Source organism: Alligator mississippiensis, chromosome 5 (assembly GCF_030867095.1).
Source record: "Alligator mississippiensis isolate rAllMis1 chromosome 5, rAllMis1, whole genome shotgun sequence".
Taxonomy (NCBI): Eukaryota; Metazoa; Chordata; order Crocodylia; family Alligatoridae; genus Alligator; species Alligator mississippiensis.
In genome coordinates this window covers 218854746-218998303 of record NC_081828.1, presented here as the reverse complement: position 1 = coordinate 218998303, position 143558 = coordinate 218854746, and the positions used below count along the sequence as shown (strand labels likewise).

The 143558-nt window shown below is 48.9% G+C and overlaps 2 protein-coding genes across 5 annotated transcripts; both read left to right on the top strand.

Moving 5' to 3' along the window:
- Positions 1-25968: 25968 nt before the first annotated feature.
- LOC109284866 (uncharacterized) lies at positions 25969-45416 on the top strand. Its single transcript, XM_059729379.1, has 6 exons — positions 25969-26089; positions 26480-28518; positions 30267-30393; positions 36006-38053; positions 39071-39110; positions 39894-45416. Exons 1-6 carry the CDS (start codon positions 25990-25992, stop codon positions 40577-40579), a joined length of 5040 nt encoding a protein of 1679 aa, XP_059585362.1. The 5' UTR covers positions 25969-25989; the 3' UTR covers positions 40580-45416.
- A 30073-nt stretch (positions 45417-75489) lies between these two features.
- LOC102567266 (uncharacterized) lies at positions 75490-130622 on the top strand. Of its 4 annotated transcripts, XM_019494486.2 has the most exons (25): positions 75490-75533; positions 78631-78809; positions 80949-81021; positions 84340-84388; positions 86195-86257; positions 86626-86688; positions 87050-87112; positions 90363-90425; positions 92881-92943; positions 98412-98474; positions 101468-101530; positions 101899-101961; positions 108318-108380; positions 110638-110700; positions 111069-111131; positions 117265-117327; positions 119460-119522; positions 119891-119953; positions 122073-122135; positions 122504-122566; positions 122935-122997; positions 124210-124272; positions 124640-124702; positions 125071-125133; positions 128002-130622. In XM_019494486.2, the coding sequence occupies exons 2-25, from the start codon at positions 78730-78732 to the stop codon at positions 128772-128774; spliced, it is 2235 nt and encodes a 744-aa protein (XP_019350031.1). In that variant the 5' UTR covers positions 75490-75533; positions 78631-78729; the 3' UTR covers positions 128775-130622. The 4 variants fall into 4 exon arrangements, with proteins under 4 accessions (XP_019350031.1, XP_019350033.1, XP_019350037.1 ...); XM_019494488.2 differs by lacking the exon at positions 101468-101530; XM_019494492.2 differs by lacking the exons at positions 92881-92943; positions 101468-101530.
- Positions 130623-143558: the final 12936 nt, after the last annotated feature.

Here is a 143558-nt window from a genome sequence, read left to right as displayed (position 1 = left end):
TGCCACACACACCCACCCACCCATACCCACCCAGCCACAAGCCAAATCCACCCACCCACCCAGATTCCACACCCGCCCACCTACCTATCCAGCCACATGTCACACACACATACACACACAGCCACAGGCCCACTCACACACAGCCCCATGCCACACACATGACTCACTTCCTGGTCCAGCCCACCCTGTGGTGGGACTTGCATGGTGCTGTCACTGTCACAGTAGGGGCAGCAGGTTGCGGCAGAGGTGAAGTGGAGGCCACAAATGCAGCTGTCCCTGCCCTACACATAGACTGGGGACCATGTGCCTCCCCCACCCCAGGCTCTGCAGCACTGCCTCTGGAGGAGCCACTGGGCTCCGAGTGTCCCACGGCCCAGCCTGGCTGGAGCCACATTCACCATGACTGGGGTATCAGCTGGGCCAGGTCATGCAAACATCAGATCCTGGCAGCTCATGCAGGGGCATGATGCTGAGGAGCCCAGGGTCTGACATGGGCCCCCCTCCCCTGCAGTGCATACAGTGGTGGGAGCCACCTGTGCCCGGCCCTGAAGGATGCACTGGCCTTCCAAGGCCCCACAGCCTGGCCTGGCCTGAGTGCAGCCCACCCCCTGCCAGGATCATCCTCAGCCCCAGCTCCCCCCAGCCCTTCTGCTGGCAGTGGGGGGCTGCCATGACCCCCCCTCCCATTTCTGTCCCCTCTGCCAGCTTGCTGCAGGACACTGCAACTCTGTGCCCCTCACTGCCCTGCCCAATGCACCCTGCAGCTGCAGCTGACAGTCGCATCCCATGGGGGGAGGGAGGAAGGCATGGCCACAGGGCGACCTTGTGGCTGCCTATAAGTTCATCACAGGGACACAGAAGGGAATTGGTGAGGATTTATTCCCCAAGGTGCCCCCGGGGGTTACAAGAAATAATGGCCACAAGCTAGCAGAGAGCAGATTTAGATTGGACATTAGGAAGAACTTCTTCCCAGTTCGAGTGGCCAAGGTCTGGAACGGGCTCCCAAGGGAGGTGGTGCTCTCCCCTACCCTGGGGGTCTTCAAGAGGAGGTTAGATGAGCATCTAGCTGGGGTCATCTAGACACAGCACTCTTTCCTGTCTATGCAGGGGATCGGACTCGATGATCTGTTGAGGTCCCTTCCGACCCGAACATCTATGAATCTATGAATCCAAAAGTTACAGTGCTATTTGTCACCCACTGCTCAGGCTGCAAGGGCTTATGCATGCCTCCAGTTGAACAGTCTTCAAATATCTGTAGGGTCTTTTTCAAGAAGATGGAGATAAGCAGGACCAGAGGACTTGACAAGGAACAAGGGTCTTAAACTGGAGCAACGGAAACTTGTTTGGGTATTAGGGAGATCTTTCTCACTACAAGGGTGGTAGAGCACTGGAACAGGCTGCCCACAAGGGCTGTGGGATCCCCATCCCTGTGCATTTTTTCAGAGAAGATCAGGCAGACACTTGTCTGGGATGGTTTAGTCAGGGAAGGTCTGGCCTCGAGTTGGGGGCTACACGAGACAACCTTCCTGGAATGCTTCCTGCCAGCCCCATGTTTCTATGTGATTGATTTGTTCCTGTTCACTTTGGGATTTGTGACATAGACTAAACTTGTCCACATGGGAATAATGTCAGCAAAGCCCACTGAAGGAACACGAGCAGTGCTATGGCAAAGGGAAGGCCACAACTGGATGTGTGTAGAGCACACACCCAGCATCCTCCCAAGCACAGACTTTAACATCATGTTTGATTGTATATAAAAGGAAGCTGCTGGGAGCTATTGCTGCTTCTGTCTGCAAGTGGAGGCGTAACTTTGCTGATGTTATGTGTGCTGTGTGCTACAATCTGTGTGCCTCCCTTCTCGGTGTATCTACGTTGGTATGTGTGGTTGCAGGTTGGGAGTTTTCTGTTCCTGTTTTGGCTGCACCAAGGTAAACACGTTTCAGTGCAGGGGGTCAGTCCCTGTGTTTTTCTTCCAGGACTGCAGGGCTTATGAGGGGACAAATGCTGCCAGAGAGCATGGGGCAAAGGTCACTGAGGACTTAGTATGCACTGTGGCCTGTGTGGGGGTCTCTAGTGGGGTGATCCCCAGATCTTGCAGGAAAGAGGAGATTTGGGGCAGACTCCAGACCGGAGCAAATCTGGAATGGTCTTGCTGTCTGCCACCCATCCGCAAAGGGAAAATTGTGCAACCCCTATTGTGGGTTCAGGTTCAGACCCACTAATTACCAAGAGACCTGGAATCCCTGCATGGCAAACAAGTCCACAGGAGAACCTAGAGCCCTGAGTTTCTCCCCCCTGTGCTGACACTTGCCCCAGTGAATGGACCAAGGTTGCCCTGAGATAACTCCTTACCCAGCAAACTTCAATGCTCCTACCTTTATACCAGACCCCACAGTTGGAGTAAGGGAATCACTGCTAGCCCCAAGTGGCCACTCAGGTCGGTTGTGAAAGAAATGTTCTGTAGAAAGGTCCAGCCTGGATGACCCATGGCCCAGCAGTCACAAACTCCACAGTCAATCAGCAAAGAGACAACACAGCCAAAGGGTTTACTAACTAGGAGAAAAGGGTTTCCTTACATCAACCTAGACTTTAAAAAAGGCCTTTGATATGGTATCACATTCCATTCACTTAAATAAACTTACAGGCTGCGATGTAGATGATTACATGGTTGGGTGGGTGGCAAATTGGCTTAGAGGTTGCACCCAGAGAGTGCTGGTGAATAGGTCAAAATCAACCTGGAAGGATGTGGGCAGTGAAGTCCTGCAAGGTTCGGTCCTTGGACCAGTGCTATTCAATGTCTTCATCAGTGACTTGGACGAGGGCATAGAGAGAACTCTGTCCAAGTTCACAGATGATACCAAATTATGGGGCAAAGTTAACACAGCAAAGGGTAGGGAATGGATTCAGGTGGATCTGGACAGGTTGGAAAAATGGGAAGAATGAAATAGGATGCAGTTCAACAAAGACAAGTGCACAGTGCTGTACCTGGGCAGAAAGAACCACCAACACATTTCCAGGCTGGGGGACGACCTTCTGAGCAGCACAGCAGTGGAAAGGGATCATGGAGTCATAGCTGACTCCAAAATGAACATGAGTCATCAATATGATGAAGTGATCCGCAAGGCTAACTGCACTTTATCATGCACTAGCAGGTGCATGATGAACAGGTCCAGGGAGGTGATGTTTCCCCTGTATGTGGCGCTGGTCAGGCCACATTTGGAGTACTGTGTCCAGTTTTGGGTGCCGCACTTCAAGAGGGATGCAGAGAATCTCGAGAGAGTTCAGAGCAGTCCACTCATATGGTCAGAGGCCTGCAGGGAAGGCCCTATGAGGAGAGACTGAGGGACCTAGATCTCTTCAGCCTTCACAAGAGAAGGCTGAGAGGTGATCTTGTGGCTGCCTATAAATTCATCAGGGGAGGGCAGCAGGGAATAGAAGATGCTCTATTTACTAGGGCACCCCTGGAGTAACTAGGAGCAATGGCCACAAATGGATGGAAAGCAGATTTAGGGTGCAGATTAGAAAGAACTTGTTCACAGTAAGGGTTGCCAGAAGTTGGAATGTGCTTCCAAGGGGGGTCTTCAAGAGGACAAGAAAACAAAGATAAAGTTTATCATCACCGTGCAACCTCTTGTAAACCCTTTTGCTAGTGCATTCACATCCACTGGTGACCTTGTTGTGCTCCACCAAGAAGGATGTGGTAGAACTGGTTCAGTCACAGCCAGCAGAAGCAGCATGTGTTTTCTCTTCAGACTGTTTCTCAGAAATGACAGTCTCTTTCACTTTCGTGGTCCTTCAGTTAAGGTGCAGGTGTCAAGACTCACTGTGTTGCCACAAACTTGGGTCCATTTCACCTTTAGAGAGACAAGACTATGCACAGGCAATGGTCAAAACCTCTATTGCCAGATTAAACGTGGAAGTGAGGTCCAGGTCCAGGCCCTTTAATTGTCACCACCCTGGAGAAAAGTGGCAAGAGACAAATGTGCAGCCTGAAATATTTTAATTGTCATATCCAATATTTTATTGCCCATATAACTATTCCCACAACAAATACAGCATAATACGGTTTTCATTAGGACCGGCATGGGAGAAGAGAAGGAGGAGTTGTGCTTGGTATAAAAGAGCTGCACAATTGCTCAGAGCTCCAGTATGAAAATGGACATGAGGCTGTTGAAAGTCTCTGGCTTCAGGTCAGATGGGAGAGCAACATGGGTGACATTGTTGTGAAGGTTTGCTATAGACCACCAGCCCAGGAGGAAGTGGTGGATGAGGCTTTCTTCAAACAGCTAGTGCAAGTTTCCCAATCACAGTCCTTGGTTCTCATGTGGGACTTCAAGCCCCCTGACATCTGCTTGAAGAGTAATATGGCAGTAACCAGGTCACCCAGGAAGGTTTTGGAAAGTGTTGGGGACAACTTCCTGGTGCAAGTGTTGAGCGGCCAACTACAGGCTGTGTTCTCCTTTACCCACTGCTACAAACAGGGACGACTTGGTGAGGAACAAAGAAATGGATGGCACCTTGGGCAGCAAGAGCTGCAAGATTTACAGCACATTCAGCATAAAAATCAGCTTTTAGATGAGGGAGGAAAGGCTAGATTGTATGAGAACCAGAATGATTTATCCCTGGATTGACCAATTGAACATGTTAGCTCTATTTTTGGCTCTGAGGTGACTTTTTGATTTTCAGTGCAGTCTGTGTACTTCTTTCCACATAAGAGAACTGAAATGTAGACTGTACAGAAGCAGAAACGATTCACAGACATCCCTCCAAGCTGCAAAGTAAGAAGAAGGTGACACAGAAGTTGGTCTGATCTTGAGACACTGAAGACATTTCTTCTCTGAGGTGACACAGAAAAACAAAGGCAGGCAGTGATTTAATTTCTTTAGCCTCATTTACAACCATTAGAGGAAAAGAAGCTGAACCAAGTGTTAGGACCAAAAATGCTGGTGCATTTTAGGGAGAAAACAAATATGCTGGAGGACCTTTTTCATCTGAAACTCCTGTGGGCTGCCTCCAATATCCCAAGTGTTTGAGGAAGCAGAGAAGAGACTGTTACTTATTTAAGTCCCAGGAGGAGTGTTGGCACAGCTCAGTCAAAGTCCCCAGCCTTTGCTGCAGCCAATGCCCAGTGGCTCTGAGGAAGGCTTAAAAACTCCCTGATATATGTGGCAGTAGGGTGCAGGTGGGGCAGGAATTCCCTCCTGACCCATGCAGCAACCAGAGAAGCCCAGAAGGCAGGGGAATAGACACTGCAGAACATAGAAGAAACTTTTTTTTTTTTTTCTGGGGGACAGGGATACACTAACTTGAGCATGCCCAGGGACTGATATACAAGAAAGTTCCCTAGATATGGACACCAGGAGAGCCAATCTTGTGGGAGCTGAGGGAATATCCTTTCCATTGGCCATTATGATCTAGTATGGAACATGTAGACCTGGTGGAACTCCTCACATGATTGGGGTGAAGCCATGAAGGGCTGTCCTTCACAGAAGGGACTGAATAGGGAAGAAAGGTACAGGTGTAGCTCTACATGAAGGAGCAGTGCACCTCCTTGAAGGCTGACACTAGCTCCAAAGAAGGATGGCTTGAAACCCTCTGGGTCAAACTATGGGAGACAGAGGGTAGTGAGAGGGACCTAACAGTGTATAGAGCTTTTCCTGACTCTGGAGGTGCATGAGCCAAGCAGAGGTAATACTGTTCTAGGCTTGTAGGCTTGGTCCTGGCCAGGGGGAACAACCTGGTGACCAACTTAAAAATAGAAGGTGGCCTGGGTGGCAGCAACCATGAAATCATGTTCACTGTCTGTCTCAAGGCAGAAAAATTAGATAGCAGGACTGTAATTCTCGACTTCAGAAATACAAATTTCAACAAACACAGGTCACTAGTAGGGAAAGTGCTGTGGGACCAGGGGCCAAAGGTAAAAGCAGTGCATGAAGAGTGGTCATTCCTTAAGGACACGATCCTCAAAGCACAAAGGAAATCCATGCCCACATGGAGGAAAAGTAACAAAAGGGCCGGGAAACACTTTTGGCTAAACAAGGATATCATGGTCCTCTTAAGAAAGAAGAAAGAGGTCTACAAACAATGGAAACTTTGGGCATGCCCCACAGAGGACTGCACACCAATGGCCCACATTTGTGGGAAACAGATTTTAAGGACTAAGGCAGCAACTGAACAAAAATTAGCAACAGGAGTCAAGGATAACAAGAAGTCCTTCTTTAGGTGTGTAGGGAACACAAGGAAAGCAAATGAGAGAGTGGAGCCACTGCTCAACAACTCAGGATTGCTGGGTACTGACACTCAGGAGAAAACCGAACTCCTGGATGACTACTTTGCTTCATTCTTTCACCAGGCCAAAGGCAAAATCATGCCAGATTGGGTACAGATGGAACAGGGTAGGAATGACTGCCTTCCTACTATTACCGTAGAACTGGTATGTGATCTTTTATAAAAAAACATTAGACATATGTACGTCAGCAGGACCAGATGAACTTCATCTGAGGGTGCTGAAGGAGCTGGCTGAAATCATCACAGGACCTCTGGTGAAACTTTTCCAAAGCTTGTGGCACTCCAGAGAGATCCCTGAGGACTGGAAGAGGGACAATGTTGTGCCCATCTTTAAGGAGGGGAGGAGGGAGGACCTGGGTGACTATAGGCCAATCAGCCTAACTTCTATCCCAGGAAAAATCCTGGAAAAACTCATTAGGGAGTCTATGTGGAATAGGCTTCCAGAAGGTAGAATTCTGAATGACAGCCAGCCTGGCTTCATTGCAGGCAGGTCTTGTCTCACGAACATCATCTCCTTTTACAATCAGGTAACTCGCCATGTGGATGGAACCACTTTTCAGAGCTGGGCCTATGAACTTCACTTCATCAGCCTCCTAGGTACAGAAACTCATGGACTCCGTATAGACAGTATAATTCTGACACACTACAACTTGCCGGGCATCTGACTTCCCAGGTACGTCTGCGCTTATACCTGCGCTGCTACATCTCCCTCCCTCCTACCCCCCAACCCAGCCTGTCCTTCACCCCCTGGCACCTCCATTTCCGTTTTCACTGACCGGCTTTCTTGCCTGCATTGCATGCCAAGCCAGCCTCTGGCTTCTCTACTATTCCTTCCATCCAGGACCAGCAGACACACCAACTGCAGGTGCTTCCTCAGCCTGACAAAGGGTTTTTCAACCCAAAAGCTGGCATCCCAGGCAGCTAAGCTGAGCTCACCTGGCACCTCATAACTCCAGTGCAACCAGCAGGCCTCAGGCCTGTCAAAGACATGATAGGTCTGGGCTTACCCCAGCCAGGACTGTGTGTATCCATGTGGTTGCTGGAGCTTATGGCACATCCTACCCACCTTTCACCAGGGGGATCCTTGGTCCTGACATTTATGGAGCTGCTGCACCACCAGCAGTTCCACCAAGCCTCCCTGACCCTGGCAGAGTGCAGTTTTTAATGGTCATGCCCAGGACCTGGGGGCTCCTCCTTCCCCATAGCCCTAGTCCATACCTCCAAGTTCATCCTGGCAGGGAGTTTATTCCACAGTCTGGACACCCTGACTGTGAAGAAGTTTTTCCTAAGGTTGAGCCTGAATCAGTCTTCCATGAGTTTGTGGCCATTAGTCCTGGTTTTCCCCTCAGGTACCCTGGTGAACAGTTGCTCACCTATCCCTTGACATACTCCCATAGTGTAGCAGTAAGCTGCTACCAGGTTCCCTCTCAGCCTTCTTTTCTTCACTTTGAAGAGTCCCAGATCCTTCAGCCTTTCCTCATATGACTTCCCTTTTAAGACTCTGATCATATGGGTGGCTCTTCTTTGGACTCTCTCAGCCTTTTCCACGTCCTTGTTAAAGTGTGATGCCCAGAACTGGAGGCAGTATTCCAGCTGCAGTTTCACCAGTTTTGAGTACAGCAGAAGAATCACCTCCTTGGTTTTGCTGGAGAGGCATCAGTTGATGCATTCCAGACTATTATTGGTCCTACTAGCTACAGCATCACACTGCTGGTTCATATTTACCCTGTGGTCTATTATTACCCCCAGCTCCCTTTCATTCATGTTGCTAACCAGTTTGGTGCCATCAATCCTGTATGTGTGTTGGGAGTTGCTCATCCCGAAGTGGAGCACTTTACATTTCTTGATGTTGAACTTCATCAGGTTCTGATCTACCCAACATTCCAGCCTATCTAGGTCTGCCTGTAACTGTAGCCTGTCTTCAATTGTGACCATGGTTCCCCATAACTTGGTGTTGTCTGTGAACTTGGCCAGTGAGCTCTTCACTCCCACATCCAAATTGTTAATAAAGATATTGAAAAGTACTGGACCAAACACCAACCCCTGCGGGGTACCACTGTCCACTTGTCACAAGGATGACAGATCCATTCACTATGACTTTCTGGGTCTATCCTGCAGCCAGTTTCTCATCCACCTGACTGTCTTAGAGTTAAACCCACAGTCATCCAATTTTCTCACAAGGACATCATGGGATACTAGATCAAAGATGTTTTGGAAGTCTAGGTATACAATGTCAACCTCCTCTCCTGTGTCCAGGTGGCAAGTTACCTGGTCTTAGAAGGAGATGAGGTTGGTAAGGCAAGACCTGCCCATGATGAATCCATGCTGGCTGCCATTCAGATTCTTGCCTTCTGTAAGCTTATCGCAGATAGTTTCCTTGATGAACTTTTCTAGCATTTTCCCTAGGATGGAAGTTAGGTTGATTGGCCTATAGTTACCTGGGTCCTCCCTCCTGCCCTTCCTGTGGATTGGCACAACACTGGCCCACTTACAGTCCTTAGAGACTTCTCCAGAGTGCCACAAGTAGTAGAAGAGTTTTGCCAGGGGCTCCACAATGCTTTTGGCCAGCTTCTTCAGCACTCTTGGATGAAGATCATCTGGTCCTGCTGACTTGTATACATCTAATTTTATTATTTGGTCATACAGCAATTCTATGGCAATAGTAGGAAGACAATTATTCCTACCATGCTCATCCTGTACTATACCTGGTGTGTTTTTCCCCTTGGTCCAGTTAAAGACCGAGGCAAAGTAGTCATTCAGGAGTTCAGCTTTCTCCTGGGTGCTGGTAACAAGATCTCCTGACTTTCTGAGCAATGGTGCCATGCTCCCATTTGTTTTCCTCCTGTTCCTATGTACCTAAAGAAGGACTTTTTGTTGTCCTTGATTCCAATTGCTAATATAAATTCACTCATCACTTTAGGCTTTCTTATCTGTTCCCTGCAAATGTGGGCTGTCATGGAACAGTCCTCCTTGGGACCCGCCCCAAGCTTCCATTGTTTATAAGCCTCTTTCTTCTTTCTTAAGAGAACTGTCATTTCCCTGGTTAGCCAAGAGGGCTTCCCAGCCTTTCTGTTACCTTTTCTCTGCATAGGAGTGAACTTCCATTGTACTTCAAGGATTGTGTCTTTAAGGAACAACTACTCTTTGTGCACAGTGTTAGGGTGACAATATTTGGATTTTGGGGAAAAATTGAATCTGCAGCTGAATAAAGGCTTTAACCTGTGGCCTAGCAAAAGCTGATAACCACAAGGCAGAATGATATCTAAGCCAGCCATTTGCTTATGCTAAGTAACCATCTTAACTGTGCCAACCATTTTCTGAGGAAAAAGTAGCAAGTGAATCTGTGTGAGTCTGTGTGCTGTGAATGAGGTGACATTTTAGAAATGTGGAAGATGGTATAACCTGAGAGAGAAAAACAGCTGGAATGTGAAAAGCAACATGTAATTGGTAATAGAATCCAAGATGAACATATGTGAAAAGGTGAATGGTGATTGGTGAAGAAGCCTCCAGAAGCTTCCAGGTTTTGGTTAAAGTCTACTTGTTGACCGAAGAGTAATCAAGGTCTTAGACATGCGCTGATAGCAAAAAGACATGTAAATGAATGAAATGCATAGGCAGTTCTATGATAATGAAGCAAACATTAAACAGAGGTGGAGCTTGAGATAGGAGGAGAAGCAGAACAGAAGGAGGGATAGAGGGATAGAGGTGGAGTGAATGTTAATGAGTATGAACCAAAGTGTATGAATGTGGAAAAAAACTATTGTTCAGTGCAGGTCCCCTTGTTCATGGGCTGTGTGTCTGTGAGGGACCCTTGTCCGAAGCTGTCTCCATTTTGAATAAAGCTGTTGCGAGCAATGTGTGCTGGTGTTTGCACCCTGCTTGCTCTGGCTAATGAGCACCAGGATTCATAAGGAATTGGACCATTGTCTCCCTAGTCATTGGGTGCCGCATGGAGTTGGGGTCTAACACACACCTTTCACCTTCAGTCCCTGCTCCCACAGCATTTACCCTACTAGTGACCTAAACTTGTTGAAATTTGCATTTTTGAAGTCCAAGACTTGAATCCTGCTATCTGAATTATCTACCTTATGTCGGACAGTGAAAATGATGGTTTCATGTTCACTGTTGCCCAGACTTCCCTCTACATTTAAGTCAGTCACCAGGTAATATCCTTGGGCCAGGACCAAGTCTAGCAGAGTGTCACCTCTGGTTGGCCCATAGATCTTCTGAGTCAGAAAGAGCTCCTTGACACAGGTCAGGAAGGATTGTGACCATTCCAACTTGACTGAGTGTTCCTTCCAGGAGATGTCTGGATAATTAAAATCACCCATGACCACCATGCCACACGTGCAATATTTGATAACTGTCTTCAAATATAAAGATGGTTTCTAAAAAGAGGGTGGAGATAGATATTTCTCTGTGGCTGGATGGAAGAGGACTGGAATAATGATCTTAGGTTTGGATATCAGAAAGGATTATTTAACTCTGAAGGGGGGTTAAACATTGGAGTCAACTACCTAGGGAGGCTGTGGAGTCTCCATCCTTGGAAGCATTTTCGAGACAGACACTTCTTCTGATAATTTAGAAAATTTAAATGCATGTAGCTCAGCCAGGCCTACTTTTCTCTGATTCTTCCAAATAAGGTCACAGTACCAAGCTGGAGAGAATGAATATTAGAGGGATATTTAATGTTGGGCATTCAGTGGAATCAGAGGAGTCATCAAATCACTACTTATTTCTAGTCACTTTTTATGAAGCTCAGGAGTTATTTTCAGTCTTAGGTCTTGAATATCAAATCAAAGGCTTTTAGAGGAAGGGGAGGGGGAGTGTTGAATTTTGGACTCTGCCTAGATTGCAAATTTAATATCCACTTTGCTCAAGTGGTGGGATCTGAGCTGCTTGGTATAACACTTCCTTCTGGCACATCCTCAGCAAATGACCAGGAGAAATTCTCGCAGGTCTCTTGGAGAAATTTTTGCAAGTTTTGAGCACCCTGTGTGCCTCAATAGGGAGTGACAGCAGACAGGTTGAATCCCCAAAACCTGCCTTTTGGCTGTTGTAGGAAGCAGCTATCAGAGTGCTTTTCCTCCATGTGATAGGGCAGTAGAGCAAACAGTTGCTCTTAGATGGTGTGAGAGGGGCATGGAAAGCCCCTCTAGGGGGTCCTGGACCCCCACCCCATGCACCCCGATACCTACCACAGGGATCCGGATAAGCAGCAGCTGCGAGGAATCATGGTTGCAGGCTCCATGATTCTGGAGCTGCCAGCAGCTGTGGATCAGTGAAGGACAGGGGCAGAGCCTCCGTGAGCCATGGGCTGCTCAAATAGCAGCTGGAGAAACAGCTGAGCAGCTGGCAGAGGGAGAGTGGGACGGCGACCAGGAGATGCCTGCTGCCAGGAAGAGGATTACGCAGCTGAAGGCAAGAGGGGGAGCTGAGAGGTGACCAGAGGATTCTGGCAACTGAGGGAGGAAGCCCAAGTCTGAGGAAACAACGATCTCCTGGGAACAGCACCGCAGCCCCACCAGGGAAGGTATGGTGGTGGGAGGCATCAGCAGGGAGTAGCTACTCCCCATAATCAGCACAGTGGGGAGGCAAGAGCAACTCAGCATGGGAACCGCACACCCCACCAGTCTGGGGACTATGGAGAGTGACCCCAGGTCAGGCAGGAATCTGAGGTGGCCAAACTGAGGAGGCGGATCAGGGTGGGGCATGGGATGGCAGCCCATCCCCACAGTCACCTGGAGCACAGGGACGAGGGAGTCCCCTGTCCCTTTTTCTTCTGTTTTCTTTATTTGAATGACAAACGGGCACTGGGAGATGGGATCCCAGGGGTCTGTTGCCGGAAGCTGGAGGTTTGCCTTCCATTGGGTTCATTGGAAGCCCTAGCTAGCCTGAAGACAGGGCAGGCTTCCATGCCCCAGCCAGTCTGAAGCTAAGGAACTGGCTATGGAGAAAGTCGGGCAGGCCTGGAAGGCCCGAGCTGCTCAGAGGCCAGGTGAGCTGGGCCAAAAGAGAGATCATCCAGGAGAAGACCTGCAGAGGGCTGTGTTTGTCCAGGCCATGGAAGTGGTAAGGATGGGGTAAAGGGGAGGTTTTGGATCCGCACAAAGAAAGAACCAGAATCAAGGCTTTGTTGCTCTTGTGGGGGGCCACCTGAAGGGAACTGCCTCCCCAACCAAGAACATCGAAGACGTGGCAGGTGAGTAGGAGCAGCACCCATATCATCCAGGTGGCACCCGAGCTGAAGTCTCACCCTGATGTCGCTTGGGGGCAGGGCACCCATCAAGAAGAGGCTGAAGCCTTATAACACCTACAAGCAACAGATGGACACAGACAGAAAGCCCCTCCTATGCTCCTTTACATGAGTGCAGTTTGCCCCTGAGTCTTTCAGGGGTCTTTCTACACAAGACTGAGCAAGGTTGCTCTAGGGTAGGGGTTTAACATTCTCTGTGCAGCTGGGTTTTTTGGTTTTGTTTGACAACAATGTTAAATATGTCTGTCCAGGGCCACATCCTGTGTTTTTAACCAACAGGTGCATGCTCTGCCAGCTTAAAATGCCTGCACTGCATAGATGGATGAAAAACAAGAGAGGAGATTTCTGAAGGCACAAATAACCCCTAACCCAGCAGGGAATGCCAGTGGAAGCTCAGCACCTAACTCATTATTGTTCCTGTGAAAATCATCCTCCTGGTTTGGACCTGTTGTCTATGTGCCACAATAAGAACAAGTGTCTGGTATGAAGCAGCTGTTCCCACTTCCTACAGAAACAACTTCTTTCTTTCTCCTATGACTCCAGAGGCTTCTTCCCACTTTCATTTCCAATGAATCCCCTTTTCCAGAGGCTAGCAGACAATGCTTCTGATTTGCTTGTCCACCTGGGATCTTGGATTGGCCTCAACACACTCTACTGTGCACTTCTCTACAAACTATATTTTTTTCTCTCACTAGATTTTATCTCTCTGCAAGAGCTGGGTTGAACTCCTGGGCTCCAGAGAGAGGGCGGGTCCAACTGTTAGAGTGCAGCCACCCACAAAGGCAGTGCATTTACTTTCAGTTCCTCTCATTTCCCTTGCTTAGATAGTGCATGCAGCTCTTTGATAAGAGGCAGTTTCAGGACCTTTCCATCTCTTATCCAGCCAGGATTACAACTGCTCGGGTAAGGACCTAAGTAAACGTCTGTGTCAGAATATAATGAGAGTGGCCTGTATAACGTGGGGAACCCTGTTGTGGCTCAGGGATGCAGCTGCTCTAGGAAGCTGTAAGGGCTATGGTAAATGGGGTTTGCATTTTCATACCAAAACCTGTGGGGAAACCCTCAGGTGCTTCTAAATTGCTTTGCCTCTTGGTTGTAAAACCTACAGCCATGTGGCCAGTTGGTTTTCAGTGCTGGGTAGAGTGGCTCTTCCAAACGCTTCTCTGTGTTGGGGGACTGAATTCCTCCAGGAACCAAAGATCATTATTTTAAACCAAGTGTTGTGTTGCTGGGGATTTTAAGTGTGATCCTTCATCTCAGGCCTTGGTATTTTGCATCCAGCCTGGTCCATTGTTATGGCTCCATTTCCTGATTTTATAAATATGTAGTAGTTCTACATCTTCTCTGCCATTAGAACATTATTTATTAATCTCACTTGCATTCAAATGCCTTTAGTTCAGGGTCCAGCCATCACTGCTGAGATTTTCATGTAAGTGCAGGAATTCAGGTGTTGGGGGCTTGGAGGAAAAAAAATCTGGTATCAAGATATTCATAACAAAATGATAATGATTGGTAACAGTGAAATAAACAGATAGTCAGTGTTTCTGCTCTGCCCTAAAGCTGGGATGCAATGTGTACCAGGGTGGGATGTCCCTTTTCTAAGGAGGAGAAATCATCTCTGTGAAGAAAGCCTAGCTGTGGGGCATCTGGCTAAGGAAGATTGTCTCATTAGGAACTTGAAAGTCTCCCAGAGAAGAAAGAAAGAGGAAAGAGCAAGCTGTGAAGGATGAGTTAGGCTACTGTTATAGAGCCAGAGAAAATGAGGACTCTTCTAGTGTCTGGGACAGGACAGAGGATTTTGCTTTGGCTGGTTGTTTGCCTTGGAGAACTGGATGAATGGGTCATGAGGGAGTGACTTTTCCCTTGTGAAGAACAGGGAATAGATATTGGAGTAGCAGAGGTTGGTGAGATCCTGGCCTGGGATGGAGGAGACAAGGGTGGGGACTATTTGCAGCCATCCCTAGCAGGGCCACACACATGGTGGGCACTGGATGCTTGAGGGGGTGGTGTATTGAAAGATGATGCGCTTCCCAATCCTGTTGTTCATCACCCCCAGTGACATAATACCAAAAACATAACAACAAAGACATGCTTAAAGACCAAGGCCACTAACAACATCTTGGGTTGTATTAACAATTGTTACTAGAAAAATCAGGGAAGTGATTCTTCTAGTGTCTTCAGGTCTGATGAGGCCTTCCCTGGAGTCCTATGTCTAGTTTTTGGCCCCACACTTGAAGAAGGATTTGAACAGTTTGGAAAATGCTTAGCACAGATCTACAAAATGATTAGAGGCTTGGGAGGGAAGACTTATTAGGGGAGGCAGAAAGAACTAGTATTATTTCATCTGGAGAAGAGATGATAGGGGAGGAATTTGATAACAGTCTTCAAATACCTAAGGGGCAATTTAGAGAGAGGGTGGAGATGGACTTTTGTGTGTGGCCATAAGGGACAGGATTAGGAGCAGCGGCTTCAGCTTGCAGGAGGGGAATGTGGGTTGGAGAGAAGGAGGAATTTCCTGACTCTGACAGGGGTTCAGCACTGGAATAGGCTACCTAGACAAATCGTGGAGTCTTCATCCCTGAAAGTTTTCAAAAGCAGGTTGGACAGACACAGGGCTGAGATAGTTTAGTCTTGATGATCAATTCAGGCCACCATTAGGAAAAACTTCTTCACAGTCAGGGTGTTCAGACTGTGGAATGAGCTCCTTCCAGAGGTGGTGCAACCACCTACGCTGGGAATCTCGAAGAGGAGACTAGACAGTCACCTTGCTGGGGTCACCTGAACCCCAGTTATCTTTCCTGCCTAGTCCAGGTGTTACTCAAATTGTCAATTGCTCAAATTATGAGCGACACTTTTAAAGGGGGATAAGGCAAGATGCTGCATTTATTGATCACATGAGTTAGACATAGAGGTGCGAGCACACTATTCATACAAAAACACACAAATCATCATACACATCATTACACTCAGGCATACACATACACAAAACAAGCATTCCATCCACATGTACACCAGATATAGTTACCAGCAACAGTTGCTTAATATCAGCCTGGGGTGGGGGCTAACTTGGCCTTATAGAGTAGATGAAGATGATTTGAAGATAGCAGATTTGAAGATAACAGCTGGAGCGGGGTGAACAGATGCGTCTGTGCTCCGATGAAACAGCAGTAGAGAAAGAGACTCGCCCAACCTGGCATTTTCAAAGCGTTCTTTTATAGGAATTAGCACCCTTTGTTTCAGTGCTTTGAGGTTTTGCAACACTGACAAGTGCAAGGTGCTGCACCTAGGGAGGAAGAACCAGCAGCGGACCTACAGGCTGGGGAGCTCCCTTCTTGTCAGTGCAGAGGCAGAAAAGGATTTTGGAGTCATTATTGATGCCAAAATGAACATGGGCTGACAGTGTGGGGACATGGTCAGGAAGGCCAACCACACCATGTCATGCATCCACAGATGCATCTCGAGCAGGTCCAAGGAGGTGAGGCCACAGTTGGACTGCTGGTCAGGCCACAGTTGGAGTACTACGTCCACTTCTGGGCACCACACTTCTGGAGAGATGTGGACAGCATGGAGAAGGTTCAGAGGAGGGTCACCCACATGATCAGGGGACAGCAGGGCAGGCCCTGCGAGGAGAGGTGACAGGACCTGAACCTGTTCAGCCTCCACAAGAGAAGGCTCAGGGGGGATGTGGTGGCCATTTACAAACTAGTCAGAGGGGGCCAGCAGGCATTGGAGGAGTCCCTGCTCCCCCAAGCACTACCAGGGGTGACTAGAAATAAAGGTCACAAGCTGGCAGAGAGTAGATTCAGACTAGACATTAGAAGGCTCTTCTTCGCAGTCAGGGCGGCTAGGATCTGGAACCAACTTCCAAGAGAAGTGGTGCTGGCTCCTACCTGGGGGTTTTCAGGAGGAGGTTAGATGAACACCTCGCTCTGGTCGTTTGACCCCAGTACTTTTTCCTGCCATGGCAGGGGGTCAGACTTGATGATCTGCTCAGGTCCCTTCCGAACCTACCAACTATGAAACTATGGTTACATTTCACTACTATTACACTCTATATTAACATCAGCTACATTAGTTCAGTTCATGCTACACAGGGGGCTGGACCCAATGATCTTCTGAGATTCCTTCTGGCATTACAATCTATAATCCTGCCTTGAGCAGTGGGATGGATTAAGTGTGATCTTGTGAGGTCCCTTCCAGCCTGACTTTTCTGTTTTCCCACAAACTTTTCCTTTTCCTAAACAAGCTTCCCAAAATGTGAAGCATACACATAGCAAATAGGAAATAACCACCCAAACACACTGCTCAATTGCTTCCTAAGCCTCTTAAAATTAACTTCCTGTAGGTCTGGCAAGGCACCCAGGAAGTTAAGTACTACTTCAGCAATAGCTGGGTCCCTCTCCCTGGGTACTACTGAGTGGGGGCAGGGTTAGTGAGGAGAGCTTCCAGCACATTCCTCATGTTGCACTTCTTTGCGCTGGGATTGGATGTTTCTAAATTCAGCATCAAGCCATCAACTCTTGTCACCCATTCATCAGCAAAGTTGAAAGTCCTTCCCCACTGCCTAAGCCCTCTTCCCTGTGGAAGATAGAAGTCACCTTCCCACTGCCCAAGTGTAGAGTTGCTGCCTTCAGTAACATTACAGTTAGTTGCAGAAGTGGGAATAGATCTCCTTATTTCCTATAATGCTCCCAAGTGGAGTCTGAGCTCCACAACTCCAGATGAGAAGTGTGCATGTCATTTGAGATCACTTCACCCACGTCAATCTGGTCCTCATGTGTTTTAGGCCAGGAACAGTCTCTGCTGCCACCATGGCTCACACTGCATCTTGTACCATCGAGATACCTGCCCTCGGGCGCCCTTTCTGGCTGGGGATGCTTTACGATTGCCGCAATGACACTACCATTCCAGGTATGTAAAGCAGGAGCCTTTCTTATCCCTTCCATGTAATGTCATCTATGAGACTGGAAAGCAGCTGGTTAGAGCTGAACCTGGGGTATAGAGATGCTTGAAGAGTGCTCAGGGAAGGTATTCATCAGACACTTAGGGGGCATTACCTTGATCTGGTTGGACTAACATAATTGCATGACAGAGGCAGACAGAGATTTTATTTATTTATTGTTTTTTGTTTAGACCTTTATTATAAAAGAGTAAAAAAAAAAAAATCTTGAAAGTGCCAAAGTATCCCTTCTTCCCCCCTCTGTCCTCTCTCCCTCCCCAGAGTGAGTGTGAAATACCTGTCAGAACAAGAACACTCATCTCACCAGGGATCAAAGCCCTGCCCATGCAACACCCTTCATAGGGTTACACATTTAGGACTATCCAACATACAGTTTGAGGAGCGTCCTCTCAATGGTTCAGTTTGCCAAAAGCTCTTCTACATTTTCATAGAATTATGGATCCATAGAGAAGTGGGAGTGGAAGGGAGCTTTAGAGAGCATCTAGTTCAACCCCCTGCCTGAAGCGGGATCAGCTTTGTCCAAACCATCTCATACGATCTATAACCTAAACTCTGTGTAAAACGACCATCAATCCTGACACAAGACATAATATCCTAACCTACCAGAGGTAAAGCAGGTGGACCATGGTGGCCAGCTTCTCTGAAAGGCTGTTAATATATACTCAAGAGAACCCAGGTACAGTCTCCCACAACCCACCCCCTGCCATAGAGGAAAGTAATCTCCTGCCCCCAGCCCATGCCAATTTGAGAAGGGGGTAAAATTACTTCCTGAGCCCAAATACGGTTATCAGTGTTACCCAGGGCAGGGAAACAAGACCCTCCAGCCAGGAACCTGGAGCCATAATTCCCAGAAGAAGCACTGGCACAGCCTAGTCAGATTTACCATCCTGGGCTGCAGTCAACACCCAGTGCCTCTGGGGGAGGCTTGAAAGTACTGTGACATATGGCATAGGAAGGTGGGGATGTGGAAAACAACAGAGGCCAAAAAGCTGGGAAATCCCCATAGCAGAGCACAGGCATCATTATATCTTGATCATCCCTGACTAGTGGCTGTCCAGCCTCCTGTTGAACACCCCCAGTGATGGAGAGTCCAGCCTGAGAACCAATCCAAACCTACTTTCCTGAAACCTCAAGCCACAGGTCCACATCCTACTGTCTGCAAAAAGAGAGAAATGGTTCTTTCCCTCTTCTCTATGGCAACCCTACCAGTATTTGAAGACTGCTCTCATTTCTCATCTGAAATACCTTTCTGCAAGCTCACCATGCCCTTCAGATCCTCCTTGTGTGACTTGCTTTCCAAGCCCTGTACCATCTTTGTTACCTGCCTCTAGACCCTTTCAAATTTCTCCACATCCTGACCTGCACCTAATGCTTCTACTGGAATAGCCCAAAACTGAATTTGCCTTTTGTGTGGCTGCATTACGCTACAGAGTCAAACTGAGTCTGTGATTCCACAACCTTCTCCATAGATTTCCCTTCCAGCCAGACATCACCCATTTTGTATCTGTGTTTTTGATAATTTCTACCAAAGTGTGGGGAGTTGCATTTGTCTTCACTGAACTTCATCCTGTTTGCTCCAGCCCAGATTTCCAGTCTGTCAAGGTCCTGATTTGTGCTCACATCTCCAACATGTTCACAGTCCTTGCCGGTTTTGTGTCTTCTGCAAACTTGCTCAAGATTTCTTATGCCAGCATCCATTGAACAGAGCTGGGCCCAGGACAAATGCCTGTGGGACTCCATTTGAAACCTTCTTCAATTCTGACATGGACCCATTACTATTGACCCTTTGCTTGCAGCTATTGAGCCAGTAGTTTTGTCCAGCAGACATTTCTGCAGTTATTTTATGAGACGGTCATGTGGGATCTTGTCAAAAGCCTTACCAAAATACAGATACATTATATCTAAGCATGGTCTTCATCCACCCACACATGCTTTCATATTTCAAAGCAAGAGATTAATTCTGCATGACACAATTTGTTCATAATCATCCTGGCTTCTTGTGATCAGCCTTTCCTCCTCCAGATGTTTCTAAGTGGGTTTCCTTAAGATATTCCCCAATAATGTCCCAGGAATTGAGCGGAGATTAACAGGTATGTAGGTCCCCAGGTTAATCTTTTGGCCTTTTTAAAGAGGAGCACTACGTTGGCCTTTCCCCAGTGCTCTGGTACCAGTCCTGCCTCCCGTAACTTCATGGAGATCATTGACAAGGCCTCTGAGATATCCTTTGCCAGTTTCTTCAGCACCCTCAGATGGAAGTCTTCTATTTCTGCAGACCTAAATTCACCTAGACCCATGAATAGCTCTTTGACAGCAGCTCTTTTGTTATCTCCTCCCTCAGCTTTCCACTTCCTTATTCAGGTGTCAGGCTGCAGATCATTTGTTTTTGTGAAGACTGAGGCAAAAGTAGCTGTTGAGAAGTTCTGCCTTCCTTGTGTCTTAAATTAGGAATTCTGGGTTGTTAACAGAGGACCCACAGCTTCCCTGTTCCTTCTTTTGTGGCCAACAGGCTTATAGACCCTCTTTTTGCTGTCCTTGGCCACCTTTGCCAGGTGCAGCTCCTTCTTCATCTTTCCCTTCCTGATTTTGTCCCTGCAGGTTCTTACTATTTCCTGGTATGCATCCTTGGTGCCCTACTCATTTTTCCCCTGCCTCTATGCTTTCCTTTTGCATGAGGCATCCTAGAAGCTCCTTGTGCAGTCACATTAGTCTTTTTTCATTCTTTTCAAGTGTCCATCATGTCAGGACAGTTTCTTGATGCACTTCCCATACTCTGCCCTTTAGAAGTTCCCAGCCCTTCTAGGTACCCTTATCCTTCAGTCAGTCCTTCCATGGCACCATGCCTGTTAACTTTTTGAGTCAGATGAAATTTCATAGGATTTCATAGACATTATGGCTGGAAGGGACCTTGCAAGCTCTGGTCCGGCCCCCTGCCCAAAGGGCAGGAACTCAGCAGGGGTCAAATGATCCCAGAAAGATAGGCATCCATGTGTTTTGTTTTGGTTTTTTTTAAGTATCCAGAGTAGGTACTTGCACCACCTCTGGGGAGCATCTATTCCAGGCCCTGGGGACTCAGACAATAAAGACTTTTTTCCTTTTGTCCAACCTAAAGTGGTCTTCTAGGAGTTTGTGACTGTTGGACCTTGTCTTCCTATGGGGTGCTCTGGTGAACAGACATTCTGCTAGTTTCTGATGCATGCCCCTTATGTACTTATAGGCTGCCATGAAGTCACCCCTGAGCCTGCACTTTTCCAGGCTGAAGAGTCCCATGGCTCTCAGCCTCTTCTCATAAAGCCCACTCTCTTGTCCTCTAATCATTTGCATGGCTCTCTTCTGGACTGTCTCAAGCTTCTCCACATCCTTTTTGAATTGCGGAGCCCAGAACTGGACACAGTATTCAAGCTGTGGTCTCACCAAGGTTGAGTAAAGTGGGAGGATGACTTCTTGGGTCTTGCTTGAGATGCATTGGTAGATGCAAGCCAGTATTTTGTTTGCTTTGCTGGCTGCAGTGTCACATTGGTGGCTCATGTTCATCTTGTGGTCAATCATGACCTCCAAATCCACCTTTTTGAAATTTAGCGCCCTAATTTTGCTGACATCATACTTTCCCCAGCTCAGGTTCGGGAATCCTCCCATGTTGTGGTCTCTACATTCCGTGTTGCTCATCACACTCATATCCTACCCTAGTTCTTCTCTATTGGTCAGGTCAAGATCCAAGATAGGTGATCTCCTAGTTGTCTCCTCCACCTTCTGAACAGAAAGTTATCCTCCAAACAAGTTAGGAACCAGGTTGACATTTTCTTTTGGCTGCATTGTTCTTGTAGCAGATTTTGGAAATGTTGAAGTAGCTCATCATACCACCCCATAGCTTTTGGACAGATTTGTCACCTGCGTGAAGAATGCCTCATCCACTCTTCTGATTTGGTTGCCTATAATGAATCCCCACCAGTGCATCTTTCACCTTTCATCTTCATCCAAAGTCATTCTTCTTTGCTGTCTTCTTTCTCCTGAATCAGGGAACAGACGTGTGTGTGTGCTTGACATACTAGGCAACAGCACCAGCTTTTCTCCCAATGGTGTCTTTCTAAAACAGAGTGTAACCCTCATTGTTGACAAAGCAGTCACAAGACTTGTCCCAACAGGTCTCTGCGACACCAATCAATGCATATTGGCATCAATGGGTTGCTTAGGTTGCATCAGTCTTTATAGGCACCACACCAAGGTCATAGCTCCACTGCCAGGCCCAGTAAATATATGCCATGACAAGGCGGACCCTGCCCCAAAGTTGCTAGCATCTCAGTAAGGATGAGATGGACCAGACAGGCAAGACTTACATATGGATCATAGGGAGAATAAGGTAACAGCAAAGCTACAACTTGTCTTCCAAAGAGTAAAATAGATGGACAGACAGGTGTGCCTTCCAGTGGTGTATCAGCAGACCCCAATGCCAGTGTCCAGTATGTTTTGAGTCTGTTCAAATTTGTCCCATGTTAAAGACACTGACTTGAAACCTTTTCTTGTCTTCTCCCACAATCAATGAAAATGTTATTGTGTCCTGTTTCCCAGGTATCACTTTATGGGACAACAAGGACCTGAAGAGAGATGTGGAAAGAGTGCCAAAGGACTTTACTAATTTTAAGATCATCACATCTGACACAATGGCAGACAAGGCCTCTGCGCTGAGTTTTTCAGGCTCCCTGAAAGCCAGTGTCCTGGGGGGGCTGGTGGAACTAGGGGGCTCTGCAGCATTTTTTAATGATACCAAGAAATCAAAACATCATTCCCGAGTGACTCTCCAGTACTCAATGACAGACAGGTTTGAGCACCTGACTATGGAGCAGCTGGGGAAAAAGAACATCTCTCATCCTGCTGTATTTGATGATCACACAGCCACCCATGTGGTCACAGCTGTGCTGTACGGGGCCCAGGCTTTCTTTGTGTTTGATCGGGAGGTTTCCACATCTGAGAGCAAGCAGGAGATAGAAGGGAATATGAAAATGTTGGTGGAAAAGATACCAAAGATCTCAGGAGGAGGACATGCATCTGGGGAATTAAAAAAAGAGGCAGAAGAAAGAAATGAAAATTTACATTGCATGTTTTATGGTGATTTTTCTCTGGAGAAAAATCCAGTTACTTACCAGGATGCCATGGAAGTTTACTCCAAGCTCCCTGACCTGCTCAGGGGTGATGACAAACGGACTGTACCAGTGAGGGTCTGGCTGTACCCACTGAGCAAGCTGAATAACAAGGCAGCTCAGCTGGTGCGTGACATCAGTTCAGTGCTAATTAGAGATGCTGAGAGAGCCCTGGAGCACCTGGCTGAGTGCAGCGTGCAATGCAATGACATGGAGAGAGACAGAGCAGCTACAACCTTCCCTGAAATCCAGAGGAAGATCCAGGAATTTGGGGATCTGTGCAAGCAACGCACACAGATGTTCCAGAAAGAGCTCGCAAGCACCTTGCCTGCCATCCGTGGAGGAGGGGAGGAGGAAGGGGCCTTAGTAAAAATTTTAAGTAGTGTACAGCAGTCACCATTCAGTGCCCGGCAACTCAGCAAATTCCTGGAGAAGAAACAGGAGGAGATGAATTTTATCCATTCCTACCTTGCTGTGCTGGAGGGAGTGGATGTCGTTTCCTCCCAGAGTGAACTCCAGGCAGCTGTGCTCAGCCCCAGCCATCGCTTTGTTGTGTCTCTTACTCTCACTTCCTTGCACACGGAGGAAGCCTATTTCTCAGAATTAAACCTCTGGCTGAGAAGATCATTTCAGGAGAAAACACACAACCCAGAATCAGCCAGATCTGGTGGTGAGAACCTAGAACCTGAGCAATGGTTTGAAGATAAAGAAATAAAAAGAAAAGCACGACAAGCTGTGAAGTGCTTCTCTGACTTTGCTCGTGTGAACAAACACAGGAAGGAAACTCGGTTCCTTGTGGCGTCTGTCCCAGACAAGGACAACCCCGGAGCTTCCATTTACCTGTATGAGGATGGGGAGCTGGTCAGCACCAACTTTGAGCCTCCAGCAAAGCCTCTTCCTCCCCTGATTGCTGGAATCAGCCATGACCGTGTGCGGCTCACACTGAAGCCAGCAGCCCGGGGAGAGGCTGCGATCACCGGCTATCGGGTGGAGTACAGAAGAGTGGGGCAGGAGGACTGGACAATTATGAACATGAACAGCAAACAGGAGACAATCCCAGTAGCAGGGCTATGTGCAAGCACTAAGTACCAGTTCCGATATGCTGCCATGAGCAAACCAGGGCTCAGTGCAAGCAGTGATGTGAGTGACGCTGTCAAGACGCTCCCAACCAGCCCCCCTGGGAAACCTGCAGGAACTACTGTGGAATCAACTGCCTTTGCCCTGAGCTGGCAGGCACCCACAGTCATTGGAGGGGGAGTCACTATTAAGGAGTACAGGGTGCAATATAGGGAGGAAGTTGGAAGTGAAAACCCCAAGGGGAAAGACAAATGGTTGGAGCAGAGAACAGGACACAAAGCCGAGTTCTGTAAGATCAATGAGCTGAAGCCTCAGACACTTTACAGGATCCAGGTGTCAGCCGTGTGTGCAGACGGGGCTCAGAGTGCCGTGAGTGAGGACTTGTGCATTTCGACATTACCGGTAAGAGAGAACAGAAAGAAATCTGCATAATCTCCCTCTCCACTTGCCTCCCTAATAACAGGTGACTGAACTCTGTTGTGTCATTTCCACTGAACACGAGTGGGGATTTGCTTCAGATATGGCCAGTTCAGGGGACAGTGATTTGATTCCATGATTCAAATCACTGTCCCAAATTGATTTGGCCAAATCAGCCAGGCCCACCCCCAGCCTGGCAATGACTGCCCCGCCTGCCCCAGCTCCCAGGACTTGGAGAGAAAAAAAACCCAACTAAGCAGGTGCTGCTGGGCGGAGAGGTGATCCCTGCTGCCTCCCACTGCCCATGCTTCATGGGGGGCTCTGCACCCCCCACGGTTGCCCTACCTGCCCCAGCTCCAGCTCTTTAAGAAAAAAACCCCCAAGAAAACCCTCAGATTTACAGCTCCTGCCAGTGGGGGGCAATTCCCACTGCCTCCCATTGCCCCATGCCATGTGGGGGACTCTGCACGAGCCTCCCAAAGCCCAGAGGCCATTGCAGAAGGGGTGAGCACCAGGGCTTTTCTTTAAAGGGCAGGGAGCAGGGATGGGCAGGGCAGGGCAGGGCAGGGCAGCTATGTGGGGAGCTGGCAGAGCGGGCAGGTGCAGGGGAGGGCCAGGGGAGCAGGCAGGGGACGGGAGGTGGCCGGGGTACCCTCATGCTCCCCTCCCCCTCCCCCCAACCCCCTCTTCCCCGGCCCTAGTACTTACCAGCGGAGAGGCGGCAGCTCACTGCTGCAGCCACCGGGGACTGTCCGAATCATGAAAGCTCTCCAAATCGTTTCCAAAGATTTGTAGAGCTTTGAATCAATTCAGACCTTTTAATTGGTCCCCTGATTCAATTCTGATTTGCAGATACGGCCACCAAATCAAGCTGAAACTCCTCTGAATTGAATCACGACCTGAAGCATCACACAGCCCTACCCACTATGCCTTGATGTTATAGTCCTTTGAAGGAAGGGAAACTGCCCAGGGCTCAGCACGGTTCAAGGAGAACACATGCCCCTAGGGCACTAATGGGACCTCCAAGCCACCCATTACAGTCCCACCCAAGCCACCAGTATAAAGTATAACCAAGCAATAAGCTCCTTGACTATAACTCATGCTAGCTCCACATTGGGTTCAAACCTAAGCTGTCGCCTATTGGGTGTACAACCAGGCTTCCTCCCACTTGGGACTGTGTTCCCTTGTAAACCATCAGCACCTTGCTAGCAGCTCCCCAGGCTGCTGTGCTGTCAGCCAGGCTCTCCTCTGCAGCTTTCAGGTCAGGAGCTCCTTCGTCTGCATCCTTCTGGGCCAGGCTGCCTGCTCTGGCTCAGCCCCTGGGCTTATATGTGGGCTTATATGGGAGGAAGCCATTCCCCATTTGGTCACGTGGCTCCCTGACCTGCCTCAGGTGTTTCATGAATGGACATGCTGTGTGGCACCCAGTGAAGTGTGCTGCTGTTGATCTTGCTGCTGCAGCAGGGTCCATGCTCTTCCTGCCACGCTTTTCTCCTAATCTAGCAGAAGCCTCCTGGATCACAGTTACAGTCTCAGCTTTTAACTGAGTGAAATCTAGTTGTTTAGAAGTCCTCCAAGCCTGCTGGTGCCTCTGCTTTCCATAACCTGCTGCAAAACTAGCGTTTTTCAATATAGATGAAAAAGCCTGAATCAAATATTGTTTTTCAATATAGATTCAATCAAGAACTGGTGATTTTATTGCCTGGATTTTCTCTCTCTCTATTATAACGACATTCAAGTGGAATAGTGACCATCATGTAGGCCATCAGCCAGAACAACATGAGTAATGATAGAATCAGCAACTACATTAATTAACTTTTGGTGTGTTTTAGGTTTGGACAAACCTCCCTGTTACCTCCATGGCTCCTATTGAGAAAGAAGCCATTGGGATGCCGACTCTGGGGCGTCCGTTCCAGCTGGGGATGCTGTACGACTGCCGCACTGACGCCCCCCTGCCAGGTAGACCTCAAAACACTGAGTCTGCTTCCTTCTCCTGGTTTCCAGCTGTGGGGAGGGAGAAGGTGTTTTTAATGGATGAAATTCTGTTGCATAACAAGTACCTCTTAAATACCAAGCTTTCTAAATAGTTCCACATTGTAGCTGCCTTTAGTTTTATCACACCATTCATTTCCTGAACGTGTGGCAGGTTTACTATTTGTGGTGCTAAACATGTCTGTTTTTACCACAAAGGTAAAGTGGGCCATGGCTCTGATACATTTAATTATGATTAAGGCACAAGTAACTGTAATAAATTAATGAAAATAATTTTAATTCAATGTGATTAATTTAATTAAGCACTTTTTATTCCATTGTTTAGAGACTAACATTAATGGGTTTGGACTTTTGCAGATGTCACATTACTGGACACCGAGGTCCTTCACAAGGACGTGGATATTGGGGAGCAGTGTGAAACAGAATTTCAGGTCATTGCTTCTGACACCATTGAAGACAAAACCTCCATGCTCCGTATGGGCCCGGCATTGCAGACCAGCTTCCTGTGCGGTTTGGTTGAGGTGAAAGGATCTGCCGCATATCTAAATGACACCACGAGGTCCCAGCGCCAGGCCCGAGTCACTCTCCGACACCAGACAAGCACGAGGCTGGAGCGACTGACTATGAGCCATTTAGGGCTCCAGCAGGTCCCTTACCCGGCTGTACCGGACCAAGGCAAAGCGACTCACGTGGTCACTGCTGTGCTGTACGGGGCCCAGGCTTTCTTTGTGTTTGATCAGGAAGTGGGTTCACTTGAGGACGTACCAGAGACACAGGGCAACATGAAGCGGCTGATAGAAAAACTCCCTCAGATTTCAGCAGGACAAGATGGAGAAGTCGAAGTGGATGACAGAGAGAAAGAAGAGGCTCAGCATATCCGTTGCACTTACTACGGTGACTTTGCTCTCAAGGACAATCCATCAACTTACCAAGATGCCACGAGAGTGTGTGCCACCCTCCCAAAGCTGGTGGGGGACGGTGGGGAGAAGGCCGTCCCGCTGAGAGTCTGGCTGTACCCGCTGAGCAGGGCCGATGCTCGAGGCGCTGCGGTGGTCCGTGAGATCAGTGCAAGGCTCACGGCTAAGGCCCAGGCTGTCCTGGAGCAGCTGAACGACTGCGACAGGCAGTGCAGGGACATGATGAGGGACAGCACGGCCCTGCGCTTCCCTGCAATCCAGGGGAAACTGCAGCAGTGCCAGGCGCTGTGCACTCAGTACAGACAGGCCTTCCAGAAACAGCTGGCCGCGATCGTCCCTGCCATCCGTGCAGGAGGAGCAGAGGAAGGGTGTCTGGAGGAGGCTTTAATGAGCATTGAACAATCACCATTCAGTCCTCAGCACCTCAGGGATTTTCTGGATCTAAGAGTGAGAGAGTTGAAACTTGTGAACATGTACCTCCCTTTGCTAGATGGGGTGGAGGTGATTTCTTCAGAGGAGGATCTAAGGGACTTTGTATCTGACCCCATGGTTAAGTATGTTGTCTCCTTTACTTTTACTTCTTTACATAGAGAGGAGCCATTTCTATCAGGTTTAGACGCCTGGCTTCACACCGCGGATGAGAAGAAAACCTGGGATCCAGCCTCAGCCTCTCCTGCCTGTGAGGAATCAAACTGCCGGCTGTGGTTTGAGCACGACGTTGCACAGCGCAGAGCACGGGACTCTGCACGTTTCTTCTCAGACTTCGTACGTGTTAATAAATGTAGCGGGAAGACTCGGTTCCTAGCGACCTCAGTCTCAGACGAGGACAACCCAGGAGCTTCCATTTACCTGTATGAGGATGGGGAGCTGGTCTGCACCAACTTTGAGCCTCCAGCAAAGCCTCTTCCTCCCCTGATTGCTGGAATCAGCCATGACCGTGTGCAGCTCACACTGAAGCCAGCAGCTGTTGGACAGGCTGCAATAACTGGCTATCGGGTGGAGTACAGAAGAGTGGGGCAGGAGGACTGGACAGCTGTGAGTGTGTGCACCAAGCAAGAGACATTCCCAGTAGCAGGGCTGTGTGCAAACACCGAATACCAGTTCCGATGCACTGCAGTGAGCAAACCAGGGCTCAGTGTCAGCAGCAAGGAGACTGACACTGTCAAAATGGCCCCAACCAGCCCCCCTGGGAAACCTGCAAGTACTACTGTGGGATCAACTGCCATCGCCCTGACTTGGTGTGCACCAGCTGTCATTGGAGAGGGAGTCACTATTAAGGAGTACAGGGTGCAATGTAGGGAGGAAGTTGGAGGCGAAAACCTGGAGGGGAAAGACAAATGGCTGGAGCACAGAACAGGACAGAAAGCCGAGTTCAGTGGGCTGAAGTCACAGACCCTCTACAGGTTTCGAGTGTCAGCCGTGTGTTCAGACGGGGCTCTGAGCGCCCCTAGTGAGGATTTACTTATTTCAACATTACAGGTAAGAGACAATGGAAAGAAATCTGCATAATATCCCCCTCCACTTGCCTTCCAGCTAGCTGATGACTGAGCTTTGGTGCGCTGTCTCCACTCTACATGGAGGGGGATTCATCTGCACCGGTCTGATTCCCAGGGCAGTTGGGAAGAGAGGACCCAACGGATAGTCAGTTATATGGTAACAGAAGCTGCTTGTTAGGTAATGCTTACTACTGGGGATATTCTGCAAGGCCCGTAGCTTGGGTTTGTGATGCATGTGTGACTACATACACACCCTGACTCTTTAGGTTACAGATTAGAGCAGGATGAGAAACAGGCACCTTGGCTCAGGGGTGCTACACATGGGCTGGGGACTTCTGTGCCTTTCAAATGTGTTTCAAGCATTCATGGCCTCATTCTCCATATTAACATTTCCTGTGCCACTGGATGTGGCCTTCCCACCACTCCTATTGAGTGGGGAGTGCCTGGGTGTCTCCTGTGAACAGTTAACATGTTGGATGGTTGCATGCTGACAATGTACTTCCATTTGTTCTTCCAGTGTTTGATCAACAGTTTCTAGCTAGGTGAGCCTAGTTTCTTGAATACAGGTTACTGACCAAGGGAAGGCACTGAACATAATATACCTGGATGGAATTTCCTTCCCCTTTGTGCATCTAAGTGGCAGATGTAAGAGGCACTTATAGCCCTGTAAGAGGCATTTTGGGCACTTATGAGCAAACATTGATACTACTGCCCCTACAACATGGACATTTTAAGCATGTAAGTGTAGCCTGAGCTCTTGCAGAGTACACTGCTGTGCAATGAGCAGACACTGAAGCCACAAAATCTGCTGCGACTCATGCCAAATTCTCCAGCCTCAGGAGTCACCGGTCACACAACACTTCAGACCCCCCTGTGAACAGCTGGTTAGGAAGGTATGCCACCTGTATCATGCAGTGCCACCTGGGGAGGAATTCGGTGATCTCACCCCTGCCAGAGCACTGCTGATCATGAAGTCACATGCCCCGTGTTTGCGATGCTGCCTGGGGAGTGGTTTGAACCAGCACTGGAACCAGGCTGGTTGTGAAAGTCCATGTGCATTGCATGTCATGGTACCCAGTGGTTATTTCAGGACCAGCACAAATATGAAGGACAGATTGCTGGATTTGCCACAACATCTGCTCCATCATTGCCTAGCCCATCTGCCAGGTGGGCCCAGAACTTGTTCACCCTGTTCTCCATTTGAGACAATAGGGAAAGCTAGCAGGAAAGCTGGTCAAACCTTCACAACCATGCCATTTACCATGGCACCAACTGCTACATTTTTAAAAACATTTTTGTAAATGTTCCCAAACCGTTTCCATTATGGAGTGTTTCCAGTGTTACTCCTGGCAACACCCCATGGGATGTCCTTGGCTAAATATTTTTATCATTGATTTTATAGCTCTCAGCAATAAGGCAGTGTATCTCATATTTTTGTCAAGTGAAATCTAGTTGTTTAGAGGTGCTTTAAGCATGCTGGTACCGCTCCCTTCCATTCTCTGCTGCAAAATTAGAGCTTTTCAATATAGTTGGAAAAGACTGAAGCAAATACTGTTTTTCAATATAGTTTGAATCAAGTACTGGTGATATTATTCCCTGGATATTATCACTATCGTTATACTGGTATCCATGTAGAATACTGACTGTCATGGAGATCAGCAGCCCCAAGAATGTGGCTAAAAGTAGGTTCAGTGACTACATTACTTACAGGGGACTCTTGGTGTGTTTTAGGTTTGGGCAAACCTCCCTGTTACCTCCATGGCCGATGTTGAGAAAGAAGCCGTTGAGATGCCGACTCTGGGGCGTCCGTTCCAGCTGGGGATGCTGTACGACTCCCGCACTGACGCCCCCCTGCCAGGTAGACCTCAAAGCACTGAGTGTGTTTCGTTCTCCTGGTTTCCAGCTGTGGGGAGGGAGAAGGTGTTTTTAATGGGTGAAATACTGTTGCACAATGTATGGCTTTCAGTACCAAAATTTCTAAACTGTTCTGTTTTAAGAAATGATTAGGAGGAATTAATCTTTCTATTGAGACCACATCAAGGAAGCAGTCATTCATTTGACCACCTAAAGGGTTCCCCGCACTAGCATAAAATGCTTGTGTTAAAATGTGTTAGTTGATGTGTTTGACCCAGCACCTGCTGAAACCCAGGTGTAGAAAAGAGGGCTTGGACTGCATCACATACCATCATATGAGAAGAGTCCAGCCCCATCCTCTTTCTAATCCCCCTGCAAGGAGGTGAAGGCTGCTATTCAATACCCTCAGTCGTCTCTTCTGCAGACTAAATAAGCCCAGTTCCCTCAGCCTCTCCTCACCAGTCATGGGTAGGGCCCTGAGAAAATCATGGATTTCTTGTAGAAAATTTGCAGCATATGTGCAGTTAAAGCACCATTTTTCATGGAATATTCACAGAATTACAATTGCCTGGTAATTTTGTAAATATTCCCTGAAAAATTATACTTTACCCATGCATGTGCTGCATGCAGACACACACCATGCCCCACCCCCAAGTGTCCCCAAGTCTTGGCCTTGCAAACCCCTTTCCCCCCACCCCTGCCACATACACTTACCTTCATCTGGTTGCTGGCGCTGCTTCCATGATCCTGCCTCTGGGGCATCCAGGCCAGCTGGGGATGCTGTATGACTGTCGCACTGATACCCCCAAGCCAGGTATACCTCATAACACTAAGTCTGCTTCCTGGTTTCCACGTGTGGGGAGGGAGAAGGTGTTTTTAATGGGTGAAATTCTGTCGCATGAGTACTTTAAAATTCCAAGATTTCTAAACTGTTCCACTTGAAGAATTGATTCAGGGAATCATTCTTTCTGTTGAGACCACATCAAGGAAGCAGTCATCAATTTGATCACCTCATGGTTTACCCACATTAGGATAAAAGGCCTTTGTAAAAATGTGTTAATTAACAGACATGAATCTGTGTGTAGACAAAGAGAGAGAGAGGCTTCCCTTGTCCAGAATCAGATCAACCACCTGGCATGGGCCCAGAGTGAAAAACAATCTCCTTTGATTCTAAAAAAAGGAGGTAAATGGGATCAGCAATAACCTGTCTTTTTAGTCATGGGTCATCATGATATGCAATGCCTCATACACCAACTAATAAACCATCAAGAACTTATTTACACACTCAGTTTATAACTAGTATGCTCTGAGGTAACTACGAGGACCCTGTATCCTTTGCCTTTGAGCTTGGTGTCTAAGAGAGCAGGCCTGTGTCTGTGTCCATGGCACAGGAGCCGTGAGCAGTCCCTGCTGTTGGCGTCCCTCACCCGAGCTCCCAGGGTCTCAGTGCAGCAGACGGTGGCTCCTCCCTTGCAGTCCCTGCAAGAGAGCTTATTCCTGCCCTGACCTTCCTCCCCTGGCAGAGCAGGGAGCAATGTCTGGGCTGAAGTCTGTAGCAGTTCCCCTGCCCAGCACAGCCTCACACCACCCAGCACATGCATCCCCCTCCCTGGGCCCTGCCTGCCCCTGGGGCTGCTGGTGGGCTGGAGCAGTCCCCTGCTCCCTCTGGCACACTGAGCCTGCCCTTCCCTAGTGCCTTCTCAGTCACAGGGAAACCCAGGGCAGTCTCCAGCAGTCTTCCCTGGTTCTGCACCCCTCTCCCCTCCTGTGCTCACCCAGCCACACAGGGCTCATAGGAGGGTCTTCCCTGACTTGGGGTCTCCTGACAGGCAGATCCTCTTTTGTGCCTGCCCCTGCAGGGCTCCAAGGGGGAAGAGAGGAAGAAAGGATACTGTGTTTCTCTCCCATGTAGCCTCTTTCTGCCACCTCTACAGGGCTCTTACAGGGGCTCTCTGAGGGATGGCTATGGTGAGGTCCTTTTCCTGGCCTCCAGTCTGTCTCTCCCCCTGTCTCTTCCCTTCGTTCTCCTCCCCAGGAAAAAAAAAACAAAACTGCTCTCCCTTTTTAAATAAGACCTCTCACCCAATCCCAGGTCAGGATTCTTCCTGGCTTTTGCTAACTTTCCTCTCATTCAAGGAGGATTACACCTCCATTGCTTGAGACTGTAGGGGGGCTGTTAGGAAGGCTAAGGCAGAGACAGAACTAGGACTATTGACCAGGATCAAAGATAACAAGAAGTCCTTTTTTTAAATACATGGGGAGTTAAAAGAAAGCACTGGGTAATGTTGGGCCCCTGCAGGACATGCTTGGCAATCTGGTGGTTTCACCAGATGACAAAGCTAACCTATTTAACAATTTCTTTGCCTCCATTTTTCTGAGCAGGGGCCGGGACATCCCCCGCACTAGGATTCCGGAAGGACTCAGGAGGGGCACAGCCAGGCCTAGGGGCATAAACGACCTAGTCAGGGAACTTCAGGTGGGACTGGACATGTTCAAATCAGCAGGTCTAGATGATCTCCGCCCCAGGGTGCTGAGGGAATTGGCAGAGGTCATTGAGGGACCCCTGGCATGGCTTTACGAGCACTCGTGCTGCTCTGGCGTGGTGCCAGAGGACTGGAAAAGGGCCAACGTGGTCCCTATTTTCAAAAAAGGGAGGAAGGAGGACTCAGGAAACTATAGGCCCCTTAATCTTACCTTGGTCCTGGGGAAGCTCTTTGAGAAAATTATCCAGGAGCACGTCTGTGAGGGGCCGGCAGAGGAGATTATTCTTAGGGGCAATTAACATGGGTTCATCAGGGGAAGGTCCTGTCAGACCAACCTGGTAGCCTTCTACGACCAGGTCACAAAATCCTTGGACACAGGTGTCGCGGTGGACCTGGTCTTTCTGGACTTTAGGAAGGGCTTTGACACTGTCTCTCACCGCATTCTCATTAAAAAAAAAAGTAGGTGACTGTGGTGTCAATGCCTATACAGCCAGATGGGTCACAAATTGGCTGGAGGACGGCACCCAGAGAGTGGTGGTGGACAGGTCATTTTTGAACTGGAGGGATGTGAGCAGTGGAGTCCCCTAGGGCTTGGTCCTTGGGCCTGTACTGTTCAACATCTTTATCAGTGACTTGGATGAGGGGGTGAAAAGCACCTTGTTCAGATTCATGGATGACACTGAGATGTGGGGACAAGTGGGCACGCTAGAAGGGAGGAATAGACTGCAATTGGATCTGGACATGTTACAGGGGTGGGCAGATGAGAACAGGATGGGATTCAACACTGAAAAGCACAAGGTGCTGCACCTGGGGAGGAAGAACCAGCAGCACACCTACAGGCTGGGGAACTCCCTTCTCGTCAGTCCAGAGGCAGAAAATAATCTTGGAGTCATTATTGATTCCAAGATGAACATGGGCCGACAGTGTGGGGACGCAGTCAGTAGGGCTAACTGCACCTTGTCATGCATCCACAGATACATCATGAGCAGATCCAAGGAGGTGATCCTCCCCCTCTATTTGGCACTGGTTAGGCCACAGCTGGAGTACTGCATCCAGTTCTGGGCGCTGCACTTCAGGAGGGATGTGGACGACATGGAGAGGGTCCAGAGGACGGCCACCTGCATGGTCAGGGGGCAGCAGGGCAGGCCCTACAAGGAGAGGCTACGAGACTTGAACCTGTTCAGCCTTCACAACGGAAGGCTGAAAGGAGATTTGGCGGCCATCTATAAACTTATCGGGGGGACCAGCGGAAAACGGGAGAGTCCCTGTTCCATAGATTCATAGTTCCATAGCAGCTAGGGTCAGGAGGGACCTGAACAGTTCATCTAGCCTGACCCCCTGCCACAGGCAGGAATGCATGCTGGGTTCACAAGACCCCAGACAGGCGATCGTCCAACCTCTTCTTGAATTTGCCCAAGGTAGGGGCGAGGACCACCTCCCTGGGAAGTTGGTTCCAGATTTTGGCCACCCTAACTGTAAAATATTGCCTTCTGATCTCCAACCTAAACCTATTCTCCATCAGCTTATGACCATTGTTCCTCGTCACCCCAGGTGGTGCTGGGGAGAAAAGGGCTCTGAGAATTTGCTGTTGATCTCTCCTGATGAGCTTGTAGGCAGCCACCAGGTCCCCCTCAGCCTCCTCTTGCTGGGTCTGAAAAGGTTCAGGTCCTTCAGTCTCTCCTTGTAGGGCCTGTCCTGCTGCCCTCTCACCAAGCGGGTGGCCTCATCTGACCCCTCTCCAGGCTGGCCACATCCCTTTTGAAGTGCGGTGCCCAGTATTGGACACAGTACTCCAATTGTGACCTGACCAAAGTCACATAGAGGGGGAGGATCACCTCTCTGGACCATCTTGAGATGCACCTTTGGATGCATGACAAGGTCTGGCTGGCCTTGCTGACTGCGGTCTGGCATTGGTCGCTTATGTTCATCATGGAGTCAATAATGACTCCGAGATCCCTTTCCGCCTCTGTACTTTCAAGAGGGGAACTCCCCAGCCTGTGTGTGTGCTGTGGATTCCTTCTCCCCAGGTGCAGCACCCTGCACTTGTCTACGTTGAACCCCATCCTATTCTCGTCTGCTCACTTTTGTAGTCTGTCTAAATCTAGCTGCAGCCTCTCTCTCCCTTCAAGTGTGTCCACCTCGCCCCACATCTTAGTGTCATCAGTAAACTTGGACAGCGTGCTTTCCACCCCCTTGTCCAAGTCGCTGATGAAGATGTTAAACATGCAGGCCTGAGGACCGAGCACTGGGGGACCCCACTGCTCACATCTCGCCCGGTTGAGTACAACCCATCCATCACTACTTTCTGGGTACGCCCCATCAGCCAACTTTTTACCCATCCAACTGTGCAGGCATCAATACCGTAGTCGCTTAATTTATTGATGAGGATGGGGTGAGAGACAGTGTCAAAGGCCTTCTTAAAGTCTAGAAAGACTACATCCATGGCGACACCATCATCCAAGGTTATAGTTACTTGGTCATAAAAAGCAATCAGGTTGGTCTGGCAGGACCTGCCTTTGGTGAACCCATGCTGATTTCCTCTGAGCATGATCTCCCCTGCAGCCCCCCCTCCCCCCTCCACCTGAGAGGGTCCCGGAGTAACAAGGAATAATGGCCACAAGCTGATTGTTAGTAGGTTCATGCTAGATATTAGGAGGCACTACTTCACAGTCAGGGCGGATAGGATCTGGAACCAACTTCCAAGGGAAGTGGTACTCACTCCTACTTGGTGGGGAGAGTCTTCAAAAGGAAGCTAGATAATCACCTAGCTGGGGTCATTTGAGCCCAGCACTCATTCCTGCCCATGGCAGGGGGTTGGATTTGATGATCTTCTCAGGTCCCTTCCAGTCCTACCTACTATGAAACTATGAAACAGTACCCCCACCCGGGGTCACATCACTCTTCCCACTTCAAAGACAGCAGCCTCCAAAGCAGCTTAACTCACCCTTTCCAGTGATTCAAAATAGCTGGAGAAATGCTGAAGAACAACATGACAGCTGAAGCAAAGATATAAAGCTAGCTACCAAGCCAAAATGAGGCACTCCTGCTGAAAAACTGCATGCGCTGAGCCTGCAGAAACACTTCTTATTCCCTCGATTAGACACTAACACTTATTGGGTTTGGACTTTTGCAGATGGCACATTACTGGACCCCGAGGCCCTTCAAAAGGACGTGGATATTGGGGAGCAGTGTGAGACAGAATGGCAGGTCCTTGTGTCTGACACCATTGAAGACAAAGCCTCCACGCTCCGTATGGGCCCGTCATTGCAGACCAGCTTCCTGTGCGGTTTGGTTGAGGTGAAAGGATCTGCCGCATATCTAAATGACACCACGAGGTCCCAGCGCCAGGCCCGAGTCACTCTCCGACACCAGACAAGCACAAGGCTGGAGCGACTGACTATGAGCCATTTAGGGCTCCAGCAGGTCCCTTACCCGGCTGTACCGGACCAAGGCAAAGCGACTCACGTGGTCACTGCTGTGCTGTACGGGGCCCAGGCTTTCTTTGTGTTTGATCAGGAAGTGGGTTCACTTGAGGACGTACCAGAGACACAGGGCAACATGAAGCGGCTGATAGAAAAGCTCCCTCAGATTTCAGCAGGACAAGATGGAGAAGTCGAAGTGGATGACAGTGAGAAAGAAGAGGCTCAGCATATCCGTTGCACTTACTACGGTGACTTTGCTCTCAAGGACAATCCATCGACTTACCAAGATGCCACGAGAGTGTGTGCCACCCTCCCAAAGCTGGTGGGGGACGGTGGGGAGAAGGCCGTCCCGCTGAGAGTCTGGCTGTACCCGCTGAGCAGGGCCGATGCTCGAGGCGCTGCGGTGGTCCGTGAGATCAGTGCAAGGCTCACGGCTAAGGCCCAGGCTGTCCTGGAGCAGCTGAACGACTGCGACAGGCAGTGCAGGGACATGATGAGGGACAGCACGGCCCTGCGCTTCCCTGCAATCCAGGGGAAACTGCAGCAGTGCCAGGCGCTGTGCACTCAGTACAGACAGGCCTTCCAGAAACAGCTGGCCGCGATCGTCCCTGCCATCCGTGCAGGAGGAGCAGAGGAAGGGTGTCTGGAGGAGGCTTTAATGAGCATTGAACAATCACCATTCAGTCCTCAGCACCTCCGGGACTTTCTGGATCTAAGAGTGAGAGAGATGAAACTTGTGAACTCGTATCTCATGTTGCTAGATGGGGTGGAGGTGATTTCTTCAGAGAAGGATCTAAGGGACATCGTATCAAACCCCATGGTTATGTATGTTGTCTCCTTTACATTTACTTCTTTACATCGAGAGGAGCCATTTCTATCAGGTTTAGATGCCTGGCTTCACACCGCGGATGAGAAGAAAACCTGGGATCCAGCCTCAGCCTCTCCTGCCTGTGAGGAATCAAACTGCCGGCTGTGGTTTGAGCACGACGTTGCACAGCGCAGAGCACGGGACTCTGCACGTTTCTTCTCAGACTTTGCACGTGTTAATAAATGTAGCGGGAAGACACGGTTCCTTGTGACCTCAGTCTCAGATGAGGACAACCCAGGAGCTTCCATTTACCTGTATGAGGATGGGGAGCTGGTCTGCACCAACTTTGAGCCTCCAGCAAAGCCTCTTCCTCCCCTGATTGCTGGGATCAGCCATGACCGTGTGCAGCTCACACTGAAGCCAGCAGTCCTTGGACAGGCTGCAATAACTGGCTATCGGGTGGAGTACAGAAGAGTGGGGCAGGAGGACTGGACAGCTGTGAGTGTGGATAACAAGCAAGTGTCATTCCCAGTACCACACCTACGCGCAAACATTGAGTACCAGTTCTGCTATGCTGCAGTGAGCAAACCAGGGCTCAGTTCAAGCAGTGATGTGAGTGACACTGCCAGGATGCTCCCAACCAGCCCCCCTGGAAAGCCTGTAGCAGCTTATGTGGATTTGTCTTCCATTTCTTTGAGATGGGAGGCACCAGAAGTCATTGGAGAAGGAGTCAGTATAAAGGAGTACAGGGTGGAGTATAGAGAGGAAACTGGAGGTGAAAGCCCTGCACAGAAAAACAAATGGCTGGAGCGAAGGACAGCAAAGAAAGCAGAGCTCTGGGACATCTATGGGCTGAGGCCAGGGACACCCTACAGACTCCGAGTGTTGGCTGTGTGCACAGGTGGGAGCGTGAGTTCCTTCAGTGAAGAGGCCACCATCTGCACGGCAAAGGTAGGAGCAATAATTGTTTCTATGTAGGTCTACAGGAAAGTGTTGCTGGAAGGCACCTCATGCACAGTTCTGTGGTGACAGGGAATAGACCTGCAATGGGAATCCTTTTCCCAGACATATAGAAGCCAGGAAGGTCGTTGGCTTTAACAGTGAGAATCCACTAAAGAGATCAGACAAATATATGTAGTTGCGCACAAAGCTGAATATGAATTAGTCATTGTCCAGATCAGCTTTTTCTTCTGAAACCACACTGCTTCCTCCTGCAGTTTCAGGAGGCCGTGTTGTGTGGGAAAAAGTGTTTCTATGAACTTTGGACCAGAGCTAAGTTTTTTCAGTGCCAAGAACCTGCATAAGAGGCAGCTGGGGACCCCCCCCCCCCCCCGAGAGATCAGTTACACTAAGGTTTAGAGCATTCAAGCTATCCCTAAAGGGACCAAGGGTGGGGGCAGAGGCTGTTTTAGGGACTACGGAGGCTTCATGGTGGGTCTAGGTGGAAGCAGGGGAAGGTTGGACATGGAGTAGGGAGGCAGGCATGGAGCAGGTACAGGTGCACTGAGCCAGGCAGGAGTGGGGAGCAGGGAGGGAACTCCAGGAGTGACTGGGGTGGAAGGGCCTGGACTGGCCCCCAGAGCAGGGTGGGAGCATTTAGGGAGGAGTGAGAGAAAGACATGGAAGGGGGAGGGCTCAGGGGCTGGATGGGCACTTTCATAGCACAACAGCAGTACAAAGGCACCAAATGCTTGGTCATTCAGACTGCATGTAGTGGCCCCAGGAAGTCTAGACATCCAAACAATGTCATCCTGGGTATTTAGGAACAGATAGAGTCTATACCTGAAAGGGAGTACACAGCTCCCAGGCCCTGAGCTTGTCTGAGCCCAGGCTGGTGGGCAGGGTGTGGGGGGAGGGCACGAAATGTGGACAGTGCTGAGCCCAGGTCTGTGCACTACCATTCGTGATTGTTGCACCTTGGTCATCATCACTCTGGAGTAATGACATTGTTTGGACTTCGTGTTTCAGCCTGAGATGAATCCGGAGAGACAGGAAGAAGATGGAGAAGGTAAAGGAACAACGGCATGTTTCCTTAATGACTATTAAGCCGTGCTCCAGAGCAGGCACTGATGCCAGCAAGGCATGAGCAGCCGGTATGTGGGGCACGCAAAAGGCCTGGGAGGAGACAGCAGCACAGGGGAAGACTGGGCCAGAGAAAAATCAGAGCAGCTGATGACACACTGTGCAGGACTGGGATCTTAAAGCAGAGCAGCTGATCAGGCAGGGGAAGGGGATGGGAGTGTCAGTCAGGGAGGGTGCCCGGGGTAATTCGGGCAGGTGCTTGACTGCTCTGAAAATCCAGCCCAGGTTTCGCTCCTTGGTGGCCAAGAGAAAGTTTGTTCTGCACCTTGCCAGGGGCTCTGTCTGCTGTTCCAAACTGGCTGAGGTGGCTCCCGTGGTGGTGCCCAGTTGGGCTTTGCTCTGCGCTGGGAGAGGCGGAGCGCAGAATTAATGGGATAGAGCACTGCAGGGGCAGCCCTGCTGGCACTACAGAGCCACCTAAATGCACCTTCCCCCAATACATAGCCCTTTATCCTAGGTCTGGCCTGGCTCAGCCCAGCTGCCTCTGCTCTACATGGCAGAACTCACTCAGGCATGAACCAAGGCATCCCTGGGGGACTGGCTGATCATGCTCACCACTCCCTGTCCTGCACACCCCCACAATATGCAGTGTCTCCAGGCCAGCAAGCTAAGCCCTTGCAGCATCTCTAGATACAAGAGCAGAAACTTCAGGAGCTACCGCTGTTCCTTTACTTCCTCACAATGACCCAGTGACTCTTTCTCTCCACAGGCCCAGGCCTTGGCATCTACTGCTCTGAGCTGCGGATTGTTCTTACTGGTAAAACTGGAACTGGGATAAGCGCAACAGGAAACACTATCCTAGGGGGGCGGTTTTTTGAATCTACACTCGCAGCCCAGTCATTAACAACGAAATGTACTAAGAAGACAAGCAAGCGGGATGGCAGAGACCTGGTGGTTGTTGATACTCCCGGCTTGTTTGACAGACAAGTTTCTGTAAGAGAAACTGGAAAAGAAATAGGGCGCTGTGTGGCTGTCTCCTCCCCAGGTCCCCACGCCATTGTTCTGGTCATGAAGGTGGGGTGTTTCTCTGCAGAAGAGAAAGCAGCACTTGCCCAAATTCAAGATATATTTGGGGAAAAGGCTGTTCGATACATGATTGTCTTGTTCACCAGAAAAGATGATTTACAGGGAAAGAAATTAGAGGACTATTTAACAGCACTTAATGACAAAGATCTTCAGCAGCTGCTAGAAAAATGTGGAAATCGCTGCTTGGCTTTCAATAACAAAGCAACAGGACAGGAGCAGGAGGACCAGGTCTCAGAGCTTATCCGAATGATCGATGAGATGGTGGAGGAGAATGGAGGTGACCACTACACCAATGACATGTACAAGTATGCTCAGAGGAAGAAGCTTCAAGTGAAAATGAAGGAGCTCAGGATGGAAAAGAAAAAATAGGAAAAATATCTCACCATAATGAGGAATGTAAGGAAGTAGAAGAGGAATTACAAAGATGACAGGTGACAGGTGCCAGTCATCCCTGCACACAGCCTGCAGCCAGTTTTTAAATGGCATGAAATAATCGGGTTGTTATGAATTGTTCTTTATAAGCATGGTGCATTAGTTTCCACTGAAGTTTAGAGCTACAGTTTTCAGGCCTCTTTTGAACTCAGCCTTACAATGAGATTGGGCTGGTGCCTGGTGCTTGTCATGGCTAACAGCAATTAAAAACATAGACCTCCCTTCTGCTCAGAAGCCACTTATCCTAAGCAGGATCTGGTCATTAAAATACTCTTGATTAACAAGAGTCAACAGAGCAGTTGAGACGGACAGTTCAGGTCGTCATAGGATGTCATTTGTCTGTCCCTGTCACATGATGCTGCTTCTGGTCCTGGACTAAAGTTCTGCTAATAAAAGGCTAAGGCAGGGCTATGGTCTGGATTTGCAGACAAATAAACTTTCATTTGAATATTCATGGAACCTGAAGGTTTTCATACACATTTCCATATCCAATATAAAGCTCCTCTTTGCAAAAGTATTTCGGTATAAAGGCCTTAAAAATATTATCATTTCAATGTCATTCTCATGGGCAAAACCCATCCACATACAGATATGGCCAAATTGGTTATCTTCTAGCATCATAGTATCTTAGTATCAATGTAGCTAGGGTCAGGAGGGACCTGAACAGATCATTTCGCCTGACCCCCTGCCACAGGCAGGAATGAATGCTGGGGTCACAAGACCCCAGACTGGTGATCATCCAACCTCTTCTTGAATTTGCCCAAAGGAGGGGTGAGAACCACTTCCCTGGGAAGTTGGTTCCAGATTTTGGCCAGCCTAACTGTAAAATATTGACTTCTGATCTCCAACCTAAACCTGTTCTCCATCAGCTTATGACCATTTTTCCTCGTCACCCCAGGTGGTGCTGGGGAGAAAAGGGCTCTGCCTATTTGCTGTTGATCTCCCCTGATGAGCTTGTAGGCAGCCACCAGGTCCCCCCTCAGCCTCCTCTTGCTGAGGCTGAACAGGTTCAGGTCCCTCAGTCTCTCCTCATAGGGCCTGTCCTGCTGCCCTCCCACCAAGCGGGTGGCCTCCTCTGAATCCTCTCCAAGCTGGCCACATCCCTCCTGAAGTGCGGCGCCCAGTACTGGACACAGTACCCCAAATGCGGCCTGACCAAAGTCGCATAGAGGGGGAGGATCACCTCTCTGGACCGGCTTGAGATGCACCTTTGGATGCATGACAAGGTATGGCTGGCCTTGCTGACTGCGGTCTGGCATTGGCAGCTCATGTTCATCATGGAGTCAATAATGACTCCAAGATCCCTTTGTGCCTCTGTGCTTTCAAGAAGGAACTCCCCAGCCTGTATGTATGGTGTGGATTCCTTCTCCCAAGGTGCAGCACCCTGCATTTGTCTGTGTTGAACCCCATCCTTTTCTCATCTGCCCACTTTTGTAGTCTGTCTAAATCTAGTTGCAGCCGCTCTCTCCCTTCAAGCGTGTCCACCTCGTTCCACATCTTAGTGTCATCAGCAAACTTGGACAGCGTGTTTTCCACCCCCTCGTCCAAGTCGCTGATGAAGATGTTAAACAGTGCGGGACCGAGGACCAAACCCTGGGGTACCCCACTGCTCACATCTCTCCAGGTTGAGTACAACCCATCCACCATCACTCTCTGGGTGCGCCTCATCAGCCAATTTTTTACCCATCCAACTGTGCAGGCATCAATGCCGCAGTCACTTAATTTATTGATGAGGATGGGGTGAGAGATAGAGTCAAAGTCCTTTTTAAAGTCTAGAAAGACTGCATCCGCAGCGACACCATCATCCAAGGATTTAGTTACTTGTTCGTAAAAGGCAATCAGGTTGGTCTGGCAGGACCTGCCTTTGGTGAAGCCATGCTGATTTCCCCTGAGCCTGATGTCCCCTGCCAGCCCCCCACAGCTATGCTCCTTGATGATCCTCTCCAAGAGCTTCCCAAGCAACAAGGTGAGTCTTACAGGCCTATAGTTACTTGGGTCCTCCTTCCTCCCCTTCTTAAAAACAGGGACTACATTAGCCAGTTTCCTGATCATTAACCCAGTCTCCCCTCCACCTTCACCAGTGAGCACATATGAGGAGGAGGAGGAGGACACGACTTTGGATGTAATTAATGCATCAGAGGTTCCTCCTCCAGCAAGCCAAAGATTGGTTTCTGTTCCTGAGACAATGGGTACTTGTAGGTATCTCGGAATGGGCATAACCTTTTGCACCTATCTGGCAGGCACTATTTTGGTGCTATTGGGTGGATGTTCTTGGGTGTCTGTGCATGTAGAGATGGTTAAGCATCCTTTTTAATGTTTGGGGAAGAGATATTTCATCACACCACAAAAACTTTTTTCTTATTCCTCTTACCTTCCCGGTACCCCTTGGACAGCACTGATCGGGGATGCCTGACTTCACTGAACTTTGTGGAAAGAGAAACTTGTTGTGTATCAGGCGTCAGAGGGGACTGCTGATAAGTTGCCAACATGAATTGATTTTGTGTGTCATTGTTTGTCTTGTTACTATGCATAGTTGTGTTTTTGTTAAGTCAATAAACCCTTCTTACCTTTCTACCCTCAACCATATTCTCAATCCCGAATCCTCCGCATGCGGCTGGGACACCTTGAGACCCTGTGGGTCAGGATACAAGGGGAATCAGGAGAGGGAGACCTGATGGTGCGATTCTACAACAGGCCTCCCTCCCATAGATTCATAGATTCATAGATGTTAGGGTCAGGAGGGACCTCAATAGATCATCAAGTCCGACCCCCTGCATAGGCAGGAAAGAGTGCTGGGTCTAGATGACCCCAGCTAGATACTCATCTAACCTCCTCTTGAAGACCCCCAGGGTAGAGGAGAGCACCACCTCCCTTGGGAGCCCGTTCCACACCTTGGTCACTCTATAACCGTAAAGAAGTTCTTCCTAATGTCCAGTCTAAATCTGCTCTCTGCTAGCTTGTGGCCATTATTTCTTGTAACCCCCGGGGGCGCCTTGGTGAATAAATACTCACCAATTCCCTTCTGTGCCCCCGTGATGAACTTATAGGCAGCCACAAGGTCACCTCTCAACCTTCTCTTGCGGAGGCTGAAAAGGTCCAGGTTCTCTAGTCTCTCCTCATAGGGCTTGGTCCGCAGACCCTTAACCATACAAGTGGTTCTTCTCTGGACCCTCTCCAGGTTATCCGCATCCCTCTTGAAGTGCGGTGCCCAGAATTGCACGCAGTACTCCAACTGCGGTCTGACCAGTGCCCGATAGAGGGGAAGTATCACCTCCTTGGACCTATTCGTCATGCATCTGTTGACGCACGATAAAGTGCCATTGGCTTTTCTGACGGCTTCGTCACTGCTGACTCATGTTCATCTTGGAGTCCACTAGGACTCCGAGATCCCTTTCCACTTCTGTGCCACCCAGCAGGTCATTCCCTAGGCTGTAGGTGTGCTGGACATTTTTCCTCCCTAGGTGCAGCACTTTGCATTTCTCCTTGTTGAACTGCATCCTGTTGTTTTCTGCCCACTTGTCCAACCTGTCCAGGTTTGCTTGCAGCTGTTCCCTGCCCTCCAGCGTGTCCACTTGTCCCCATAGCCTCCCAAGAAGAGGAGAGTGACCAGGCATTCTCTGGAGAACTGACAGAGGCAGCCAGCGCTAGAGACATGATCATCATGGGTGACTTCAACTACCCTGATATCTGTTGGGAGTACCATTCAGCCAGCTCCTGCAGGTCAGCCAACTTCTTGGCAACAGTAGATGATCTGTTCATGACACAGGTTGTGGAAGGACCTACTAGTGGTAAGGCCACTATGGATTTACTGGTGACCAAAGGGGAGGACATGATAGGTGACCTGAGGATTGGTGGTACTCTGGGCAACAGCAATCATGACCTGATTAGGTTCACCATCCATCATAAGACTGGGAAATCATTCAGCAGAACAGACTGTGGCAGAAATGCCACCGAGGGTGCCCCTCTCCAGAGACCTGTCCGTGCCAGCCTGAGAGGCTGCTGTTGAATCCTTCAGAGCGGGAATCTCCCACCTTGTCTGCATGACAAAAGCCTGGTGCCTGGGAGGAGGATGCACTAGTCACCTGGGCAGGGGGGGGAAAGACCCGGCCCTGCGCGGGCCCAGGTAGCCAGGGATGCTTGGGAGATTGGTCGGTTTGGGGCCAGTATTGGCAGCTTCGATTGGACCGGGCTGCTGAGGTCAGAGAGGTTATTTAAGGGCCCAGTCCAAGAAGAAGGGGGGCAGCCATTAGCCATGCGGTCATCCAGGTGAATCTGAACCTGGCTGTCTCCTCATCACCGCATGCTCCAAGAGTGTCCTGCCTTCAGAGGATACAACAACCACCTCTGGACGATGCGAGTGAGTAAGCTACTCGAGATCCGATTAGATATTTAGCTTCAGTAACTCAGATGTGTGTTTAAATGGCTACCTCAGCCACCCTGGTTTGCTCAATGGGATTCCTTTGATATTCCTGTAAGATTTCTATGATATTGCTCTACCTTTTACCCTGTTTTCACCCTACCCCCTGTAATCAATAAAGTTCTCCTTTGTGACTGGTGTGGGAGACTTATTGAGGGGTGGGTCTAAATTATGCCGAGGAGGCCCCTTAGGTCGGTGGACTAAGGGAGACTTTCCTAATAAGCCCCTGACTTGGGGAAGTGCCCCAAGTGCCTGTATTGGGTCTAGCACCCATTGGACGATCAGGCCTGTGTTCTCCAAGGTGTGCAGAGCCAGAAGTGAGTCCAGAGCCTTGGATGGTGGCAGCGGAACCCCAGGCTAGCGGGTGTGCTCCAGGGAAGGGGTTGGCCGGACGGGAGGCACCCCAGGGAGGCACTCGGAGCCTGGAAGGTGGTTGGGCGCAGGGAGGTGGGCGGCTCAACGCAGGAGCGCCCCCTACTGGCCCGCCACACAGACGTCCTAGATTTCAAAAAGGCAGATTTTGGCAAAGTGAAGAGACTAGTTGGAGAGGCCCTCTGCAACTAGCAATTGAATGATTTGGGAGTTCGGGAATGGTGATGCTTCCTTAGGGAGGTTTCAGGGATATATTGGAAAAGAAAAAAGAAGCATATAAGCAAGGAAAAGCAGATATGGAGATTAACCTAGAAAGCAGAATAAAATACATTAAAAAGTCCTCATATGGATGCATTGGGCCATCCTGGCCCATTCAAGAGTTCATCTTTTCCCAGTTCAATCCCTCAGCTCCCAATCATTCCCCCAGCTCCCCAATCATTCCTTCCAGCCCATGTGGCTTCTCCCAGGACTTCCAGGACTTCCTGCCTCACCTGTGGTGGGGGTGGAAGCTGGGGGAGCAGCCAGATGAGCTGTGGCTCCCCCGGGGCTGCTGGCTCAAGCCAGGGCTCATCTGGCTGCTCCCCCAGCTGCTCCCACTGGCACTGCCTAGTGCCTGCCTGTATAGTCTATGGCCAAATCTCTCTGGATTGATTCATAGGCTTCCAATTCAATTTGGAGAAAATAATGGGTCTCCTGATTCCATTTAGATTTGGAGATTCAGCCACTGAAACCTCTGAATTTAATTGGCTACTGAAGCTTCGCACAGCCCTATTAGCCATTCCATTTCATTTCTCAGGTGTCCTATGCTTCCCATATTTTTTTCCTCTGACTTCCTACATATCTAATGTTGTCCTTGATTCTGTTTGCTATCCTGATCTGCTCCTTAGAGGTGCAGGTTGTTGCTGAGTCCTCCTCTTTCATAGTCATTCCTGACTTCCATCCTTTGTAGTCTTCTCATTTTAATTTCAGGAGGTCCATGACTTCCCTGTTGAGCCAAGGGGGTCACTGTGAATGGGCCCCAGCTGGGCTGGGTCATGGGACCAGAACCCAGTTGCTCATGCTGAGGCACAGGTGGTCAGTTCTCACTGCTGCCCACACCACAGGGGAATGCTTACCCACACCACGCCCCTGTATGAGCAGCCAAGCTCCAATTGTCCCATGACCCAACCCAGCCAGGGCCCCATTTATGGTGAACAGGCCCCTGGCTGGGTTGGGTCATGGGACAATCCCCACAGTGCAGCAGGAAGTGGGGCAGGGGTGGAGTGAATGATTTTCCCTTCCCCTATCCCACTCTACCCTGCACTGTGGGGTCTCAATCTGCCCTACCCTTCCTCCCTCCCCCACCCCGGCAAGCCCAGGCAGCGATAAAGAAAACAGATTAAGAGAAACTTACCTGCCTGTGACTGGGCCAGCTCTGATCCTGGCTGCGAGTGCACAGGGTAGCTGAGTGTACCCACAGCAGCCTGTGGCTGGGATACCCTAAGGCCATGCCTGCTACTGCACTGCATTTGGAGAGGCTGAGCCCCTTGACCCCCCCACCTCCTTCCACTGCATATGGTGTATGCTCTCTTTCCTAACAATCACTAGAAATAATCAATAAGGAAATCATTAGAAATAACCAATAGAATAATCAATACATATAAGCACTGTTCCCACCAAACAGTTGGAAAAATACACTGTACATAGTTTCATGGGTCCTTTATTACTGGGGTTATTATTCCTTCCTACTGGGGTTGGGGAGGAGTGTATTGTTGCAGGGGAGGGAGTCTGCTGTTGGAGAAGGATGGAAGGAGATGGTCTGTTGTTGCGGGGGAGGAAAGGACAGAGGCTGCTGATGGGAAGGGAAGTAGAGGGTCTGTTCTGAGGATGGAGTGTCCATTGTTGTGTTGTGGATGGAAATAAAGTTTGTAAAACCCCAAACTGTCCATAGTGTATATGTTTTTGGGGTCTCACCATGGGCCTGGGGCCATGGCCAGCCACCCAAATGCCCAACTGTGGTGGATGAATGAGGTGGTCAGCAAGTGGGCACAGTGTCCTGGCCACTGTTGCTGGGGAGAGGACAATGGACAACCATGGTGTGCTAGCCACAGGTTCCCAGGATAGTGTCCTCTGCCAGCCTGAAGCTGACCCCCCACCCCTACCCCCCACCAGCCAGGGGTGGGTTAAGATCCACTGGGGCTGTGAGCCCAGGCCCTCCCCCCTTGGGCCAGTACCCCCCATATCCATGTCCTGTCCTGCAGCCTTGGGTTCTGTGACCAGCTGGCACAGTGGGAGGAAAGGACAGAGTGGGATGCACTACCACACCTCCCCCTCCAGCCTGGGGCAGGAGCCACAACCACCCCCACTCACCCCCTCAGCTACAGGGATTCAGAGCCACCTCCTGGGGTTGGGGCTGGCCTGCCACTGGCAGGTACCAGCCATACACCTCACCTGCCTCTGCTCCCTGCCACTGGCATCTCTAGTGACTCCCAGGGCTCTGGTATGGTTGGGCTCTGTGCCCAGCACCTTGCCTGGTACCCAGCAGTCATGGCCTACCACACTGCACATGCCTGGCCTGGCCCAACCACTGGTTTCATCTGCATTGAGGCAGGGGGCCCTGGGCCCAGACCCATCTGGCCCATAATCTGCCTATGTTTCCAGCTCAGGGCTGACCCCAGAGCCCTCTGCCAGCCAAAGACTGACCCCATGACCCCTGCCAGCCTGGGACTGGCATCCAGGTAGCTTCAGCTAAATCCTGGACTCTGGCTGCTGTGAGGTGGCAGAGCTTGGCAGGAGCAGCTTTAGACTAACTTGCTCCCATCAGGCTCAATTTGCTCCCAACTTGGGCGCACCTATAGACATGCACCCAGGCACAATTTAATGCACCTGAATTTACTGTGCTGTATAGTCAGGTGCCTTAATTGCACATGTAGATGCACCCAGTGTTTGTTTTGTGCCTGAGGTTCTGTGCCTGAAACTGCTTGTGCTTCAGAGTTCTCTGCTGAAACATCTGATTCTTTCTGCCTTCTTCTTTATGGTGTGCTATTGTCATTCCTGCTTAAACAGAAGCTTAACAAGGTAACCCAATCTCTACTTAATTTTTGCTTCTCTGAGACAACTTGCAATCTCTTTCTATCTCATCTTTTTTTTTTTTTCCCCAGAGTTGAATATGACATATCTTGGAAAATGGGAACTTTGTGTCCACCCACATGGGGGCAGACAGTAGGCTTGTTCCAAGTGCCTAGTATTCTCTTTGGATTTGGATTCAGCTGATTTGGGAGACAGTGATTTGATTAGGTGATTTGAATCACTGTCCCAAATTGGTTGGGCTGAATCTGATTTGGTGATCCAGCTGCTGCTGAATCTCCAAATCACACAGGCCCATCCCCTGCCCGCTCTCCCAGCCCCAGCAATGGCTGCCCCACCCACCCCAGTTCCTGGCATTTTGAAAAAAAAAAAAAAGCCCTGACTCACTGGATGTGGCTGAGTGGGAGGGGGTGATCCCCACTTCCCCAGGCTGCATGGGGAGCTCATTCATGAGCCTTCTGACTACCCCCACTCCCCCAGCCCCACCTCCATGGCTGTCCCACCCATCCCATCCCTTTAAGAAAAAAAAAACCCAGACTCACTGATTCCTGCCCTGTGGGAAGTGATCCCCACTGCCCCCTGTTAGGGTAACAATATTTGGGTTTTTGGGGAACATTGAATCTGAAGCTGAATAAAGATGTGACCTGTGGCTTAGCAGAGTTGCTGACCACAAAGCAGAATGATACCTAAGCCAGCCATTTGTTTGTGGTAAGTAACCATCTTAACTGTGCCAACCATTTTCTGAGGAAAAAGCAGCAAGTGAATTTGTGTGAGTGTGCACTGTGAATGAGGTGACATTTTAGGAATGAGGAAGATGGTACAACCTGAGAGAGAAAAACAGACTGGAATCTGAAAAACAATACGTAGTTGGTAACAGAATCGGAGATGAACATATACAAGAAGGTGAATGGTGATTAGTGAAGAAGCCTCCAGAAGCTTCCAGGTTTTGGTCAAAGTCTGTCCATTGACTGAAGAAAAGGAGTCAAGGTCTTAGACATGTGCTCATAGCAAAAAGACATGTAAATGAATGAAATGCAAAGGCAATTCCATGCTAATGAAGCAAACAGTAAACAGAGGAGGAGCTTGAGATGGGAGAAATGGGTGGAACAGAGGAGGGGCAAGAGTGGAGTGATCCTAAATGAAAGTGTATAAATGTGGAAAAAACCTGTTTTTCAGCACAGGTGCCCTGGTTCACAGGCTGTGTGTCTGTGAGGACCCTTGTCTGAAGCTGTCTCCATTCTGAATAAAGCTGTTGCAAGCAAGATTTGCTGGTGTTTTCTCCCTGCTTTCTCCGGCTAATGAGTAACAGGATCCATGGGCAATTGGATCATCATCTCCCTAGTCATTGGGCACCACATGGAGTTGGGGGTCTAACACCTGCCACTGCCCCACACTGCATGGGGGACTCTGCAAGAGCCCCCGAAGCCTCTGCAGGAGATAGTGAGTTCACAGGAGTGGCTTTTTTTTCTTAAAGGGCAGGAGCTGGGGTGGGCAGGGCAGCCATGGTGGGCCTGGGAGAGCAGGTGGGGTCGCAGGGCTCATGGCAGAGCCCCCCATGTAGCATGAGGCAGTGAGGGGAAGTGGGGATCACCCCTCTGCCAGGCAGCACTGGGTGAGTGGGGGTTCTTTTTAAAGGGTTAGGAGGTGGGACAGGTAGGGCAGCCATGGGGGGTGCTGGGGAAATGGGGGGAGCTGTGAAGAACCCCCCATGCAGTGTGGGGCAGTGGGGGAAGTTGGGATCACGTCCCTGCCCCCCCACCCGGCAGCAGCCAGTGAGTGGGGCCTTTTTTTTTCAAGGGCCGGGAGCTGGGGCAAGCAGGGCAGACATAGGTGGGGGGGGGGGCGGGCTAGGGGAGTGGGCAGGGGTTGGGGAGGCTGGGGGATCAGGCAGGGGATGGGGCCTCGCAGGGGTCCCCCTATGGTCCCCTTCCCCATCCTTCAGCCCCCCCTCCCCCACCCCCTACTTACCAGCTCTGAGTCTAGCTCCAGCTCCTTGCTGCAGCCAGTGGGGACTGCCCAAATCATCAAAGCTCTCTGAATCTTTCCCAAACAGATTTGAAGAGCTTCAAATTGATTCAGATCTTCTTACTGGTCCCCTGATTCGATTCAGATTTGGAGATTCGGCCATCAAATCGGTCCGAATCTCCTCCGATTCGAATCAACACCTGAAGCTTCACGCAGCCCTAGCAGACAGCTCTTTAGCACTTCTCATGACCTGATCTTTCTGTTCAAAGTACTGCATTCCAAGAATTAGGTCTCTCGGACTGTTTGCATTGGTGGGGAGCACAGAGGAGGGAGCAAGCAGCACAGAGGAGGTAAAATGATGTGTGTGTGTGTGTGTGTGTGTGTGTGTGTGTGTGTGTGTGTGTGTGTGTGTGTGTGTGCGCGCATGCGCGCGCACAGCAATTTTTACATGGTTATTTTAATTTTTTTAAACTACTCTTTTGACCTAAATTGAATTGAATTTAGGAGATGCTGGAAACAATCTCTTGAACAGCCTTGAAAAGAAAATAGCAGTGCCTACTGATTGCTTTTTTTTTCCTGTCAGCTCTTTTCTGTAACTGAAATCTGAAGGCAGGGCAGAGCAGCACTTTAAAGAATAACTCTTTCAGTTAGTCTCCAAGGTGCCACCCTAGTCTGTTTTCTGCTTGACTCCAGACTACCACAGCTAACTACTCCTGGAAACAAATGCACAGGTCTCTCCTTGCCTGGCTCTGCCCCCTTTTTTCCCCTCTCACTTTGAAAACTCTAAAATGCTGTATTCTAAATTAAAAATAGTGTTCAAGAGATACAAAATGTTTTGTCTCATAGTCAAGAAATTCTCTCTTTTAGTCCATAGCTAGGGTATAGGGCAGGCTGACTAAGTCATCACAGAACCCAGGAGAATGGGGCAGGATCACAAGCTGCAGAATATTTCACTGCATTTCCCCATGCTCAGAGCTGCCAGGCTGCTCAGGTTATCATGGGCACCAGATACTTCTAGGTCTCCCCTTCATACCAGCAAGCAGCACGTAGACTCCTCTGGACATGGATCCTCAGCTACAGAAAACGTGCATTGCTCCACATTTCTCTTAGTGGGAATTTTTTCCCAGTGCTGAGACACGTCCTGCTGCTGTAGTCCTGCTTCCCTCTGGCTGCATACGCCAGCACTGCTCAACAAGGTTTCCTCGGCTTGGACCAGTGGGTATCAATTTGAGCAGCAGTATTAGAACCTGGTTGAAGACTGGAACTGGCATTCTAGGTCCCTCTCCATCCTGGGCTGTGTCAGTGCTCCTACTGGAACTTAAAGCTGGAGGTTCCTGGTTAGAGGGTCTTGCCCCTCTGCTTAGACTCAGACTTCCACTGGATTTTGTGTCATGAAGGAATTTTACCCCCAGTCAAATTGATGCAAATCTTTGCCTTCCTTTACCTAAGGGAATAGCCCTCCTCCTGGGATCTCTGAAGCAGTGGGCTTAGGTGTAGTTGTGATATCTTGTATTGTGTCAAGATTGACTATGTAGTTTTGCTAAGAGGTTAGACACTAGATTTGTGTGGCATGGACTGGCCAGGGTGATAGTGGAAGCAGGACTCACACCCCACAGAGCAACAACCCACCTTGAGACACACAAAGTCAGGCTCCCTCCTGCTTGTTCTCTGTCTGACCCCAGGATGCCTTCCCTCTTCTTTGCCCAGTGACCTGGCTACACCAGGAAGATGCTGTCAGCCTGGCTGGGTGATTAGGCTGTTCCAGTGTAATGTGAGAGGATTCCATGCCCTTAGGAGCAGGTGAGCCTAGGTTCTGTGTTCTCCAACTCTCCTGTCCCCTTTTGCCCTGCTCTAACCACTTAAGCTTTGCAAATACGTTTCCATACCCCATATAAAGCTCCTTTCTGCAATGTATTTAGAAACAAAGGCCTTAAAAATATTGTCAGTTCAATATAATTCTCACAATACTTAACCCTGAGATGAACCTAAGCATGCAAGCAAATCCCAGCATGGCTCATTATGGAGGAGTCTTCACCTCATCAGCTCAGGTTCAGATTTTCTTTCTTTTACAAGCCTGTGGAGGGAGTGAGCTCCTGTCTAGGGGTATTGTAAGAGCAGGAGTGAGTATAACAGGGTGTCCATACTGCAGGCAGCTCACAGTGTGGGTTTGGCTCCCATGTGCCCCTGCCCTGTAGATCAGAGGAGCTCTTTCTGGCTTTGCTTTGCTTCAGAGGCCACACAAGCCACTGGACAGCTTGGAAGTGGGAGAGCTGTTGCCAGCCTTGGCCAGTTTCATGGGGCTTGACCCAAGCTACAGAAGCGTAGATAAGTAGAAGAACCCAAACCTGTTTTGGTGGGATACTGGAAGAAACCTTTGCAGGTGTGACAGCCAGCTTGGTCAGCAAAGTAAAGGAAGCTGTCATCATGTCCAACAAAACCAAGACCAAGAGGAAATTAAACAGAGCGCAAGGCTTGAGAAGAGACATCGTAAGGGAAGACCATGAATGAAATGATCCAAATATTCTAAAACATAGCTTTATCTTATAGTAACTGGTGTAGTCACTTATATTAGATGCTGTTTTGCTATTTTAGAGGTGGCAGACTGACCGATACAGTTCAGCAGTCAGGGCTCAGAGAATCTTCATTGTGATTGGAATACCCATCCATTAATCAGGTAACCCTGGGAAAAGGCTTGCCCCGTCCCTGCCCAAAGATACCTCTTCATGATTGGGAGTGGTGAGTGTCTGAATCCCCAACCCCACCACAGGAAATGTGGTGTTGGTGCACAGCTCGATGCACAAAGCCCAGACTCTGGGAGCTGCATGAGGTGGCTCCGGTCTGCAACCCCTCAATGAGCGGCTGGGACCTTGGTGCACACAGCAGTGTACAAAGCTCAAGGTCCTGGCAGCAGCCAGCAGGGGCTCAGATCTGCAATCCCTGGCAAGTGGCCAGGGAATTCGGTGCAGGTGACACTACATAGAGGGTCTGGGAGATAGATTGAGCTCCAGTACCACATGAGGCAGCCCAGGCCTCCAACCTCCAGCAAAAGGCATGTAGCAAAATGCCCAGTTTTTCTTTCTTTTTTGTTGTAAATGCATTTGCTTCCCTTCCCCAACCATTTCTGACTTTGTCTCTCCCTCTCTATTCCTTATAGATAAGTATAAGTGAGTTAAGACATAGAATACGCTTCAGCATTTTATTTTGGTAGCAAGTTTTATTTGTTGTTTTTTCTCCTTCTTTATATTGTATAATTGTTATGTTTATATAGAGTTTTACTGGTGCTATATGATTTAGGCCTATATATGTAAGTTAGCATAAGTCATGTCAAGTTTCCATTTTGTTTGTCAAGTCTCCATCCTGTCCCCAGGCCCAGTTGCATAATCTAGGCTCGCACCTACCCCTTCTATGTAACTTGGTTCCTGAATGAATGGGGATGAACGAGGGTGATTGAGAGACAGTGGCAGTAGGTCTAAAAATAGCTTCCTCTGAATGACCGAACCATCAACACCAATACCTGGACCAATGACCCAGCCCTTGGTACCACCCTCAGCATTCAAGACACAAAAGATGAGGCAACCCACCATTGTGCCAGGCTGCACATGCTCAGTGTGAACACCTGGAGCCCTCTGGGACAGGACTGACCTTGCTTGGACAGGCCCTCCCATAGCAGATAAGAAGTAGTCTGCCCCATAAAAAGGGGTAGTGAAGACTGACTCCTTGGGACACCCTCTTCATCTGGACCAGCACCACGCCACACCACCTATTCACCCAGAGGCCCTGCCAGTGATGCCCCTCTGGACAACACCTACTGGACAAGGACCCTTTTCCAGCCTGGATAGGTAGCTATCACCCCCTACCCCCTCTTCAACCAAGGACTTGGACTCTGCTTCTCTTCCCCACCTGGACTCCAACCCTTCCACTGAGTCTCTTTCTCCTGCTGCCATTGTGGGTGTGTGTGTTTGTGTGTGAGTGGCGGGGGTGGGGGGTGGAACCAATAACTTTATGGGGTTGTGTAGTGTGTTGTCTGTTTAATAAACCTGTTATTTTGAAACCCCAATTTGGGTTTTTGTCTGTTCCTGACTGTCTCCTCCTTGCCACCACTCTACCTGCTCCCTCTGCAATATCTCAGCTGTCTGCCTCAGTTTCCAGCCCCAATCTACCTTAAGTAACCCCAAGCCTCAGTTCCTTGACCAGATTCTCTCTAGTCTACCAGTTCTAATCTCAGTTCTGGGAATTTTCACTCCCTACACTTTAACTCTCTCTCTCTTTTACCTTAACCTTCCCCCAAGTATCTGAGGTACCCCAAGCACATACATACATACCATCCCATCCAAGTTAGGAACTTACCTATGTGTAGGTGGGTTGTATGCGTGTGAACTGGTGAGTGTGTGTGTGTGTGTGTGTGTGTGTGTGTGTGTGTATAGAGAGAGAGAGAGAGAGATCTATATATGTATATATATGTCATTGTGTGTATGATATATGGATTATTGATCTGTGTATGTGTACTGAGTGTGTGGGTATGGACAATTGATTTTTGTCTAACGTTTGGGGTGCATGGTGTATGTGCTTGTATTGGTGATAGGTAGGCATGTGCCTAGGCTAGTTTGGATGTGTATGTGCCTGAGTTGGTAGTGTGTGTGTGTGTCTGTATGCATCCAATTGATTGTGTGTTTGTATATGTGCAGTTGTGTCACACCCTCCTGTCTAACAGTGCAATATTGAGATCCTGAGAGTTGGCCTGACCCCACAAGGCAACAGGCAGAGCCCTCAGTGCATGCAATGATGCACAGGGCCACCTGCAAGTGGTAGTCCAAGGGAGCGAGTGTCCTGGGAGGCCATGCCCATAAGCAGCAACTATGCCAAGGGGTCAAGGACCACCCATCCTGGACCTGGAGTTGTGAGTTGTTGGGGAAGGGATTTCCACAGTGGAGGGGAGCTACCCAGTTGTGGGGCAGTTTATCCCAGGAAATCTTGAGCTAATTAGTTGTCAAGGTGTCTTATATTTTGTAGGAGAGTGCCTCCTAGTCTGTGACACTGTGCCTTATATTTTGTGAACATTTTAAATTTGTATATTAGTAGTTTAATAAGTAGTAGTTAATTAAATTTAAACTTCTTAAGGGACACTTCTGGGACCCTTTCCCTTCCCTCCCCTAACATATATATATATATATATTCCCCTTCCCTAATGGATATATATATATACTTACCTGTGTATATTTGTATTTTGACTGCTGTTTAATTGTATTTATATATGCTCACCTGTATTTAACTGCTATTTTTCTAATGTGTGTGTGTGTGTGTGTGTGTATTAATAGCAATTCTTTTAATTATTGTATGTCTTAATAAATCTGTATATAGTTAAGTATCTATTGTCCTGGCCTGACTCTATAGGGAGTAGAGGGATCTGGCCTGCATACTGCAGATCCCTCTCATAGCACTCTTGCCTGCCACCCATCCCTTCTATCTGGAGAGAGAACAGTACTTGGGTGCACCCAGGTTACATAGATAGATTTTTGTTAAGATTCTTACATAATTGTAAAAACAAAGCAGCCTTTTTTATGGAAGACCATACATTTCAGGGAAGACAAAACAGCTTGGTAGCAAGCAGTCTCCCATAACGGTGAAGGAGACCATAAGTCGTTCCTCCCAGAGTGTAACTTGCACAGAAACATGAATCCAGCTCCTTTTATGCCCACAGGAATATTAGTTCAATTCAGTTCCAAAAGTTTTGGTGAAACAAAGACAGTAGATGTAAGCTTCTCTGTTGTGCTGTCACAGGAAGCCAGATGGACTTTGGGATAAGGGTTCATTTTAACATTTGGAGGTGCAAGCAATAAAAATTTCATCTGCAGACCCATTTCTGCCTCTAATCTGCAAGGTTACCTGGGCTCTAGGGAACAGGGCACAGAACTAACTTCTGCTCCTAACCTCAACCCTGCCCCAGGCCATTCTTACTGTAGTGCCCCTCCTGTCTCAGCCTTGAGTTTAAGTTTCATCCTTTGCCCCTGAAACAGACAGAGCTCATTTCCACTTCAATTTTTGCATAGGATCATCAGCCAGTGATACTGTTTTCCCCATTGGAGATGGTTTGGATAGTCTTTTTCTTTACAGTTTATGGTGAGAAGGGACATCCATGTCCCCTTGTCTGACCTGTGATCATGAGTCATTTAAGATCTGTCTGAACTAAAGCCCTAGAGTCCTGGAGAAGTATCTAGAAGGGACCTCCATAAGTCACAACTAGTCCAACCCCTGCCTGAGGCAGGGCCAACTCTATTCAAGCCATCCCATAACAGTCATGAATGGCACACAGGAAGTAACCCATGATTTAGCATTTAGTTTCCCTGATAACACTAGAGTTAAGGGGCACATAATGAAATGTTTAAGAAGCAGGCCTTCCTCTTCTTCTTATCTCTTTTTTCATATAATGGCTGGATTCTCTTTCCCCTCTAAGCACATCAGTAGACTTAAGTGCCTAAAGGTATAGTTACACCTTACCCTTAGCACATGCTAATGTCAAGGACTGTTCCTTGGAGTTGAAGATGACACATGCTTTAAGAAGATGTCCATGAAGAGTCAATTCCCCCTGCAATGTTCAACGCTCTGACCTGGCCCTGGAGGGCTGGTGAGCAGGCCTGTGGCTAGGAGCCAAGTTGCTCTGTGCCTGCCCATTCACCTGCTCTCTCAGGCAGTATAGGTGACCCAGATCTGAACCACTCCAGCCCCTGTCTGCCCAGATGGCATCCCTACCAGCATCTCCTGGCCTGAATAAGACCCACTGCACCACCCCAGCCTTCTTGGATTGGGCCTTCCACCCTGGAAAAGAGCTGCCTCTCCCTTGCCACCTGGAATCAGGCCCAGCACCCCTACCACCCAGGAATGGGCCTGAAGCCCCCATCTTCTGCCAGCCTGCATTGGGCCCACCAGCTCTGCCAACCAGAATTGAGCCCATCATCCACCCACCTCCATGGCTGGGGTCCACCACCTCACCCACCAGGCTGAGGACATGCCAGTATATGTAGTAGAACTCCACAGTCAGCTGGGCAATGTTGGAGGGAATGGGAGGGGGAGGGAGAAGCTTCTAATAACTCAGCCAAAGTGAGAGGATCTTTCATACCACCCTGGCTGCCCATGCTGACTTGTGGTAAAAACTTCTGCAGGAACTTACAGGTGATGGCAGTGCTTGCATTCAGGAAGACTCTTGCTGAGAAGGCCATCCTGGAGGAGGTGGATCGCTGATCAGACAAGTGTCCTGTGGGTGAGGTTGTTGTCCAGAGCTCAGAAGTTGTCTCTCTTTTCCTAACAATCTGCACAGAGCTGTGCATTGTCTGGATCAGTGGTGAGGTGCCTCAGCTGCACCACCTCATTCTCAAGCTCATCTTTTTAGTTTCATAGTTTCATAGTGGCTTCTTACATCTTCTTAGTGTGCCTCTGGCTATAGATTTGGCAGCAGAGCCTCCAGTAATCCTTTCCCCAATGCCAGGGGGCAGGATCTGGCCTAGTTCAGGCACCCCTGTGCCAGCAGGAGGGGACTCTCACCTGTACTGCAGAGGGTGACTTGAAACAACATGGTCAGCAATCTTTATTTTGCTAAGCTGTTATGCAAAATGGACACACAGCAGTAGGAACAAGGGATCATTTCCTCAACAGCCTAACCACCTGCTCCCTGGACTAGACAGTCAGGCTCCCTGCTGCTTGTTCCCCTTGTGTCTCCATGGTGCTGTCCTTCTCAGGCACCTCTGTGCCGGGGGTGGGGGGGGGGAGAGGGGGAGGGGGCAGTTCTGGCTTGCGGTGCAGAAGCTGACCTGAAACAAATAGGTCAGCAATCTTTACTTTGCAAAGCGGGCCTCAAAATGCACACACAGCAATAGAAGCTAGGGATCATTTCCTCCACAACCTAACCACCAGTTTCCTGGACTGAACAGTCAGGATATCTCCTGCTTGTTCCCCTTGTATCCCCATAGTGCTATTCTTTCCAATTGAACAGTGGCCTCGCCTCACCAGGAAGGAGTTCTCAGCCCAGCTTGGGACTAGGTTGTTCCAGTCTCATGTGACAGATGTTCATTCCCATAGGGGAAGGGGAGCCTGGACCCTGCACCCTGCACTGAATGGCTGCCAAGCAAGTGCAGTAGTTGCACCCCATAGTCTCAGGTGGGTGCTGTCACCGTTGGGCTGCTGGGCAACAATTGGGTAAGATAGATATACTCACTTGCTCTTTGGTAAGTTCCAATTTGGGGGCTTCACATTCCACTCATGTGCATCGCCTGTGGACCAGAACCACAGCTGATGGACATGGACTTGCACTGAATGGCTGCCAAGCAAGTGCAGTAGCTGCACACGGGGTAATGATAACTGTGCACATGAGACTCAGGCTGTTACCTGAGATTAAGGAGAATGTTGTTGGGTGAAAGACACAGGAAGTGGTAGTGCCTCGCCTCAGCACTAGGTCAGCCTGGATACATTAGAGAGGGTCTGGAGGTGGGTTACAAAGATGAGAAAGGGCTTGGGAAGCAGTCTTATGAGGGGAGGCTGAAGGAAGTGGGAATATTCAGAAAGTAGAAAAAGCTCTTCAGAAGAACACGAGAGCAGTCTTCAAATGCCTTATGAGCTACCATAAGGAGGGAAAGCAAATTTTCTCTGTTGCTGTAGAAAGGAGTGTGGCAGGCCTGGGGGACAGCAGGTGGACCTGCGCTGAGCCACCAACTTCACTGCACCCAACCACCTACCAGGCTCCGAGTGCCTCCCCGGAGGTGCCTCTTGTGTGGTCGACCCCCTACCTGAAACACACCCACAAGCCTGGGGGTACTGCCACCACCACCCAGGGGTCTGGACTGTTTCAGGGCCCTGTACCCACTGGGGTACACAGGCCTTATAGTCCTTGAAGGTACTCAACCCACTGTTAGAACTTGGGGTGTTTCCTTCAGCCTGAATCAGAAAAAGTAGTCTCCCTTGGTCTTCCAAGCCAAAGGAATAAGAAAAGCATGTCTGAACACTCTCCCAGTGAGACCACCACACTATGTACACTGGGGAACTGTACTAGTGAAAGAAGAAAGGCTTGAGGAATGGTACAGGTTAGGGAAGAAGCAAAGAACCACACTAGAGCAACAGTGTAGCTAAGTAGCCATTGAGCACATATTTATTTCACAGTAGGCTATATATCTAGGGAGTAAGCCTCTGTGAATAGAGAACTGTTCAATTTGGATTTAGATTTGGCTGATTCAGATACCAGAAATGCAATTTGGAGATTCAGGTCACTTTTCTGATTCAATTTGTCCGAATCGACTTCAGAGAATTAGGCACTGATTCAGAGAGATTAGGAGATTTGGCCATAGAGTATAATGGGTAATCAATGAAATTCATATAACTTTGTCATGTTTTGGCTTATTCAGATGAATCTTGCCAGGATGGTAGCCCCATATGAGGACATAATGTATGACAAGTGTCAAGGAGATAGATGCAGAGGTTTCTGAGAAACTGTACCACAAAGACTTGAAAGTCAAACTCATGTTACACATGTGTTAAGCCACAGCAGGGTGAGAACTGTAGGCTCAGTATCCACTGCTGAGGGGACAAAGCCTGCCAAGGCTCAAGGACATAGGTGTAGGGGTCTCTGGGAAACTGCATCTCAAACTGCTGACAAGTAAAACTTATGACTTCGGTGACATTGTGTGTGTTAAGGCACAGGGGGGTGAAAGCTTCAAGCCTGCTCATCCCTGCTGTGGCCATGAAGCCTGCCAGCTGTCAAGGAGATAGGTGCAGGGGTTTGGGAGCCCTGAACCTCTGGCTGCTCACAGGCAAAACGTGTGACATGGGTGGGTGACACTGTATGTGTGTTTAGATGAGCCTTCACTGGTGCTGGGACCTCTACACAACACAGGAATGTGCCCTACTGAGGTCTTCTTCTCCCCTACAGCCTCAGTCCTGTCCACCACTTTAAACAGCAGCATGTAAAATAACTTAGTGACTCAGCAGTCAGCACCAGTAGCACCAGCAGCATCACAGGTAGCCAAACTGAATTGTCATGCCCTTCTTTCCTCTCAAGTAGGATAACCTGCGTGATCCATCACCTGTGTGATCCCCGAGGGTCCCTGGGGAGGCACAGCCAGGCCCAGGGTCAGAGAGGACCTAGTCAGGGAACTTCTGGTGGGACTGGATGTGTTCAAATCAGCAGGTCCTGACAATCTCCACCCAAGAGTGCTGAGGGAATTAGCAGAGGTCCCCCTGGCATGGCTTTACGGGCACTTATGGTGCTCTGGCGAGGTGCCAGGGGACTGGAAAAGGGCCAATGTGGTCCCCATTTTCAAAAAAGGGAGGAAGAAGGACCCAGGAAATTATAGGCCTGTTAGTCTTACCTTGGTCCTGGGGAAGCTGATTGAGAAAATTATCCTGGTGCACATCTGTGAGGGACAAGCAGGGGAGTATATGCTTAGGGGCAACCAACATATGTTCATTAAAGACAGGTCCTGTCAAACCAACCTGGTGGCCTTCTATGACCCAGTCACAACATCCTTGGATGCAGGTGCTGTGATGGATGTAGTCTTTCTGGACTTCAGGAAGGCCTTCAACACTGTCTCTCAACCCATTCTCATTAAAAAATTAAGAGATTGTGGTGTCAGTGCCTACACAGTCAGATGTGTTGCCAATGGGCTGGATGGCCACACCGAGAGAGTGATAGTGGACAGGTCATTTTCAACCTGGAGGGACGTGGGCACTGGGGTCCTTCAGGGCTCGGTTCTCAGGCCCTCAGTGTTCAACATCTTTATCAGTGACTTAGACAAGGGAGTGAAAAGCACCTTGTTCAAATCCGCACATGACACTAAGATGTGGGGGGAAGTGGGCACACTAGAAAGGAGGGACTGGCTGCAATTGGATCTGGGCAGGTTACAGGGGTGGGCGGATTAGAATAAGATGGGATTCAATACTGACAAGTGCAGGATACTGAACCTAGGGAGGAAAAACCAGCAGCATACCTACAGGCTGGGGAACTCCCTTCTTGTCAGCACAGAGGCAGAAACGGATCTTGGAGTCATTATTGATTCCAAGATGAACATGGGCCAACATTGTGGGGACGTGGTCAGGAAGGCCAACCTCACCTTGTCCTGAATCCACAAATGCAGCTCAAGCAGGGCCAAGGAGGTGACCCTCCCCCTCTATGTGAAACTGGTCAGGCCGCAATTGGAGTATTGCGTCCAGTACTGGGCACCGCACTTCAGGAGGGAAGTGGACAGCATGGAGAGGGTCCAGAGGAGGCCACCCGCATGGTCAGGGGGCAGCAGGGCAGGCCCTACGAGGAGAGGCTACGGGACCTGAACCTGTTCAGCCTCCACAAGGGAAGGCTGAGAGGGAATCTGGTGGCCATCTATAAACTGGCCAAAGAAGACCAGCAGGCAATGGGAAAGTCCCTGTTCCCCCAAGCACTACTGGGAGTAACAAGGAATAATGACCATAAGTTGACAGAGAGTAGATTCAGGCTAGATATCAGGAGACATTATTTCACAGTCAGGGCGGCCAAGATCTGGAACCAACATCCAAGGGAAGTGGTGCTCGCTCCTACCCTGGGGGTCTTCAAAAGGAGAGCCCTTTGGTCCTGGCATTTATGGGGCTGCCACACCACCAGCAGTACCACCAGTCCTCCCTACCCTGGCAGGGTGCAGTTTTAGTGGTCATACCCAGGATCTGGGGTCTACTCCTTGGCCATAGCCCCAGCCCATACCTCCAACTTTGTCGTGGATGGGGAGTGAGCTCAGCAGGGACAGGTTCTTCCCCTGGTGGCTGATGATGCAGTGTGTGGCATGCCCCCTCCAGCTGAATGTGGGGCATTAACTGGTTTTTAAAAAATGAAAAAAAGGAAATAGGTGCAGACAGAGTGAGGAGGGTGGCACTCAGTCCATCTGCAGGTGGAGCATGGGGGACTCCAGAAGTGGGAGGTTCACTTTCAAGAACACCAGCTGCTCCAGCAAATCAGGGTCCAAGGAGGTGCAGTGGGGTGTCACAACATCCCCAACAATGCTGAATACCCTCTTGCTTGGAATACTGGTTGGTGAACAGGACAGGTGTTGCCGGGCAAGCATGGTCAGATCCTGCCACATCTGGCTGTTGCTTGCCCAGCAGACCAATGGGTTACAGTCCAGTAACTCCACATGCTCAGCAAGATAGGTATCCACCAAACCCTTAGTGCTACCTGCCAAGGCTGAGGAGGGCCTTTTGGTCCTGGCAGGCTGAGGCACAACAGCAGGAGGAATTGGCTTGGCTGAGCCACTTGCCTGAGCCTCCACAACCTCAATCTCCTCCAAGGTGCTGCTTTCCAGAGAAGGAAACCTGTGTCTAGGGGAAATTTGAGGGGTATGGAGCACAAACTCTTATTCCACCTCGGTCCCCAAAATTGCTCAAGCCAGGGCACTCAGGTCTTCCGGTTCCAGCTCCAGCTCTGCCTCTGGCAGTGGGAGGCTCACACTGGAAGATGACAGTTTTGGAGATTCAGCCTCTGAATCAGACCAAATCTTCTCCAAATCAAATCAAGAGCTGAACCTTCACAGAGCCCTACTGCTTTCACTAAAACTCTTATCACCATGAAACATATAGTCAGCACTGGATGCTGCAAGAGGAACTGAAGTTGCTAAGAGTTGTAGAAAATAGCCTGACCTTATTTCAAGACTGCAAATAGAGCTTTACTAACACCTTTAGCTCTTGCCTCTTGGGTGTTTCAGCCCCTCTTTAGACTGAAAGTCAGTTTTTACACATACACACCAAATTATCAGAAAGATTCAGTCTCTTCACCCTCACTTCTTTCTTCTGCAATTAGCTAGTGCACTCTTGGAGAATGTACAGCTCCTCAGACAAGTTTCCTCAGATTTAGGCAAGCTCAAAACACACACACACACACACACGCACAGTGGGCATGTCTACTTTCCATTGAGATTAGCACAAATCACTGTGCAGTAAGCATCACTATCTACATGTGCAGATGCTTACTACACAGTAATTTGCTCTAATCATGAGTAAATTTGCTACCTTTAAATACAAGTAGAACATTTGCTCCTGATTAGTTACTGTGCATTACAGCATGTGTACACGGCCAACTGTGGGCAAACTTGCTGCCAGTCTCCAGTGCAGCAGGGGGCAAGCGATAGCTCCCTGCCAGCTGCTGGGGAAGTCTCTGTTATTGAAGCCTGGGTGGGGACAATGTCTCCCTGCCCTGGCAGCAGGGAACTCCCAGCCCCTGCTTACCTAAGGGGAGAGGCTGCTATTATTGCTTTGAGGCAAGGATTCCTTAGGGTGAAATTTCTTACTGGATCAACTGTGTAGCTGGGATACAGTTAGACAAGCTTTCAAAAGCAAGGCATTCTTTCTCAGGCCTGTGATCAGAGACCTGAGGAAGAATATCTTGCATTTGAAAGCTAGTCCAGCTTTGTCCCAACTAAAGAGTTGGTGCAATAAAATATCTCACGCTAAGAAATCCTTGCTTCTTGCATAATTTATGGACCACCAGGCTGTGACATCACTCTTACACTACTTTCCTGCTTCACAAGGAGCTGCATCTGATGCATGGGGTGTATAAAGCACTTATAAGCATTGGAAGACTGCACAGTAACACAATATTTATATTGTATCTTCCATTGGGATCACTCCATGAGTCTCAGTGTCAGCTGTGGTGCCCATTCCATTTTGGGTATCTTCTCCAGCTTCACTTTAGCATCTCTTCAAGCTCATTTTGTTGTTCCTGCTGTTGATTTTGTTTCCTTTGATGACACCTGTACATCCTACTTTTCCCCTGTACAACAGTTAAACAATCTGTCCATTCCTTGCCCTTCCCTCTCACTAAAACTCAGGCTTTGACCTTGTTACATCTTGATCCCTGCAGTCTCCCCATCTCAGGTCTCTTGGACTTTGTCTTTTTACCCAGTCCAAACAGGGGATTTTTCCTTTCATTCCCCACCTTGCCCCTTCACACTAGCTTTCCTGCTCACACAAATGAAACCATTGGTCTCACCAGCTCCTGCTCATTTGTCACAATCTACTATCTGGACTTGTAATCTATTCCTAGGACACCCTTCTTCCTGCGGCACATTCTTGAAAGCTTCCTTTTATAAGCATACTTCTAGCTCAAGTTCTTTAAATGCCAGTGCTGTTCCTCCTTCTTCTCCACACCTGCCCCACCCTAAAAAAAATGGAGAATCTCACATGTGGCAAAGTAGGTTGCAGCCTACAAAAGCTCATACCTCTGCAAAACGAGTTTCTTTATAAGGTGTCAACCTTCTTTGCCTTCTTGCATTCAGAAATAGACTCAGGAGCTGGACTGTCCTGTTCAAAAGAGATGAAGGAGGTGTGACACAATTCTGTAAATCAGCTAGGGCACAGGGTTGGTTGATTGTGAACTTCCATTCTCCTGTCTGTTTTCTCCTGTCTGTTCCTCTTCCTGCCTGTTCTCCGTGGTGGTTCTCAGTGGTGGCAGATGATAGAACAAGAAGCAATGGCTGTAGTAAGGAAGTTGCAGTAAGGGAAGTTTAGATTAGATATTCGGGGGGGGGGGGACAAAACTTTCTCACTAGGAGGGTTGTGAAGCACTGGAATGGGTATCTAGAGAGGTTATGGAATCTCCATTCTTGTAAGTTTTTAAGAACTAGCTAGACAAAACCTTGGCTGAGATGATGTAGTTAAGGCTGGCCTGTTTCAGCAGGGGATTGAACTAGATGTGAGCTCCTGAGGTGAGGTGCCAGAGGACTGGAAGAAGACCAATGTGCTCCCCATTTTCAAAAAAGGGAGGAAGGAGGACCCAGAAAACTCTAAGAAGCTCTTTGAGAAAATTATCCAAAAACACATCTGCGAGGGGCAAACAGGGGGGTTCATGCTTAGGGGCAACCAACACGGGTTCATTCAAGGCAGGTCCTGTCAGATGAACCTGGTGGCCTTCTACGACCAGGTCACAAAATCCTTGGACATATGTGTTACAGTGGACATAGTCTTTCTGGACTTTAGGAAGGCCTTCGACACTGTCTCTCACCCTATTCTCATTAAAAAAAATTAGGCGACTGTGGCGTCAAAGTCTACAGTCAGATGAGTCACAAATTGGCTAGAGGGTCACACCCAGAGAGTGGTGGTGGATGGGTCTTTTTCAGCCTGGAGGGATGTGGGCAGTGGGGTCCCCCAGGGCTCAGTCCTCTGGCTCGCACTGTTCAACATCTTCATCAGTGACTCAGTCCGGGGATCCTGCTGCTGCCTTTTTTTGTCTAAGGTAATTTGCATCACCATAACCTCACAGGAGATCTGAGGCTCCTCACCCAAGAGCTAATAGTAAGAGCTTTTGTTCTCCTGTGAACAACAGAAGTTGAGGGATTTTTCTTCCCCTCCCCACCACCCAGGCTGGAACCTTAAAAAAATCCAGAAGCTTTGCCATTTTCCAGGAGTCACTTATGGATTTATGAGGGTTTTTCCCCCTTATTTAAAAAAAGGCATGATTTAGCTAGTTAAAAAGGAGATGGGGGAGAGGAGGAGGGATGCTAACCAATTCTCAGGGGTTGGATGTGAAGCTAAAAATTAATTAGCAGTTTCAGGGAATGAAATGTTTCACTAATTGCTGCACTAATCAATTCAAAACAACACCAATGGAAAATGGCATCATATAGGTCTTAAAAAAAATTACAAGCATAGATTCATAGATTAATAGACATTTGGGCTGGAAGGGACCTCAGAATATCACTGAGTCCAGCCCCCTGCCCCAAGAGCAGGAATTCAGCTGGGATCACAGGATCCCAGCAAGATATACATTTAATTTCCTCTTAAGGGAGTCCAGAGTAGGTGCTTGCACCACCTCTTGGGGAGTCTGTTCCATGCCTTGGGGACTCAGACTGTAAGGAAGTTCTTCCTTATGGCCAGCCTGCAAAGGTCTTGGAGAAGTTTGACTGCTAGACCTTGTCATCCCTTGGGGCGCTCTGGTGAACAGCTGTTCCCTCAGATCCTGATGCACATCCCTGATGTACTTATAGGCCACCACTAGGTCCCCCCTGAACCTGTGCTTTCCCAGGATGAAGAGTCCCATGCCTTTCAGTCTCTCATCATAAGTCCTGTTTCCCTGCCCTCTGATCATGTGCGTGGCTCCTCTGGACTCGCTCAAGCTTCTCCACATCCTTTTTAAATTGTAGAGCCCAGAATTGGATGCAGTACTGCAGCTGTGGCCTCACCAAAGCCAAGTACAGTGGGAAGATGACATCCTGGGATTTGCTGGAGAAGCATCTATGGATCCAAGCCAGATTTTTGCTTGCTTTGCCAGCTGCAACATCACACCGATGGCTTATATTAATCTTGTGGTCAGTCATGACCCCCAAGTCCCTTTCAGCCATGGTGTTAGTGAGTGTAGCACCACCAAGCCTATGTGCATGCTGGGGGGTTTTCTTCCCAAGGTTGAGTACCTTGCATTTTTCAGAGTTGAAGGCCATCAGGTTTACATCCACCCATTTTCCAAGCCTGTCAAGGCTGGCCTGAATCACCATCTTGTCTTTGGGTGTGGATGCTATACCCTGCTTCCCTGCCCCAGCACTGATCCAGCTCTCCTTTCCCTGTGAAGGCAACACTGCCTCCCTGCAATCAGAACCTTCACAATAAAACTGGCAGATCCGCCATTTACTTCTCATTCTCAGATACACACACACATACACATGCACACGCACACACACACACACACACACGCACGCACACAAAATGCAATGAAAACAAATGCAATCAAAAAGCAAGTGGCTGCTCCACACAGAGCTGTGGAGCCCCTGCTCAGCAGTTTCTACCCCTGCCATTAGGAAGGCAGCAGGAGTGAAGGAGCCAGACCAGGCACAGCAATGCGCCCCCCCCCCCCCAAAATCAGGGCCACCTCAAGAGCCATGATATGCAGCCTGGTCCGGAGCAGCTGAGCCCAGCAGCCTGAGTGACACTGATCGTGGGGCACAGTGTAAGCAGCAGGGTTGCTGGGGGCTGGATCGGCCACTTTGCTCAGTGGTGGCATGGTACAGTTGCACCCAGACTCTGCTGCACACAAGCTGAAGGCAGCCCTGACCTGGCTGCAGGGCCCAGAGGATGCAGACACCCACACAGATGCTCTTCCAGGATTACATACAAGACACATGGTTCTCAGGATGCACCCCGGGCTCTGAGTCGGGGCCTGGGGGCAGCTGCAAACACAGCCCCACGTGCCCAGGAGCTCCCTCCTGAGCCAGGCTGCCTGTACCCCATGCATGGAAAGCCCCATGCCCTGGGAGAGGGACAATGCAGACACATGCTCAGGCCCATGCTCCAGCCTGGAGGCTCAGAGGGGCCAAGTGGTGCTGAGACCCTGACACAAAGCCAGGGGCTACTGGGAATGGCCCCAGTCCTGGTGCACAGCTGCCTTTGGACTTTTGCACAGCTGGAACCAAGGTGTCCCCTGCCCTTTGCCCTGTCCCTGTCCCTGCACCAGGGAAGAAACCTCCAGCCCCGGGTAAACTGCTGGCCCCACATGCCCGAGACCCCCTCACTCCAGGGTAGATCCGCACCAGTTCTCCCAGCCACCACGATGGAAATGAAGAGCTCAGAGCCAGAACTGGCCCTAAACTAGCATCAGTAAATTCCTCTGGGCTCTGTTGTTTCCATGACAAAGCTTCTTGTCCATCCTATAAGGCCAAGTGAGCCTGGGAGTTGCCAGCTCTCCCTGCATGGCCCAGGCTGCAAACCTCTCCCCTGCCCCTCGGTTTTTTTAAACAAAAAATAATAAGACTGGAGGGAAGAGGAAGAGGAGGGGATGTTTGTAGCAACCTGCCTCCCCTGCCTCTCCCCTCCCCCCAGCATGGGTCTGCCACATCGCCCCAGCAGAAAGCACCATTTGGTAGACAAAGAGACTCATTACATGTCTTTGAGTGCTTCTGTGTTTGCATGACACAAATATATAGATAAGGCAGGGTAAATGGGGAGCTCCACTAAATCAAAGCTGTCTCTCCAACTAGATCTGGACAGGTTACAGGGGTGGGAGGATGAGAACAGGATGGGTTTCAACATTGACAAATGCAAGGTGCTGCACCTGGGGCGAAGGAATCAGCAGGAGACCTACAGGCTGGGGAACTCTCTACTCATCAGCACAGAGGCAGAAAAGGATCTTGGAGTCATTATTCATTCCAAGATGAACGTGGGCCACCAATGTAAGGACGTGGTCATTAAAGCTAACTGTACCTTGTCGTGCATCCACAGATGCATCTCGAGCAGGTCCAAGGAGGTGATCCTCCCCCTCTGTGCAACACTGGTCAGGCCGCAGCTGGAGTACTGCGTCCAGTTCTGCGCACCACACTTCAGGGGGGATGTGGACAGCATGGAGAGGGTCCAGAGGAGGCCACCCGCACAATCAGGGGGCAGCAGGGCAGGCCCTACAAGGAGAGGCTATGGGACATGAACCTGTTCAGCCTTCATAAGAGAAGGCTGAGAGGGGATCTGGTGGCCACCTATAAACTTACCAAGAGGGACCAGCAGGGAACAGGAGAGTCCCTGTTCTCCTGAGCACTACTTGGGAGTAACTAGGAATAGCAGCCACAAGTTGACTGAGGGTAGATTCAGACTACATTTCCAGAGGCACTACTTCACTGTCAGGGTGGTTAGGATCTGGAACCAAATTCCAAGAGAAGTGGTGCTGGCTCCTACCCTGGGGGTCTTCAAAAGGAGGCTGGATAGACATCTAGCCTGGGTCATTTGACTCCAGCATTCTTTCTTGACCATGGCAGGGGGTTGGACTTGATGATCTGCTCAGGTCCCTTTCAACCCTATCAACTATGAAACTATGCAACTATGACCAGGGTTAGTTTAAAGTGCAAAAATTACTTTTAAAGTGGTGGGAAATCCCATTCAGGCAAACAGAAATGCAACTGCAGTGGTGTAAATGGGAAACTGTGTCATCTATAACAACCCTTAATTACTTGCATTAAAAACACAAATGCTTTCTGGATCACTTCTAATATTGGTCCCCACTCTGCTTCTTCCCTGGCCTCTTCTACTTTCTTCTCATGATTTCTCTTGATTGTGTCTGCCTCCTGCTGATGCTTTTATTCCAGGTCTCTCCGCTTTTGCAAAGTTTCATTTTTATGAAGCAGTGTTTTGATTTCTCCTTTTCCCTGGAGTTTTTCCTTTAGCATTTGCATTTATTTTTGGTGAGCCAACTGCATCTGTTTCATCTTCATTTCTCACTGCTAATGCTTGGTTTCTTCCTGAACCTTTTCCTCAGCATGTTCATACTGTTCATTTGTGAAGCACATTCCACTGTTCTCCTGCACCATCTTCTCTATCATCAGTAGCAGGTCATTGACCTGGGTCTGTTGCTCCTGTCCAGTGGCTCAGTTGTTGAATGCACAGTAACATTGTCCAAACTTGCAGATCAGCTCCCTAGTGTCACCCCCGCAACTCCATTAAATATAAAAAAGTTGTAAAAATAAAGAAACATTATTAGTGAAGACTATAAACTAAGATAACAAGAAAACAGTGTTGGCTGGCACTATTCCAAGATGGTAAAGGAAGGAAGGAGATAAAAAATCTGCCCTTCTGTTTTCCCAAGGACATACATCCCACCTAATTGACACCTTCCAAGTCCATAACAGAACTGGCTTGATGCAGTTTTAAAGGTTTCACTAAAACAAAGAAATTTGAATAAAACTATATACTATTTGTTAGACTACAATAACAAGTCATCTACAAACATACGCTACAGGATAGAGAGAAAATGGGGGAACTCCACAAATTCAAGATCTGCTACCAGTCTGTAGGCCACCTCCAGGGTCTCTGCAGCTGATGAGGAGCTGTATTATGCTGTACTGTGTTGTGGAAGGAACTAGATGGGCAGTGAAATGTGTCTGTTCCTGTGCTTTTGGGATGTGACAATAGAAGGGCAAGGCTATAGGCTTATCTCTTGCCACTTTTCTGCCTGGGCGGTGAGAATTGAAGGACCTGAACTTTACTTATGTGTTTAATTTGGTAGCAGAGGTCCTGACCATCAATAGCCTGTACTCTTGTCTCTCAGAAGGCCAAGTGGGTCCAACTGTTTGGTAACACAATGAATCTTGACATTTGAACCTTAATTGAGGCCCATGAAAGTGAAAAGGACTGTCATTTCTGAGAACTGGTCTGATCAGAAAACACATGCAACTTCTGCTGGCTGTGACTCAGCCACTTCTACCACATCCTACTGGGGTAGAGCACAAGGTCACCAGAGGATGTGAATACACTAGGACAGGGCTTCCCAACCTTTTTTTTTCACCATGGACGAGCAGCAGAGCTGGGTGGAAGTGAGGGGCCAAGGGGCTGGGTCAGGTCAGGCAGAGGGATGTGGCAGGGGGCAGGGCACACCTGAAGAGCTGAGCTGAGAGACCGAGGGACAAGCCAGTGCTGCCACCTGAAGCTTGTGCCAAAACCCCAAAGCCAACACTTCATGATTTGGCCCCAGGCCACTGACCTGTAGTTGGGAACCTCTGCACTAGGAAAAAGGCTCATGAAGGGATGCATGGTAATGATAAAGTTCATCTTCATTTTCTTGACCCAAAGACTTTAATTGATCAGGGTCAGAGCATGGTGGGTGATTAATATGCTGCTGGTGGTTCTATAGGAAAGCAAAGTTCATTGTGCTAAGAAATAGGCCTGGGGGAAGATACATTATAAATTTCTACCTGTCCCCACAGACAATGTAAGAGAGTGTGAAGCAAAGCAGTGAGATGTGCAGAGCAAGTTTAGACTGGCAAACCCGGGAGAGCTGCTGAGAAGCATACAAATGCCTGCTGCTGCCTCTCAGCATGTACCTGGGCCCAGGATCAAGGCCAGGCATGGCCAAGGTAGAAGCATGGCCAAGACAGACAGCAGAGGGATTTTGTAGTGGTGATTTCTTGAATTGGAACAACTGTATGGTTGGAACAAGGCTGAACAAGCTTGAGAATGCAAGACATTTTTTATCTGCCAATTGCAATGTAATACATTGCTCCTGGGTCCTCGTGACCACAACATCCAACAGGTCAGGGCAAGCAGTAGGAAGTAAGATAGCAGGGAAGCTGAAGAGCAGGGAGGGCTGGGGCAGCATCAGGGGTCTTAGAAGCCAGCATCTGGGCTCATGCACCCACCACCTGTCAATAGACATCCCCAACCTCCCCTCATAGGGTGCATCAGACTGTCACAGGTTGCATCCAATCTCTGCATGGGTTGGATCCTTCCCACAGGTGGCAGGTTGCTGACCCCTATTCTGGGTGTTAGAGCACCACTGCCTTATCAGTGAGGGAAGCCAGCCTTTGCAGAGCTGAGCGCACCTTCTGACTCCAACTCTTTGAGACCCTCTGGGAGTACAGAGGGAGAAGGGCCAGTGAGTCAGATTTGTCCTCAACCCCAGCCCTGTTGGTTTTGGTGGTGCCAAACCTTGGATTATGTTTTCCAAAGAGAATTTCCCCTTTGTTATGAATGGTCTGTCCAAGAACTAGAGGTCCTGAGTCTCTGGTGTCCAATGCCTGATCTGGGTCAGCCCTGCAGAGAAGAGAATGAGCAAGATCTGAGATATGGGGATGTGTTGAATATGCTGGTGTAAATCTAAAGACATTTTTTTGTTAAATCTGCTAATACCAGTGTATGAATAGTTTTACTTTGAATTTAAAATGTAACAGGCAGTTTATGGGGCACTAAACTTCCTAGTGTCCTATATTGGGCTCTGCCTGAATGCTTGAGGGATACCATACTTGTAATTTAGTATTATCCCCAGAAAGGGGATGCAGGATTCAAAAACCAGTTAGGGATCTTGGGAAAATTCCAGATCAGGGATTGACTGGGCAGCTCCCCATAAAACCAGAGTGTCTCCCTGCCCCTGGGGTGGAGAGAGAGAGAGGCATGTGCTGCATGAAAAGGGCTGGGAAGAGCATGCAGCATGGTCCCAACCAGGGCCAGAAGCTACTGGAGCACCTAAAGAGTCAAGCAAGAGAGAGCAGGCCCCTAGAACAAGCACAAGGAGTTTGAGAGTGAGCTGGACAAATTCCTTAGGGTGTGGACACAGCCCTGGGAAGCCCCTAGTGAGCAGGAAGGCAATTCCCCACTGGGCTTGGAGAAGTGAGCGGGGGGGGGGAGGCGGTCGGTAAGAGTGCAAATACTCCCACCCACCCATGTGAGTGGTTGGGAAAAGGACTGTGACAGGACTGGGTCAGCTGGGTGGAAAGAGAAACCACCTAGGGAAAGGTCACAGGATGCCTGTGTGTGCTAAGACCCAGGGAAGCTGGACCTGAGGGGAATCCTTGGCGTGCCTGAATGCTTAAAGTGGGGAGTGAGCCCAGTGGTGCTGCCTGGTATGTGGTGGCACTTTGCTCTCCCTCGGTGGCTCAGTTGTGTAAATAGCTCTGTAGGTTTGGAGAGGCTGTGCCAGGCAGAAAGGAGTGCATGGAGGTGCTTGGGGAAGAATTTGTGTTTTGCAGGGGTCTGAAGTGGAAACAGCCTCTTCAGACTATGAAACACCTGGGCCTGCATGGGATAGCCTGAGGCAGCTGGAGCCCACAAGCATGTGATGAGAGCAGTGAGAGACTGCCCCTTCCTCCATTCTTGGGTATAAGTCAGGGTGAGTGGCTATTAGTAATAAATAATTAATTAGGGATTTATTAATTGGCAACACGTAGGGGGTGTGTATGGGTGCACCCCTTGAGATTGGCCACTTGAGATTGGCCATTGCCACATGGGTGCACCCCTCGAGATTGGCCACTGCCAACACTGGTGGCAGCATCTGTGGGCAGTCGCCACTTGCCCTGCCCCCCACCCTGCCAATGCTGCTGGCAGCATCTATGGGTGGTCACTGATCATCACTGAACACCCACCACACTGCCCCCCCACCACTGACACCACTGCGGCTACCTGTGGGTGGTCCCTGCTTGTGGCCACCATGACCCCGCCACTGCCACCCCCGCCACTGCCTGCGGGCAGTCTCCATACCCTCCCCAGCCTCGGGAGGTATTAGGTGTTCATGGGTTTAATACAATGAATATTTAACCTAGTGCATAGTTATTAGCTTTGTATTCATTAATTGGGTCATCCCCTAAGTGTAAATAGTTATCAACTGTTACCTTTGTATAAACTTATCCTTGTGCATTGTAAATAGTTTCAAACTTTTGATATTATTCAATGTTCACTTGTATAAAGCAATTATTTCCTGTATATAATTAAATTCTGTAAATAGTTATTTTTGAGTCTGCAAGGTCTTTCCATTAAAAAGGGAACACAGTTGTGTCACTCTCCTCCTGACTCTTTCCAATCTGTCCACATCTTACTGGAAATGTGGTGTCCAGAGCTAGACACAGGACTCTGGGCAATGGCTCACCATTGCTGAATAGAGTAGATCAATCACTCTCCTTGATTTGCAAGTGATGCTGCAGCTGACACAAGCCCAGCTAAGAGAAAACCAAGAGGTCAACATGGGGAGACCAGAGAGCCCCTTGAACAGAGAAACCATGTGAGATATCACAAGGATGCACCAGTCCCCCTCCTCTGAAGTGTGTAAATGAGGTTACTTGGGGCACGAGTGGGCAGCTATAAGCAGACACACATTTAGGCCATGTTTAGATGAGTGTGGACATGTGGTTCCCTGGGGACAACTAGCAGCAGGACACCATTTGCCAATGCTAGTTGTCCCCCGGGAATGCCCATATCATGCGCCTTCTGGTGCATTGCAAGTGTGGTGGGCTCGCTGCTTTTGCCTGGCAAGCCTGACTTGGAGAAGGACACTTCAGATCAGTGAAACATTTCCACCAATCAGGTAACAGCTAGGAGGGACTTGCCCCACCCCTTCTTGGAGGGGGGCAGGATGTGAGGAGCCCTTGGACCTGATTGAAGACTGCACTTTTCAGGTTCAGCAGACTTCAGGGGCGGGGCCTCTGGTGTAGATAAAAGCAGATGCAGTATGGGACTCAAGAAAAGCAGAGCCAAGAAAACTTGGGGAGCTCTCTCCCAGCGGGCAATACGACCAAGGATTCTGAGGCTGCCACTGGAGAAGCAGTTTTGGGAGTGGTGAGAGACTACTTGTGCTGTTAATGATCCACAGGGATGGTGCTGGGAGACCTGGCCCTGGGAGCAGTGTGAGACTGTTCGGGCCCATTACAATGCACAGTTTGGCTCATGGAGCCCAGGCTTTGGGAGCCTCAAGTGGTGGCTCAAGCCTGCAACCCTGGAGGGCCAGCAGGCCACACAGTGTGTGGGACAGTGCATGTGGCAAGGGCCTTGGGGGCTGCAGTGAAGCAGCTCAGGCCCCATCTCCTGGCAAGTGGCCAGGTCCCATGGTGCACAGGGCAGCACATGGGCCTGAGCCTTGGGAGCCAGGAAGCAGGGGAGGCTGCTTGGGTTAGCCACCCAGTGTGAGGATGACCAGCTGGAGCTTGAAGGGCCCAGCCTATGCTAAAAGAGCCCTTGGTGCTGAAGTCAAAGCATGGGAAATAGTGCGGCAGCATGAGGTCCAGCACCCAGAAGCCAGCAGTGGTGCAGCAGCTGAGAGGAGCTGAGCCCTTGATGCCCAGAGTGGGGCACAGGGTGGGGAGGAGCCCAGCAGTGTGGGAGAGGCCTGGAGAGGTGCTCCACCAGAGGAGACCCCACCTGATGGAGCGTGAGTCATTGGGTCCCACCAGGGAAAGACATTTGGGGTGGGAAAACCCAGAGAAGGGTCTGGGTGAGCAGCCCCCTGCCTAGTCAGGGCTCTAAGGGGAGGGGCCTCTGGTGCTTCCTGGATGTCCCCCCCCCCCCGGGGACCCCAATGGAAGGAGGACTATCTCTTGCATGGGTCAGGGACTATATTAAGGAATAGATGTTATTTAGATTGCTCATGTTTGCACCTTATATTTTGTAATTCAAATGTTGTATTCTGATGTTGTATTGTGATGATGCTGCTGAAATGGTTTTATTGTGATGGTGTGGCAGGGCGCTGTTTGTGCCTGTCACTTTAAGGGCCAGAAGGTAGCAGCTGGCAGGTGCTTGATGAGGGCAGCCATTTTAGAGTCAGGGCTGCCCACATAAATAGGGCAGTTCTGCTGCTGGAGGTGAGGCAACAACACTGCTTGGTTGGAGGGTTGTTGGTATCATCTGGAGGTAAGGGAGGAGCTGTAGGGGATGGTCAGGAGGGTCCTGGTCCTGGTCCTGGTCCTGGTCCTGGTCCTGGTCCTGGTCCTGGTCCTGGTCCTGGTCCTGGTCCTGGTCCTGGTCCTGGTCCTGGTCCTGACCTAAAACTGCACTCTGCTAGGAGTGTGTGGCCTGGTGGGGCTCTCAGTGGTGCAGGGGCCTCCAGGAAATGCCAGGTCAGTTACCACCCTGGTGAAAGGCAGGTTGGGGTGCTTTAACCCCTAGCCCCCATGACTGGGTGGGTTACCCCTTTGTTGGAGAGTTGAGAAGGTGGACCCCATGGTGAAAGAGTAAGGACCATAGACTCAGGCTTGTCTGAGCTTCTCCTGACTGGCCCAAGCTGGAGCCAGGACTGGAAAGGTTGAAGGGCCAGGGGCCTACTGTGAGTAATGCCCAAGAGCTGAGGGCCTGGGGTTCCTGACTGGCCTGGAGGTGGACTAGGGCTAGTGAGCTGAAGGTCCCGGTGGGGGATCACACCCAAAGGGGGATCAGTTCAGGGAGCTATGGTGCCTGGTATGATGGTGAAAGAGTCTGCCTGAGGGGAGGAATCCAGGTGGGGTTTAATAGGAGGATTCTGGGGCCCAGAGTGGGGCTGGTGATTTATGAGAACATCTAGATGCCATCTGCAAGCCTTGGGCTGCGGTGTAGGGGAGGAATGGAGCCGCAGATAGCAACCCCTGGCATCAGGGCATGAAATGGGTAGCCTCCCACTTAATTAACATCTATTAATTAATTATAACAACAAGGCATTATGGGCGAGAATGCAGGCAGCCGGCCCAGGAACAGGTGGGTGGGCCACAGTGAGATCAGCCCTGAGCAGGTCCCCTGTTACAGATGGGTAAATAGTGTTATTTAGGGTTTGACCTAGGTTATTGGTTAATGTTCATTGTGTAAATATATGTATATGATGCATAGTTTTATGTTTATGTATATTACAACTTAATAAATTGTATATAGTTAACAACTTTGGGCTTGGGCTAACTCTGAGCGGATCCCTCTTTCCTCTGTAATGTTCTGGCATTCCTCTTACAGCACCCCCTCCTGCCTACCCATCCCATCTGACTGAGAATAGGGCACACCCTTGGGTGTACCCAGGTTACACAGGTTACTCCTGGTGGGGTAGGGGAGGCTGTGGACAGCAACTGTGCTGGCCTCAGCAGCCTTACTTGGCGTCCTGGGGCCTACCAGGGCTGCAGTTTGTTTTAAGCGTGGAAGCAAATGTAATCAAATGCACAAATGACTCTCAATACTTTTGTGAGGGTGTTCTAGATCAGAGTACACACCTTTCACTTCTTTCTTCACTGTCTTCTGATGCCTCCAAGTCCTGCACTGTCCCACACAGATGGCTGACACAATAACATACCTGGAGTGAACTGAAATGGCTTTTCTGCATAACACAATCTCAGTTCAGCTCTGTATCAAGTCTCTGCATGAAAAGTAAAAGAATGATACAACCGTTTAATTTTGTAGCAGTGTCACGTGGGCTGGAAGAAGAAAGGCAGAGAGGAGACGCATGACTTCACCAATGAAAAACTGCCTGAGAAGCTAGAAAAATAAAGAGCCTTCAGAAAGTGTGACAAGAACTGGTTTTTGTTTTTTTCATTTTGGTTTTGTGCTTGAAGGACCTGACTACCTTTCCTGGTGGTGCCATGCATTGTAGTTACCCTATGCCAGCCCCCATGTGCATAGTCTGGCTTCGGCTTGTATAAGCAGTCCACGTATCGGTCACAGCTCACGAGGTTGACACAGGTCAGTTCCTTAGCAAAGTCTTAGCATGAGCAGTGTAGGTGTGAATCAGTGCTTTGCCTAACCAGGTCTCCAGTGAGACCCCCAAATGCTTCTCATCTTAATGGAGACTGAGGTGAAATGCAGGTGTTATGAAGAATTGCTGCACTCCCCTTGACATGGCAATTCCTGAAACATCCAAACATCTCCCAGGGAAAAGCCAAACAAAGGAATATCACAGTTTTACACTAATGAACTGATAATCACTTTTTGGAGCTTTCAGTGCAGCTAAGGGTGTGGGCTGCTGCACTCAGTCTGGACCAGTCCTTCCTTTCTTTCTGTTTCCTTTCAACTATGGTTTCCTGTTATTTATTAGTCTTTGGGGGGGTTGTTTTTTGACATTCCCTGCCCTACGTCTAGAGCCCTTTCTGTTTCTTTTAACTGCTATTGACACTCCTGTTGCATTTGTACCCTAAAAGGAGAGTGAATTAGAATGCTGACTTATGGCTGGTGTGCATGGATGTGGGCTTCTATTGTGGCTTTCCAACACAGTCAGGGTGTGCATGCCCAGAGGCTGATTCTCAGCCTGTGCCCAGAATAAGCAGGTAGCGAAGCAAGAAAAAGACCTAGCATGGGCTGGGAATGTGGCCCAGGCTTTTGCTCAGGAGGATGGAGCAGGCCTCATGGTCCAGTGCAAGGGGTGTTCAGTGAGGGAGTCTTGGGAAAAAGTTTTTCTAAGATGTCATGTAATATCACCATGCAAGGTTTGACATGGTTATGCATGGGGAAAGGGTACTTGACTCTCTTCCTCCTGGTCCCATGTAACTCCCACTCTGAGCTATCCAGGGGCCATCTGAGCTGGTCAGCATCTTTTTGTAAGATGACAAACACTAGGAGAGGCAAGTATTTCTTTGGGAGTGGTATCTTACATTGGACCAGCTGCAGAGTTGGGATAGAGTTTGACAAGCTTTCCATGTTCTTCTTCAACTCTTCTCCATGCATGGATTATTTCCCATACAAAGGTTGCAATGTCGTTCTTGGAACGTCCCATCAGTTAAGTGCACCTTTCACTGGGAAGGGACCGTGCTTGAACTGCTCATCCTGGTTCTTGCTGTTCAATGTTAAGCAACAGGGACTTCAGTTTCATGCTGAACGCGTTTATCTGCTGCTACCCTTCTGCACACCCTCCCCTTCCTGTAGCATTCAAAGTGGCTCATGTAGCAAAGATTAGTGGCTGTTCAGTAGCAGCAGCCCAGCCCCTGTCTGTACAATGGATGGCAGTTTCCACCACGACATCATTCTCTCTCTCTCTCTCTCTCTCTCTCTCTCTCTTTCTCTTTAGTTTCACTTCAGTTGAATCTAGAGTTCACATGATGCTGTTGCTAAAAAGGAGAAACCAGAAGAGCCCGATCATTTCTGTGCAAGGCCAGCTGCTTGGAGCATGAAGCAGGAATTGGAAACGCCTGAGAAGCTGAAGGCACAGCACTGCTCTCTTCTACCAGCTGGAGCAGATCCCCAAAGGTAACGTGAGTAAGGGGAGAGAGAGAGAGTGCTGGGGGAGAGGCAAAGTATTTAACTACCTAGATAAGGTGCCAACAAGGATGAAAGCACAGCTGAATAACTAGGACAGTTTTGGGCCCCCACTACAGAAAGGATGTGGAAAAATTGGAGAGAGTTCAGCAGGGGGCAGGCAACAAAGATGGTTGGGGGCTGGGGGACAGGAATTGTGAGGAGTGACTGAAGGAACTGGGCTTATTTAGGTTAGAGAAGAGAAGACTGAGGGGAATTTAATAGCAGCCTTCAACTTCCTGTAGGGCACTCTTCTCTTTTAAATGAGGGAGTCATTTAGTCTTTTTCCCAAGACTCCCTCACCGAGTTAAATCTATTAACTGAGCCTACTTTTCTTCATGCCCAGGCAGCGGGTCAGACTTGAAGATCTACAAGGTCCCTTCCGACCCGACTTCTATGATTCTATGAAATCCCCCCTCAGTCTTCTCTCCAACAGACTAAATCAGTTCAGTTGCCTCAGCCTCGTCTCACAATTCATGTAGCCCAACCCCCAAACCATTTTCCTTGCCCTCCACTGGACTCGTTCCAACTTGTTCATTTCCTTTCTGTAGTGCAGGGCTCAAAACCGGACACGGGACTCCAGATGTGGCCTCACCAGTGCTGAATAGAGGGGGATCACTTCCTTTGATCTGCTGGCAATGCTTCTACCAATACAGCCCATTATGCCATTAGCCTTTTTCACAAAAAGGGCACATTGTTGGCTCATTCAGCTTCTTGTCCACTGTCACCCCCAGGCCCTCTTCTGCAGAGCTGCTGCCCAGCCAGTCAGCCCCTAACCTGTACCAGCACATGGGGTTGCTCTGTCCTAAGTGCAGGACTTTGCATTTATCCTTGTTGAACCTCATGAGATTTCTTTGGACCCAATCCTTCAATTTGTTGCGTTCAGTCTGAATCCTAGCCCTACCCTCAAGTGTATTTACTACTTCCCACAGCTTGATGCCATCTGCAAATTTGCTGGGGTGCACTCTGCCATTCTCAAGGGTGCTGATGGAGATATTGAATAAAATCAGCCCCAGGACCAACCCCTGAGGCACTCCACTTGATACCAGATGCCAATTAAACATTGAACCATTAATTACTACCTGATGCTCCTTCCAGCTTCCTGTCCACCTTACAGTCCATTCATCCAGCCCATACTTCCTTATCTTGCCTGCAAGAATGTTGTGGGAGAACATATCAAAAGACTTGCTAAATTCAACATTTACAACATCTACTGGTCTCCCTGTATTCACAGAACTAGTCATCTGATCATAGAAGGCAATCAGACTGGTCAGGCATGACTTGTCCTTGGTGAATACATGCTGACTGTTTCTAATAACCTCAGCCCTGGGGATTTTTTTTTTTTTGTATTAAACTGTTTGATGCTCAGATATTAAGGTGTGCTAGGCATCACAGACCCTGTTATTCTCTTCTTCTGTGATCACCTCTCCCTCTTGCCATCCCCCATCATGGTACATCTTCATTTAGATCCTGATCCTGCAATTGGATCCATGAGCACAGACCCCTGCATCTGGGCACCATCCCAAATCCTGCAGTGGACCCACCTATTGCATCATATCCACACTAGCAGGTCTAATGTGAAATTGGGTTCCTAGCTTCTACTCCCATACAGTAGGGACCAGGAGAGAGACTTTCAAATAGTCAGTTTGGGGTAAAGTTCTCCCCTGCATTCAATGATGGACAGATATCTTATTGTCGTTTGTGCATTCAAAATCCCTGTTGTCTCATCCTTCATTAAAATGTCTAGTATGTTTATGGCATTGTATAAATACACACATACAAGAACTGCTGTGAGATCTTTGAATGTGCTTCTGTGGATCTAACGTTGTTGTTGTTGTTGAATCTGCCGTTCACAGCTGATCAGTTTTACCTTATGCCCACAATATAGTTAGGTAGTCTGTGCTGGCCAGTATGGCCCGACTCTGACCCATGCCAGCAGTTTGGAATGTCCTTTTCCTCACCACAACTGGGGACGAATCCAAGTGCCAAAGCAATAAACCTCCCTGTAGCTTGCACAGACAAAACAACACATTCAGGTTGGGACTTACATTTAACTTTCAGGTACATTAACTAATTCTGTTCATTTTACAGGGAAAACCTCAATAAGGACTTTCATCTTGGGAAAGAAATGCCCAACTATGACTCCCTGGAAAAAACAGAGGGGGTAAGTGTAAAAAAAAAAAAAAAAAACAAAAACAAAAAACCAGACACACACCAACCTAAGCTTGGTTGTTCCTTTTTACCCGACAGCTTAGTAGTTAGAGCATGTAGTGACAAAACAGGAAAGCAGAGCTTGAGGCTACTGCAGGCAACAGGGAGGCTATTTTACACACCCCACACTCCAGGAAAGTGCCCTCCCCACCAACCTACAGGCACATCTGGGGGAGTGTTCCCTCCTGTGCTCTGGTGGAGCTGAGATGTTGATTGGTCAGAAGCATAAGGTGCCTGTCACCACAAGCAGCCAGCCCCCTGGACAGCCCTGCAAGGCAAGGAAAAAGCAACACAGCCATGCACCCACATTCACCTGTGAAGCTGTTCAGCTCATTTGAAGGCACCCTGGTAGTGCAGGGAGTGGTGGAGCTACTGGGAGCCCCAGTAAAAGGACAGTGTGTACACTGTGCAGGAGAGATGCTATAGCAGGGCTGGCAAAGTGCAGTCCATGAGCCAGATCCAGCCAACCAGGCAGTTTTATCTGGCCCTCATCACTCCCCAGTGTATTGTACCCCACCCAGTCCTTCCAACTATGAGGGTAGGAGCAAGGTGCCTACATCTGCCCTCAACATACCTTATTATGCCTTGCTGCCACTCTTGTGGGTGGAAGGACCTGGTCCCGCTAGCACCAGGTGGGACTATTTGTTGCAGGCTTCTCTGGTGTCCCATTCCCTCTGGGCAGCAGGTAGGGAAGCAGTGGGGGGGGGGGGAGCAGGGCAGGGACAGGGGTGACAGCTGCAGCTGGGTAGGAGCATGAAAAATGGGGCTGGGGCTGGCAGCAGTACAAAGCCCGCACCCAGGGGGTGGGGGCTGTGCAGATCTTGGCTGGGCAGGATGTGGATGTGAGGGAGGGTGGAGGAGTTTAGGGAACCCTTCCCACCCCCATGTCACACAGCTCTGGCAGGCAGCAGGGGCAGCAACAGCGGTAAGGTGGTACTGGTGCTTGGTTCTGACCAGCGCTGCACATCATGGGAGGGACGCAGGCCCCGCTCAACCATCTGAATTGCCAACACTCTCCATACTTGTGTGGTATGGGAGGGAAGTGCCAGGCACAGGAGAGATTCCCCAGGCACTGGAGCTGACTGGGGTGGGGAAAGAAGCCACCTCCAGTGCCTGGTGCTTCCCTTCCTTGCCTCATAAATGCTAGGGAGTGCGGATAATGGAGCCTGCCTGGCAGGGGGATGCGCACTTCCCCCATGGCACATCAAGGAGTGCAAGTGTGCATGGTCCCCACACCCTTTCAACTCTCCCTCACACCCAAAAAATGCCCCCTCCCCTCTCCACACACACACATTTGCCTGCATTGACTGCTGGAGAGGACAGTGTTCCAGGGCCACGCACCCACATATGCCACACCCCCTCACAAATTTCCCACACACCTCACACACCCTCCCACACCCCACCACACATGCACACACACAGCATTCGCTCTAAGTTGCGCAGAGTGTGTGACTGTGCAGGTGTGCTCATACCATGCTGCCAGGTACGCCGGCACAGCTGCACACACCACACAGATTACAGGGAATGTTGACCTCCCCCCCCCAAAAAAAACACCCCCCCCCTACACAATATAAGAGACTAAGAATTTATTTTTGAGTTATTATGCAATCATCTTTATGGTCTTTAAACAAACACAACTCATTTAAATATTGTTGTAATAAAATTAAAATGTTTTAGTAGGTGTTTGGTTTTTAGTGTATGATTTTGTTGTGGTTTTTTTTTTCCTGGTTCTAAGCACTCCCCACTCCCAAAAGGAGTATTGCCTTGCTGGTCCAAGCTGAGGGACTTCTGGTAGCAAAGGTCAGGGTTTAGGGGTAGGACTTCTGGTCCCAAGATGGTGACCTGAAAAGGGGCAAACTTTGAGAAGCGGGGCTACCCATGCAGTCCTCAACAGCTCACCAAACCTCATTAGATGGCCCTCTGCCCAAAATAATTGCCTGCCCTTGTGCTACAGCCTGGTGGAAAGGAAGACATGGGCCATGCAGGTTTTGCATTCTTGTATCTAAGGGGCTCGGTCTTCCTCCTGGATCTCTCCAATGTATTCTAACCAACTTCTTGTCCTTGCAGTGGCAAGACACTTCTAGTGACCTCAAACTCTTGACTTTTATGTGGGGCAAGTTAAAGGGAGTTTGTGATATGATGGATATTGTGCCTGGTAGCCATGTGAGAGGCTACTCATACAGGTTTCAGACATCTTAGATGAGCACTTGTTGAGCAAGATTTAGAGTAGGAAGGTGGTGCACTGAGCAGGGGGGATGGATTATATGTGACCTCCTGAGGTCCCTTCTAGTACAGGTTTCTTGTGATATTTTTTTTTCTTTGTATGAAGAATGGGAGACACATTCCAGCTTCATGTAAAAAATACAGCTCAGCCAGAATTACAGAGCTGCAGACAGTTCCTCTGTAGCAAACTGGAGTTCAGTCCACTTCCTGATGTAAAAGATGTGCAAAAAACTCTAGGGAAGAACACACCAGACAGGACCATAAGATTAGCAGCAGACATGCTGCATTGTGATGGGCTGTGTCACTCTCCATTGAAGTCTATGAGAGTGGTGGATTTAGAAACCAAGCAACAATTCATTTCACAGACCACATTTGTTATGAAGCAACCGGGTTTAGGCCACATCCAGGCAGATGATTTTATGGCACAATAACGAGCTGTCACTTTATTATCTGTATTAGAGTAGGTGGGATTGGTGCCCCACTGTGCAGTGGGCACACCCATAACAGGAGACAACCAAACAACCTGACCAAACAACCTGAGCTAATTAAAAGCAGGATGCAACAAGTGAGCAATGCCTGGTGGGAGGGAAGTGGGGACCGAACAACAGTGAAAACTCTACCATCATGTCACCAGACACCCCATAGTGATGCATGGTTCAGATCTTCCTCTTAAACAAAGATGTGCCTAAGCAACACATCAAAGCTTAGTGATCCTTAGTGAGCTAGAATTTCAGGATGGACATAAGGAAGAATTTCTTTACTGTCCGAGCCCCCAAGGTCTGGAACAGCCTGCCACCGGAGGTGGTTCAAGCGCCTTCATTGAACACCTTCAAGATGAAACTGGATGCTTATCTTGCTGGGATCCTATGACCCCAGCTGACGTCCTGCCCTTTGGGCGGGGGGCTGGACTCGATGATCTTCCGAGGTCCCTTCCAGCCCTAATGCCTATGAAACCTATGAAACCTATGATCCCTTTCCTAATGAGTGTGTTTCTGTGTACTCTGAGCATCAAGGACATAAATAACACTGTTTATTTCCCATATTTCAGGGCAAGATAGAAGAAAAGAAACCCAGAGCAGAGGAAGGGGCCTTTAGTGGTAAGATGGTCACTGGAGGCACCACAGTTTCACTGCCATATTGTGCTCAGCTCAGAAAGAAAGCGCCTCAAGGTGGTGGAGGCAGAATCGCATATTGCATGTGCCTGGGCTGTGCTACCCAAATAGCCATGCCTGGGCACAGCCCACTGACTCTACCATGGGTGCAGCCATTGCAGGGAGGAGAGGGACATGCCTCTTCAAGTGTTTCTCACCAGGGCTTAATGACCTGCCTCCCCAAAAGGGGGATGCCCCAAGAACAGCCCTTTGGCAGTAGCTAGAGGGGTGTTCCTGGATGTGGCAGCTGCACAGTGCGAGCCTGTTGAAAGCTGCATGAATTGCAGTGGAGGCTGGAACAATCCAATTTATTTAAACAAAGGTGAGGGGGTGTGTAACCAGGCGTGTTCAACCATTTAGCAATGTGATTGTAACATTGTGGTGCCAACATAGGAAATGTGTTCATAAAATTTGGCCAGGACTTTCTTACTGTTTTGGTACTTGCCTAGCAGACACATGATGTTGAAGAAAACTGAAAGAATTAATAAATATCAGGAGGTGGATCTGTTGGTTTTCATTTCTTTAATTGGACTGACATACTAAGAGGCCCCATTTTGATCCATCCTTAGTTCTATGCACCCTTTTTAATTTCAGAGTAAATTTGTTCTCTGGTTATGCTTGTGTATACCGCACAGTTGGCACTGAATTAAACCAGGGGTGTTCAACCTTTTTGACTGTGGGGCCGGATCACAAACTTTTTATCACCCAGTGGGCCAGTAAGCCATATTCAAAACCTCACAGGAAGTGACATCACATCAGGAAATGATGTCATGTGACTTTTGACACCTATGAAGTTGCAGGAAGTGACAATGAAATGGGTCTGCTCCACATGGGAACTTACCCCGTGCCTCCATCCACCACACATGTGGGCAGGGTGCAGGCCATGCCGCAGCTCCCCCAGCCACATGCCAGGGCAAGGGGCGGAGCCCGTCCCCAGCTCGTCCAATCAGGCATGACTGGAGCAGCCCTGCTCTGCACAGCCCTTGTGGCAGCTGCAGCAGGACCTGGCTCACTGATGAGCCAGGCCCCATGGGGGTAAGCAGCTCCCCTCCCCTTGATGCCAGCTGGGCCCCACAGCCCAGCCCTGCCCGCCTCGCTGCTCCCCAGCTGTTGCTGCCCAGCTGTTGCTGCCTCACTGCCGCCGCTATGGATCTGTGCTCTGCAGTGGCCCTGCCGCTGCTGCCACAGCTCCTCACACTGCCACCGCAGCTCCCCCAGTGCTGCCACCACTGCCGCCGTAGCTCCGCACTCCCCCGCCACGGCTCTGCGCTCCACGACCACCACCACAGCTCCACAGTCCGCCGCCACCACCGTGGCTCCACACTCTGCAACGGCCCCACCACAGCTCCACACTCTGCCACCGTGGCTCTGCCGGCGCTGCCACCGCCGCTGTGGCCCCATGCTCTACTGCCGCTAACGCGGCTCCGCGCTCCACCACCACAGCCGCGGCTCCATGCTCCACGGTGGCCCCACACACCACCGCCACTGCAGCCCTGCACACTAATGCCACTGCTGCAGGCCAGATAAAATGGCTTAGCGGGCCGCATGGCAGGCCACAGGCCATATGTTGGACAAGCCTGAATTAAACACTGGAGTCCCAGTGCTATTCCATATTAACTTGCATGAGCATGACAATAAAACATAGCCAATCTAACTAGCTCAGTTCTGGTATATTGTCCCCACTGGAGAGAAAACCCCATCTTCTTGGGGCAGATCCCCTAGATAATTCTTTGCTTCTCCTTCCCCTTTTAGGTAATGCTCCTGAAACGCCGCATTCACCAGATTGTGACACTCTTGTGCCAGATGTCACCTTGGGTAAGTCTCATCACTCTCAGATCTCCTTTGTGAGATCCTCTGATCTCTGACTGTGGTTGGGTCATCCTTGCACCTCCATGCAGCTGTGCATGCCCCTACCAGTTTCCCCTCCCCGGGAAAACAAACTCACATGACGCCCAGGCCTTTTCCTTCTGGCTCAGCCACTGAAGCCTATCAAGGTAGCTTTCCATCATCCTGTGCTTTTGTCAGAGCAGCGGTGGGAGTAAAAATGCCAGTTCTGCAGCATGTAAGACAGGTAACACAGCCCCCTGGCTCAGTCCTGCTATTTTGTCCCTACTGGAGAGGAAACCCTGTCTTCCCAGGGCAGATCCCATTAGCCAATTCTCTTCTTCTCCTTCCCCTTCTAGGTAAATCTCAAGAAATGTCACATTCACCAGACAGTGACACTCCTGTGATAGACCACACCTCTGGTAAGTCGCTTTCAGATCTCCTCTGCATTATCCTCTGACCCTCGACTGGGAACAGGTGAGCACTGTATCTCTGTGCACCTGTACCAGCCACTACTGGTTTCCCCACTCTGGGAAAACAAACTCACGTGACCCCCGGCCTTTTCCTTCTGGCTCAGCCACCGAAGCCTCTCAAGGCAGCTTCCCATAACCCTGCTCTTTTGTCAGAGCAGTGGTGGGAGTAAAAAGGCCAGTTCTGCAGCAGGTAAGACAGCTAACACAGCCCCCTGGCTCAGTCCTGCTATTTTGTCCCTGCTGGAGAGGAAACCCCATCTTCCTGGGCAGATCGCCTTAGCTGATTCTCTGCTTCTCCTTCCCCATCTAGGTAAATCTCCAAAAATGCCACATTCACTGGACAGTGAAACTCTTCTGCCAGATATCACCTCAGGTAAGTCTCACCAGTTTCAGATCTCCCGTGCATAATACTCTGACCCCCGACTGGGAACAGGTCATCACTGTACCTCTGTGAACGTGTACCAGCCACTACTGGTTTCCCCACTCAGGGAAAACAAACTCACGTGACCCCAGGGCCTTCTCCTTCTGGCTCAGCCACCGAAGCCTATCAAGGAAGCTTCCCATCATCCTGCTCTTTTGTCAGAGCACCGATTGGAGTAAAAAAGCTAGTTCCACAGCATGTAAGACAGCAATTCATCTGTCTTCTCCAATTGTGTCCTTGTCCCAATGATAAAACCGCTAATGAGGGAGATGAGTTTTGGGCACTTGAATGGCCTGAGGGCTGGCAGGTATGTTTTGGGGCCCACGCGTATGTGGCAGCAAGTGGACTCAAGACTTGTCCCCTTGACTCAAGACTTCTCCCCTTGCCCCCCACCATCTCAAAGAACCTCTTGATAGATTCTATGCCCCCTTTGGAAAATGCCAGCTCTTACTTGTGGCAGACAAGGTTCCTTGGGTGAATTTGATATCTTTTATTAGACCAACCTGAATAGTTGGAGAATAGTTATTAAGCAAGCTTTCGGGTTCAAAAACCCTTCGTCAGGCTAAGGAGGTTTCAGCATTTGGTTCAGCAGTTCCTGGATGGAAGCTCTTACTTGTCACTCTTTTTTACTACAATCAAACCCTCGTGCTAGTCTTCTGTTACAAAGAGCTCAGATATTTGAGCTACTACTTTCAGCAGGGCAGCATGGTTTGACCTCTGTGGATTCCTATTTACAGTCCCTGGGTTTATCTTCTGAATCAAGCTTGCACACTCGCAGTGCTAATATTGTAGGGCACCGTGAAGAGCCCTTCAAAGTTTCTGAAGGCACCCAAGAGGGCCACAGCACCCTGGCTGAGAATTGTTGGCCTGTTTATTCTGGGCCTCTTGGCCCCACTCTATAGCATGGTCGCTAAGAATAATTAAAAATTGTATATCAGTTCCAGTCATCTTTCCTTCCTTTGGAAAGATGTTGTGACCATGAAGCTTGTTCCTACCCCCAGGACACCACAGAAATTTGCAGCTGCTGAACATCTGTTACCAGATTTGCCCATCACTTTGGGGTTTGCTCATTTATTACGGGTATGTTTCTAGGGTCTCTGTAATTCTATCAATGTGCTGCTTGTGTTTCTATACGGAGCTGTATCTCTTCCTTCTGGATGTCCTCATACCCTAATGCAGCTATCTGGCAGGATTCAGTTTCACTTGGGCTCAGTTACACAACCACCAAATCAGTCACGCGCGTGCACGCGCATGCATGCGCGTGCACACACATTAATATGACACACCTGACCTGGCCAGTGTGACAGGCTGACACCCTCATATGCCACGATTCAATTCATCAGGACAAAAATAAACTGAAGGAACGCATCCTTGTTGGCAAGCATAGTGGCAAGCATAGTGGTGGGAGAAGGCACCACCCTCCTTGGGCAGAACTAATTTAAGCCTGACTCAGGGCAAGGTCAGTAACCATGAGGCATGAAACAGGGCAAGACATGCACAAGGGGCAGGGAATCATAGCAATCCATACCACAGACCTGTTTAACCGCCATGCCTGCAATGAAAGACCCTAAAAAGAAGTCAGGCACCAACATAAGCATCCCTGTGAAGTGTGTGAATACCTGCACATGCTTTACAGAATAAGCCTAGAAATTGCAAATGGGAATCCATTGTGTCAAACACCTTGTGCCCTGCTCTGGTTCTTCTGAGCTCTTTGCAGAAGAAGACATGCTCTGGTATTTTTCTATAAGCAAAAAACACATGAAAGCTGAGACATGGCATAGTTCAATGGGGGAGGGGCCAGCTGGAGTCTAGCAATGTTGAAAACCTCTGCAAAAGTTAGATGATGATGTTTAAGGTTGCCAAGTCAGGTGCCTATAATGTCTGTCTGCACAGACCATGTTACTTATGACAGAATGACCCAGGGTCAGATCAGATTCCACCTTTCAAGCACTCAAGTGCAACCCCATTCAGCTGCTATCACATCATTAACTGAACACTTGTTGGTACCCCATTAAATCAAGACCTCTTTGATACAAAGACCCCATAAAGTACCTTCCAGTGCTACTTTCCTATGACCGTGTGTTGGACCAACACTTGGCTGGGCTACTTTAATTGGGGACGATCCTGCCCAAAGCAGGGGGCTGGACTAGATGACCATGTGAAGTTCCTTCTAATCTTACAGTCTTATGACTGAGCTCATAGAGGAACAAATGACAGCAGTAATGTGACAGCAGCCTGGTGGACATGCATATTGGGTGTAGAAGGGAGGAATGCACACATTTATCAGGGAAGTTCACTGATATTTGCTAACACCAAAGGCCTGGAGAGCCTCAGGGATCTCAGACTCCGTTCCAGCCTCCAAAAGGGAGTTGAAGACAGGGCCATTGTCCTGGCACAGAACAAGACTGTGGGCTCATAACCCAGAATGCACTGCTAGGAAGAGGGAAATGTGGGTTCACAGGTTCTCTGACTACAGGGGTCCCAAATCACAGGTCCCCAGTAGTACAGGCAAGTGTCCAACTTATTAGGCTTTTTGGCTGAAAAACGGATAGAAGCTTTCGCCCACTGAGTGTAGAAGTCTGAGGCTCCCACAGAAAAACGTGTCACAGCCAATCAGCAAAGGAATTCCTTGTCCGTCTTGGTACCCACCTGGCACACCTTTGATATTGAAGAAAACCAAAAGAGAAAATAAATATCAGGAGGTTAATCTGTTGGTTTTCATTGCAACACAGATAGCCAGGTGACCTTTTCACAGGACTGCTCAATCCCCCTACCCTGCCCTTACCACACCAGCTGTTCTCAGGTGAAATTCTTTGGCTAGCAACTTTTTTAGTACACCACCACAACCTGATGAGTTCTTGCAGACTGTCTAGTACCTGCGGCACTGAATGTTGTCTTTAATTGGGCTGGCAACTTCATAAGCCCCAAATGTGATCCATGCTTAGTTCTGTTCACCCTTTGTAATTTCAGAGTAAATTCCTTCTCTGGTCATGCTCGTTTATACCACACAGTCAGCATTGATTCAAACACCAGAGTCCGAGGGCTACTCCACATTAGCTAACATGGGAGTGACCATACACCATAGCCAATCTAATACAGTCCCCTGGATCAGTCCTGGTATTTTGCCCCCACTGGAGAGCAAACCCCACCTTCCTGGGGCTGCTCCCCTTAGCCAATTCCCTGTTTCTCCTTCCCCTTCTAGGTAATGCTCAAGAAAAACCGCAGTCCCCGAGCTGTGACACTCTTGTGCCAGATCTCAACTTGGGTAAGTCTCACCACTTTCAGATCTCTTCTGCACAATCCTCTAATCCCCAACTGGGGTCAAGTCATCACTGCACCTCCGAGCAGCTGCACAAGCTCTTTCCAGTTTCCCGTGTTGGGGAAAATAAACTCCTTTCGTTCAGTTTGAGTGAAAAGGTGGGCCTTTTCCTTCTGGCTCAGCCACCGAAGCCTATTAAGGCAGCTTCCAATTATCCTGGTCACTTGCTTCTGTATAGCATGGTCACTTGGGGTAATTAATAATTGTATACCAATTCCATTCATCATTCCTTCCTGTGCAGAGATGTTGTGACCATCAGGCTTGTTCCCACCCTGCACAGGCAGCAATAAAATGAAGTGACACATCCTTGTTGGCAAAAGCATGGTGGTGCGAGAAGGCAACACCCTTCTTGGGCAGAACCACTTCAAGTCCTTGCTCAGGGCAAGGGAAGTAACTATGAGGTGTGAAAGAGGGAAAAGCATGCACAAGGGGCAGGGAATGGTGGTGACTGCCCAGACCTGTTTAACCCCTGCACCTGCAATGCAGAATCCTACCCATAAGTAAGGCACCAACATTAGGAGCCCTGTGAAGTGTGTGAATACCTGCACATGCTTTACAGAATGACCTCGGAGCCTGCAAATAGCAACCCACTGTGCCAAACACCTTGTGCCCTGCTCTGGTTCTTCTGAGCTCTTTGCAACAGAAGACATGCTCTGGTATTTTTCCATAAGCAAAAAATACATGAAAACTGAGACCTGGCATTGCTCAATGGGGTTAGGGGGCAGCTAGAGTCTAACAAGGCTGAAACCCCCTGAAAAAGTTAAAAGATGATGATTATGGTTGCCAAATTAAGTGTCCAAGATTTCTATCTGCACAGACCACCTTACCTATGACAGAATGACCCAGGGCCAGATCAAATTCCACCTTTCAAGCATGTACATGCAGCTCTAATCAACTCCAATCGCACCATTACCGGCATACCTGCTGGTGCCCCGTTAGATCAAGATCTCTTCTATACAATGACCTCATGAAGTCCCTTCCAGCCCTACTTTCCTCTGATCCTGTGTTGGACAGACACTTGGCTGGGATGGCTTAATCATGGAGAATCCTGCCTGGTGCAGTGGACTGGACTCTATCACCATGTGAAGTCCCTCTTAACCTTACAGTCTTATGACTGAACTCATGGAGTAAGAAATGACAGGAGTCACGTGACAGCATCCTGGTGGGCATGTGCATTGGGTGTAGTGGGGAGGAATGCACACACTTATCAGGGGAGTTCCCTGATATTTGTTGACACTAAAGGACTGGAGAGCCTCAGGGATCTCCAATTCCAGTCCAGCCTCCAGAAGGGAGTTGAAAATAGGGTAATTGTCCTGCACAGAACAAGACTGTGAGCTCATATCCTAGGATGCACTGCTAGGAAGGGGTAAATGTGGATTTCAAGGTTCTCTGACTACAGGGGACCCAAATTGCAGGTCCCCAGTAGTATGGGCTGGTGCCCCACCCATTACACTATTTGGCTAAAAAGTGGGTAGAAGCTTTTGCTCCATGCCATGTGACTTGTTACTCTTGTCCCCCAGCTAAGGGCTTGTGGACTTGATGGAATTTGGATTGAAATGGAGAGTAAGTCAATTTAGACCTCTCCATGCAGCACTCATGTCCCTAGTGTCCTGCTTGTTCATGTACAGGCTGCATCAGGGATCTTTGTAAGTAAAAGGTTTAAAAGCTGCATAAATAGCAGTGGAGGCAGGAGCAATCCAATTCAATGCAGCAAATGGTGGGAGGGGTGTAACTTGGGGGTGGGGGGGGTCCCAAACTTAGCAATGTGATTGTAGAAGTCTGAGGCTCCCATAGAAAAATCTGTTGCAGCCAATCCTCCAAGGCATTGCTTCTCCTTCTTGGTACCCACCTGGCACACCTTTGACTTTGAAGAAAACCTAATGAGAAAATAAAGATCAGGAGGTTGATCTGTTGGTTTTCTTGCAACACAGATACACTCCTCACCTCTTCACAGGGCTATTCAATTCTTCTACCCTGCCCTTACCACATGAGCTGTTCTGGGGTAAAATTCTTTGGTGAGAGCCTTTCCTTAGTACACCAACACAGTGTTATGAGTTCTTGTAGACTGTCTCATACCTACGGCACCAAACGTTCTCTTTAATTGGACTGACAACCTCACAGACCCTAAATGTGATCCATCCTTAGTTCTAGCTGCCCTTTGTAATTTCAGAGTAAACTCCTTCTCTGGTCATGCTCGTGTATACCACACAGTCAGCATTAATTTAAACACCGGAGTCCCAGTGCTACTCCACATTAGCTAACATGAGAGCGACCATACACCATAGCCAATCTAACATAGCTGACTGCCTTGGTCCGGGATTTTGAACCTGCTGGAGAGGAAACCCCACCTTCCTGGGGCAGATCTCCATAGCCAGTTCTCTACTTCTCCTTCCCCTTTTAGGTAGTGCTCATGAAACTCTGCAGTCACCGAACTGTGACACAACTGTGCCAGACCTCACCTTGGGTAAGTCTCATCATTTTCAGATCTCTTCTGCACAATCCTCTAAACCTCAACTGGGGTCAGGCCACCTCTGCACCTCCATGCAGCTGCACAAGCCCCTACCAGTTTCCCTCTCTGGGAAAGCAAACTCCTTTCATTGAGTTTGAGGGAAAAGGTGGGCCTTTTCCTTCTGGCTCAGCCACTGAAGTCCATCAAGGCAGGATCTCATCATCCTGCTTTTTTGTCAGAGTAGAGGTGGCAATCAAAAGTCCAGGTCCACAGTCGGTAAGACAGCGATTCACCTGCCTTCTCCAATTGTGGCCATGTCCCAATTATCAAACTGCTAATGAGGGAGATTAATTTATGTCACTTGAATGGTTGGAGACGGCTGCTATGTAGGTTTTGGAACATTCAGTTAAACACGGGAGTCGCAATGCTGGTCCATTTTTACTTACATGGGAGCAACCAGACATCATAGCCAGTCTAACACAGCCCCTGGCTCAGGACCAGAAATTTTGTCCCTGCTGGAAAGGAAACCCCACCTTCCTGGGTGGTTTTTTTTCATAGATTCATAGATTTTAGGGTCGAAAGGACCTCAATAGATCCTCGAGACCGATCCCTGCATAGGCAGGAAAGAGTGCTGGGTTTAGATGACCCCAGTTAGATGCCTATCTAACCTACTCTTGAAGACCCCCAGGGTAGGGGAGAGCACCACCTCCCTTAGGAGCCCGTTCCAGACCTTGGCCACTCGAACTGTGAAGAAGTTCCTCCTAATGTCCAGTCTAAATCTGCTCTCTGCTAGCTTGTGGTCATTATTTCTTCTGACCCCCAGGGATGCCTTGGTGAGTAGAGCCTCATCAATTCCCTTCTGTGCCCCCGTGATGAACTTATAGGCAGCCACAAGGTCGCCTCTCAACCTTCTCTTGCGGAGGCTGAAAAGGTCCAGGTTCTCTAGTCTCTCCTCATAGGGCTTGGTCTGCAAGCCCTTAACCATACGAGTGGCCCTTCTCTGGACCCTCTCCAGGTTATCCGCATCCCTCTTGAAGTGCGGCACCCAAAGTTGCACGCAGTACTCCAACTGCGGTCTGACCAGCGCCCGATAGAGGGGAAGTATCACCTCCTTGGATCTGTTCGTCATGCATCTGCTGATGCACGATAAAGTGCCATTGGCTTTTCTGATGGCTTCGTCACACTGCCGGCTCATGTTCATCTTGGAGTCCACTAGGACTCCAAGGTCCCTTTCCACCCAGCAGGTCATTTTCTAGGCTGTAGGTGTGCTGGACATTTTTCCTCCCTAGGTGCAGCACTTTGCATTTCTCCTTGTTGAACTGCATCCTGTTGTTTTCTGCCTACTTGTCCAACATTTCCAGGTCTGCTTGCAGCTGTTCCCTGCCCTCCGGCATGTCCACTTCTCCCCATAGCTTTGTGTCATCTGCAAACTTGGACAGAGTACACTTTACTCCCTCGTCCAAGTCGCTGATGAAGATATTGAAGAGTATTGGTCCAAGGGGTGGCTCCCTTTAGCCAATTGTCTGCTTTTCCTTCCCCTTCTAAGTAATGCACACGAAATGCCCCATCCACCCAACTGTGATGCTTTCTTAGAAGGCCTCACCTTGGGTAAATCTCCCCACTTCCAGATCACCTCTGCACAATCCTTTCATCCCTGACTGGGGTCAGGTCATCACTGTACCTTTGTGCAGCTGCTACTGGTTTCCCTTCTCCACGAAAACAAACTTGCCTAACCCCTGGTCCTTTTCCTTCTGGGTCAGCCACCAAAGCCTTTCAAAGCAGCATCCCATCATCCTGCTCTTTTGGTGAGAGCATTGGTGGGAATCAAAAGGCCATTTCCACAGCAAGTAAGAGAGTGGTTTATCTGCCTTCTCCAATCATGCCAGGGCATGACTGCAGCCCTGTCAGAATGCTGAAATGGCTAATGAGGGAGACGAATTTTCGGCACATGAGTGGCCTGAGAGGGTTGGCATGTATGTTATGGAGCCCATATGTATGTGCCAGCAAGAGTGAGTCAGCTAAGAGTGAGGTTCTGCAAAGTGATGGGGATGGAAAGACAAACATAGACTCAAGACTTCTCCCTTTGACCATCTCAAAGAACCTAATACACTCCGGCCCCTTTGGAAAATGCCAGCTCTTAGCTTTCACTCATCTTTTGACTACACACAAATCCTAGAGCAAGACTTTAGTTGTGAAGAGCTCAGATACCTCATCTCAGACTGTAGCAGGGCAGGATAGTTTGAACACTGTGGATTCCAGTCTAAAATTCCTGGGTTTATCTTCTGAATCTGGCTTGCACACCTCATAGTAAAAACATAGTAGAGCTCCCTGAAAAACACTTAATAGTGTCTCAAGGCAACCCAGAGGGCCACATCACCCTGGTTGAGGATTGGTGGTGTGTTTACTTTGGGCCTCTGGGCCCCACTATAGCATAGTTGCTTTTGGTAATTAAAATTTCATACCTATTCCATTCACTGTTCCTGCCTGTGCAGAGATGTTGTGACCATCAGACTTGTTCCCACCCCACACGGGACCACAGGAACTCAGAGCTGAGAAGCGTCCTTGTTGGCAAAAGCATGGTGGTAGGAGAAGGAAACACCCTCCTTAGACAGAACCAGTTCAGGTCCTCACTGAGGTCAAGTGCAGTAACCGTGAGGTGTGAAACAGGGCAAGGCATGCAGATATGGCATGGAATCATGGTGATCAACACCCCAGACCTATTTAACCCCCACACCTGCAATGAAGGGCCCTACCAATAAGTCAGGCACCAACATAAGCTGCCCTGTGGAGGGCGTAAATGCCTGCACATGCTTTACAGAAGGACCCCAGAAACTGCAAATAGGAAGCCACAGTGTCAAAGACCTTGTTCCCTGCTCTGGTTCTTCTGAGAAATTTGCAGCCAAAGACATGCTCTATTATATTTCCATAAGGAAAAAACACATGCAAGCTGAGAACTGACATTGTTCAATGGTGTTAAGGGGCAGCGGGTGTCTCACAAGGCTGAAAACCCTTGCAAGAGTTAAAAGATGATGATTAAGGTTGCCAAGTTAAGCGCTCAAAAGTTCTATATGCACAGACCAACTTATCCATGGCAGAATGAACCTGGGCCACATCAATTTCCACCTTTCAAGCACTTAGGAGAAGCCCCGCTCAACTCCTATCACACCATTACTTGAACACCTATTGGTGCCCCATTAAATCAAGATGTCTTCAATACAATGACCTCATGAAGTCCCTTCCAACCCTAGATTCCTATGACCCTGTGTTGGACTTGGATGGGCTGGTTTAATCAGAGACAATCTTGCCTGTAGCAGAGAGCTGGACTAGATGACCATGTGAAGTCCTTCCTTGCCTTACAGTCTTAAGACTGAGCTCATGGAGTAACAAATGACAGGAGTAGCATGACACCAGCCTGTTGGACATGCATATTGGGTGTAGGAGGGAGAAATGCACACGCTTATTAAGGGAGTTCACTGATATTTGCTAACATGAAAGGCCTGGAGAGACTTAGGGATCTCAGAGTCCAGTCCAGCCTCCGGAAGGGAGTTGAAGACAGGGCCATTGTGATGGCACAAAACAAGACTGTGGGCTCGTATCCCAGAATGCATTGCTAGGAAGAGGGCAATATGGGTTCAAAGGTTCTCTGATTACAGGGGTCCCAAATCACAGGTCCCCAGTAGTATGGGCAGGTGACCCACCCATTAAGCAATTTGGCTGAAAAGTGGGTAGAAGCTTTCTCCCCATGCCACGTGACTAGTTCTTCTTGTCCTCCCAGCTAAAGGCTTGGGGATTTGCATGGAATTGCCAGGCATCGGCGGCTCATGTTCATCTTGGAGTCAATAATGACTCCGAGATCCCTTTCCGCTTCTGTGCTTTCAAGAGGGGAACTCCCCATCCTGTATGTATTCTGTGGATTCCTTCTCCCCAGCTGCAGCACCCTGCATTTGTCTACATTGAACCCCATCCTATTCTCGTCTGCCCACTTTTGTAGTCTGTCTAAATCTAGTTACAGCCTCTCTCTCCCTTCAAATGTGTCCACTTCACCCCACATCTTAGTGTGATCAGCAAACTTGGACAGCATGCTTTCCACCCCCTTGTCCAAGTCACTGATGAAGATGTTAAACAGTGCAGGCCCGAGGACTGAGCCCTGGGGGACCCCACTGCTCACATCTCACCAGGTTGAGTAGAACCCGTCCACCACTACTCTCTGGGTGTGCTCCATCAGCCAATTTTTTACCCATCCAACTGTGCAGGCATCAATGCTGCAGTCACTTAATTTATTGATGAGGATGAGGTGAGAGACAGTGTCAAAGGTCTTCTTAAAGTCTAGAAAGACTACGTCCTCAGCGACACCATCATCCAAGGATTTAGTTACTTGGTCGTAAAAGACAATCAGGTTGGTCTGGCAGGACCTGCCTTTGATGAGCCCATGCTAATTGCCCCTGAGCATGATCTCCCCTGCAGGCCCCCCACAGATGTGCTCCTTGATGATCCTCTCCAAGAGCTTCCCGAGCACCGAGGTGAGGCTTACGGGTCTATAATTACTTGGGTCCTTCTTCCTCCCCTTCTTAAAAATAGGGACCACATTAGCCAGTTTCCAATCCCCCAGCACCTGGCCAGATGACCACAAATGCTCATACAGCTGGGCCAAGGGCTCCGCGATGACCCCTGCCAGCTCCCTCAGCACCCTTGGGTGGAGGGCATCTGGACCTGCAGATTTAAAAATGTCTAGCCCTTCCAGAAGATCCCTAACTACATCTGTGCTGACTGAAGGCTTGATAGAGCTATCCCCAAGACTGTCCCTACCTCTGGTAGGTGGGATATCCCAGTCCCTGTTCAGGAAAACAGAGGCAAAGAAACTGTTAAAAATATCAGCTTTCTCATCTGGCGTGGCCACCAGATTACCATTTGTGTCTTGCAGGGGCCCTACATTGCCTGGTGCCCTCTTCTTGCTCCCAATGTACTTGAAAAAGAACTTTTTGTTGTCCTTAATCCTGGATGCTAGCCTGAGGTCTATCTCTGCCTTGGCCTTCCTAATAGCCCTCCTACACTCCCAGGCTGAGGAGGAGTACTCCTCCTTGGTGATAATTCCTCCCTTCCACTGGTTGTACACCCCACTTCTAGTCCTCAGGCATTGCTGAATGCCCTTGCTGAGCCAAGGGGGTTTCTGAGCTCTCTTACCCCCCTTGCTTCTCTCAGGGACTGTTATCCTTTGGGCCTGGAGGATCGCCCCCTTAAGGTATGACCAACCCTCGTGGGCTCCCATCTCCTCTACCTTCTGGGCCTTTAGTGCCTCCTCCATTAGTCTCCTAAGCTCATTGAAGTTGGCCCTTCTGAAGTCAAGGGCTTTGAATGGGAGTGACAACAAAACATAGCCAATCTCACTGGCTCAGTCCTGGTATTTTGTCTGCACTGGAGAGGAAACCCCATCTTCCTGGGGCAGATCCCCTTAGCTGATTCTTTGCTTTTCCTTCCCCTTCTAGGTAATGGTCATGAAATGCCGCATTCACCAGATTGTGACACTCTTGTGCCAGATGTCATCTCGGGTAAGTCTCATTACTCCCAGATATCCTCTGTGCAATCCTCTGATCCCTGACTGGGGTGGGGTCAACACTGCGCCTCGTGCAGCTGCACAAGCCCCTACCAGTTTCCTCTCTCTGGGAAAACAAACTCACGTGACCTTTGGGCCACCAAAGCCTATCAAGGCAGCTTCCCCTCCTCCTGCTCTTTTGTCAGTGGTAATCAAAAAGCCAATTCCACAGCAGATAAGACAGTGGTTCATATGCCTTCTCCAATTGTAGCCCTTTCCCAATGATCAAACTTCTAATGAGGAAGATTAATTTATGGCACTTGAATGGCCAGATAGGACTGGCATGTCTGTTTTGGAGCCCACGTCTATGTGGCAGCTAAGTGTGAGATTCTGCAAAATAATTGGGATGGAAAGACAATCATAGACTCAAGACTTGTCCCCTTTGACCATCTCCAAGAACCTCTTGATATACTCTAGACCCCCTTGAAAAATGCCAGCTCTTGGTTTTCACTCATTTTGTCACTACACACTAATCCTAGAGCAACTCATCAGCTGCAAGGGGCTCAGACAGCCTAGCTCAGACTATGAGCAGGGTAGGATGGTGTGACCATTGTAGGTTCATATCTACAATTCCTGGGTTTATCTTCTGAATCCTGCTTCCACGCATCTTCATGCTAACACTGTAGGACATCCTGAAGAATCTTAAAATGGTCTGCGGGCACCCCGAGAGGGCCACCACACCCTGGATGATAATCAGCTGTCTGTTTACTCTGTGCCTCTTTGCCCTGTTGTATAGCATGGTTGCTATGGATAATTTAGAATTGTATACCAATTCCATTCATCATTCTTGCCTGTTCAGAGACATTGGGACCATCAGGCTTGTTCCCACCCCACAGGGGACCGCAAGAACTCAGAGCTGAGAATTGTCCTTCTTGGAAAAGCATGGTGGTGGGAGAAGGAAACACCCTCCTTGGGGAGAACCACTTCAAGTCCCGATTCGGGGCATGGGCAGTAAGCATGAGGCGTGAAACAGGATGAGGCATGCACAAGAGGCAAAGAATGGTGTTGATCGACACCCCAGGCCTGTTTAACCTCCACACTTGCAAAGCAGAACCCTACCCATCAGACAGGCACCAACTTTAGGAGTCCTGTGAAGGGTGTGAATATACCAAATGGTGATAACAGCAAATGGTTTATAGAATGACACCAGAGCCTGCAAATAGGAATCCACCATGTCAAACCCCTTGTGCCCAGCTCTGGTTCTTTTGAGCTCTTTGTAACAGAAGACATGCTCTGGTATAGTTGCATAAGGAAAAAACACATGACAGCTGAGAGCTGGCATTGTTCAATGGAGGTGAGGGGGCAGCTGGAGTCTAGCAAGGGTGAAACCCCTGCAAAAGTTAAAAGGTGATAATTAAGGTTGCCAAGTCAAGCACTGAAGATTTGTATCTGCACAGACCACATTACTTATGGCAAAATGACCTAGGGCCAAATCAAATTCCACCTTTCAAGCACTTACGTGAAGCCCCGATCAATTCCCATCACACCATTCCTTGAACACCTACTGGTGCCCCGTTAAATCAAGATCTCTTCGATACAATGACCTCATGAAGTCCCTTCCAGCCCTACTTCACTATAATCCTGTGTTGGACAGACATTTGGCTGGGATGGTTTAATAAGGAAGAATCCTGCCCGGAGCAGAGGGCTGGACTAGATGACCGTGTGAAGTTCTTCCTAACCTTACAGTCTTATGACTGAGCTCATGGAGTAACAAATGACAGCAGCAACATGGCAGCAGCCTGGTGGACATGCGCATTGTTGGTGGGGAAGGAATGAATGCACTTATCAGGGGAATTCACTGCTATTTGCTGACACGAAAGGCCTGGAGAGCCTCAGGGATTTCAGTTTCCATGCCAGCCTACAGAAGGGAGTTGAAGACAGGGCCATTGTCCTGACACAGAACAAGACTGTGGGCTCATATCCCAGAATACATTGCTAGGAAGAGGGCAATATGGGTCCCAAATCACAGGTCCCCAGTAGTATGGGCAGGTGCCCCATCCATTAGGCTATTTGGCTGAAAAGTCATTAGAAGCTTTCTCCCCATGCCATGTGACTAGTTATGCATGTCCCCCCAGCTAAAAGCTTGGGGATTTGCATGGAATTTGGATTGAAATGGAGAGTAATTTGACTTAGACCCCTCCATGCAGCACTTGTGTCCCTAGTGTCCTGGTGCCTCTTGTACTGGCTGCACCAGGGATCTTCTTTGTAAGTTAAAGTTGTAAAAGCTGCATGAATTGCAGTGGAGGCAGGAACAGTCCAATTTATTTTAACAATGGTGGTGTGTGTGGGGGGGGGTGTAACTGGGCATGTTCAACCATTTAGCAATGTGATTATAGAATTGTGGTGCCTACATAGGAAAATGTGTTGCCTACAATCTGGCCAGGACTTGTTTATCATTTTAGTACTCACCTGGCACCTATGTGATGTTGAATAAAACCAAAAGAGTTAATAAATATTGGGAGGTGGATCTGTTGGTTTTTATTACAACACAGATAACCACAAGAGCAGTCACAGGACTCAATCCCCCTACCCTGCCCTTACCACGCCAGCTGTTCCGAGGTGAAATTCTTTGGCTAGTGTTTTTCCTTAGTACACCAACACAGTCTTATGAGTTCCTGCAGATCCTCTCATACCTGCGGCACTGGACATTTTCTTTAATTGGACTGATATCATAAGAGGCTCCAATTTTGATCCATCCTTAGCTCTATGCACCCTTTTTAATTTCAGAAAAATTCCTTCTCTGGTTACGCTCATGTATACCAGACAGTCGGCATTGAATTAAACACTGGAGTCCCAGTGCTACTCCATAATCACTTGAACGGGAGTGACAATAAAACATAGCCAATATAACTGGCTCAGTCCCAGTATTTTGTCTGCACTGCAGAGGAAACCCCATCTTCCTGGGGCAGATCCCCTTAGATGATTCCTTGCTTCTCCTTCACCTTCTAGGTAATTCTCATGAAACGCCGCATTCCCCAGTTTGTGACACTCTTGTGCCAGACGTCACCTCGAGTAAGTCTCATCACTCTCACATCTCCTATGTTCAATCCTCTGATCCCTGACTGGTTTCGGGGCATCACTGCACCTCTTTGGAGCTGCGCAAGCCCCTACCAGTTTCCCCTCTCCAGGAAAAAAAACTCATGTGACCCTGTGGCCTTTGCCTTCTGCCTCAGCTGCCAAAGCCTATCAAGGCAGCTTCCCATCATCCTGCTCTTTTCTCAGAGCAGTGGTGGGAGTAAAATGGCCAGTTCTGCAACAGGTAAGACAGCTAACACAGCCCCCTTGCTCAGTCCCAGCATTTTGTCGTCACTGGAGAGGAAATCCTGTCTTCTTAGGGCAGATCCCATTAGCCGATTCTCTGCTTCTCCTTTCCCTTCTAGGTGAAGCTCAAGAAATGCCACATGAACCGGATGGTGACACTCCTGTGCCGGACCTCACCTTGGGTAAGTCTCACCACTTTTATATCTCCTCTGCATAATCCTCTGACCTCCAACTGGGAACAGGTCATCACTGTACCTCTGTGCACCTGTACCAGCCACTACTCATTTCCCCACTCTGGGAAAACAAACTCACGTGACCCTCAGGCCTACTTCTGGCTCAGCCACCAAAGCTTATCAAGGCAGCTTCCCATCATCCTGCTCTTTTGTCAGAGCAGCAGTGGGAGTAAAAAAGCTAGTTCCACAGCAGGAAAGACAGCTGTTAAATCTGCCTTCTCCAATTTTGGCTCTGTCCCAATGATCAAACTGCTGATGGGGCAGATGAACTTTGGGCACTTGAATGGCCTGAGAGAGCTGGCATGTATGTTTTGGGGCCCATGTGTATGTGGCAGCAGGTGTGAGGCAGCTATGTGTGAGGTAGAGAAAGTAAAATACTCCCGCTTACCACCAATTTGACTATCAAAGTTATTTATTGCTAAGTATATGGATAATAGCCATGCAACGAAACACAAACAAGAGCAATTATAATATTACCCTGGTTCATTTGAGTATTTGGGGAAAGCTAGCTCTAGCTTAGCTAATAAAATTCAGGTTTACAAAACTATGCCTAGAGAGAAAAAGAGAGAGAGAGAGAGAGAGAAACAGAGGTGGAGAGAGAGAGAGAGAGAGAGAGAGATGGGATTTCCCCATTCCTTCAAAGCACTTGGGTGGTTTGTTGACAGGCACAGTTCCCAGCATGATAGTCGAAGGTTAAACAGGCACCAAAAAGAGACAATCAATCCCTGTTCCTTGAGAACAACAGCGGATGGTGTCAGAGAGAATTCTCCCTCTTGAAGCACACTTTTTGCTGATTTACAGCTTTCTTATACCCTGAGCCCAGCCTCTTCAATGCATTCTTTTAATCGTGTAATTGCATAAGCAAGAGGGTCCCAAGACATCACTGATAGGGAAAATTCTGTTATATAAACAGTTCATAGATTCATAGATGTTAGGGTCGGAAGGGACCTCAATAGATCATCGAGTCCGACCCCCTGCCTGGGCAAGAAAGAGTGCTGGGTCTAGATGACCCCAGCTAGCTGCCTATCTAACCTCCTCTTGAAGACCCCCAGGGTAGGGGAGAGCACCACCTCCCTTGGGAGCCCGTTCCAGACCTTGGCCACTCGAACTGTGAAGAAGTTCTTCCTAATGTCCAGTCTAAATCTGCTCTCTGCTAGCTTGTGGCCATTGTTTCTTGTAACCCCCGGGGGTGCCTTGGTGAATAAATACTCACCAATTCCTTTCTCTGCCCCCGTGATGAACTTATAGGCAGCCACAAGGTCGCCTCTCAACCTTCTCTTGCGGAGGCTGAAAAGGTCCAGTTTCTCTAGTCTCTCCTCGTAGGGCTTGGTCTGCAGGCCCTTGACCATACGAGTGGCCCTTCTCTGGACCCTCTCCAGGTTATCCGCATCCCTCTTGAAGCGCGGCGCCCAGAATTGCACACAGTACTCCAACTGCGGTCTGACCAGTGCCCGGTCAGGGGGAGAATATAAAAAATCTTTCATAAGTCCAGAAAGCTGGGTGCCCGGGTTCCCTCAGGAACACAGAGCTGATAGGTAACAAGTCCTTGTTGGCAATAGTGTGGTGGGAGAAGGAAACACTCTCCTTGGGCAGAACCAGTTCAAGTCCTGACTCAGGGAAAGGGCAGTAAGCATGAAGTGTGAAACAGGGAAGGCATGCACAAGGGGCAGGGAATCATGACAATCAAAGCCCCAGACCAGTTAAACCCCACACATGCATAAGAAACCCTACCATTCATGCCGGCACCAACATTAGGAGCCCTGTGAAGTGTGTGAATACCTGCACATGCTTTACAGAATGATGCCGGAGCCTGCAAATGGGAATCCACCATTTCAAACACCTTGTGCCATGCGCTGGTTCTTCTGAGATCTTTGCAACAGAAGACATGCTTTGGTATTTTTCCATAAGCAAAAAAACCATGAAAGCTAAGAGCTGGCATTGCTCAATGGGGGCGTGGGGGCAGCTGGAGTCTAGCAAGGCTAAAAAATCCTGCAAAAGTTAAAAGATGATAATTAAGGTTGATAAGTGAAGCAACCAAGATTTTGATCTGCACAGACCATCTTAATGATGACAGAATGCCCCAGAGCCAAATCAGATTTCGCCTTTCAAGCACTTACGTGCATCCCTAATCAACTCCCATCACACCATTAATTGAACACCTCCTCGTGCCCCATTAAATCAAGATCTCTTTGACACAAAGCCCTCATGAAGTCCCTTCCAGCCCTACTTTCCTGTGATCCTTTGTTGGACAGATGTTTGCCTGGGATGGTTTAATCAAGGACAATCCTGCTTGGAGCAGTGGACTGGACTATATGATGATGTGAAGTCCCTCCTAACCTTACAGTCTTTTGACTGAGCTCATAAAGTAACAAATAACAGCAGTAACATGGCAGCAGTCTTTTGGACAGGTGTGTTAGTGCTTGGAGGAGGAATGCACACACTTATCATGGGAGTTCACTGATATTTGCTGGATCTAAAGAACTGGAGAGCCTCAGGGAGCTCAGATTCCGTTCCAGCCTCCAGAAGGGAGTTGAAGACAGGGCCATTGTCCTGGCACAGAACAAGCCTTTGGGCTCGTATCCCAGAATGCATTGCTAGGAAGAGGTAAATGTGGTTTTAAAGGTTCTCTGACTACAGGGGTCCCCAGTAGTATGGGCAGGTGCCCCACCCATTAGGCTATTTGTATGAAAAGTGGGTAGAAGCTTTCTTTCAATGACATGTGAGTAGTTATACTTGTCCCCTGGTTAAAGACATGGGGAGTTGCACAGAATTTGTACTGAAATGGAGAGTAAGTCGACTTAGACCCCTCCCTGCAGCTCTCATGTCCCTAGTGTCCTGGTGCCTCTTGTACTGGCTGCATCAGGAATCTTCTTTGCAAGTTAAAGGTCTAAAAGGTGCATGAATTGCAGTGGAGGCAGGAAAAATTCAATTCATTTTAACAAGGATGGGGAGGGGTGTAACTGGGCGGGGTCCAAACATTTAGCAATATGATTGTAGAATTCAGTTGCCCACATAGGAAAATGTGTTGCAGACAATTTGTCCAGGAATTGCTTATCCTTTTGGTACTCACCTGGCACACATATTCATAGATGTTATAGATGTTAGGGTCGGAAGGGACCTCAATAGATCATCAAGTCCGACCCCCAATATGACATTGAAGAAAACAAAAGACAAATAAAGATCAGGAGGTGGATCTGTTGGTTCTCACTGCAACACAGATAGCCACGTGACCTCTTCACAGGATTGCTCAATCCCCCTACCCTGCCCTTACCACGCCAGCTGTTCTGAGGTGAAATTCTTTGGTTAGCATCTTTTTCAGTACACCGACACAGTCTTATGAGGTTTTGTAGATGTCTAGTTCCTGTGGCACTGAACTTTTTCTTTAATTGGAATGACACCCAGCAGGCCCCAGTTTTGATCCGTCCTTAGTTCTATGTGCCCTTTGTAATTTCAGAATAAATTCCTTCTCTGGTCACACTGTTGTATACCACATGGTCAGCATTGAATTACACACTCAAGTCCCAGTGTCACTGCACATTAACTTACATGGGAATGATGATAAACCACAACCAATCTAACACTGCCTCCTGGCTCAGTCCCAGCATTTTGTCCACACTGGAGAGGAAACCTCATTCTTCCTGGGGCAGACCCCCTTAGCCATTTCTCTGCTTCTCCTTCCCCGTCTTGATAATGCTCATGAAATGCCACATGCACCAGATTGTGGCACTCGTGTGACAGACCTCACCACTGGTAAGTCTCAGCACTTTGAGATCCCCTCTGCACAATCCTCTCATCCCCAACTGGGGTGGGGAAAAGGGGACGGAAAAGCAACCATAGACTCAAGACTTGTCCCCTTGACCATCTGACAGAACCACTTGATGCACTCTATGCAATGCTAGCTCTTACTTTTCACTCATTTTTTGATTACAAACAAATCCTAGAGCAACTCTTCTACTGTGAACATTTCAGATAGCTCAGCTCAGACTGTGAGCAGAGCATCATGGTTTGACCACTTTGAATTAATATCTACAATCCCTGGGCTTATCTTCTGAATCCAGCTTGGACACCTCACAGTACTAACATTGTAGGGCACCCTGAAGAAGACTTCAAAGGGTCTCAAGGCACCCCAGAGGCCCTCTGCACCCTGGTTGAATTGGTGATCTGTTTACTCTGGGCCTCTTGTCCCCGCAGTATAGCCTGGTTGCTTGCGGTCATTAAGAACTGTATACCAATTCCATTTATTGTTCCTGCCTCTGCAGTGATGTTGTGACCATCAGGGTTGTTATCACCCCCCAGGGGACCACAGGAACTCAGAGCTGAGAATTGTCCTAGTTGGCAAAAGTGTGGTGGTTGGAGAAGGAAACACCATCTTTGGGTAGAACCAGTTGAAGTCCCGACTTACGGTAAAGGCAGTAACCATGAGGTGTGAAACAAGGCAAAGCAGGCACAAAGGGCAGGGACTGATGGTGACTGCCCAGACCTGTTTACAACCCACACCTGCAAAGCAGAACTCTACCCATCAGTCAGGCACCAATATTAGGAGCCTTCTGAAGTGCATTAATACCTGCACATGCTTTACAGAATGACCTCGAAGCCCGCAAATAGGAACACACAGTATCAAACACCTTGTGCCCATCTCTGGTTCTTCTGAGCTCTTTGCAACAGAAAACATGATCTGGTATTTTTCCATTATCAAAAAACGCATGACAGCTGAGAGCTGGCATTGTTCAATGGAGGTAAGGGGGTAGCAGGAGTCTAAAAAGGTTGACAACCCCTGCAAAAGTTAAAAGATTATGATTAAGTTTGCCAAGTCAAGCACCCAAAATTTCTCTCCGCACAGACCATCTTACTTATGGCAGAATGACCCAGGGCCAGATCAGACTTCACCTTTCAAGCACTTAAATGCAATCCTATTCAGATCCCATCACATCATTACCTGAGCACCTGCTGGTGCCCCATTAAATCAAGATCTCTTTGACACAATGCCCTCATGAAGTCCCTTCCAGCCCTACTTTCCTCTGATCCCTTGTTGGACAGACACTTGCCTGGGATGGTTTAATCCAGGAAAATCCTGGCTGTAGCAGTGGACTGGACTATATAATAATGTGAAGTCCCTCCTAACCTTACAGTCTTACGACCGAGCTCATAAAGTAACAAATAACATCAGTAACATGGCAGCAGCCTGGTGGACATGTGTAATAGGGCTGCGGGGAGGAATGCACACACTTATCATGGGAGTTCACTGATATTTGCTGGATCTAAAGAACTGGAGAGCCTCAGGGAGCTCAGATTCTGTTCCAGCCTCCACAAGGGAGTTAAGACAGGACCATTGTCCTGGCACAAAACAAGCCTTTGGGCTCGTATCCCAGAATGCATTGTTAGGAAGAGGGAAATATGGGTTCAAAGTATCTTTGCCTACAGGGTCCTAAATCAGAGGTCCCCAGTAGTATGATCAAGGTGCCCCAACCACTAGGCTATATGGCTGAAAAGTGGGTAGAAGCTTTCTCCCCATGCTATGTGACTAGTCATGCTTGTCCTCCTCCTAAAGGCTTATGGACTTTCATGGCATTTGGATTGAAACGAACAGTAAGTTGACTTAGACCCCTCCATGGAAGACTCACATCCCTACTACTCTGGTGGCTTTTGTACTGGCTGTATAAGGGATCGTTTTTGTAAGCTAAACTTCTAAAAGCTGGTATAGGAAAATATGTTGCAGCCAAACTACTGAGAACTTGCTTTTCCTTCTTGGTACCAACCTGGCACCTTTGATGCTGAAGAAAACCAAAAGAAAACAAAGACAGGGAGGTTGATCTGCTGGTTTTCATTGCAAGCACAATAGCCACCTGGCCTATTCTCAGGACTTTTCAATCCCTCCATTCTGCCGTTACCACTCCAGCTGTTCTAGGTGAAATTCTTGGATTAGAGTCTTTGCTTAGTTCACTGGCACAGTCTTATGAGTTATTGTAGATTGTCTAGTACCTGCGGCAATGAACGTTCTCTTTAATTGGGCTGAAAAATATCACTGACACCAAATTAGATCCATCCTTAATTATATGTGCCCTTTTTAATTTCTGAATCAATTCCTTCTTTGGTCATGCTCATGTACACCACACAGGCAGCAATGGTTTAGACAGTGGAGCCGCAGTGCTACTCCATGTTAACTTACATGGGAATGACCATACACCATAACCAATCTAACACAGCCCCCTGGCTCAGTCCTGATATTTTGTCTACACTGGACAGAAAACCCCGTCTTCTTGGGACAGATCCCCATAGCCAATTGTTTGCTCTCCTTCCCCTTCTAGGTAATGCTCATGAAACTTTGCAGTCCCTGAACTCTGACACCCTTGTGCCAGACCTCACCTTGGGTAAGTCTCGCCATTTTCAGATCTCTTCAGCAAAAGCCTCTAATCCCATACTGGGGTCAGGTCACCTCTGCACCTCGGTGCATCTGCAGAAGCTGCTCCTGGGTTCCCCTCTCCAGGAAAACAAACTCACCTGACTCCCAAGCCATTTCCATCTGGCCCAGACAACAAAGTCTATCAAGGCAGCTTTCCATCATACTGCTCTTTTGTCAGTGGTAATCAAAAGGCCAGTTGAACAGTCACTGGGCTGGGATGGTTTAATAAGGAAGAATCCTGCCTGGAATATGGGGTTGGACTAGATAACAATGTGAAGTCCCTTCTCACCTTACAGCCTTACGACTGAGCTCATGGAGTAACAAATGACAGCAGTAACATGGCAGCAGCCTGGTGGACATTGGTATTATTGCTGGTGGGAAGGAATGAATGCACTTATCAGGGGAGTTCACTGGTCTTTGCTGACACGAAAGGCCTGGAGAGCCTCAGGGATCTCAGACTCCGTTCCAGCCTCCAGAAGGGAGTTGAAGACAGGGCCATTGTCCTGGCACAGATCAAGACTGTGGGCTTGTCATGGCGGGGTCCTACAGGAGGGCCGTGATCTCCTCAAGGCCCCCTCCCCTTGCCATGTCGGCCCAAGGGCACCCTCAGATTCTCGCCCACCACGTCTTTGATGTGAGGCAGACTCCATAATACACTGAAACGTCTCCTTGGACATGGTTACTTCTTGCCCTGTGAACTCCTGGACTCTTTGTGGGTCTCGCTCTACGATGGGTGCTTCAGGGGCACCCTAGCCTTAAGGCTATGCATGGCTCTGACCACCCCTTATACTACGCCCCAAGCCTCGCAGCTGGAATAGACATTGGTCTGTCAGGTCTACACTCGCCCTCTCTTGGGGCCTTCTTTGTAGCGTTGCCCTCTCTCAGGGCTCCTCTGCAGCGCTGCCCTCTCTCTGGGGCCTTCCCAATAACGCCGCCCTCTCTCAGGGCCTTCCCAATAACGCCGCCCTCTCTCAGGGCCTTCCCAAGTGCTGCCCCCTTCACTAGGCCCTTCTTCATAGTGCTGCCCTCTCTTCAGGCCTTCTCCATAATGCTGCCCTCTCCTAGGGCTCTCCATGGCCACACTGGGCCTTCTCAGTCAAACTACCCTCGTTCAGGCCTCTCTTATAATGCTGCCCTCTCTCGGGGCTCACCAGTAAGCTGTCCCCTTCTCTCCGGGGTTCACCACGCCCGCACTGGGGCTTCTCAGTAATGCCCCCTCTCTGGGGCTCACCAGGCCTGCACTAGGGCTTCTCAACCACCCCTCTCTGGGGCTGGGGTCTATGCACCCTGTACGCAGCACCCTTACTGGCACTGGGGTCCCCATGCTGCTGTGCTCCCCTATGAGGCCTCCACCAACCCCTAATAGCCTCACCCAAAACACCGGTGATACAACAATGCAAAACACAAGCCCCTAGTCTGTAACTTAACTTAAAGCCACCCAGCTACAACAACATTGCTCAAACATCCCAGAGCTGCCATCCTTTACCCGGCATGGGCTGTACCTGCGGTTCTCACATCTTTGCTCAGGGAGCTTCCTTTCCCTCTAGCTGCTGGCAGGGAACTGCCTCTGGCCTCCTGCCTGTGATTCATATAGGAGCCAGGCCCTGCCCCTTTCAGTCAGATGACTTCCTGGTTGCCTTGGCAACGCACAGCTGGGCTCTTTATACCCTGCTAGGGCTCTTTCTCTAGCAGTTTCTGCTCTTTAGGAGCAGGGCACCTCGGTACCCTGTGACAGGGCTCATATCCCAGAATGCATTGCTAGGAAGAAGGAAATATGGGTTCAAAGGTTCTCTAACTACAAGGGTCCCAAATCACAGGGCCCCAGTAGTATGGGAAGGTGCCCCACCCATTAGGCTATTTGGATGAAAAGCAGGTAGAAGCTTTCTCCACATTCCACATGACTAGTAATGCTTGTCCTCCCAGCTAAAGGCTTGGGGATTTGCGTGGAATTTGGATTGAAATGGAGAGTAAGTTGACTTAGACCCCTCCATGCAGCTCTCATGTCCCTAGTGTCCTGGTGCCTCTTGTACTGGCTGCACCACATGGTCAACACTGATTTAAACACTGGAGTCCCAGTGCTATTCCATAATCATCTGCATGGGATTGACAATAAAACAGTCAATCTAAATGGCTCAGTCCTGGTATTTTGCTGCGCTGGAGAGGAAACCCCATCTTCCTGGGGCAGATCCTTTTATCCGATTCTTTGTTTCTCCTTGCCCTTCTAGGTAATGGTCATGAAATGCCGCATTCAACTAATTGTGACTCTCTTGCACCAGACATCACCTCGGGTAAGTCTCATCACTCTCAGATCTCCTCTGTGCAATCCTCTGATCCCTGACTGGGGTCGGGTCATCCTTGCACCTCTGTGCAGCTGCACAAGCCCCTACCAGTTTCCCCTCCCCGGGAAAACAAACTCACATGACGCCCAGGCCTTTTCCTTCTGGCTCAGCCACTGAAGCCTATCAAGGTAGTTTTCCATCATCCTGTGCTTTTGTCAGAGCAGCGGTGGGAGTAAAAATGCCAGTTCTGCAGCATGTAAGACAGGTAACACAGCCCCCTGGCTCAGTCCTGCTATTTTGTTCCCGCTGGAGAGGAAACCCTGTCTTCCTGGGACAGATCCCCTTAGCCAATTCTCTGCTTCTCCTTCCCCTTCTAGGTAAATCTCAAGAAATGCCGCATTCACCGGACAGTGACACCCTTGTGACAGACCTCAGCTCAGGTAAGTCTCACCACTTTCAGATCTCCTCTGCATTATCTTCTTACCCCCAACTGGGAACAGGTCATCTCTGTACCTCTGTGCACCTCTACCAGCCACTACAGGTTTCCCCAATCTGGGAAAACAAACTCGCGTGACGCCCGGGCCTTCTCCTTCTGGCTGTATCAGTGAAACCTATCGAGGCAGCTTCCCATCATCCTGCTCTTTTGTCAAAGCACTGGTGGGAGTAAAAAGACTAGTTCCACCACAGGTAAGACAGCGGTTCATCTGCCTTCTCCAGTTGTGGCCCTGTCACAATGATCAAACTGCTAATGAGAGAGATATATTTTGGGCAGTTGAATGGCCTGAGAGGGCTGGCATGTACGTTTTGTTGCCCACATGTATGTGGCAGAAAGTGTGGGGCAGCTAAGTGTGAGGTTCTGCAAAATAATGGGGATGGAAAGACAATTATAGACTCAAGACTTGTCCCCTTGACCATCTCAAATAACCTCTTGATACACTCTGATGATTAAGGTTGCCAAGTCAAGTGCCTAAGATTTGTATCTGCATGGACCACATAAGTTAGGACAGAATGACCCAGGGCCAGATCAAATTCCACCTTTCAAGCACTTATGTGCAGCCCTAATCAACTCCTATCGCACCATTCCTTGAGACCCTGCTGTTGCCCCATTAAATCAAGATCTCTTTGATACAATGACATCAGAAGTCCCTTCCAGCCCTACTTTCCTATGATCCTGTGTTGGACAGATGCTTGGCTGGGATGGTTTGTTAATAAGAAAGAATCCAGCCTGGAACATGGGGCTGGATTAGATGATCATGTGAAGTCCCTCCTAACCTTTCAGTCTTATGACTGAGCTCATGGAGTAACAAATGACAGCAGTAACATGACACCAGGCTGGTGGACATGCGCATTCTGGTCGGGGCAGGAATGAACACAGTTATCAGGGGAGTTCACTGATCTTTGCTAGCAGGAAAGGCCTGGAGAGCCTCAGGGATCTCAGACTCCATTCCAACCTCCAGAAGGGAGTTGAAGCCAGGGCCATTGCCCTGGCACAGAACAAGACTGTGGGCTCGTATCCCAGAATGCACTGCTAGGAAGCGGTAAATGTGGGTTCAAAGGTTCTCTGACTACAGGGGGCCAAAAGCACAGGTCCCCAGAAGTACGGGCAGGTGCCCCACCCATTAGGCTATTTGGATGGAAAGTGGGTAGAAGCTTTCTCCCCATGCCATGTGACTAGTTATGCTTGTCCCCCCAGCTAAAGGCTTTGGGATCTGCATGTAATTTGGATTGAAATGGAGAGTAAGGTGACCTAGACCCCTCCAGGCAGCTCTCATGTCCCTAGTGTCCTGGTGCCTCTTGTACTGGCTGCATCAGGGATCTTCTTTGTAAGTTAAAGGTGTAAAAGCTGCATGAATTGCAGTGCAGGCAGGAACAATCCAATTTATTTTAACAAAGGTGGGGGCATGTAACTGGGCATGTTCAACAATTTAGCAATGTGATTATAGAATTGTGGTGCCCACATAGGAAAATATGCTTCATACAATCTGGCCAGGAATTTCTTATTGTTTTGGTATTCACTGGCTCCCATGTGATGTTGAAGAAAACTGAAAGAGTTAATAAATATCGGGAGGTGGATCTGTTGGTTTTCATTACAACGCAGATAACCACAAGAGCAGTCACAGGACTGCTCAATCCCCCTACCCTGCCCTTACCACGCCAGCTGTTCAGAGGTGAAATTCTTTGGCTAGTGTCTTGCCTTAATACACGAACACAGTCTTATGAGTTCTTGTAGATTGTCTCGTACCTGTGGCACTGCTCATTTTCTTTAATTGGACTGACATCCTAAGAGGCCCCAATTTTGGTCCATCCTTAGCTCTATGCACCCTTTTTAATTTCAGAGTAAATTCCTGCTGTGGTTACGCTCGTGTATACCACACGGTCGGCATTGGATTAAACACTGGAGTCCCAGTGCTACTCCATATTAAGTTGCATCAGAGTGTGTCACAGAGCACTGAAGTGCCCTGCTCATAAGGCGGGGAAACTGCTGGGGAAAGAGCCCTAGCAGGGAATAAGGAGCCCAGCTGTGGGTTGCCAGGGCAACCAGAGGAGGTCAGCTGACCAGAAGGGCCAGGTCCTGGCTCCCTTATAAACCCAAGGAGCTGAGGCCAGAGGCAGTTCCCTGCCAGCAACCATGGAAGAAGGAGCTCTATCATGGAAGGGATGGAGTATTTCCCAGTAGGCTTGAGCATTTCATAGATGTCATAGATGTTAGGGTCGGAAGGGACCTCAATAGATCATCAAGTCTGACCCCTGCATAGGCAGGAAAGAGTGCTGGGTCTAGATGACCCCAGCTAGATGCTTATCTAACCTCTTCTTGAAGACCCCCAGGGTAGGGGAGATCACCACCTCCCTTGGGAGCCCGTTCCAGACCTTGGCCACTCGAACTGTGAAGAAGTTCTTCCTAATGTCCAGTCTGAATCTGCTCTCTGCTAGCTTGTGGCCATTGTTTCTTGTAACCCCCGGGGGCGCCTTGGTGAATAAAACCTCACCGATTCCCTTCTGTGCCCCCGTGATGAACTTATAGGCAGCCACAAGGTCGCTTCTCAACCTTCTTCTTAACTAGCCAGTCTATTACTGGCTCTCCTGGCTTGGACTTCTGCTATTTTTGAATATTTTAAATCTCTGCACAGATAAAGGAATGCAGCTCTGTTTGGGGATTATTTCTTTGTGGCTTGAATGAGTTATCACCATGGGAAAAATTGGCTGAGTTTCTCTCGTGGGATGGGGAAGGCCTGGCTAGGTTGCTCCCTCTGGGCAGGAACATACCGGGGTGTTTCGGCACCAGGCTCATGATAAACCTCCTCCTCTCCATCAATCTCCTCTCTTTGATCTTTTCAGAGCTTAACTTTTGGTTTATCTCTATACTGACACTTGTGAGAGGCTCGCTCCACAGCCTGTGCTAACTGCACTTTCTTTTGATGGGAGCAGTCACACGCAGGATCATAATTTTTCCTTTCTTCCGTTTTAATGTTTCCAAGCAGCTCTGTGTAGCTCACACAGCCTTGTATGCCACACTGCTGGAATTTCTCATGTCTTTTAACTCCTTACTCAGCCGGGTGACCTCTTCCCAGAACTGGGCATTCTCTTCAGCCCCTAACCGCAGGCATGTGGCCAGCAGCCACGACAGGCACCCCTTCTCGGGCTTACCTTGGACACCAGTCACGAACCTAGCCCAATGATTGGGTACTGTTCCCGGGTCACTCCAGGCAGGCCTCAACCTATCCTTATCCCACCTGAGATTCTCCATCTCTGTCGCTTCCTTAAGCAAAGCCACTAACGAGGCCCATGCAACTCCCTCCATTTTGACCTTTCTCTCCAGACCAGAGCCTCTTAATCCTGTTTGTGACACCAATTTATGTCTCAGCCGCCTGTGGAGGGTTTGGGGAATGAGAGTATGGTCGGGGGTAGAAATGTAAGATTTATTGACTTAACAAAAACACAACTACGCATAGTAACAAGACAAACAATGACAGACAAAAGCAATTCACGTCGGCAACTTATCGGCAGTCCCCTCTGATGCCTGATACACAGCAAGCTTCTCTTTCCACAAAGTTCAGTGAAGTCAGGTGTCCCTGAACAAAGCTATCCAAAGCGTACTAGGAAGGATCCTGGAATGCAGTCCTTGGGCTCCTCGAGGTCCACAGGCCTACTGATCCAGGCAACAGCTAACTAATCCTTTTCACAGAGCTGTATCTTCCTTCTGAATGGTTTCTAGATATTCCAACTAATTTAAAGCTTCTGAACAGTTCTGATAACATACAACCACTAAGATTCCTTTTACTTTAACTGTCCTTAGACTGACCAATAGCAGTACAAGTTTTGTATTCCTTTGATAAGGTAGTTTGAACTGTGCTACAGGGCCTTATTACTTCAAAGCTTTGCTAAATTTACTAGGCCTTACTTTATACAAGCCCTGACTACATTTTAGACTTTAATTACGCTTTCAGCAACAACATATAGCTTAATATCTAAACAAATACAGAAAAACACTTGGTCTAATCTTCATAGAGCCTTCACCAAGCACCTTTATTACACAGGCATACTTTTTAGCTGTCACGCTCATCCCCCAATGGAGCTATCTGGGAGGCCACAGTTTCACTTGGGCTCAGTTACTCCAGCCACCAATTCAGTCACACACACACACACACACACACACACACGACATGCCCAACCCGGCTGGGTTGATCAGTATGTACAGGCTGACACCCTCTTATATCAGGATTCAATTAATGAGGACAAGAATAAAATGAAGTAACACATCCTTGTTGGCAAAAGCATATTGGTGGGAGAAGGAAACACCCTCCTTGCACAGAACTAGTTCAAGTCCTGATTCAGGGCAAGGTCAGTAACCATGAGGTGTGAAACAGGTCAAGACATGCACAAGAGGCAGGGAATCATGCCGATCAACACCACAGACTTGTTTAACCCCCACGCTTTCAATGAAAGAGCCTAAAAAGAAGACAGCCACCAACATAAGCAGCCCTGTGAAGTCTGTGAATACCGGCACATGCTTTACAGAATAAGCCCAGAAACTGCCAATAGGAATCCACTGTGTCAAACACCTTGTGCCCTGCCATGGTTTTTCTGAGCTCTTTGCAGAAGAAGACATGTTATGGTATTTCTCCATAAGCAAAAAACACATGAAAGCTGAGAGCTGGCATAGTTCAATGCGAGGAGGGGCCAGTTGGAGCCTAGCAATGTTGAAAACGTCTTCAGAAGTTAAAAGATGATGTTTAAGGTTGCCAAGTCAAGTGCCCATGATAGACCATGTTATTTATGACAGAATGACCCAGGGCCAGGTCAGATTCCGCCTTTCAAGCACGTAAGTGCAGCCCCATTCAGCTGCTATCACATCATTAATTGAACACCTGCTGGTCCCCCATTAAATCAAGACCTCTTTGATACAACGACATCATAAAGTACCTTCCAGCGCTAGTTTCCTATGACCCTGTGTTGGACAGACACTTGGCTGGGCTGGTTTAATCAGGGAGAATCCTGCCTGGAGCAGGGGGCTGGAATGGATGACCATGTCAAGTCCATTCTAGCCTTACAGTCTTCTGACTGAGCTCATGGAGTAAAAAATGACAGCAGTAACATGACAGCGGACTAGTTGACATGTGTCTTGTGTGTAGGAGGGAGGAATACACACACTTTTCAGGGGATTTCACTGATATTTGCTGGCAGGAAAGACCTGGAGAGCCCCAGAGATTTCAGATTCCGTTCCAGCCTTCAGAAGGGAGTTGAAGACAGGGCCATTGTCCAGGCACAGAACAAGTCTGTTGGCTCATAACCCAGAATGCACTTCTCAGAAGAGGAAAATGTGGGTTCAAAGGTTCTCTGACTACAAGGGTCCCAAATCACAGGACCCCAGTAGTATGGGTAAGTGCCCCACCTATTAGGCTATTTGGCTGGAAAGTGGGTAGAAGCTTTCTCCCACTGAGTGTAGAAGGCTGAGGATCCCATAGAAAAATGTGTAACAGCCAATTTCCATGGAATTGCTTGTCCTTCTTGGTGCCCACCTGGCACACCTTTGACATTGAAGAAAACCAAAAGAGAAAATAAATATCAGGAGGTTGATCTGTTAGTTTTCATTGCAACACAGATAGCCAGGTGACCTCTTCACAAGACTGCTCAATCCCCCTACCCTGCCCTTGCCAAACCAGCAGTTCTCAGGTGAAATTCTTTGGCTAGCATCTTTTTTTAGTAAGTACCCCGACACAGTCTTATGAGTTCTTGTAGATTATCTCATACCTGCGGCATTGAATGTTATCTTTAATTGGGCTGGAATGTCACAGGCCCCAAATGTGATCCATCCTTAGTTCTATTCACCCTTTGTAATTTCGGAGTAAATTCCGTCTGTGGTCATGCTCCTTTATATCACACAGTCAGCATTGATTTAAACACCAGAGTCCCAGTGCTACTCCACGTTAGCTAACATGGGAGCGACCACACACCATAGCCAATCTAACACAGTCCCCGGCTCAGTCCTGGTAGTGTCTCCCCACTGGAGAGCAAACCCCACCTTCCTGGGGCTGCTCCCCTTACCCAATTCCCTGCTTCTTCTTCCCCTTCTAGGTAATGCTCAAGAAAAACCGCAGTCCCCGAACTGTGACACTCTTGTGCCAGACCTCAACTTGGGTAAGTCTCACCAGTTACAGAACTCTTCTGCACAATCCCCTAATCCCCAACTGGGGTCAAGTCATCACTGCACTTCCGAGCAGCTGCACAAGCCTCTAATGGTTTCCCATGTTGGGGAAAATAAACTCCTTTCGTTCAGTTTGAGTGAAAAGGTAGGCCTTTTACTTCTGGCTCAGCCACCGAAGCCTATCAAGGCAGCTTCCCATCATCCTGGTCACTTGCCTCTGTATAGCATGGTCACTTGGGGTAATTAAAATTTGTATACCAATTCCATTCATCATTCCTGCCTGTGCAGAGATGTTTTGACCATCAAGCTTGTTCCCACCAACCTTGGGCAACAATAAAATTAAGTAACAAATCCTTGTTCACAAAACCATGGTGGTGGGAGAAGGCAACACCCTCTTTGGGCAGAACCACGTCAAGTCCTGACTCAGGGCAAGAGCAGTAACTATCAGGTGTGAAAGATGGAAAGGCATGCACTAGGGGCAGGGAGTCATGATTGACACCCCAGACCTGTTTAACCGCCACACCTGCAATGCAGAATCCTACCCATAAGTAAGGCACCAACATTAGGAGCCCTGTGAAGTGTGTGAATACCTGCACATGCTTTACAGAATGACCTCAGAGCCCGCAAATAGGAACCCACCGAGTCAAACACCTTGTGCCCAGCTCTGGTTTTTCTGAGCTCTTTGCAACAGAAGACATGCTCTGGTATTTTTCCATAAGCAAAAAACACATGAAACCTGAGAGCTGACATTGTTCAATGGGGTTAAAAGGCAGCGGGAGTCTCACAAGGCTAAAAACCCCTGCAAGAGATAAAAGATGATGATTAAGGTTGCCAAGTTAAGTGCCCAAAAGTTCTATACGCACAGACCATCTTCCCCATGAAAAAATAACCCAGGGCCAGATCAAATTCCACCTTTCAAGCACTTACGAGCAGCCCCACTCAACTCCTATCACACCATTACTTGAGCACCTACTGGTGACTCATTAAATCAAGATGTCTTCAATACAATGACCTCATGAAGTCCCTTCCAACCCTAGTTTTCTATGACCCTGTGTTGGACTTGGCTGGACTGGTTTAATCAGAGACAATCTTGCCTGTAGCAGAGCGCTGGACTAGATGACCATGGGAAGTCCTTCCTCGCCTTACAGTCTTACAACTGAGCTCATGGAGTAACAAATGACAGGAGTAGCATGACAACATCCACCACGTGGTGGACATGCATATTGGGTGTAGGAGGGAGGACTGCACACACGTATCAGGGGAATTCACTGATATTTGCTAACATGAAGGTCCTGGAGTGCCTCAGGGATCTCAGAGTCCAGTCCAGCTGTAAAGTGGGTGGAAGCATTCTCCCCATGCCATGTGACTAGGTATACTTGTCCCCCAGATAAAGGCTTGGGGACTTGCATGGTATTTGGATTGAAGTGGAGAGTAAGTCGACTTAGACCCCTCCATGGAGCACTCATATCACTACAACCCTGGAGGCTCTTGTACTGGCTGCATGAGGGATCATTTTTGTAAGCTAAAGTTTTAAAAGCTGGAATAGAAAAATATATTGCAGCCAAACCACTGAGGACTTGCTTTTTCTTCTGGTCCCAGGCTGGCACACCTTTGACACTGAATAAAACCAAAAGAAAACATAAAGGCTGGGAGGTTGATCTGCTGGTTTTCATTGCAACAACGATAGCCACCTGGCCTATTCTCAGGACTTTTCAATCCCTCCATTCTGCTGTTACCACTCCAGCTGTTCTGGGTGAAATTCTTGGATTAGAGTCTTTGCTTAGTTCACTGGCACAGTCTTATGAGTTATTGTAGATTGTCTAGTACCTGCGGCAATGAACCTTTTCTTTAATTGGGCTGACCTCATCACTGACCCCAAATTTGATCCATCCTTAATTATATGTGCCCTTTTTAATTTCTGAATCAATTCCTTCTCTGTTACACTTGTGTATACCACACAGTCAGCAATGATTTAAACACTGGAGTCCCAGTGCTACTTCATAATCACTTGCATGGGAGTGACAATAAAACATAGCCAATCTAACTTGTCTGCACTGGAGAGGAAACCCCATCTTCCTGGGGCAGATCCTCTTGTCCGATTCTTTGCTTCTCCTTGCCCTTTTAGGTAATTCTCATGAAATGCCTCATTCACCAGACTGTGACGCTCTTGTGCCAGACATCACCTCAGGTAAGTCTCATCACTCTCAGATCTCCTCTGTGCAATCCTCTGATCCCTGACTGGGGTCGGGTCATCACTGCACCTCTGTGCAGCTGCACAAGCCCCTACCAGTTTCCCCTCCCCAGTAAAACAAACTCACATGACCCCCTGGCCTTTTCCTTCTGGCTCAGCCACTGAAGCCTATCAAGGTAGCTTCCCATCATCCTGTGCTTTTCTCAGAGCAGTTGTGGGAGTAAAAAGGCCAGTTCTGCAGCATGTAAGACAGGTAACACAGCCCCTTGGCTCAGTCCTGCTATTTTGTCCCCGCTCCAGAGGAAACCCTGTCTTCACAGGGTAGATCCCATTAGCCAATTCTCTTTTTCTCCTTCCCCCTCTAGGTAATGCTCAAGAAATGCCACATTCACAGGACAGCGATGTTCCTGTCATAGACCTCACCTCGGGTAAGTCTCACCACTTTCAGATCTCCTCTACATAATCCTCTGACCCCTGACTGGGAACAGGTCACCACTGTACCTCTATGCACCTGTACCAGCCACTACCAGTTTCCCAACTCAGGGAAAACAAACTTACGGGACCCCAGGGCCTTTTCCTTCTGGCTCAGCTACTGAATCCTATCAAGGCAGCTTCCCATCATCCTGCTCTTTTGTCAGAGCACTGGTGGGAGTAAAAAGCTTAGTTCCACAGCAGGTAAGACAGTGGTTCATCAGCTCTCTCCAATTGTGGCCCTGTCCCAATGATCAAACTGCTAATGAGGGAGATAAATATTGGGCATTTGAATGGCCTGAGAGGGCTGGCATGTATGTTTTGTGGCCCACATGTATGTGGCAGAAAGTGTGGGGCAGCTAAGTGTGAGGTTCTGCAAAATAATGGGGATGGAAAGACAATCATAGACTCAAGACTTATCCCCTTGACCATCTCAAATAACCTCTTGATACACTCTGATGATTAAGGTTGCCAAGTCAAGTGCCTAAGATTTGTATCTGCACAGACCACGTAACTTATGACACAACGACCCATGGCCAGATCAAATTCCACCTTTCAAGCACATACATGCAGCCATAATCAATTCCTATCACACCATTCCTTGAGATCCTGCTGCTGCCACATTAAATCAAGATCTCTTTGATAGAATGACACCAGAAGTCCCTTCCAACCCTACTTTCCTATGGTCCTGTGTTGGACAGATGCTTGGCTGGGATGGTTTGTTAATAAGGAAGAATCCTGCCTGGAACATGGGGCTGGACTAGATGACCATGTGAAGTCCCTCCTAACCTTTCAGTCTTACAACTCAGCTCATGGACTAACAAATGACAGCAGTAACATGACACCAGGCTGGTGGACATGTGCATTGTGGTTCGGGCAGGAATGAACACACTTATCAGTGGAGTTCACTGATCTTTGCTAGCAGGAAAGGCCTGGAGAGCTTCAGGGATCTCAGACTCCGTTCCAGCCTCCAGAAGGGAGTTGAAGCCAGGGCCATTGTCCTGGCACAGAACAAGAATGTGGGATCATATCCCAGAATGCATAGCTAGGAAGAAGGAAATATGGGTTTAAAGGTTCTCTGACTACTGGGGTCCCAAATCACAGGTCCCCAGTAGTATGGGCAGGTGCTCCACCCATTAGGCTGTTTGGCTGAAAGGTGGGTAGAAGCTTTCTCCCCATGCCATGTGACTAGTTATGCTTGTCTGCCCAGCTAAAGGCTTGGGGATTTGCTTGGAATTTGGATTTAAATGGAGAGTACGTCCACTTACACCCCTCCATGCAGCTCTCATGTCCCTAGTGTCCTGGTGCCTCTTGTACTGGCTGCATCAGCAATCTTCTTTGTAAGTTAAAGGTCTAAAAGCTGCATGAATTGCAGTGGAGGCAGGAGCAATCCAATTTATTTTAACAAAGGTGGTGGGGGTGAAACTGGGCAAGATCAAACATTTAGCAATGTGACTGTAGAATCGTGGTGGCCACACAGGAAAATGTCTTCATACAGTCTGGCCAGGACTTGCTTATTGTTTTGACTCTCACCGGGCACACCTACGATGTTGAAGAAAACTGAAAGTGTTGGTAAGTATCGGGAGGTGGATCTGTTGGTTTTCATTCCAACACAGATAGCCACAAGAGCAGTCACAGGACTGCTCAATCCCCCTACCCTGCCCTTACCACACCAGCTATTCTGAAGTGAAATACTTTAGCTAGTGTCTTCCTTTAGTACACCAACACAGTCTTATGAGTTCCCGTAAGTTGTCTTATACCTGTGGCACTGTTCATTTTCTTTAATTGCACTGACATCCTAAGAGGCCCCGATTTTGATCCATCCTTAGCTCTATGCACCCTTTTTAATTTCAGAGTAAATTCCTTCTCTGGTTATGCTCATGTATACCAGACAGTGGGCATTAAATTAAACACTGGAGTCCCAGTGCTACTCCATAATCACTTCAATGGGAGTGACAATAAAACATCGCCAATATAACTGGCTCTGTCCCAGTATTTTGTCTGCACTGGAGAGGAAACCACATCTTCCTGGGGCAGATCCCATTAGCTGATTCTTTCTTCTCCTTGCCCTTCTAGGTAAATCTCCAGAAATGCCGCATACACCGGACAGTGACACTCCTGTGCCAGACCTCACCTCGGGTAAGTCTCACCACTTTCAGATCTCTTCTGCATTATCCTCTGACCCCCAACTGGGAACAGGTCATCACTGTACCTCTGTGCACCTCTACCAGCCCCTACCAGTTTCCCCACTCAGGCAAAACAAACTCACGAGACAACCTGGCCTTGGCCTTCTGGCTCAGGCACCGAAGCCTATCAAGGCAGCTTCCCATCATCCTGCTCCTTTCTCAGAGCAGTGGTGGGAGTAAAATGGCCAGTTCTGCAGCAGGTAAGACAGCTAACAATGCCCCTTGGCTCAGTCCCAGCATTTTGTCCCGACTGGAGAGGAAATCCTGTCTTCCTGGGGCAGATCCCATTAGCCAATTCTCTGCTTCTCCTTTCCCTTCTAGGTGAAGCTCAAGAAATGCCACCTCAAACGGGTAGTGACACTCCTGTGCCAGACCTCACCTCGGGTAAGTCTCACCACTTTCATATCTCCTCTGCATAATCCTCTGACCCCCAACTGGGAACAGGTCATCACTGTACCTCTGTGCACCTCTACCAGCCACTACTGGTTTCCCCGCTATGGGAAAACAACCTCACGTGACCACTTGGCCTTTGCCTTCTGGTTCAGCCACCGAAGCCTATCAAGGCAGCTTCCCATCATCCTGCTCTTTTCTCAGAGCAGTGGTGGGAGTAAAATGGCCAGTTCTGCAGCAGGTAAGACAGCTAACACAGCCCCTTGGCTCAGTCCAAGCATTATGTCCCCACTGGAGAGGAAATCCTGTCTTCTTGGGGCAGATCCCCTTAGCCAATTCTCTGCTTCTCCTTTCTCTTCCAGGTGAAGCTCAAGAAATGCCACATGAACAGGATAGTGACACTCCTGTGCCAGACCTCACCTTGGGTAAGTCTCACCACTTTCATATATCAAAAAACATGACAGCTGAGAGCTGGCATTGTTCAGTGGAGGTAAGGGGGTAGCAGGAGTCTAAAAAGGTTGAAAACACCTGCAAAAGTTAAAAGAATATGATTAAGTTTGCCAAGTCAAGCACCCAAGATTTCTCTCTGCACAGACCATCTTATTTATGGCCGAATGACCCAGGGCCAGATCAGACTTCACCTTTCAAGCACTTAAATGCAGCCCTATTCAGCTCCCATTACATCACTACCTGAACACCTGCTGGTGCCCCATTAAATCAAGATCTCTTTGACACAATGCCCTCATGAAGTCCCTTCCAGCCCTACTTTCCTCTGGTCCTTTGTTGGACAGACACTTGCCTCGGATGGTTTAATCTAGGACAATCCTGCCTGTAGCAGTGGACTGCACTATATGACGATGTGAAGTCCCTCCTAACCTTACAGTCTTACAACCGAGCTCATAAAGTAACAAATAACAGCAGTAACATGGCAGCAGCCTGGTGGACATATGTAATAGGGCTGCGGGGAGGAATGCACACACTTGTCATGGGAGTTCACTGATATTTGCTGGATCTAAAGAACTGGAGAGCCTCAGGGAGCTCAGATTCCGTTCCAGCCTCCACAAGGGAGTTGAAGACAGGACCATTGTCCTGGCACAAAACAAGCCTTTGGGCTCGTATCCCATAATGCATTGTTAGGAAGAGGGGAATATGGGTTCAAAGTATCTTTGCCTACAGGGTCCTAAATCAGAGGTCCCCAGTCGTATGATCAAGGTGCCCCAACCACTAGGCTATATGGCTGAAAAGTGGGTAACTAGTGGGTAACTAGTGTCTTGCTTTAGTTCACCAACACAGTCTTATTAGCTACTGAAATTGTCTAGTACCTCCGCACTGCACATTTTCTTTAATTAGACTGATATCCTAAGAGGCCCCAATTTTGATCAATCATTAGTTCTATGCAGCCTTTTTAATTTCAGAGTAAATTCCTTCTCTGGTTATGCTCATTTATACCACGTGGTCGGCACTGATTTAAACGCTGGAGTCCCAGTGCTACTTCATAATCACTTGCATGGGAGTGACAATAAAACATCACCAATATAACTGGCTCAGTCCCGGTATTTTGCTGCACTGGAGACAAAACCCCATCTTCCTGGGGCAGATCCTCTTATCCGATTCTTTGCTTCTCCTTGCCCTTCTAGGTAATGGTCATGAAATGCCGCATTCACCAGATTGTGACACTCTTGTGCCAGACATCACCTCGGGTAAGTCTTATCACTCTCACATCTCCTCTGTGCAACCCTCTGATCCCTGACTGGGGTTCGGTCATCCTTGCACCTCTGTGCAGCTGTGCATGCCCCTACCAGTTTCCCACTCCAGGAAAACAAACTCACGTGACCCCTAGGCCTTTTCCTTCTGGCTCATCCACTGAAGCCTATCAAGGCAGCTTCCCATCATCCTGCGCTTTTCTCAGAGCAGTGGTGGGAGTAAAAATGCCAGTTCTGCAGCATGTACGACAGGGAACACAGCCCCCTGGCTCAGTCCTGCTATTTTGTCCCTGCTGGAGAGGAAACCCTGTCTTCCCGGGACAGATCCCATTAGCCAATTCTCTGCTTCTCCTTCCCCTTCTAGGTAAATCTCAAGAAATGCCGCATTTGCCAGACAGTGACACTCTTGTGATAGACCTCACCACACGTAAGTCTCACCACTTTCAGATCTCTTCTGCATTATCCTCTGACCCCCAACTGGGAACAGGTCATCACTGTACCTCTGTGCACCTCTACCAGCCACTACCAGTTTCCCCACTCAGGGAAAACAAGCTCACGTGACCCCTTGGCCTTTGCCTTCTGGCTCAGCCACCAAAGCCTATCAAGGCAGCTTCCCATCATCCTGCTCTTTTCTCAGAGCAGTGGTGGGAGTAAAATGGCCAGTTCTGCAGCAGGTAAGACAGCTAACAATGCCCCGTGGCTCAGTCCAAGCATTATGTCCCCACTGGAGAGGAAATCCTGTCTTCTTGGGGCAGATCCAATTAGCCAGTTCTCTGCTTCTCCTTTCTCTTCCAGGTGAAGCTCAAGAAATGCCACATGACCCGGAAAGTGACAGTCCTGTGCCAGACCTCACCTCGGGTAAGTCTCACCACTTTCATAACTCCTCTGCATAATCCTCTGACCCGAACTGGGAACAGGTCATCATTGTACCTCTGTGCACCTGTACCAGCCACTACTGGTTTCCCTACTCTGGGAAAACAAACTCATGTGGCCCTTGGGCCTTCTTCTGGCTCAGCCACCGAAGCTTATCAAGGCAGCTTCCCATCATCCTGCTCTTTTATCAAAGCAGCAGTGGGACTCAAAAAGCTAGTTCCACAGCAGGAAAGACAGCTGTTAAATCTGCCTTCTCCAATTTTAGCTCTATGCCAATGATCAAACCGCTAATGGAGGAGATGAATTTTGGGCACTTGAATGGCCTGAGAGAGCTGGCATGTATGTTTTGGGGCCCATGTGTATGTGGCAGCAGGTGTGAGACAGCTATGTGTGAGGTTCTGCAAAGCAATGGGGATGGAAAGAAAACCACAGACTCAAGACCTGTCCCCTTGCCCCCCACCATCTTAAAGAACCTCTTGATACATTCTAGGCCCCCTTGGAAAATGCCAGCTCTTACTTTTCACTATTTTTTTGACTGCACGCAAACCCTAGTGCAAGTCATCTGTTGCCAAGATCTCAGATATTTGAGCTACTACTTTCAGCAGGGCAGCATGGTTTGACCTCTGTGGATTGCTATTTACAGTCCCTGGGTTTATCTTCTGAATTGAGCTTGCACACTGACAGTGCTCACGTTGTAGGGCACCGTGAAGAACCCTTCAAAGATTCTGAAGGCACCCGGGAGGGCCTCAGCACCCTGGTTGAGAATTGGTCATCTGTTTGTTCTAGGCCTCTTTTCCCCAGTGTATAGCCTGGTTGCATTGGGTAATTAAGAATTGTATATCTATTTCATTTATCTTTCCTGCCTGTGCAAAGATGTTGTGACCATGAGGTTTATTCCCTCACCCTGGGAGGGAGACCACAGGAACTCACAGATGAGAATTGTCTGTTACTAGATTTGCCCATCACTTAGGGGTGCGCTCATTTATTAGGGGTATATTTCTACGGTCTGTCTAATTCTATCCATGTGCTGCTTGTGTAACTTGTATTTTTAAATCGAGCTGTATCTCTCTCTTCTGCAAATCCTCATTCCCCAATGGAGCTATCATGCAGGACTCAGTTTCAATTGTGCTCGGTTACTGCAGCCACCAAATCAGTTAGATACATACACACACACACAGATTAATGTGACACGCCTGACCCATCTGGGTTGATCTGTATGTACAGGCTGACACCCTCATATGCCTGGAATCAGTTCATCGGGCCAAGAATAAAACGCAGCCAAACACACGCACACAAGTGAACAGAATATCTTTGAATCAGGTTGTGTCCAGCTGACACACTCATGGGCTAGCATTCAGTTCATTAGGGCACATCTCAGACAAAGTGGGTCAATCAGCCTATACAAGCTATTCACCTTAAGTGTCTCAAACTCAGCGCGTCCCAGTCTTTTGCCCTATCCGTCCTAGTAGTGGTAGCGTCTTAATTAGCAGACTGCACAGTATTTTTGGGATTTACAAGGATCTTTGGCTTAGGTAAAAGGAGCATTACTGCAGAGCAAGTGGGGAATGGGAAGTAGAGAAAGTAAAATACTCCCGCTTTTCAAGGAACAGGAAATCCCTGTTCCTTGAGAACAGCAGCGGATGGTGTCAGAGAGAATTCTCCCTCTTGAAGCACACTGTTTGCTGGTTTACAGCTTTCTTATACCCTGAGCCCAAGCTCTTCAATGCATTCTTTTAATTGTGTGATTGCATAAGCAAGACATCACTGATAGGGAAAGTTCTGTTATATAAACAGTTTCAATTTGAATGAATTACTTTTTCAGTGAAAAGGGGTTATCTGGTTTGGAACATCTCGAGAAACTGATTAACAACCTGAAAAACAAAGTTTTAAGGAGTAACCAGACACCTAGGAGCCAGGTTGAAATTCTTATGAATATAGAAGATACACTGGAAGGGATACCACATTGTTTTGTCTCAGATGGACTAGCTATGCTTGCCCTGTGAAGTCAGCATAAATGTTTTGTATTTTACCTGTTGTAAATAAGCCTCAGCTTAGCATGACATACAGACCTTAGTGTAGTATTTTAACATAGTTAAGGGCATTATTTGGGCCGTTCATAAACTTTGTGGGGAGGATGTCCACCAGTCATCCCGGGAAAAGTATGACAGCATTTTTGGTCATGGCTCCAATGGGCTGGACAATGAAATGAACCCCTACCTCTTGTTTAAATGTCACCCATACCCTCTCTGACTCGGTCCCTTGCCTCAGCACTTGAACCGCCTGAGAGTATAAGCATGAATATTTTGGAGCCCACATGTATGTGGCATTAAGTGTGAGGCAGCTAAGTGTGAGGTTCTGCAAAGGGATGGGGATGGAAAGACAACCACAGATTCAAGACTTGTGCCCTTGACCATCTCAAAGAACCTCTTGTTACGTTGTGCGCCCCTTTGAGAAATGCCAGCTCTTATTTTTCACTCATTTTTTGACTACATAGAAATCCTATAGCCAATCTTCTGTTTCAAAGAGCTCTGAAAGCTCAGCTCAGACTGTCAGCAGTGCAGGATGATTTGAAACTGTGGGTTGGTATCTGCAATCCCTGAATTTCTCTTCTTAATCCTGCTTGCACACTTTGCAGAGCTAACATTGTTGGGTACTTTGAAGAACCCATTCAAAGGGTCTCAAGGCACCCCAGTGGGACACAGCACCCTGGTTTAGAACCAGTGGTCTGTTTACTTTGGGTCTTCTGGCTCCTAAAGGTGTTAGTTTGAGTTAATTAAGAATTGTATACCAATCCCACTCAGAATTCCTGCCTATACAGATGTGTGACTGTTAGGCTTGTTCCCTTCTCCCCAGGTGACCACAGGAACTCAGAACTGAGAATCATCCTTGTTGGCAAAAGTGGTGGTGGGAGAAGTGCAACTGGAAACACCCTCCTTGGGCAGAACCTGTTCAAATCCCAACTTGGGGCAAAGGCAGTAACCATGAGGTGTGAGAAAGGACAAGGCAGGCGCAAAGAACAAGGAATCATGGTGATTGACACCCCAGATCTGTTTAACCCCCACAGCTGCAATGCAGAAATCTACGAAGAAGTCAAGCACTGCCTCGCACTCTCCCAGCCGGGACCCCACGCACTCGTGCTGGTGACCCAGCTGGGCCGTTACACTGAGGAGGACAAGGCAGCTGTGAAGAGGGTCCAGGATGTGTTTGGGAAGGAAGTCCTGAAGCACACCATCATCTTATTCACCCGGAAAGAAGACTTGGGAAATGGGTCCCTGAAGGAATATGTGACACAGTTACGCAACAAAGATCTTCAGGCCCTGATCCGGAAGTGTGGGGAGCGATTCTGTGCCTTCAACAACAGAGCAACAGGGGAAGAACAGAATGAGCAGGCTAATGAGCTGATGGACATGATCCAGAGGATGGTCCAGCAGAATGGAGGTGGCTATTATTCCAACAAGATGCATCTGGAACCAAGCATAACTGAAGAGAGATTGAGAGACCACATGAAAGGATGCAATATAGCCAGGGTACAGGCTGAGAAATGCATCTCTAAAAAATATCTGGGGGTTCTTTTTGCTATTTGTGTTGCATTTCTTATTGTTCTCCTTCTTGTTTTCCTTCTTTAGACATTAATTGTGTGTCATCTCAGTTCTCCAGCCAGCATCACCCCAATGTTACTATTGTTAATCATTTTTATTGTGCTGATGCTTAAGAGCCAATCAAACAGATGCGTGGTTTGCCTCATCAGTGTAGCACCTTTGTACTAAACACAGTTCAGGTGATTAGTACTTTCTCTTTACTAAAATTTACAGCAGAACAGTTTAACTTTGCTGGGTCTGCTTCCAACTGAAGCTCACCTGGGTTTACAAAGCTTATCCCCTCTGCAGAAGAGGCTACAGCGGGGAAGAGCACAACATAATATCAGGTCTCACCAAGTCTAAAGGCTGTCAGAGTGATGAACAACAAAAATGGCTGCTCTTTGCCACACAGGACAGTGCCTGAGGTAGGTTTGTTCTACAGCAAAGCAAATTCAGTTAAAGTCTCAGGAAGTATTTCCTGCCTGTAAGAGCATCAGGACAGTGGGACAACCTACCTAAGAAGCTGTGGGATGTCCTTTGTTGGAGAATTTCCAATAGAGGTTGGACATGTGTTTGTGCAGTGGATCCAGGTGCATGGACCAGATGAACCCTGAGGCCCGTTTCACCTCTAGGATTTTGTGGTCTCCACTTGTGTAAGTGGATAATGCAGATTTGGACCAATGTACTTGTTCCCAATGAAGTTTTGCAGCTGTGTGTTTTAACTGGCTTCTGAGCAGTACCTTAGATTTACTACCAGGTATCAGAGAACAGAATTTGTACAGAGACTTGGATGGATCTTGGAAGTCCCTTGGAGACTTGTACAGGGACCTGTGTGATATCTTCAATCATCACAGCAGTTCAAATTCTGCAGCACCAAGCATGGCATCTTTGTAATGAAACATAAGGTCCCGACACTCTCAAGCTCACAGTCTGACATGGTATAACAAGGTGTAAATTATTTTGATATTTTGCAAGATATCAGCAATGTTTCCGTAAAGTTCATTTGTGGTAATGTACAGTTAGAGAAGTTCATACATACAGAACCAAGAGGAGAAATAGGAAAAGCAAAAGAGAAAGAGAGTGACACGAGGCCCCCTTGTAGACCTTTGTGTTTAGCACTGGTGACTGTGAGCATTTCCAGATGACCTTGGTAAGTGGTTCTAGGCCTGTATGTCATTCCAAGCTTGTCCATCGTTGATGGTACTTGTCTCAATTGCAGTCTTCCTCCTGCAGGCAAGCAGTCTTGGTAAAGGGAGTTTTGCTGCCTGGACAGAGCTCTGGCCTCATCAGCTTCTCAGAACAGAGGAAAATATGTCCTTGAGCCTACAGTGCTGAGGTGGAGGGAGTCAAGGTGTATTTGCATCCCCTCCATCCACCCCTTTGATTTCTGCTCCATCTAAACAAAAAACAGTACCTGCCCATGGCAGCAGCATTTTTATTCAGGCAACAGTTGACAGAGTATATTGATGTCATGGCTCATTATAATATATCTGATTCCTTCTAAACTCTTCATCCCACAGGTGTTAATAATCCTCTCTCCTTTTTAACTGTTTTGATTTGCACTAGTCAAACTATCTTTTCTTCTGCTGTTCTGCTGTCTGTTAGTGGATCCCAGTCATTTAGTCTCCATTGCACAGCCCTGCAGGCTGTTTTTAACTCTAGCTAAAATTATCAGCTCAGATGAAGAAATAATTTTCAGTGAAGTACTGGATGTGTTGTCAAGATGGTCAAGAAAGCTAGATATTATTTTATGAATCTGAAAAAGAAATGACTATTTAACTCTAAGGACGATCAGATAAATGAAACATATTTTAATTCATTTTTTGGCCTAGTTTGTTCTGTCTCGTATACATGAAAGCACATTCCAATAAAGTTCTTCCAGTATCAGGACAATAACAGTGTCTTTGTCTCTGTGATGTGTCTGTGGCAAACTAAAGGGATGTTTTTCACGTTTAAGTTGTTATGCTTGGTAGTTGTATGATGGTTGTTCATGAAATATTTAAGAATATCTCCTGTAACAGTTGTTCGTGAAATATTTAAGGATGGTTTGGATTGGGATGATACTCCCTAAAGCGTGGGTTTGGAATAAAAGTGACCTCCTGGCATCACTTCCAGGTATATTTTTTATGATTCTATGAACTGAAACTAGGAAGGATTGGAAAAAAATTGGATTTGAGTTCAGAAAGTTCTTAATATAGTGGAAAGTAAGCATGGGCGAAGCTTTGGTCGCCAATTCAATTTGGAGAAGATTCAGCCTGATTCAGCAGCCAAATCATTGAATCCAAATTGAATTGGGAGACCCATTAAAAGCCCTGGATTCATTCAAAGCATCCAAATAAATTAGGAAAAGATTGGGAGAAGATTCAGCAATTTGGCAATTCAGAAAGGCGGTCTTGTGGGGAAACAGAACCTAAGAAGAGGGAGGTGGGGAGGAGGAGGGGAAATACTGTTCTTTTACGGACATCTGTAGCTGGCCAGTGACTGTGATTTTTCCCTAAGTTATCTTCCAATCACAGTGCTCTGTGGGAGGGAAGTAGAAACAGCATATAAGGCTCTGTAAAGCCTTCCTCTCCCTTTTGTGAGCTGTCTGTCTGGAAGCAACAGCGTGTGAAAGATACTGGCTGAAGTGGCTAGCTTCCTAGTCACTCTCTTCCTACTCTCTCTTCTTGGAAATTTCATAGATTTCATAGACATTTGGGCTGGAAGGGATCCCAGAGAATCATTGAGTCCAGCCCCCTGCCCCAGGGGCAGGAAGTCAGCAGAGATCATAGGATCCCAGCAAGATAAGCATCCAAATGTGCCTTGAAGGCATTCAAAGTGGGTGCTTGAACCACCTCCGGAGGCAGTCTATTCCAAACCTTGGGAGCTCAGACAGTGAAGAAGTTCTTTCTTATGTCCAGCCTGAATCAGTCAAAGTGGAGTTTGTGACCATTCGATCTTGTCGTCCCTTGGGGTGCTCTGGTGAACAGATGTTTCCCCAGATCTTGATGAGTACCCCTGATAAACTAATAGGTGGCCACCAGATCACCCCTGAGCCTGCGCTTTTCCAGGTTGAAGAGCCCCATGGCTCTCAGCCTGTCATCATAAGGTCTGTTTTCCTGACCTCCGATCATGTGCTTGGCTCTTCTCTGACTCTCTCAGACTTCTCCACAGAAGAAGGAGAATTGTGGAATTTGAATTGTGGAGCCCAAAACTGGACGCAGTACGCCAGCTGTGGCCTCACCAAGGATGAGTACAGTGGGAGAATGATGTCCCTGGATTTGCTTGAGAAGCATCTATGGATGCATGCCATTGTTTTGCTCACTTTACTAACCGCAGCATCGCACTGCAGGCTCATGTTCATCTTGTGGTCAATCGTGACCCCCAAGTCCCTTTCATCTGTAGTGCTAACCAGCATAGCACTTCTAAGCCTATAAGGATGCTGCAGGTTTTTCCTCCCAAGGTGGAGAACCTTGCATTTTTTGGTGTTGAACACAATCAGGTTCTTTTCTGCCCATTTCATGAGTCTGTTCAGATCTGCCTGGATAACCCTCCTATCCTCAGGTGGGGATGCTTAACCCCAGAGTTTGGTGTCATCGGCAAACTTGGCCAGCCCACTTCTGACACCAGTATCCATATCATTGATGAAAATGTTAAATAGCATAGGCCCTAGGACAGAGCCTTGTGGGACACCACTGGTCACAGCGCACCAATACAATTGACTCCCATTGACCACCACCCTCTGGGTCTTGCCGTGGAGCCAATTCCCCAGCCCGCGGATCATGGTGGGGGAAGGTGACTTAGTTTCCCCTGATGTTTTGCCTCTGTCTGCTGAGCAGGGGGATAAGGCAGGATCCCCACCCTCAACCCAGAAGCAGTGGTGATACCATCCTTAGCCAGATGTTCCCCATAGAAAAGGAGCTTGAGAATCAAATGGAGAAGTTCCAGGGGATTGATGTTCCTGGCTGGGCCTAAATGGGAAGCCTTCTGCCTGGGAATAATTTTTTCATCAAGTTGTGGCAAGAGAAAGAGTGGTGGGAGGTTGGCCCACAAACAAGTGGGCAGGCTGAGATCTAATCAGCACTGGGAAGGCCCCCTGTTACAGGGTACTATCCCTGCTGCATTCATTCTACTCTGCCTTAACACACACAAGGCAGGAAAGGTTCTTTGGGGCAAGCTTTTGGGTTTAAAAATGCTTCATCAGGCTGAGGAAGCATTTGCAGTTGGTGTGTGTGCTCTTCCTGGATGGAATGAATAGTAAAGAAGCCAGAGGCTGGGATGCTGGTAAGAAAGCCAGTAACTGAAAATGTAAATTGAGGTGCCAGGGGGTGAGAGACAGGCTGGGGGGGGGGGAGGTGTAGTAGGTAAAAGTGGAGAGGAACCTGGGGATTCGGATGTCAGGCAGGTTATAGTGTGTCATAAATCCAATGTCTATATTGAGTCCATGATTTTTTATATCCAGTAGATTTATGAAGTGAAGTTTCTAGTTGTTGAAGGAAGGAGCTGTGGGATTTGCAGCCCCGGGTTGGTCTCCTTCTCCTTCCTCCACCCCTGCTGTTCTGTCTCAGTATCAGGTCATTGGGCCTTGAATTGGTGTGCACCTTAGTGGACCAAATGGCACCACACCAAATGGTCAGCAGCTTGCTCCTCCCTGGTGTTGGTGTTGATGCCTCTGTGCTTGAGGGCAAACATGAGTGTGTCTTTGTACCATTTACTTTGGCTGCCCTTTGAGCATTGGCCAACAGACAGCTGGGAGAAGAGAATCTGGTGAGGGAGGCAGTTCTCGGACATCCGGATACAGTGGCGTGTCCATCAGAGTTGATTTCTCAAGAGCAAGACTTTGATGCTGGTGGACACAGCTTCATGGAGGATGCTTGCACTGGTCTAGCAGTCCTCCCATTTGACCCCCAGGATTTAACACAAGCAGCACTGGTGAAAGCTCTTGGGGGTATTAATGTGGGATCACTGGATGGTCCAGGTTTCACTGTAGATGAGGGTGGTCAGCACAACAGGCTTGTAAACCAGGACCTTTGTCTATTTTTGAAGGTCTCTATTTTCAAAGACACTTTGTTGCATTTTGAAAAAAGTGGCACTGGCACAGCTGACCCAGTGCTAGACTTCTTCTTCAATGGTAACCTGTTGAGAGAGGTGGCTGCTGAGATACAGAAAGTATCCCCATACTCCAGAGCTTCCCTGTCTATGTAGATAGCACAAGGGATGTTCAGCTGGCCTGGTGAAGGTTGATAGATCACCTTCATCTTGGTGATGTTCAAGGACAGGCCAAGTCTCTTATATTAAATGTGGAAGAGATCTAAGGTTGCTTGCACATCCTCCACCTTTGGGATAAAGAGGACATCCCTGGGGATCTCAAGAATGTGACCATCATGACCATCTAAATGAAGGGGGACAAATCTGACTGTGACAACTACAGGGGAATTTTCCTTCTGTCCATTGTGGGTAAGATCCTGACCCACATCCTCCTGAACCTCCTTTGTCCCATCACTGAGGAGATCCTTCAAAAAACCCAGTGTGGCATCTGACCATCCTGAGGCACTGTGGACCTGGTTTTTGTTGCCAGGCAGATCCAAGAAAAATGTCGGGAGTAAAATCAAGAACTGCTCCTTGCCTTCATTGACCAGTTTTTCAGTCTAAGTTGTCAGAACCACAGTCCTGTTAAGAGCCACAAAGGAAGCTCTTCCAGGAGGAACAGGCTGTGCCTGTGGCACACCCAGATACTACTGAAACCAAATCAGCTTACCCAAGTTCAAAGGGTCGCTGTGTAGGGGAGGCATGGAGCCCCACAGAAGAAGTGGCATCAGCCAAGGCATCGATGGTCATAGAGCAAAACTGAACAGCATTTTTCAGTGAAACCTCAGATTACCATAGGCCATGGACACCAGGTGCAGGTGGAACCCATTACCAATGGGGTGGACGATGCCAAGCCACCATCCTCACCAGTCCAGGACACATATTAAGTTCTGCACTGCAGAAGAGCCTTCCCAGTCCCCACCCTGGGACCTGCCACGGCTCCCTGATCACAGCCTGCCCACATTCCCCTAATCTCAGGTTCCCCACCTACAGCACACAGTTCAGAACTTTATTCAGCAGCCTGCATCCCTGCAACTGGGAAGGCATGGGCCTCTCATATGCTGAGGAAGGTGTTGATGCCAGCTGGGATGTCCTTCTCCACAGCAGTGAGCAAAGAGATATAGCACTGCTGCAGGCAGCAGTACAGGCAGGTTGGAGGTTGGAGAGAAGCCCTGGCTTACTCCCCACACTGTCATAGCTCAGGATCCAAAAGCAGGAGTGCAGGTGTCCCCACAGTACCAGAAGGAAAAGCAGATTCAGGCCATAGTGGCTCAGGCATCCCTCCACCTGCACAAACAGCTCATTGTACACCTCCCAGGGCACATGCAGCAGTGACATGTTCAGGGTGAAGTGATGGAGTGAGGGGATTGACCCCAGGATACCTAACCAGAGAAGCCCCATGTGGAGAGGGGAGGGGTGTAACCAGCCACTTGCCCCAGATGTCCAGGGGCCCCGCACACTCCAAGCCTGGGTGCTGTGGGCTGGGTGACAGGGCCAGGGACTATTCCTGGCCCTTACCCATGGCCTTGCTGGGCTCCGTGGTCCCACCCATTGCCCCACAGCAGACCCTAACCTGGCCCTGGGAGCACAGAGGGGTGGGGTCCAGATCCAAAGCAGCAGGTGCTGCCAGGAGCTTGGCCTGGCTGACCCTGGGAAGAGGCTAGGGAGGAAATCTGCCTGCAGACAGCACCCAGTATATCACCGGCCTGCAGGAGCAAAGCATGGAAGCAGGGCTCAGACAGCAGCCACCTGGGCCCAGGCCTGAACCTCCAGCTTACCATGGTCGATGGGCACCTGTGCAAGGCCAACCTGGGATCTGAGGCCAGGCAGCACATGGTCCCTTGTGCAGAGCATCTTACCTGTGAAATGTTGCAAGCTCTCACAAAAGGCTTCTGTCTCTTGCCTCTGCAGAGCCAACATCTGGATGTAAGGGGAGATCCCACCAGTCCCAGTGGGTATGTGGGCTCTGGGTCACTGTCATCCACCACTGGAGCCATGTGGATGTGCCAGCTACACCAGTGATGCACCCTAGACCAAACCCTCCTGATCCAGTGACTGGTATTAGTGGGTGGTGACAGAGGAGCAGCAGGCATGGGAGCAGAAATGCAGAGGGGGTTGTCCTCCAGGTGGAGGCATGGGACTGGGCACAGTAGGACCACTGGGCCTGAATGAAGGTCCTGGAATGGGAGCACCTAACACTGCTCTGGCAGCAGGGCGGTGCTGACCACCAGACCCTGGATACCCTCCTGGGCTTCGTGACCATGTCCATGCCTCCCGCTGACCAGCCCCTTCCCATAGCCTTGCAGGGTCCCATAGTCCCACCCATTGCTCTGCAGGAGACCTCAACTTGGCTCTGGGAGGAGCTCCTCAAGCACCTCTCTGGCCCGGGCCCTGCCCTGGACAGCTGACACCCACCTGGGCCAGGTAGTGCTGCTCTCCCCAACACCACAAGGCTGAAGACCTGGCCATGCATAAGGCTGCCACCCAATGGGGTCACCACAGTCTCTGGATCCATGAGGGAATATCCTGAGGCTGGAATGCTGGGCAGTTGCCCCATAGTTCTACCTGCTAGCCCTGCTCCCATGGGCCTGTATTCTGGGCTCAAAGACAAAAAAAAATTATAGTTTTCCATTTGTATATAGTTTTCCATTTGTAAGTACTTTTTTATTGTTGGTGGGTGGGGTGGTGGTGGAGGGGCTCTGTTTGTTGAGGGGAGAAGGGAGGAGAGGGTTCTGTTTGTTGAAGACAGAGAGGGGAGAGATAATGGTGGAGGTTGTGAGTATAATAAAGGGGGAGTTTCTTTGTTTCATCCATGTGCACAACTGAGAGTGTTGCTGGGCATGGTCAGGGGCAGGGGATGTGTGGGTGGTGGGGCAGGTGGGCTGGAGAGGGGAGTTAGGGAGGTGGGAATCAGCTACAGCCTCCTATAGTTGGTGTCTTAGCCCCCATTGGTGGGTGCACAGCTGTCCTGGGGCCTGAGTCTGGTGGAGGAATTGCTTGGGTCAGCAGAGCCAGCACCATGGCCATCAGGAATGTGGGGTGCTGGTTTCACTGCCAGGGACAGGACTGGAGCAGTGAGGCACTGGGCACCACTGGCAGGGGTAGGGGTAGGGGTAGGGGTAGGGCATGGCTGGAGGAGCCCTGGCATGGGGAGGCAGGGTGTGAAAGAACAGAGCTGCTGTGTGCTGCCCCTACACTGGGCACAGAGCTCCCGGGCAGGGAAAGGGTTGGCCAGGAATCAGAGTTTCAAAGATGGCTGCCAAGTGAGCAATCTGACTCTGGCTTCAGCATGGCTGCCAAATGGTAGCAGCCATGTCTCCAGAGGCTTGAGCTACCCACCATGGCCACAGGAGTACATGGCAGGGCTGAGGGACTTGACTCTAACCTTAGTGCCGACTCCCTGGGCATATACACCCCTGCCAAAAATTGTATATTTAGTCATGATTAAATGCACTTATAGATACACCTTGTGACTACAACCCAGTAAGCATTGTGCAAATCAAACAGGGAAAACAAAATCTTTGGAAAGGTGGTTTTTATTTTGGCAGCACCAATTTGTACAACCTTGTGTACATGAAATCAGGGAGATGCCAGAAAACGAATACTCCAAAACCCATTGCAAAATGGCCAAGAAGCAAAAACCCTCCTCTTCAGCACTGCATCACCTACAGGCTGCAGCACCGTGTTTCCCAAAGGGGCTTCTCCTTTTCATACATAGCTTCAGTGTAACATGGAGTTGTGCCATTTGCTTCAGAACATCATCAGGCATGTTAATCATCTCAGATTCAAAGTCTGCCCCATTGTCTTCTATTCTTCAGCAAAATGTCAGACACATTTGTGGTCTTGTATAAATATACACATACAAGAACTGCTGGGAGATTTTTGAATGTGCTCCTGACAATCTAAGATCATTTTTTGGTTATTGAATCTCCTACCCACAGCTGGGTTGTACTTTTACATTCTAACCACAGCTGTGTGGAGCCAGAGCTGAGGTTCCTTCTTGTTGACAAAACTGGAGCTGGAGAAAGCACCACAGGGAACACCCTGCTGGACTGCAGAGAGTTTGAGTCCAAGTTGTGGGCACAGACCAGGAAGTGACCAGGAGATGCAGGAATGGGAAGCACAGCCTGGAATGGGAAGCACCTCCTCATCACTGACACTGGCCAACTTTGATCCAATTGGCTGCAATACAGAGACTTCTTCAGAGACTGCTGGCAGCCTCCTGCTCCCTACCCTGGATCCCCATGCCCTGGTGATGGTGACTGTTGGGACCCAGAGTCCTTCAGGCCTGGGTTTTGACCTCTGTGCTTAGTTTAAGCTGTGTGCTTAGCTTCAATTGTGATCAAGACTTGCACCCAGTGAAAAAGATACAGTAAAATAGTGCCCCTGACAAAAATGAATCAGGAAGTTGGGTAACTAAATTGAATAAATATAGCCTGGGAAAAAAGAGGAACATTCAGAGCAAAACCTACCCCCACCCAAGAATAAAAATATTATCTTTGAATAGAAAATTCTACTTAAGGTGACCATATTTGGTAAACAGAAGCAATATTTTCAATATGCATTAGAATGAAGACTTAAGCCTAACAAGTGGGAGGGATTTTCCCTCTGTTCTCTTCAGTATCAATTAACAGCCTTTTAGAGAAGCTGGTCACCATGGTCACCCTGCTTTACCTGTTTCAGGTTGGCACAGGCTATTTCTTATGTCTTATCTCAGGGTTAATGGCAGTTTTTAGAGGTGTACCAATACATATCTTATTAACATTAATAAAAGGAAAATCAACCTTATCAGCAATTGGCTTTTTTTGACTGATGTGGCCAATAATGTCACCTATAAATGCTCCATGCATGAGTGCAGCTACAGCATGCATGAGGCCAGTAGTGCAGAAAGGGAAAGCTTAGAGAGCAGCATCTGGCTGGTAAGTTGAGGAGGGGGGGAGCTTGGGGAGGGAAAGGGGTGGTACAGATTGAGGCCTCCACGGTGAAGGAGAGAGTGGGGCTGGGGCTGGGGCAGGAGATGCACAGATGGGGCAAGGCTGGGTGCAGAATGGAACTGCGGCTTGTCTGGGAGGCCCAGGGTGGCCACGCATCCCCAGGGAAGAATTGGGAGGCACATGCCTGACAGATCTATGTACAGGGCAAGGATGAGCTGTTGCTGCACACTTGGGGCGAGCACTGGACTCTTCCCAGCGGGAGGGGGCTGGGCAGGGTTGTTCTTAGGATTGGGTGGGAGGCTGTGATGCTGGGAGTGGGGCCTACATGAAAAGCTACAGCCACCCCCAAAATCACCTTAGCCCTCCTGTAGCTCCCCCTCCCAGTGCTGCTGATGCCTGCCCCACCCTGAGCACAACCCCAGCCCAAATTTCCTGCTGGTAGGAGCCCAGCTCCAAGCATGCAGTGGCAACCTGCTCTTGCCCCATGAACAGATCTGGGGGACACATGTCCCCCATGCCTTCCCTGGAACTGTGCACAGCAGTGAGAGCCACCCTGCCTAAGAGCTGTAGCTGCATCCCACATCCTGCCACACCCCAGCTAAGCAGCTCCTGCCCTAGCCCCTGCCCCTTCCCCTCCCTCACTGCAGGGGCATTGATTTGCCCCCTTCAGCCCCTCCCTGCCTCATGCCCCTTACCCCCACAGACTTACCAGCCTGACAATGCTCTCCCAGCTACTGGGCTACATATCAGCAATCAGATTGGTATCAGCTGATATGGCTCATTAATAATCAGCCATTGGTATCAGCCCAAAAAATCTTTATCAGTGCACCCCTAGTAGTTTTTTTAAAAGTTTAGATTTTGAATTGTATAGGATAGTTTGGACAGGGATCCTCCTGCCTCAGGCACAGGGTTGGACTAGATGAACTCCCACCATTCATGCAGGTTCCTATCCTGTGTACAGGACCGCCACCTGATGCAGGAGGTACATGGTCCCACTAGGAGGAATGCCTTACTGGACCTGGTATTGGCAACAGGGGATGACATGGTAGGGGACCTACAGGTCAGTGGTTACCTGGGGGACAGTGACCACCAAATAATAGAATTCATCATAAGGCATAGAGTGGGTAAGGTAACTAGTAGGGTGGAAATGCTAGACTTTAGGAAGACTGACTTCAGCAAACTCAGGTGTTTAGTTTATGATGCACTGCAGAGTAAGAGATTTGGCGAGATGGGAGGCCAGGAAGGGTGGCTGTGCCTTAAGGAAATGATCCTTCGGGCACAGAGGGAGACAATCCCGATGTGGAGGAAAGGGAGGAAAGGGGCCAAGAGGCTTCCTTGGCTGACCAGAGAAATCCAGGGCAGCCTACGGAATAAAACTGGGGCATATAAAAAGTAGAAATGGGGAGAGATTACTAAAGAGGAGTATACCTCCTCTGCTTGCACTTGTAGGAAGGCAGTCAGACAGGCCAAAGCTACCATGGAGCTGAGGATGGCATCCCAAGTAAAGGATAGCAAAAAATTGTTTTTTAGATATATAGGGAGTAAAAGGAAGGCCCAGGGTGGAATAGGACCTCTACTAAGTGGGCATAAGCAATTGGTGATGGAGAGGGGGGACGAGGCTGAACTCCTCAACGAGTTCTTTACCTCAGTGTTCCTAAGCGAGGGGCAAGACAAGTCTCTCACTGGGGTTGCAGAGAGGCAGCAGCAAGGCGCCAGACTTCCATGCGTAGACCCTGAGATGGTGCAGAGTCACTTGGAGGAACTGGATGCCTTTAAGTCGGCAGGCCCGGATGAGCTCCATCCGAGGGTACTGAAGGCACTGGCTGACGTCATTGCACAGCCACTGGTGGGAATATTTGAACGCTCATGGTGCATGGGCCAAGTCCCAGAGGACTGGAAAAGGGCCAATGTGGTCCCCATTTTCAAGAAGGGGAGGAAGGAGGACCCGGGCAACTATAGGCCAGTCAGTCTCACCTCCATCCTTTGCAGGCTTTGAAAAAATTATCAAAGCTCACATTTACGAGAGCCCAGCAGGTAAATTTATGCTGAGGGGAAACCAGAACAGGTTCGTAGCAGGTAGATTGTGCCTGACCAATCTAATTTCTTTTTATGACCAGGTTACAAAACGCCTGGACACAGGAGTAGGGGTAGACGTTGTTTACTTAGACTTCAGGAAGGCCTTCGATACGGTATCCCACCCCATACTGTGACTTGGATGACTACATAGTCCGATGGGTGGTGAATTGGCTAGAGGGTCACACCCAGAGAGTCGTGGTGGATGGGTCGGTTTCGACCTGGAAGGGTGTGGGCAGTGGGGTCCCACAGGGCTCGGTCCTTGGACCAATACTCTTCTATGTCTTCATCAGCAACTTGGACGAGGGAGTGAAGTGTATTCTGTCCAAGTTTGTGGATGACACAAAACTGTGGGGAGAAGTGGACACGCCGGAGGGCAGGGAACAGCTGCAAGCAGACCTGGACAGGTTGGACAAGTGGGCAGAAAACAACAGGATGCAGTTCAACAAGGAGAAATGCAAAGTGCTGCACCTAGGGAGGAGAAATGTCCAGCACACCTACAGCCTAGGGAATGACCTGCTTGGTGGAACGGAAGTGGAAAGAGATCTTGGAGTCCTAGTGGACTCCAAGATGAACATGAGTCGGCAGCGTGACGAAGCCATCAGAAAAGCCAATGGCACTTTATCGTGCATCAGCAGATGCATGATGAACAGATCCAAGGTGATACTTCCCCTCTATCGGGCTCTGCTCAGACTGCAGTTGGAGTACTGCGTGCAGTTCTGGGCGCCACACTTCAAGAGGGATGTGGATAACCTGGAGAGGGTGCAGAGAAAGGCCACACGTATGGTTAAGGGCTTGCAGGCCAAGCCCTATGAGGAGAGACTAGGGCACTTCATAGATTTCATAGACATTAGGGCTGGAAGGGACCTCAGAAGATCATTGAGTCCAGCCCCCCGCCCAAAGGGCAGGAAGTCAGCTGGGGTCATAGGATCCCAGCAAGATAAGCAACCTCCGGTGGCAGGCTGTTCCAGACCTTGTGGGCTCGGACAGTAAAGAAATTCTTCCTTATGTCCAGCCTGAAATGACCTTGTAGTAGTTTGTGACCATTCGACCTCGTCATCCCTTGGGGTGCTTTGGTGAACAAACATTCCCCCAGATACTGGTGGTCACCCCTGATAAACTTGTAGGTGGCCATCAGATCACCCCTGAGCCTGCGCTTTTCCAGGCTAAAGAGCCCCAGGGCTCTCAGCCTGTCATCGTAGGGTCTGCTTCCCTGACCTCTGATCATGTGCGTGGCTCTTCTCTGGACTCTCTCAAGCTTCTCCACATCCTTTTTGAATTATGGAGCCCAAAACTGGACGCAGTACTCCAGCTGAGGCCTCACTAAGGCCGAGTACAGGGGGAGAATGACGTCCCGAGATTTGCTTGAGAAGCATCTATGGATGCAACCCAGCGTTTTGGTCTCTTTACTAGCCGCAGCATCGCACTGCAGGCTCATGTTCATCTTGTGGTCAATGATGACCCCCAAGTCTCTTTCTTGCATAGTGCTAGCCAACATAGCTAACATAGCATAGCAACATAGCATAGCAACATAGCCAACATAGCTTGGACCTCTTCAGCCTCCTCAAGTCAAGGTTGAGAGGCGACCTTGTGGCTGCCTATAAGTTCATCACGGGGGCACAAAAGGGAATTGGTGAGGCTTTACTCACCAAGGCGCCCCTGGGGGTTACAAGAAATAATGTCCACAAGCTAGCAGAGAGCCAATTTGGACTGGACATTAGGAAGAACTTCTTCACAGTTAGAACGGCCAAGGTCTGGAACGGGCTCCCAAGGGAGGTGGTGCTCTCCCCTACCCTGGGGGTCTTCAAGAGGAGGTTGGACATGCATCTAGCTGGGGTCATCTAGACCCAGCACTCTTTCCTGCCTATGCAGGGGGTTGGACTCGATGATCTATTGAGGTCCCTTCCGACCCTAACATCTATGAATCTATGAATTTGCATGAAACTACCTTCCAGGTGTGGACAGACAATAATCCCCTTACCTATGTGCTAACCAGCACTAAGTTGGATGCGACCGGCCAATGTTGGATTGTGGCACTAGCCAGCTACACCTTCAGCCTGAAATATCAAGTGGGATGAAAGGATGCCGATGCTGATGCCCTGTCTCAACAACTCCCCAGCAACCCTAGGAGTGTTTGGAGCCCTGAGACAGTGAAGACCACTTGTGACCTTCAGCTTCAAGGCCCCATGGGGATGAGCGAAAGTACTGTTTGCATGGCTGAGGTGTTGGGGCTGCCCCCTGAGGGGATCCCACAGGTCTGGGTTCAGTATACCATCATGACACCCTCCTCGTTGCCCCAGGTCACAGCCATGGAATGGTGGACGGCACAAGAGCAGGACCCGGATGTGCGAGAGGTGCTGCATGCCCAGAGATCAGGGAATACCCACCTGTGACCCTTAATAATGCTACCCCAGCAGCCCACTTCCTGCTGAGGGAGTAAAAAAGGCTTCACTTGTTTGATGGAGTGCTACATTGGGAGGTGCAGGACCCTGAAGGATGCAAATATTAGCAGCTGGTCCTCCCTCAGATGTATAAGGCCCTTGCATTATGGGCCTTGCATGATGACTGGCACATGGGGGTGGAGAGCACCCTGGTGCTAGCCCATGGGGGGTTCTTTTGGCCCCAAATGGCTGAAGACATAAAGACTAAAAGCTCAAGCTGTGATCAGTGCATGCGGAGGAAGACCCTACCCACTTGAACTGCCTATCTACACACCGTCCAGAGTTCAAAACCCATGGAGCTGGTGTGCATGGATTTC

Bases quoted from the DNA above. Each gene is read 5' to 3' on its own strand.
- LOC109284866 (XM_059729379.1), top strand. From the start codon at position 25,990: ATGGCTCCTATTGAGAAAGAAGCCATTGGGATGCCGACTCTGGGGCGT. The intron at 26,090-26,479 runs GTAGACCTCAAA...GGACTTTTGCAG, and splicing joins CACTGACGCCCCCCTGCCAG to ATGTCACATTACTGGACACC. The intron at 28,519-30,266 runs GTAAGAGACAAT...GGTGTGTTTTAG, and splicing joins TACTTATTTCAACATTACAG to GTTTGGGCAAACCTCCCTGT.
- LOC102567266 (XM_019494486.2), top strand. From the start codon at position 78,730: ATGAAGCAGGAATTGGAAACGCCTGAGAAGCTGAAGGCACAGCACTGC. The intron at 86,689-87,049 runs GTAAGTCGCTTT...TTCCCCATCTAG, and splicing joins TGTGATAGACCACACCTCTG to GTAAATCTCCAAAAATGCCA. The intron at 110,701-111,068 runs GTAAGTCTCATC...TTCCCCTTCTAG, and splicing joins TGCACCAGACATCACCTCGG to GTAAATCTCAAGAAATGCCG.